This window comes from Paramormyrops kingsleyae, chromosome 3, assembly GCF_048594095.1.
Source record: "Paramormyrops kingsleyae isolate MSU_618 chromosome 3, PKINGS_0.4, whole genome shotgun sequence".
Classification (NCBI taxonomy): Eukaryota; Metazoa; Chordata; class Actinopteri; order Osteoglossiformes; family Mormyridae; genus Paramormyrops; species Paramormyrops kingsleyae.
The window spans coordinates 37,237,630-37,366,054 of NC_132799.1; the positions used below are offsets into that span (position 1 = coordinate 37,237,630).

The 128,425-nt window shown below is 43.9% G+C and overlaps 10 protein-coding genes across 17 annotated transcripts in view; 3 read left to right on the plus strand and 7 right to left on the minus strand.

Annotated features, from left to right (window-relative positions):
• gata3 (GATA binding protein 3) overlaps window positions 1-13,631 on the minus strand; it is a 15,233-nt gene extending 1,602 nt beyond the window's left edge. The window contains exons 1-5 of one of the 4 annotated variants that reach the window (XM_023802027.2): window positions 13,476-13,631; window positions 6,961-7,330; window positions 5,091-5,621; window positions 2,952-3,097; window positions 1,346-1,471 (exon numbers count right to left, since the gene is read on the minus strand). In XM_023802027.2, coding sequence (XP_023657795.2) covers window positions 1,346-1,471; window positions 2,952-3,097; window positions 5,091-5,621; window positions 6,961-7,198 — 1,041 coding nt within the window. In that variant the 5' untranslated portion in view covers window positions 7,199-7,330; window positions 13,476-13,631. Of the gene's footprint in view, window positions 1-1,345; window positions 1,472-2,951; window positions 3,098-5,090; window positions 5,622-6,960; window positions 7,331-7,473; window positions 7,954-13,475 lie in introns of those variants that run through there. The other 3 variants (XM_023802028.2, XM_023802026.2, XM_023802025.2) reach the window with 3 other exon arrangements.
• A 10,588-nt stretch (window positions 13,632-24,219) lies between these two features.
• LOC111838730 (transcription initiation factor TFIID subunit 3-like) lies at window positions 24,220-60,833 on the minus strand. 2 transcript variants are annotated; one of them, XM_023801988.2, is made up of 7 exons: window positions 60,471-60,833; window positions 59,234-59,476; window positions 34,379-36,234; window positions 30,781-30,866; window positions 29,232-29,529; window positions 28,822-28,928; window positions 24,220-26,393 (listed from the first exon to the last, which is right to left on the minus strand). In XM_023801988.2, the coding sequence occupies exons 1-7, from the start codon at window positions 60,634-60,636 to the stop codon at window positions 26,279-26,281; spliced, it is 2,871 nt and encodes a 956-aa protein (XP_023657756.1). In that variant the 5' UTR covers window positions 60,637-60,833; the 3' UTR covers window positions 24,220-26,278. The 2 variants fall into 2 exon arrangements, with proteins under 2 accessions (XP_023657756.1, XP_023657757.1); XM_023801989.2 differs by lacking the exons at window positions 59,234-59,476; window positions 60,471-60,833 and adding an exon at window positions 43,161-43,209.
• Window positions 60,834-62,097: 1,264 nt separating this feature from the next.
• Window positions 62,098-67,460, minus strand: atp5f1c (ATP synthase F1 subunit gamma). Of its 2 annotated transcripts, XM_023801972.2 has the most exons (9): window positions 67,312-67,460; window positions 66,644-66,678; window positions 66,235-66,366; window positions 65,596-65,800; window positions 65,151-65,294; window positions 64,266-64,330; window positions 63,805-63,960; window positions 63,300-63,396; window positions 62,098-62,237 (listed from the first exon to the last, which is right to left on the minus strand). In XM_023801972.2, the coding sequence occupies exons 1-9, from the start codon at window positions 67,350-67,352 to the stop codon at window positions 62,234-62,236; spliced, it is 879 nt and encodes a 292-aa protein (XP_023657740.1). In that variant the 5' UTR covers window positions 67,353-67,460; the 3' UTR covers window positions 62,098-62,233. The 2 variants fall into 2 exon arrangements, with proteins under 2 accessions (XP_023657740.1, XP_023657741.1); XM_023801973.2 differs by lacking the exon at window positions 62,098-62,237 and having other exon boundaries at window positions 63,296-63,396.
• A 30-nt stretch (window positions 67,461-67,490) lies between these two features.
• Window positions 67,491-71,921, plus strand: kin (Kin17 DNA and RNA binding protein). 3 transcript variants are annotated; one of them, XM_023801969.2, is made up of 13 exons: window positions 67,491-67,581; window positions 67,658-67,783; window positions 68,109-68,203; window positions 68,311-68,354; window positions 68,461-68,583; window positions 68,726-68,907; window positions 69,098-69,146; window positions 69,400-69,457; window positions 69,702-69,819; window positions 70,793-70,915; window positions 71,177-71,276; window positions 71,370-71,470; window positions 71,569-71,921. In XM_023801969.2, the coding sequence occupies exons 2-13, from the start codon at window positions 67,670-67,672 to the stop codon at window positions 71,629-71,631; spliced, it is 1,170 nt and encodes a 389-aa protein (XP_023657737.1). In that variant the 5' UTR covers window positions 67,491-67,581; window positions 67,658-67,669; the 3' UTR covers window positions 71,632-71,921. The 3 variants fall into 3 exon arrangements, with proteins under 3 accessions (XP_023657737.1, XP_023657739.1, XP_023657736.1); XM_023801971.2 differs by having other exon boundaries at window positions 67,515-67,533; XM_023801968.2 differs by having other exon boundaries at window positions 67,540-67,783.
• A 37-nt stretch (window positions 71,922-71,958) lies between these two features.
• On the minus strand, window positions 71,959-90,170 carry itih2 (inter-alpha-trypsin inhibitor heavy chain 2). Its single transcript, XM_023801965.2, has 22 exons — window positions 90,046-90,170; window positions 84,545-84,662; window positions 84,405-84,440; window positions 83,445-83,486; window positions 82,719-82,891; window positions 82,370-82,474; window positions 81,918-82,080; window positions 80,659-80,766; window positions 80,058-80,186; window positions 79,820-79,936; window positions 79,322-79,490; window positions 78,949-79,074; window positions 78,506-78,687; window positions 76,726-76,911; window positions 76,358-76,497; window positions 75,960-76,132; window positions 75,380-75,493; window positions 74,940-75,053; window positions 74,563-74,761; window positions 73,255-73,427; window positions 72,894-73,005; window positions 71,959-72,348 (listed from the first exon to the last, which is right to left on the minus strand). Exons 1-22 carry the CDS (start codon window positions 90,060-90,062, stop codon window positions 72,201-72,203), a joined length of 2,844 nt encoding a protein of 947 aa, XP_023657733.1. The 5' UTR covers window positions 90,063-90,170; the 3' UTR covers window positions 71,959-72,200.
• Window positions 89,271-103,323, plus strand: itih5 (inter-alpha-trypsin inhibitor heavy chain 5). Its single transcript, XM_072710229.1, has 14 exons — window positions 89,271-89,635; window positions 89,729-89,773; window positions 90,080-90,243; window positions 90,934-91,044; window positions 92,313-92,566; window positions 94,027-94,196; window positions 95,190-95,306; window positions 95,430-95,601; window positions 95,887-96,196; window positions 97,765-98,333; window positions 98,680-98,733; window positions 99,825-99,941; window positions 100,771-101,148; window positions 101,743-103,323. Exons 1-14 carry the CDS (start codon window positions 89,432-89,434, stop codon window positions 102,036-102,038), a joined length of 2,961 nt encoding a protein of 986 aa, XP_072566330.1. The 5' UTR covers window positions 89,271-89,431; the 3' UTR covers window positions 102,039-103,323.
• Window positions 103,324-106,463: 3,140 nt separating this feature from the next.
• On the plus strand, window positions 106,464-113,024 carry LOC111838732 (guanylyl cyclase inhibitory protein). The gene is made up of 6 exons (XM_072710351.1): window positions 106,464-106,472; window positions 110,829-110,893; window positions 111,705-111,837; window positions 112,007-112,156; window positions 112,291-112,396; window positions 112,748-113,024. The coding sequence occupies exons 1-6, from the start codon at window positions 106,464-106,466 to the stop codon at window positions 112,870-112,872; spliced, it is 588 nt and encodes a 195-aa protein (XP_072566452.1). The 3' UTR covers window positions 112,873-113,024.
• A 147-nt stretch (window positions 113,025-113,171) lies between these two features.
• LOC111838738 (histone H3) lies at window positions 113,172-115,172 on the minus strand. Its single transcript, XM_023802005.2, has one exon. The coding sequence runs from the start codon at window positions 114,575-114,577 to the stop codon at window positions 114,167-114,169; it is 411 nt and encodes a 136-aa protein (XP_023657773.1). The 5' UTR covers window positions 114,578-115,172; the 3' UTR covers window positions 113,172-114,166.
• Window positions 115,173-115,317: 145 nt separating this feature from the next.
• LOC140588295 (histone H2A-like) lies at window positions 115,318-115,724 on the minus strand. The gene has a single exon (XM_072710230.1). It carries the CDS (start codon window positions 115,721-115,723, stop codon window positions 115,337-115,339), a length of 387 nt encoding a protein of 128 aa, XP_072566331.1. The 5' UTR covers window position 115,724; the 3' UTR covers window positions 115,318-115,336.
• A 786-nt stretch (window positions 115,725-116,510) lies between these two features.
• On the minus strand, window positions 116,511-117,181 carry LOC111838737 (histone H1-like). Its single transcript, XM_023802004.2, has one exon. The coding sequence runs from the start codon at window positions 117,135-117,137 to the stop codon at window positions 116,511-116,513; it is 627 nt and encodes a 208-aa protein (XP_023657772.1). The 5' UTR covers window positions 117,138-117,181.
• Window positions 117,182-128,425: the final 11,244 nt, after the last annotated feature.

Sequence of the window (128,425 nt, forward strand, 5' to 3'; positions counted from 1 at the left end):
ATTGATGGTGGTCAGTAATCCACCTAACATGGGTTACAAAACCTAATTTCACCCATCAGTGGCACTACAAAATCAATATACAGCCCTACTGGAAAACAAGCAAAGTTTAGTCAAAGAAAAGATACAAAAATACATATCCTCATATCCATACAGCCACCGTCCATACCGCTTATCCAATGTATGGCCAAACTGTCAAAATACATCTATGTTTAATAGCATGTATATATTAATAATGGGGGTGTTCAAAAACATTAGTTTCTCTAATCAATGGGAAACATCTGAAATATATTTAATAGTTCTTACGCTGCATATTTTTAAACCTTAAGTAATACTGCTGCATGGTCAGCAAATCTCAGGGTTTTAAAAGATCTTCTGTAACCTGACATAGATGTGAAGCACAGCCACAGGCCCAGCTCCTCTCTAGTTGGGCCACAGTCAGACCAACCTGCCTCAGCTCTGAGTCGGGTAAACCGAGGACAAGGTGACCCCTGGGGCTGAAAACACCGAGCTATCCACTTAATGTTTGAAACCTGGTTTGCAACCATATGCCTGGGACGGCCATCATTCTCTCCAGAAAGGAATAAGGGGGGGGGGGGGGGAACCTGGTATATACAGAAGAAGGATTAACAGAACAATAAATTCAGCTTTGTATGAAGCCGTCAAAAATCTGCGCAGTTTGTCCAAATGCAAAGCTATGAAAATGTGCACAGAAGTCTCAATTAGTTTGGGACATAATGGGACACGTGGGAAATGTTACTGTCATCGATACTCTGGGTCTTTTTCCAAGTCTAATGTAAGCAGTCTGTGTTAAAAGGGAGATACAACTTCCCCCCATGCACTTGTGTGACCATAGCAACAGGTGGGTGGGGGCACTGACCCCAGGAATTAAAAAGTTAAGGTCAAGCAACCGGCCTAACTGTATGGAAAATATTATGCCCATCTTCTGAATGTGAGGAAAATTCCACCATAGCCCAGAGATAAATAACAATGTGTTTATAGTCCTGAGTCTGCTGCAGCTTCATTGCAGAATCTGTCCCAAGAGCTTTCCACCAGGGCAATCGAAAAAGGATGTGTTCTTTTTCGTGGTAAGAAAATGGACTATTAAATCGCAAGGAGGGAACTAACGGCCGTAATTACCCTCTTGTGAAACTCCCCGTTTTTCCCATATACGTAACACTATAAAGTCGCAAATACATCGGTATATCCTGCGTTTATTTTTTTATCGCAAAAAATTCGAAACGAATAATACAGTGATGTCAAGGGAAGGCAGACAAACAGACGGTACGCAATGAGAGAGGTTAGCAGTTATCTTGCTGGACAGACATTAAGGGATCTTCAGGCTTACATTGTGCAGTTTGAAGTAAAGCCCGCAGGCGTTACAGACGGGGTCCCCGTTGGCGTTTCGACGCCACAGCGTCGTCGTGGTCGTTTGACAGTTGGCACATGAAGTACCTGCCCTCCTAGCCGCAGACTGAAGGAAGACAAAAAAGGGAGAAAATGACATAAGCTAAGTCATTAGTTAAAACAATACATCCTACAACTCACGGCAGTAAGCCTCGCACTTTCGAGGAATTCAAAGCCAAAAATATTTTCTTTAAAAAAGGTACAACAATCGGGCTTGTTTTGATGTTTTTGAATTACTTCATGCGCACATGCCATTTGAAACATAAATATTTGTAAACTGCATAAAAGACACAGCTTAAATATGCCCCATTACATGTGATTTAATTTTCCAGGGTAGGACATCAGGGACTGGGCGTAATGTATCGCTGCAGCGCAGTCATGTTTAAACAATCTCATCCACAGTTTACACCATTTTGCTAAAAGCATTTTACTTAAGATTATGATGGTCTGCTAATGCCTTGTCCTTCAATAAACTGCACTCACACGTCGTCTTAAAAATTACTAAAATAGGCAAATAGGGTGTTGTTTTGGGCACGATGAAAAAAATGCTCACGAATAAGATTTTATTGCTGCGTTAGCGAGAACCTGGGAAGAGTGAATTGGTATTAAGTCGGAATTTCTGCCTTATTTTACAATTCAGTATACTAATACAACTAAATCACAATAAAAGCATTATAAATTTGAATGGACAATATTTAAAATATTTTTTAATATATCTGTATTTATATTAATTACAAAACGGACATACTACAGACTTATGTAGATGTCAGTAGTTAAGCATTTTTTCCTGAATCGTACAATACTTCAAGTGTATTTGTCTCTACAGTATTGATAACCTCGAGGTGTGTGTATGTTCATTTGTTTTTTTTTTCAATTATGAAATAAAATAGTATACAACTTTGTCTCGTAAGTCGTGCCTACTCTGAGCTGGACTTGGGCCCTAAGTGGCATACATAGGCTTCTGATTTCGCGGTGATTTGCATTACTGCTCTTTCTGTCACCAGTTATTTATTTAAAAATCTTGCACTATGATTTCTTGTAATATTATTCCCTCAGCTTCGTGACTCCTGCGTGCCCCCGTACAGTCATGCTCGGATTTGTCCCTGTCTTCTTAATGTTTAGGCTGGGGAAGCCGAGGGTGTTGCTCCAAACGACTTATCTTCCCAGCTCACGTATCCGGCAGATTTTTCCTAGGAAGTCAGTTTTTTACATTAGAGCAGAAAATGGGGCAGAGGGAGACGCGGCAGCCAATACAGTACCATTTCACCACCTAAAAAGTTCACTTTTTCCTGCAACAATGCGGTAAAATGGGAAACTATTGAGGTGATTCAGTAGTTTTGCTTCGACTTGACAACGCACCCCTTTGTTGTTGAAGATGCTAAATTAAATTAAATTGCAAATGATTGTCGAAACACCAGTAAAAGGAAACTGTAGCGAATAAAGTTGAAAACTGCAGGACTGTTTGAAGAATATAACGAATACATCTGTAAGACCAATTTTCCTACATATTAGAGGAATATTATTTGATTTAAGTGCCAAGGACGTACCAGCCTTCTCTTGGGCTTGATGAGGGGGCGATTCTGCCCGTTCATCTTGTGATACAGTCCGCAGGCGTTACAAAGGTAGTGACCCGTGCCATCACGCCTCCAAAGAGGGGTAGAGGTGGCCCCGCAGTTAACACACTCTCTGCCTTCTGGAATTACAGACAAAGAACACATTCATTTAGAAAGCACTAATTTATGAATCAATGAAAAAGCTTACACTTTCGAATGGGAAACAACATGTAAAAATAATATCAGCAAGGGCAACAATAATAATAATAATAATAATAATAATAATAACAACAACAACAACAACAACAATAACGATATTAATAAAAGAAGAAGTAGACATGCAGGAAGAGAAGAGGGAGAAATGCGATACTAGTACAATAGTAAATTCTTTTCACACGAGTACTGGAGTTTATGCATGCAAACAAGTAATAGTAATCTGAGTCATAATGTAAACATGGCGTTTGTCTAATAGGCTGTAGCCCCTCAATGAAACGTTGCCTTTGAAAATCCTTCAACAGATACACAAAGTAACAAGGACAGGCAACAATGTTGTGCATTGTGCTCATTCGATTTTAATAGTTTAATTTTATAACCCGTAGAAAAATGACAACGAACGAGTATTGTTCAAGGAACCCTGAGCTAATTCTTATTTGCATAATTTAAAAGTTTGAGATCTATATTGTTTTGGCAGATGAGATGAATATCAACCGAACTTAGTTCTTCAAGCTGTGTTTTTACTAGACGTGTTACCGCAGCATTGAAACTGAAACAGCACAATCGCTGTTCACACTAAAATATCTGAAAGAAACGACTTTGAGAAGGCCTTTATCAGTCATTAAAACTACAGGCACCCTAAGTTAGCCTACGGATGTTTATTTGATATACATAACGGACAGCAGCCGGTAGTGACAGACAAGGATCGCTTGGTGTTTTTAAGCGGGCACAGGTTCCACACTTTTTCTAATTGGCTTTTTAATGTACCGGGTATTGTGGCTTGTTTTGCTTTGGGACACAAAGATCCTGCTTGCAGCTCGGAAGCAGACAGACCAACATATGACCGATGTAAAACGCGGATTATATAGTGTACTGTGTCAATTCTTTTGGAATATACTAAGAAATATTGCAACTGGTAGGTACAGGAGCAAATCTCATTCCCCTAGCGTTTATTTGTTTTTCCTACTGTGTTTTGTGGGTAGAAAAGTCTTAAATAAATCGAACTAATTGAAATTATGTGCATTATCTGTTTCAAAGAAAAAAAAATAATATTTCATAATAACACATGTAGGCCTATTCATATTGAAATACTGCAGAGACGGTCAGTCTGTCATGGCTAGGGGTCATTCTTAATTCCGGTGAATACAGCCCCGCATCCGGACTCTGTCAAAGTTTCTGGCTCTGGATAAACAATGCAACTGTGGCGTGCAGCAGTCTGAAAATAATTGGATTATCCTGAGCTTACAAACCGACGGGGAGTCCCAGCAAAACGGCACTGTGGGAAAGCGAGTAAAATGAAACCTTCAAAATTGTTCACTGTCTAATAATTCGTTATTTGGGTTTAACGTCTAAAATACTATGTAATTTAAAACAGGGGTTTTGGAGTCACGGCCTGCAAACGACGATTATTCAGTCATAAGCTTTTAAATGCACGTTTAAATGCAATGCATTGATTAGATATAAATTAATGAGACCAAAAATTAATAATGAGCCATATTCACTGTAATAATTAAATATTACTATCAATTCCGCTGCCGCTTCTATTATTATTAGTAGTAGTATTATATAATAATAATAATAATAATAATAATAATAATAATAATAACATATTATAAGTAGTTGATTTAGCAATAATAGCAGCAGTATTATTGCTGGTACTGTATATTTGTTACTGTTTTGCACGGTAAATATATTACCAGCAGGACAAACCGTACCTTTCAGTACTGTAGCAGCAATTTTTTTAATTACGATTTTATATTAAAGTCCTTTATGGACTAGGCCTACGTGTGTAATATCCCCAACGAAGAATACGCAAAAGATCCTTGAAATTCATTACAATTTAAAAACTCAGCCATGTATGAAAGATACAGGTTTCTGTGTGGGAAAAGTAGATGAAATTGTAAATAAGACACTACCTACCTGAACAGGACCTTGTTTTTGGTCTTGTTTTGGAACCATAACTAGAAGGTGACCCACCTATCAGGCTACTTGGTGGAAAGAGCCCGGGGCCATATTCAGGAACATAGGACGGGTAAGTGGCAATGGGGTGATGGGCAGACGCCCCCGCTCCGATGGAAGCCATGCTCCGGCTGTGGGCCGACTCCAGTTTCATGGTTTCCGCCAGGGACACCTGGTACTTTACGCACTCTTTTTCCTCTTGGCGACTGGCGTTGCCCGAGCCAGGGGTCGCGATACCTGGATCCGGTGAGACATCTTTGGGAGGGGTCGGGGGGAAGGTGAAGAGGTGTGGGCTTGAGTGGCCGGCCGACAGCGAGGACGACGAGGCCGGTGGGTATACCGACAGGGCTCCTGGGGAGCCGTGGTGCAGCGAGGTCTTAGGAAATGGGCTCAAGTTCCAGGGCGATGTGCTGGGATGAGAGCTCAAGGCTTTGCTGCTCTCCAGCCAGGACAGTGAACTGTGGAGGAGGGGTGGACGACAAACCTGACTACCTGTAAACGAAGAAAACGAATTATGAGGCTAACGGTAACGGACCTGCGTCTGCAAATTTTCACAACGTATTCTGATTAGTAACTGTCGACGTTTTAAAACCAGCCTTCATCCACTTGCCAGATAGCTGCAGCATATATCAGTACAGTACTGAATTAATCCTGGCTGTTTAACAGTTTGCATGTAAACAATTGAAATTTCTACACCGTATAGAAAGTAAAGGTTGGACAATTTATTATTTACAGTTTATTTTGAGGTGATAATATCCATATTAATCATGCACCCGGAATAACTTTTTTTATTTCCAGGAATCTCAGCTATAAAATAGTTTCACAAATGGTTAAAAAATTCTTCGATATGTCAACGAACACACGAAACGAAACTGGTTTCTCATTTTGCAGAGTATCGAGTTAAATGTTTTTATTTCATCTCTTTTCGCATTTTTGCAAATAGTCTGCAATGCAATGAAAAGGTTCACCCAAAATATCGATAAATAATTTTAAAAACTACGTCATCCGATTATTAACGCGACGCATCTGCGTAGTTTCAGCGGACTTTGCCCTATTTAAACATAAACTGCTTAAATCGAAACCACTTATAATGAGTATAGCGGCGCGATGTTCGAGCCCCCGCACACTAAAATCTAATGTCTTAGCAAAGAAGGTTTAGCAAAAGAAACAAGGTCATGATTCACGATTCCGTACAGGAAGTCATTTCAATAAATTCGTACAATAGTTCTTCCGTAATGTCATTCTCTCCCCCCAATGTCTGCGTTTTGTGCTAATTGTGCAAAGCCAATTTGTAATTGACGCTAAATTTAAATCTGCCAAACGTAACTAGGTATTGTCCGTAACTTCTTTCCTTAGTTGATAATAAACAATTTAATAATTATTTCATGATTAAGAAGTCTGGGTTAAAACAAAATATTCTCTAATTAAAGCCTGAAAATGCCTCTTTACAAGCACCTCTCTGTCTCAAATATTTTAATAGTGATTATTTTTGTCACATTTAGCCAAATTTCATATGAACATAAAATTGTTACTGTTTGACGGAAAAATACGAATCACTGGAAAGTTATGAAACCTTTGTTAAACCATAAAGAGTAACCCACAGCTAATCGAGAATGGTAAGGTTTCAAAACTGGAGTGTGCGTGTTACACTCCTCTTACCTGCTGACGTTTACGTCGTGCGTTTTTGTCAGCGGTTGTAAATATTAACGAACCTCTAAAGTAAGCGTAGCATTAAACGCGTTTTTTCCCAGTGTCATTTCCACTTAAATTAGAACATAAATGTAATTACTAGGTTCACAAACTCCACAATCTTTGGTAAAGCATGACTTACTGTGAGGGGGGGGAGGATATCTCTGAACGGCTCTGACGGAGTTTCCGTAATAAGGAGAGACGTGGTTACCCTGTCCGTCGATATTAAAGAGTACATCCACATCCTCAGTGATAGGATACTGAGAGGGGTCCATGTACGAGTGACCGATGCCCGGGTGGTGCGAGTCAGGATGCTGGCCGTTCAGTACCGCTGGGTGGGGGTGACTCATCCACCGGGGCTGATCCGCACTTACTTCCATTGCCGGTAGCAACCGTTCATACACACAAAAAAGGAATCAGTACAATAAAGCGCAATAGAAAAAGTCTGTCAAAAGTCTTGCGATGTTAAATCCACAAGTTGCTTCTTAATTCAGAAGAATGCGTTTGATCACCTGCAACAAAAAAAAAAAACAGAACAATGTAAAACTTTTTTAAAAATTCGTCCAGTTATTAGTGCTTACTCTATTCGGCAGGATTATTGCTATAAATTGCCAACATTAATTGTAGTTATTGTTAAATAAGTCAGCATATTCACCATGTATATTCCGTTTCAGTTTGGAAAGAAAAAAAAATCAAAATCTACATACATTTAAAAATGTTTGCTTGTACTAATTTGCCGTTAGAGATAGCTCCACGGGTCGCGTCCAGTTCCACATTGATGTCCTCAACTTTTCTCCCAAACTTTCTATGCTGTTCTGTAGAAGCAACAAGCCGCTGCAGAGTGTTTTAGAAGCAACGTTCGCAGAAGATGGGTTTACTGCACACTGACCAGGACAGAAGTTAAACTCACAGATCAAATCTCTCTGTTTGTGCGTAGCAGCAAGTCTTTCCTCTCATTTTCCCCCTCCCTCTCCCTCTCTCTTTCTCTGCCTCTCTCTCTCTCTCACTCTGAATTCTCCCCCTCTCTGTGTCGCTTTCTCTCTCTCGATCTGTTTTTTTTTACAGTGAAGGCATTCTTTGAGGATGGCGCCAGGCAGCTCAATGCTCGCAGACAGCTGTGGCGCGACGCAACTTAAGGAGGTTCTGCCGGTGTCATCGAAATGGGGAGGGGCGTAATTGACTAAGGCTGGTTTGGGGAAGATGACCAAGAATTGTTCTGTGTAAAGCATTTACGTCGTTGCAGTAAATACACGCACAGTACCTGTCGAAGTGACCCCGGCAAGCTTCACCGCCGGCTCCCCCTCAGAAGATGGCTATATATATATATATCCGAAAAGTGCATAAATCATTTGTTCGATTAGTTATTCTATGGATCGCGGGTTTAAAGTGCTGATGCATTAAGTCTTAATACCTGTGATCTTCAACATATTTCAATATATGATTTTAAAACAGAGAATCTGCTATTTGTCTTATTTACCGCGCGTCCATTTGTTCGGCGCTTTATTTATAATTTAGTCTTGTTATCAGGAAGTTTCGAAATCTCCGCTTTTTGAGTGCTCTCGTCTTGGTTCGGAAGCCCGATACAATAAAAATGGTTGTTTATAGACAGTAAAAAGCTCTTGAATGAGCTCGTCCTATCGGTACTACGGCTGCATTTCAAATGCATCCTTGTCAAGGAGGTGCGGAGCCTGTTGCTTAATCGCAGGAGTCATGGCAGGTCATAACATGTCTATTTTCTTAAAATTGTGACAGCGCGTCCTCTCGCGGCGACAGCCTTTTTTATTCTAAATGGTTGAATTGGCCCTTTAGATTCGCCCAGTTTACCCAATTTGCTTTATTCGGCGGATGAAAAAAATCTGGGCGATTTCTCAACATTGAGAAAATACCGGCACGCGCTTTTCGTCTGAAAAAAGATCAGCTGTAATTTTTTGCGTTCATGCATGGAGAAACTGACATATATAAATTAAATGTACAACGAATCTATCAGCCATGTGCATCACTGCATGACCTTTTACTCAAATGATACTTTTATTCAAATGCTCAATTCTTAGGCGGGGATGGAGTATAAAGTCATACATACACGTCAGGTAGGCCTGATTCTTTCCAGTTTTGTTTTAATCCACTTGATTGCTCAGTAATAGAGGGGTCTACCCCATGGGGCGGTATTTGGTGTCTAATTCTTAGTTTGGCTGGCCTGTGCTCCCAGATTGACAGTGCGCAATTTAGGGAATAAGGAGGCTGCTCTTTTGATGCTATGCAATGCAGTGAAATAGCCAGCCTCGGCGACGCCACTGGACGTGACGTCAGGACTGTAGAGTAAACAGCCAGGAAATGAAATTCTGTTGAGCGCCATTGGGGGAGGGTGTGTGTGTGTGTGTGTGTGTTTGTGTACGTGTGCGTGTGCGGTGTGTGTATGCGTGTGTAGTGGCGGAGGGGGGGGGGGGGGGGTGGCGGCTTGAACTGGAAGTTTTTTTTAAGAGACGTTTGCATTAGATGGCCTTTACGGTCGTTACGCAATGGAATCGTTATCAATGAAAAGCATCAAAAAAGCGATTGCTGAAGACGATACTGTCTATCCTGGCACAACAGTCAGCAATAATGTACTTCAAAAATACACTAATATAGTTTATATTCCCATATTCTGCTGTGCATCTCCCCGGCAACTCTGAGAATGCACCTGGACACGTAAAATATAACAACTTGCAGATAACGTTAAACAGCACGAACCGAATTAACGCTGAAATGTATTGAACTGATTAAAGTTAAAAAGAGAAGCTAAATATTTAAAACGAAACTCACAACTCAACCCGTTTAGAAACTAAGACTTGGAACAACATTAGTCAACAAAATCTAACCATTTCGCATTCACTGTATCTAGAGAGACACTGAATAAGAATGAATTTAATATTTAACAGATATTTTTAACACGCGTAATTAACGAATTATTTTAGAAACCGGACAATGTATTCTATGAATTGAAAATATGAAATGTGCTTGGTGATAGAGGAAGATAGATGTACTACGGCATTCCGGGCATAGTGTATAGATTCACTTTATCTACCAAATAAATTTGCGCGAAAATGCATAAACCATGGATATTTATTCTGTCCTAAGTGACTTTAACGTCATGTTTTCTGCTTTCTCGCCAAAATGCCCAGACAGCAGCGAACCTGAGATTGAACTTGAATAGAAACAGTTGTACCTGCTCGTACTGAACAATTTCGTAGTCATTGTCGGGCTGTCAGCGGACTCCTGTAATTATCCTCTTGAAAGTATTGTGTCCTATTATCCCGCAAATATGCATTAAAGGTGCTCCGAGGCAACATATGACGGTAAATGTAAAAGCCTGATTATGGTTTTTTTTTGGACAAGTGTCTTGCAGCTTACAACATGGAACCTGCTCCAACGTCCCGATTCCCAAGTCGCAACGTCAGTATAGTGGAGCGTGAGTTTATTCGGTGTAAAAACCTTAAACGTTATCATTTATAATCCCTCCTATTCTCACAACAATAGACGAAAATGGATGGTAGCCGCAAGGCGTTGTATTGCAAGTGCAAATTGCAAGCATACTAAAACTAGACACACATCACATTTTCAAATAAGATGCTATATCAATGCTACACAGGAATCAATACCTTCTAGATGGTGACATAAAAAGAATGGCCAAAATAATATAAATAAATAAATTGTGATGTTTCGACAGCGTAGGCAAGGGACGTTGCACTTCAGAAAAAGCTCGTTCGTTTATCTGACTCATAAACGTTGGTACAACACTCCATCGGTAGGCCTAGATGAACGAAGAGACATCATTTTTGAATGACTAGGGGAGAAGCCTGATTAAAATCAGGAAACATTTCACTGCGGGTGCGAATCGGAGACACATGGTTTATTTTATTACCAGTGTGTAGATGTGTTGTTGATAACGTGTAATTGTCCGCGTTTATTTCGTCATCGGTGTGCATGGCTCTTCGCAATTTGAAACATTGTCCCATAATGAAGAACTTTTAGGTGTGTGTATAAACAATTTTGAGTTTTATGTATTTACTTAACATATTTTTTAAATGTAATTTTTACATTGCTTAATGTATTGTTTTATGCGGAAGTTTCATTTGCATTGCGTTCTCTGAGAATTTCAACTGTTGTATTCTTTCTCTGTTTATGTCCTTTGATATTTAAAGAGCGTACTGCACTATTATTATTATTATTATTATTATTAATAATAATAATAATAATAATAATAATAGTGTCACGAAGTTCAGCGCTACATTATGACAGACGAATGGAAGCAACCCGTTAAAACCATCTAATTACGTTGACGGTGTATGGATTAAGTGACTCACGATGGGTTTTGATTTTGCAGTTTAGATGTAATGTCTCAGGTAAAGCTGTAAAAACAGCCGCGGGGCGTCTTCCCGGGGTTAAACGCCGGACACGGCCCAAAGCCAAGTTCCAAACTCGACACAGCAGCTTCACTTCCATCGCTTAAAAAGCACGATTATTATCTTGATAGAGAGACAACGTGTGATATGAAAGCGGAGGGGGTATCTGGGTTAGACGATGTGTGCTTGCTATAAATTTGAGCATGAAACAGTATTTATTTTTATTTAATTTTGTCAGAATTATACTAACAATGTAAACCTCTGTTAAACTAAGTATATAGTTTTAAGAGTATATACGAAACCAGTTATTATGTACATATAGACAAAAATTTCAAACCTGAACGATTCCTTGTTGCAAGTTTTTCGTGATGTGTAAACAGAATTAAAGATACCAGAAAGAATTGCATTGGCCGTAACACTATAGGCGGTTATGTACGACTTCCGAGTGTACAGTGCTAACACGGCGTACTCTTCTAACAAACCTGTGTAGCTTTCTACAATTTCATTTTATACCGTGTTTCGCTATATACAGATATCAACAAAATATATATTTAAAAAGAAAAAGATTTACAGAAGAAATAATTTATGTAATTATTTAAGTAATTATAGGTTGATCTAAGGGTACACAGAAGAATGATTCTCGGTATTATGATTTAAAACCGTTATAACATGAAACTTCACAGCAAAGTATTTTCTGAGTAATGGATGCTGCTTTTTTGCCTAATTTTTCAAGAACAATAAGTTGAGCTTTTCTCACAAAAGATCGCCAATTCTAAACGAGACTAATTCTTAGAACTTTGGAGGAGGCGTAAATGCGCCTGAAACTCCGTGTGAGGCGTTCTTCTTAGAATGATCAATAAAAAACGTAAACATGCCTCTGCCTTCCTATGCACTATTAGGTTGCGGTTTCAGACCCACGTTAAACAGCAGACCAGGTACATTAGCACTCTGTCACTTGTCCACAAAAAGAAAGCGATGCCTATTGAGCGTCCGTGCTTCGACATTATCAAGTAGGCCAACATCTTGATTAGGTTTCCGTTGCTGGAATTATACGAAAAAAATTGAAAGGGTATTATTAAAATGAGAATCAACATTCACGCGCAACTGCATTGCTATTTGTCGGCAAAATCAAACGATACCTACGACAGTTTGTAACAAATCTGGATTTTTTTTCACAGCAAATCACAGGAGCAGTAACATTATGTCAATAACGAGTAAGTACGCAATTAAGACAATGTGTCATACCGTTCATACTGAAATGATCCGTTATTTATATTTCTGTCGTGTCATTATTTGAAGATAGCGTGGAGATTTCATACTTATTTGAAAGCATTACATCCGCTGATTAATTAACTATCAATTCACACCATGGCATTGCTATCTAGAGACACAGCTGTCCGAAAATACATTCGGGATAAATCAATAATACGCCGTGCGATTTCATCCCTTCTGTTTTCTCCGCATGCAAACAAACCCCATTCCTCACATTAGAGCTTTTTTTGATGTCTTTAATTTCGTATCCTCCCCCTTACGCGAGAGCCCCTTAAAATCAACTCAAATAGACGACACTGGCATTTTCAAACGGGAAATGCAGCTTCAGCAAACCCAGCTCCTTTTTATGACCCATTGCGGGGTAATCTGATCAATTTCACGGGTTATACGACTCAGCCTACCACCAGCCGAGGTGGTAATAGATCATTAATAACCTTGATATTCGCTATTTCTGGGAAAGTGAAGTAGGTAAATTACTCTTAAACCGCGGTTATAAGTCTGCACCATTATATCCAATAGCGTTTTTGAAAGGAATCTGCAGAAAGGAGATCAGCTATAAACGAGGCGTAAAATAAGTAAGATGGGTACTTTAATCGATCGACATAGCTTTTTTTTTTTTTGCAAACACAAAACGCCACAATTATTTATAAAACGTTTCGATTTTAGCATTAAGGAATCGGGTAAATATTTCATAGGCTATAGTTTCTGACTGAATGCGCGACAGATATTAAAAGCAGACACACGTGAATTGAGTACATTCTGATTGCATGTCTCTTTATCGCGGTTAACAAAACGCACGCACCGCATAATTTTATTCATTTATGTATTCGATTTTTATTATTGCCTGTTGTATATTTAGTGAAAATACGCTGATTAATCAATACATGAAAATTTGAAGTCGGCAATAAAAGAGACGTGCTCAAGACTCCTGCATCATTAGAGGTATACTTTGTGAAAGTATACGCTGACAGAGTTCAGACAAAAAAAAAACTAGATATTTACTGACCTGTGGAATTAAGCGTGGATAGTGCTTTTTCTGATCTCCGACAGAAGTGACACCCGCCGAACACTGGCGGCATTTGGAGCAAGAGCGGTGAGGGGAAAACCTAGAGGCGCGCACTCCTCCGCCAGCTCGGAGACGCGCACTCAGACCATGCAGCCAACGCAGTCACTTACGGTACTTACTGTACATTTGATCAGAGCTCTTCCGGGTCGGTGTGGGGCGATGAGGAAAAAACACATTAACCAAGCTGTATCAAACAAGACCAGGCCGCTATGATGCATTAGACAAATCGAGGTCAAAGAAAGAAGCACTGATGTAAACGGAGGAGGTGCAGCTAATTCTGTATCGTTTTGGATCCACCATAAATATAGCAGTAGCAGCCTAGCAATCAAATATATGCTATATTGTAACAACTGAGTTTTTTGTATGAATAATGCAGCCTGGTAACCCTTGTAATGTAAAGAGTCTTAACCTGTTACCTTTCAGCATATACCACAGTTATAAATGACAAGGCCAATCGGTTAATTAACGAAATCAGAAACCGAAATGTTCACATAAAATACTACTACGAATAAGAAGAACAATACAACACTGAGAAGAAGATAACGAAGAAAATTATCCACACATGGGATAATTATTTTAATGGTATCGGTGTATACAATGACAAAACGTCGGTCTCCGTAGTCATTTCGGGTATTTTTACGTGACTTGATATCAGAGCGAAAACGACCGCAGTGATATACGTCCTTCATCCCTCAGTAAAATAATATTGCATTTCCCATTGTTGACGGTAATCTTTGGAGTGTTGTTGTTGAGGATCAAAATAACACTGATCATATAGCTGTCTTTGAAAAGAAAATTCAATTAACGCGATAAAGTAAAGATGACTGGTGGCAAACAGACATATATAAACACATACAACGAGCCAACAGATATTTGAAAAAAAAATTCAATGCTTCTAGGGCAACAGCATTCGTTATAGAATTAGTATTTCGGAATTTTAATAGAATTAGTCGACACCACATCCTTATGATAATGATTTAATAATCTGCCTTAGACGTAAATAAACTGCTTATTAAAAAAGAATTACATTCGTCGTTTTTATATAAAGGTGTTGTTAATGCGCATCAGTGATACGCATATTGATGCTTTCGATATAATGAAACATAAAGGTCAAATCGTTTCAACCAAATCGTTGTAAATTCCACAGCTGATTTTGACATATTATTAGTGCTACAAAAACATGGGCAAGGGTAAGGTCTCTAAATTAATTCGTTTAATTATTTTTTTGATAATATGATTAAATGCGACGGCTTTTAAATGCATTTTCATATAAATTGTATATAAATGTATCGTACGTTTTCAATCAGACTACGTTGTAATACAGCAGTAATCTACGCATAATATAAATCTTAACAGTTTTCATTGGAAAAGAAAATTCATATATGCCCGTTAACTATCGTGTTGTTTTGGTTGAACAGTTTTTGGGAAAGAGACACTTCGTCCAGCTGAAGACATGTCTTTACTAATGCGCATTGTCTACTAAAGATCCTGGTTACAGTCGGAATTGACGTGAGCCCCCGTGTGTCAGTGTACCTCTACAGCCGCCAAGTGCACACATTCAGTTTATGTCACACAGTGGTGACTACCTCGTTTTTGTATCTGTACCTTTCGTTACATTTATCACTGGGAATCTAATCCTCTGACAGAAACATTTAGATAATCGATCGACTGTTTTTCTTATTAAAAAGGAAAAATATCAGAAAATGTACTTATCCAGACGAATTAGAAGAAAAATTCCATGCTTTGATATATTTATATGTTCGATTTTATTTCTACTCTGCAAATATAATGAATTGACATGCACCGATGTTATCTAGATTAATCGATTTTTATTGTCATCGTTACTGACCCCAAAAGACTCATATGAAACTGATTATATCCTCTTATCTTTATCATCTGGCTCATTTACGAACAATTACACCATTTTCCTTCAACAGTTCAGTCGAGGATGAGTTAAAACTAAATGTCTTCATTTAAGACATTTTTCACATTTAGATGATTTTTAGAAAGATACTTATTCTGCATGTGTTCAAACGCAGGACAGACGGCCGCATCATACCCTAACGAGTCATAAAAAGGTAATTAAATCTTCCATGACTACCGTAATCCAGTCTATTTATTTATTTGTTTGTTTGTTTACCTCGTTTGTTATTCTGATGCCGTATGCGCGCGCCGCACCTCTGTGTTTTTGCTGCTTTTCTCTTCCTCTGAATCGATTTTAAAATATTAGTCCGAGGTGGGGAGAATTATAAATGACTCTTCGCTTATCTCCTCCGTTCACATATCCAGGATCACAGAAGCTGATTAAGAAAGAAGTCACAGCCAACGTTGGATTCATAATGATTTGGAATAATGAGTCCTTATCTCCGCGCGCCAGATTATCAGCCTTTCAGCTCACGATGTTTTGTTACATGGGATAATTTATTGCATCTAATACATCACAATGAATCTGATGGTAGAAAGTGATGGCCAATTTTGTGAGAGAAGCTGTTTTTTATCCTAGAGCGGGCAAATATCTTTACAATTTTAACTGTTAAAATATAAGGGTTATCTGATAGACAAACAAACAAATAAATAAATAAATAAATAAACATAAATCGATGGATGGTTGGACAAATAAGCACGCAAGATAGATGTAATTTTGCCTTTTAGGGTCCCATCATCATGCCACACTATAATTACGGCGTCAATTTCAACCTGAAATTAACAAGATTGACCTGGCTTCGCTGCCTATGTTGGAAGCCGTGAGATCCTAATTTCGAATGATTTATTTTCCACCAAGAAGAGATAATTAATAATAAACAGGGAAACAGAACAGTAAAACGGAGATAACAAAATATTTGCATCTAAAAAGATCCGATGAAGCCAATTTATTTTGAACCCCGCTGTCTGCATTTCCCACCCCCTCCCGATGATGAAAACCTCCAAGATTTTTAATTTTCTAATGGCTACTCTTTTGGAAAATATCATTAATCACAAAGAAAAACCGGAGCATGTTGTTTAGCGTGTATAAATATTGTAGTTTTGAGGACATAAACCGTAATTGCACTAGTGGATTCCTAAGGAATGCTAAAACATTGTGACTTAGGATGACCCCTGCATGACGTAGCCCAGTGGTGCTATTATGTTATAATACGCGACTTATTAAGTAGGCCTAAAATGCTCAGTTTTTTCGCCGTGAAGAATCTTTTCAAAATTGCTTATTCTGTGTACCTGCTTCCACCAACAGGCTTTACAACATAAAAATGTGAAATGAAGGCACAATTACACAGGTGGCTTTATGATCATAAATAAAAGATGGCAGGGTTACCATTTAATGGATAATAGGATGTCTAAAACATCACCATCAACAACAACAATTATCATCATCATCGTCATAATCGTCGTCACCATCATCATCATCATCATCATCATCCATATATGTAAAAAACACTAAAAGCCCGCGATTTGTGAAATTAGTATAAAACTGACCGTTAGTTGTGTATGACGTGTTTTTCCCGCGTATTCCCTGCATATTCCTTTTTACTGCAGTTGTAATTAGCTGGTGTGCAGTGTTCTGTCTTTTCTTTCATATTCTCATTACGTGTCTCTTATTTACCCTGCTCAGTAAATGCATCTCGGGATCCGTCATTTTCCAATGTCTTGGCAACGCCGCTCAGATGTTATCAGTTTTAATTCAAACCCTCTGCCACTTAAAACAAACCCAGCACCTCAAACTGTACAGCGCAAGACCCTCTCCGCATCTCACTGGCATATTACGTCAAGCTGGGCATCCTTCATTTAGGTTACTTAGTTAAAGTAAACTGAAGTTTGACTAAGTGTTATTACTGTGATATTAATATGAGATGCTCTTTAACGTAATGTTTTGTTTTTTAAACGGCAAATGTACGGATTGAGAGCTCATGTGGATAATCTACAAATTAACTTGCAGAAGGGCTGTATAAAACAGCCTGTGAAACTTCACTGGTTTTATAAATTTTGTTTAATCTGCAATGAGGTGTGAATCAAAAGAGCGAGCGTTTAACCTCCAGTGAAATATTTCATTTCCGTCCACTCGACCTCCCACATTGATCCAACCACATATTCATAAGGCAGCCGACAGTGGGCGCCGATAAAATAAGGTTGATACGGATCAAACGAACATCAAAATCACCCAAACAATAGCCTATATGGTTTCCTCTCCCCGTTTGAGTTATGTTTATTTTCTATACGATAAGTATCATGATATCAGTGTTGCTCTGTGTGAGTGGGGTCTTTGTCTTCTGCTCAAACATTACAAAAATGTTTTTTTTTTCTTCTAAAATCTTTATTTATTCCGGAATTCATCAGAGTATTCGAATTATAGTCTTAAAGAAAACTTAACGGCAGGCAATTTGCAAGAATCTAGGAAGACTAAGTGGAAAAGTAATTATAAAAAGACGGGCCATTTTCATTACAGCCTTTAGAACAAATGAGTAACATTTAACGTTTACACCCTGCTTGGCGACGTTCTGGCGCTCCAAGGACGACCGAGTTGGGCTAAAATGTCCAGAGAGCCTTTGGAGAATGCAAGGCTGCGGCTATCATGTTCGCCGTATCCCCCCACACGGGGCTTCCATTTCAAGCCCAACTTGTCCGCCGTCTCCTCTAAATGAGTGTCAAAGAGGCAAATATCAAATAGCACAGAGGTCAAGCCAATTTGGTCAAGTTTTTCTACGTATCTTTCTACCTTCAGATCCACTGACCAGTCTGAGACTTCAGATGATTGATTTAGTCTAGATCAACAAATATGAACCGAGTCTTGCTCAGTTCACGCGTTTGCCTTTTAGAATATACGCTAATTATGTCAGTTATGATTTATTTTGCATCTATTACGTACAGTTGGCCTTACGTAATCTACATCGACGTGTGTTTGATTTACTCATATGATGTCAGAAATTAAATTAATTGACAGTATTTTTTCAACTCATTGTCTTTACATCTCTGTCATAATTACTTGTTATTTTAGATTTGTATTACCCAAAGCAGTAGTCTGTGGTATTATAAGAATATTTGATTTGACTTGCCCACATATTCATTCAACTGCCACTGAAAATTCATGGTCAAAATTCGCGCTTGTTTCCCTTTTCGTGTATTACTGCAAAATTGCATTATTATAATATGACTGAGACAAATGTGGTATTACATATAGGCCTACAAATGCAAACAAATATGAACAGTACGTGTTATAAACCATTCACAGCATTTAAGACGCCGACCTCTATAATTTTAGTTGCCCGTAGGCTATATGAGAGATAAAGAACTTATTTGAATATAAAATTAATTATGACAGTGGTACCTGCCGACCATTTAGACTTTAAATATGTGCTGTGTTTTCAAACACAATTTTGTCAGGAAAAAAACAGCAAGATTTAGGAGTTGGTTTTGATTGACACGCTGTCCCCGGGATCATGTTTTAATCCCTGCTTCACTCCAGCCTTTTCATAACTCATTTCCCTCCGCGAGATGGGGACTCTGATGGTTTCCACGGAGACGGCGATAGCGTTAAGCCATTTCCATGTCTGCTCAGAGGCCGTCATTTCGCGCCCGTAGCCCATTTGCAACAGAGGTCGTCACAAAGTTATCCCCGAAATAGCACATATATGTGCCGGCACTTTTTATCCATTTCTTTTATTTAAAAAAAAAAATCCACTGACGCCTCTGAGGGGGAGATGAACTGCCCAAGTATGATCAAGACACCGACTACCGACTATAGCCACTGTTCGGCCTTGTGTAGATGCATAATGGCCCTACCTACTTCCCCTGGCAATGACAAAAAAGCTTCCACTTCACATGAAAACACTTTACAGAATCTGCAAACTAACCATTCAGGCATATTCCGTTTTTTCCTGCGATACGATGCCCCTACAATGGGCCTACAATCTATGATGCTTGGAGTAGTCATAACATGAAATGGTCTATAAGAACACTGAGTGGCCATACAAGAGAGAATTTCCCTAATTGTGAACCCTAGGGGGTAACCTTGCAAAATTAATTGACCTTATTTAATTGTGTGATCAAGAGAGGTCCCAGGGGTATGCGATCTAGCGTCACAAATTGCGACTATATTGTGACACTTTAATCTGACTCTGGATCAGTTTGATCTATTTGCTTATATTAGTTTGCATTAGGAGTCGGCAGACTGGGGCACAAAGTCACTTTAACGCCTGACTGTTGCACCGGTTGAGAGTGTTCATCCTTCACTTTTCCCCTTCTCAGGTTACTCTTTACAAGGCTTACTTTACCGTAATTGCAGATAACAGGAAACTCAGATGTCTTAAGTTAAAACAACCCAATTTAATCTTTACCACGAAAATGTCATAACTAGAATGAAATATAATTTGCAACGATTACTGCAAAACAATGTCACCCACGAAGGTCAAGGCTGTAGCAATATAGGCGAAGTAATAGGTCTGGTTCACAATGCGTTATGTTTCACATACAAAGACGAGCAGTAACTGGTGGAATGATTCACTTTGTCAAAACTGATCAAATCTCAAATTCTTTAAATGATATCTTTCTGGAACATCTCGCGCTTGGACACATGCCTATCAGACTGACTGCATTAAACCAACGTCTTGTGCAAGTGTTATTATCAAACTAATCCCTGATATTCTTGCAGTTTTACATGGCGCCAAGAGACTTTTTATACCCACAAACCACAGACTATTGTTTACTGTATAAACATTTTAAATGGTATTTAAATCATTACATGCCCAAACAATTACTCAGCACGTATTGAATAAGAATACAAATAAAGGAAAAAAATCCTGTAAATATATTTGGCATTAATCACAGCGTGAACTGTGAAAATACATTTAATAGGAAAAGCAATTTAAACGCAACAAATACAACTCTCAGGTTAACTATAATCATAATTCATTCTGCAATGTTTTGCGTTTAAAATGAAATCAAGATATGCGTGTTTTCATATGAAGTTAGATACGTCCTCTTGTTCTACCCGAACAATTAATACTCTGCACAGCATCTCTTTATAGCTGCTAGAAAAAAAAAACTTCTTGTATCGGTTTGTTATATTGTACTTCACTACTTTATCAAAACAAAATAAAGTCGTAATACCTTTAAAGTAAGGTCTGAACTTGCCATGTATGATGAAATCTGTATTTGAAAGCAAAATACTATAAATATATTTTTAACTTGATATACTTTTTGAGTAACAGAAGTGTGTTGTACTTGAGTTGTGGAATATATCGTTTTTTACACAAGTGAGTTTGGGCTGGAACTTTATAAGTCTATAATTGTCATTTATATAGTTCAATCTGTTATTATTATCATTGCTAGTTGCAGGCGTTAGGCGTTAGTATATTACAATATATTTCATATATTTGTACGATATATATATATACTATCAAATTTTTGTTTAATGGTTCTTTTCTCTAGCCTATAAGTTTCATTTTATTATATTTTACAGAAGTATCTGTCTATGGGTAAAGTTCAAAAGTCAAATTCAAAGATGTAGGTTAAACTTTCAACCAACATTCATTTACAGCAAAACGGCGCGAGCCGCCAGGAGTCTCTGCTGTTTTTTGAACGGCCAGCAGGTGGCAGGTCATTTTCCAACATGTACATTCAGGTATTAAATTTGTAGCGTAAATTACCCGCATTTACCGTCAGACCGATACGTTTCTCTACAATACACATGAAAGCGTCGCACATTGCTTAGCCTACAAAACACACACACGCACAGACATAAATGGTGGGGCAATTCTCACTTCAAACGGAATAACACGACATATACATCCGTAACCATATTATGGGTTGAATTCAATTTGCACGAAATTCATGCATATACGTTTCAAAATAAAGTAGGCCTACGTATAAGTTTTAACTGGTTGAATAAAGGGTACGACGAAACAACAGTACATGCAGTGGTTGAGCTGAGCAAAGGAAATAAAACATATGGTTGTCTAAATTAGGCCTACTTAGAACGACCAGCTATGTAAGTATAGCAGTTCACTTACGGTTAGATTGTTTTTTTTGTCGTAGCGCGAAGTTAATGTAACCAAGGATATCACGCAATCCAACCCAAAATGCCATAACTAACAATTTTCCTTATTCAATAATGATTGGAATACTCGCACACCAGACCCCATTTCCAATTACAATAATCTGACCAAATTTTAATTTCCAATTGAAAGGGATCGTTAAACGACAGACTATCATTAGACACTTTATGATGTGAATAGGCCTACATAAAATCATGTCATGACTTGCATATCTGCAGTATAGTGGGCGTCATTTGCCAGTGCTGCAAGTTCTACAGTTCCTTCAAATATATTTTATATGTTTAAAGTTATACTTTTAACTGAGTTGATAACAGTTTAATTAATATGTCTGAAATCGGAAAAAGATGGTGCATATGCAGAAATTAAATTTGACTATGAAAATCTTATTTACTTATACATTTTTAATTATTTCTTCGTTGTTGTAGGTGAATTGTGTTTTGGAAATATCCACCCTTATCAATCATTTACTGATGAAAGTGAAGCTGCATTAATTCGCTTTGGTGTCTTGTGTTGTTCGAAGTAAGTCATGATTAAATTACCGTATTATTTGTTATGCCTTGTTAACCCATAGCATATTTGTGTAGGTCTGCATAATGTTACGCGATGTCCCTTTCGACTAATCGTTTGACTAAACTGCAGCGACCGTAGGTGATGGAAACCTTGGAAAATACCTCATGCAAAATTAATTAATAAATATTAGAAAACATTAAGTATTAGGTACTCACAAGTAGTTACAATAAGGAAGACCATTCATGTCATTTATGATGGTAAGCAATACACAGGTGAAAGGATATTATCATTTATTTTTTATGCAATATAAACAATTTATTCAAAGATATTTGTACACAGCTTTCAAGGTTAAGGGCTGTGTCGGTGGTGTGTGTATGTCAACAAACCACACTTTACAACTTTGTAACATTGCTTGTTAACAGCAATGTTTATACATGCCACATCTGTTCATTTGCTTTTTTAAGTTAAACGTATTTTCTCAAAATAGGCTACTACCTGGTGTGTTTGTACATGAAAAAGTAGAAGGTCATTCTGCCGCAATTCAAACTAAACAAACGCGGATAAAAAGCTACCAGATAAAAGATAATGGTTGTAACTGTTTAAGATAAAAGCACCAAACTGTTGTTTCTGAGCTAGTTTGATGTCATAATAAATTGCACCCTTCTGTGTGAGCCCAAATCCAAACCACCAAAGACTGTCTTTCATTTCACTTGGTTATCTCTTCTACTTTGCCTTCCACTGAGCTGCTGAATCTATTCACTTCATTTTTTTATGGTTTCAGCAGGGAATCGAAAGCTATGGTTGGCAAATCTCCATAATAACTATACCAAGTAAGATATGGTCTGGTGAACACCACACAAGATAGAACACCTGAGAAAACTGTTTCAAGCTGTGGTTCATTTTTCTGATGTTATTTCCCAGTCCATGGCATGTTTAATGAAATGCGTAAGATGCTAGATGCCCTCAGTCTGGGTGTGTAGATTTTGTGTGTTCTTTTCTTGTTGGATGGGTTACCTTCAGGTACTCCAGTTTCCTCCCACAGTCTGAAGACATGTACTTCACATAAATGTCTAAATTACTCATATGCCCTGTGATGGACCAGCATCGTGTGTCCAGGTTGTACCTCAGTCTTGAGCAGGTTAAGTGGTTGGAAAATGGATGGACAGATAACATGCTAGAGCAGGAGGGTCAAACTTCAGTCCTGGAGGGCCAGAGCTTTGCTTAGTTTGACCGCAGATGATTCAGCTTAAGAGCTATGTTATAACTAGCACAAGGAGTTGAATCAGGCGTGTTAAATGAGGGGAAACCCAAAAATGTGCAGGACTCCGGCCCTACACCTGCGTGATAGAGGGTCACACATGTTGAAAGCTCACGGAAAAGGTGATCTCTGCATCCATGACAGGAGAAACAGCAGTCATGGGTTAGCATTCTTGGGGCAGACCAAAAGCAATGTGTTGATTGAGGCAAACACCAGATCGTGGCAGTGACACTGCAGTGTGGTTTGAGTCACTGGCGCACAGCCGCAGTGGAATCTTGACAAAGGAGGAGGGCCACAAGTAATACCTGCTTAAGTTTGTGAAAGAGCATCAGCAATTCACTTCTTATTGTGCACTTATCTAAGATTCATGCTCTTTGCAATTTTGATATAATACAATATTTTTAAAAAATATTTGGCCCTAAATTGGTGAAAAATCTATCCACGTATATAATGCAATACAATTGCTGAAAATCTACATTTTAAGTCAAAACATACTATTGATGTACCTGAAAGGATACTCCCTGTGGTGTTTCATAATGCTGTGACTGTCACTGGTGGAGGTTTCTGATCATTTAAATGGTTTCTCTGGCTCCTTTATGATTACAAGCTTGTTTTCGAACATCCCTCGAGAGGTCTGAAAACTTTGTCAGAGGCACGGAGATGATGCTGAACAGAATATCAATTTTATACTCAAGTACACCTCTTTGTGCATTTTCATACACTCCTCGGATCATTATCATGCTGGAATGTTTGTTTAGTGCCAAGTTCATGGCACCTTAGCACACAGGTCTTTGCCAAAAGACGGCACAGATCCATCGCTCCTTCAGTTTAATAAGGGTGCCGGGATCAGAAGATGCATAACAGCCTCAAAGCCCAACAGATATGACTTTATTCTTCACAGAGCATATTCCTCCCAGTGCGAGCCACACCGTTACACAGAAATACACAGAATAACAAACACAGTGCATAGGAAAGAAATCTGCAATCAAAACATAGTAAGACAGTTGTTGCCATGGAGAATCCATCCATGAATCACTTCCATTTTCAAACCTACTTTTTCAGGTGAAGGTTATGAGTCACTGAAGACTGTATAGACACATTTTTACCACACCTTTTTCCAATTAGATTTATTTTTGCAGGCATCCTTTCACATGGGAACATGAATGACTGCAGAAAACAGACACCTGTAAGGTGAAGTCTCTCTGCAGGAGGGTGTAGCAGGTATTATGGAATATTCTCGATGTGTAAAGCTGAGGGTGTCTACAGGGAATTCCCAACAGCAAGGAATCATCTGGACTCTAGGGAACCCAAAGTTTTTTTTATATAAGCAATTGTAGGAAATCAGTGACTCCATTCCATAGGAATTAATGGGAGTTGGGAATTTCAATATGAAATATAATTGTTTCTGGACTTTGGAAATGGACACAGATTGCAGCGGATTACAGGCAGATAGTGGACCCTATTTACAGGGAGCACAGGTCATAAGGAAGGGGTACACCCTGGATAGGTGGGGCTGGCAGAATGATGCTGTGGTTGGGCCCCTGAGTAAGGCCCCTAACCCCCAACTCCAGGAGCACTGCACACTGGCCGACCCTGCACTGTAACCCCCATGCCTGCTGTCACCTGTATATGTATCTGTTTCACATATGGGGTAGGTAAAAAGAGGTTTTCCCCCACGGGGATCAATAAAGTTTCACTACTGTTTTATACCATTACATGATATTGGACTTTCTGAACTTTCCTGACAGCTGCAACTGTGAATTTGTTTTTGTGGCCACAGCGCCCCCTGCAGGGCCAAACACCTGTGCTTGCGTGGCCATGACCCCCCCAGGAACCGGCCTCCAAAGGACCATACCGTCCTACCAAACCCGAATTCATCAGCAGGCCGGACACAAAGCATTTCATCCAGCACATAAACCCCACCAAAGACCCATAACCCGTCTTCACGGCCCAGAACGGCCCGAACGGCAGCCAGGATTCAGCATGGCCTCTGGGACCCGGAGCCGGTGACCGGCAAATGGCGAAGGAGCACCTTCATTTGGAACGTGGAGTTCGGACACTTCCACTTAGCACAGTTTACGGCAAAACTGTCAATTTTATTTCCTTAATTTTCCATAATACGTTAAAAGCCAAACAGGGAAAAGAAAAGAAAAAAAACACAGATGAGTACCTGGCAGTGGTTGTCACATTACCTGTGAGAAGTTAATATTTTCAAAGCATTTTGTTTAAAAATATGTTGCTCTTTTTATTAATTTAATCATTCTGACTATAGAAAGCAATATCATACAGGCCTTATGAGTTGATGACAGCAGAATTCAGCACATACAGTATTTATAAACTCAAAATATATATATATATATAGGTAATTGTACTCATGGAAAAAAGACAATTCATTAATCATAATCAAATTAAGCTGGACAAATTAAAAGCAGAAATTCTGGCACATAAAAGGTTTTTAAGCTTTTTTTGTTTAACAACACTGCGGATTTGCATGGATTCCAAATGCATACTTAAAGGAGAAATTCTTTAATAACAATATCAAGTAAATAAAATATTTTACAAAAAGCAGGACTAAAGAAAAGCAATGTGATAACTGTGAGAAAAAGCAACAAATACAAGCTTCTTTTTAAAAAATGTACAATAATTACAAAGAATCATTAGTTAAAAATGAATAAGTGAGTAACAAAAGTAGTCAGGCGTATAAGAAAAGATTTGATTGGGATGTCCTATGTACATTTATATACACAAAGTCAGCTTTTTCTATGTACATGAAACATCTTATATGGCATATTGCAGAAAGCACATGGCCACCTCAGGGTCTTTGAGCTCATTGGAACTGGAGACGGGTGGGAAAATGCGACTGGATATCCAATCATGTAACAGGTTAGGAAGTGGCTTCTCAGTAACACACAATGCGATTGGGTGGCTGGTCAGCGCACTTTGTGCTTCCGCTTTTTGTGTTTTTTGTCTTTCTTCTTGCTGTCACACTTGATACAGAACCACTGGACATCCTCAGGAGGGGCAGCAATGAGGCCGACACAGGGCCTGGGGGACAGGGGGGTTAGGGGAGAGAGAGGGGAAGGGAAGAGAAGAGACAATGCTCAGTTGCATGCAGAAGATTGGACAGACTAGGAGAGTTTTATAGACAGTCGTCCTAAACTTTAATTTCTAGTAGGTTCGGACTCAGGTCCTGTCTCTGCCAAGCCAACGGACACGGTTTGGTTCATTTCACTGCTGAATATGCCAGGATACCCTATAGGGGCTGGCCAGTCTTATCCAGAAAGGGCCATTGTGTATCCGGGTTTTCGCTGCAACTCCTTGGCAGAAGGGCTGATTGGCAGAAGTGTTCTCACACCTGGGCTTGGAGAGCTGACCGAAAGGTTATCCCAAGAACCTGCACACGCACTGGCCCTTCGTGGATAAGACTGCCCACTCATGAGCTAGGGAATAAAAATACATATTTCTGTGCGCCTCTAACACCAGCATCCAAGCAGCTCAGCCTGCTCCTTACATGAGCTGCACGCCCTGACTTAAACCTTACGGCCCTCCCTAGCTGTGAGACGCTGCGCATCCCTGCGACACAAATGTTCAAACACATTTAGCAAAATACTACTAGCTCAATATATTACATGAAACATCTCTCAGGTGATGGTTTCAGGTATGGTGGAAAACAAATGCTACCCGTTATCGCTTATCATTACTGTTTTTATTTTTTACACCGAAGAAGCAGCTGAAAAACCTCTGTGGTAAAGAGCAGTCATATTAACAGTCATATTAAAAGCAAGAAAATTTGCAGTAGTAATAGCAGTAGTAACAATAGAAATAATGACAGCCATAGTATTGTTACTGCTGATGCTTATGCTATTACTATTAATGTAACTACTTTTGATTCTAAATAATAGTAATAGCCTAAGCACAGTAACAGCAATAGCACAAACACCCATAATAATAGTACTAATAGTTAAGTGAAAGTGATTGACATTTTTGACACTGCAGCACACAACAATGAAATGTGTGCCTTGCATTTAACTCATATGTGACATCGTGACATGGCAATTTGTTCAGCATCTGGGGAGCAGTGCATGGGGGCAGGACCTTGCTTAGACTATCTCAGCGGTACCATGCCGATCAGGGATTCGAACCAGCAACCTTTCAATCACAAGTGCGCGTCCCATTCCATTAGGCCACCACTAATATAACTGCCACTAATAGCAGCAAGAGTAAGAACTCAGAGATGCACAATACATCGGTTAACAAACCGGTTCAAAATCAAGGTACCAGCATCAGGCTGGGTTGATTTTGCCAGCTGATATTTAAACTTCAACCTTCAAACTTGCACCGTAGCTAAAGACAGCTACTGTCTACAGGAAGATGACTGTATTGGATGATCAGGCATTTTCTGTAGTGGAGGACAATGGATTTTGTTGGCTTGTTCTCCATTTATGAGAGGTCTCAAAGTACTGGGTGAGAAACTAATACATTAAGGAAGGTTTTCCTCTGCTTTTCTGTGGGAGATGTGGCTTAAACGCAAGACGCCCCGGTGTTGGTGACCGTCCGTGTGCTGCAATCACAGAAGCGACAGGCTTAAAAGTCAAGTGAAACGTCCCTGTTTGGACAAAGCCAAGAAGATCCGCTCCACTAAGGGGTCTTGGGGCAGAACAAGCTTGGGGGGGGGGGGGGTGTAACTGACCCCCGCCTACACCGGCTCTAGTTTACACGCCGCATCCCTCGATCGGGAGGTAAAATGACGGCCGTAATCAGACTTCCTCAGTCCAAACAGCTGAGGCTGCGTTCTGGCTTTGTTAAAGGCAGGCCTACTGGAGTCATCGCTGAGCATCCTCCCCAGCATGCCCTGCATTCGCTTCCCGATAGGTCGGCCTGTTTTAAAAGGCCGACGCCCACTGTCCGCCAGGCCTCACTTCAAGCCCCAATCGATCCTTCTCATCCTCCTCACACTCCTCCAACACACCATCGCCATTAAACAGGCAGCTTTAAGAAAATATGTTTCAGCCATTAAAAGGTCAATTATTTCAAGTGAATACCAGATGGAAACCTTTAAAAAAACGGCGCACAATTTTCAGTAATGACTATGGTCTTTCCATTCCGATCACCATTTAGATAAAACCCGTCAAGGTCCAATTATTCTTACAAATGAAAGCTTGGGACATGACAGATTTTCAAGTGGGTAGAACTTATTTAATTGCTCCTGCCGAACTGGATTCTGGAATCGGAGTTTCAACTGGAAGACTAAAACCAAAGTTCTTACAAAGGATGGTATATAATTAATCCAGTAAGAATCAGGAGTCTTGCTATACAGCATTAGGACTAAAACAGGATCAGACTGATTTACTTGCCCGCTGAAAAGCAACTGATTGAATACGAATTTACCCAGTTGGGCTAACTGGTTTAACTGAACATCATGTCTACTGAGGGAAGACCTTCTGAAGTGTATCAGTGGAACGAGAGCCCTTACCAGTGGTACCAGTCGTCGCAGTCGTCGCACCCGATCATAGGGCTCCCGTCATCTGGTTTGTTGCACCCAGGGCAGATCCAGATCTGGTTGCCCCATTCGTCTCGGATCTTTAAGCGAGAATCACATGGGAAACAGGATTAGAGAGGAAAACCAAGGTGTGACGTCTGAATTTCGCTGGGAACGAAGGGGTGGGAAACACAGGAGTCTATGAAGAACCCATTACTGGACAGCTCAGAACCTACAGGAAATCCATTGCTCTACTTGCCCTTTATCAACCAGGATTCAGGGAACCACCTGTAGACCACATGGATGGGGGACATCCTGACAGGTGAAGACCTGACCTTCTTGGAGCCCATCCCGGTTCAGCTGTACTGGCAACCAATCTGGAGCAGAGTGGCACTACAACTCACCACATAGGTGCTGACGGTCTCGGTGATTACGCTGCGCACGGGCATCTTGGAGGAACTGGCCGAGGGCAGGGACGAGGGTGGCAGAGGCAGGCCTGGGGCAGGGGAGGCGGATGGTGGGGCCGTGGGGGGCGGATGGAGAATCAAGGGAGGTAGTGGGAGGACCGGGGACAGGACTGGAGCGGGAGGTGGCGTGCGTGGCCGGCTGTTAGGTCCGGATTTGGCAGTGGCGGTCTTTGGTGCTGGGGTCTTCGCCACAGGGGTCTTTACCTCGGCAGTGGGGACCACCTTACTGATGACTCTGGGGTGGCAGACAGGAGGAAAATGTGATGTCAAACAAATTCAAGGTCTCTGGTCTTCAATGGTTTTTCTTTTCTAAAAACACTTTGTTCTTAAAGAAAGGACAAAACAGTTTCATCGAATGTTGAATCACTGACACCAATTTCCCCTCTGCAACATGACATATGCTGCTGACATATTTGGTCAGAAAAATAAAATACAGTTGCAGAGCAACAGAAAGATTGGCGGGTATGAGAGTCTGGTCAGTCTGGAAGCAGCTGGTTTTTTCTCTTTTATTTTTTGCATCTTATCACGGTAACTTTCCCCTGACAGTGGGCCATTCCTGCCTTAGTGCACAGAAGAGATAAGGAGCAAATCCAGCTCCTGATGGGACCCTGGAACCTGCGGAGGTCAGAGGTCAAGAGGGACCTTTGCCGTGTGCTCATTGGGTAGCTTGTGAATCACCTGGTAGTGCTGCTTTGGTGTCAAAGAACAGCCACTGAACCCCCCCCCCCCCCCCCCACCCTCCGCAAGTTCCTAACACGCTCCTCAGAACAGGTGTCTGTGCATAATTGGTCCCTGACAGATAATACTGGCTGGTGGGTGGGGGCATGGTGATGAAAGCTCAGCAGAAGAGATGAGGGTGAAAAGCGTCTGGACAGAGACATTTGACAAGCAGGGTCGCTTCCTTCCCTGGATGCCGGCGGAAGCTGAGGTATCGGGGAAGAACAAAGGCCGGGTTTATAAACACTGAGGATTCCGGATTCTGCTGGCGGCCGCCCTCAGACGCAGACGGGAACACAGTGTGGGACATCGCTCACCCGACACCTCTCACAGTCAACGTGCTGCTGCAACGCTGGCATCCCGAGAGAAATGCGACCGCAAAACCTGCGGCCAGGGAGACCCAAGTGGGGGGAGCGAGAGTACAGAGACAAGACACTGACAGAGACATATAGATGAACACTGACATAAACAGACACAGATGGCGAGACTGAATCACAGAGGCAAACACTGAGACAGACAGAATCAGACACACTGACATAGAGAGACAGATGGAGACAAAATCATAGACAGACTCACAGACAGACGAACACTAACATAGACAGAGAGACAGAATCAGAGACCCTGACAGAGAGAGAGACAGAGAGAATCACAGAGAGAATCACACAAACATACTATCACAGACTTAGACAGCATCACAGACAGACACTAAGTGAAACAACCAGGATCACAGAAAGACTCCAACAGACACATGTAGGCTTGCGGGACTTACATTTTGTCTTGTCCAGCTCTGACGCGCAGGGTGAGTCTGGGAATGACCGGGGACAGGATAGGAGCTGCTGGGGGTTCTGCCTTCACCTGGGGAGGAAGAGCACATGGGAGAGGTGGTCTCAGAGGGACAGGAGAGCGTGAATAATGGCCAGGGCGAAGAGACGGCAGGTCCACAGCGCCCCCTGCAGGGCCAAACACCTGTGCTTGCGTGGCCGTGACCCCCCCAGGAACCAGCCTCCAAAGCGCCATACCGTCCTACCAAACCCGAATTCATCAGCGGGCCGGACACAAAGCATTTCATCCAGCACATAAACCCCACCAAAGACCCATAACCCGTCTTCACGGCCCAGAACGGCCCGAACGGCAGCCAGGATTTAGCGTGGCCCCTGGGACCCGGAGCCGGTGACCGGCGGACAGCTAAAGAGCACCTTCATTTACGAGGGCGTGATGAGGGGCAGGCGCTGCTTAAACTGAGGGATGCTGCACCTGCTGGGGTGGGGGTGGGGGGGGGGGTTACAGCCTGACCTTCAGACTCCTTGCAGCAGTTCAGTAAGAAGAGACCCTCTGGTGACCTCCACCCCGAATCCCCTGGCCGGCTCGGCACACCTCCTGCTGGGGGAGGCGGGAAGCGGCCTCTGTAGCGGCTTGATAAGGACTCTGCTCAGCTGGGAGAAGCTCAGGGTCAAGACAATGGCAGCGGCAGATAGCACTATCTGCTTATGCTGATTAGCCTTTAAATGGCTCGGCCCGGCGAAACGGCCCCCCCCCACGCTACATTCCTACCATCTACTTAACCTGCCTGTATCTACGCACACTCCGCTCATTCAAAGGGGCTTTCTCCCCCCAAAAAGGAAATGCATTGCTGATATTACAGACGGGCTCGCATTCATTTATTAATTAAGTAATGAAATGATGAACAGAACTTCTCCAGATCTGGCCTTTTAAGTCTACTGAGGTTTTGAAGGCAATGGGGGGGCGTTGGGGGGGGAAGTGAAACTAATACATTTAGGAAGGTTTTCTGGCCCTTTCTCTCACTGGTGCAAAGGCAGTGGGGGTCCCTGGTGTCGCAGCCTTCCCTGCCTGCGCCACCGCGGTAAACGTACAACGACAATGGAAGGAAGGCTTTGAACGAAAAAACGTTGCCCTCCCCCAAGGCCAAAAGTCCTTTTTCATCTGCCCGAAATTAACCGGCGCCTCTGATATTCCTGAGTAGATCGACGATATGCGGTAGCGAGGGAACGCAAGCAATTTAAACACACGTCTCAAACCTGGAACTAATCTGAGCTCGGGGGTGGGGGGGGGGGCACATTCGGTAAGTGCTGGGTTTGAAAATGATATTTGGGTGAAGGTTCTGGGGGAGGAGGGGAAAAAAAAAAAAACTCACTAGTGCTAACGGCACCGTCAGCCTCAGGAATGCAGCTAAACACTACAGCGTGTCCAAAATGGCGCAGCGCTGACGGGGGGCGGCAAGCAACGCATCCTTCTGAGGGGGCACCGACACGTGTTTAACACCCCAGCACAAAACATAATAATTACACGCCCATTACAAATATGCAGAATCCTGTTCGATGCACTCCAGTGCGTTAGCAAAGGATGCTAACCAAACGCAGCGCCGTTCCCCGATCGGTAGTCGATCTCGTCACGACAATAAATACGTTGTTGACCTTTGACGCAAATTTGTTTCACACAGAGCTTCGAATCACTGTTTGTAGCTATCAAAAGAAGACTGGGGGGCATCTTGAACCACCCCTACCCCGAATATAATAGCATTAGTACCATCCTGGCTAGGAAAGGGAAGAATCTTACGCAATTTTCACTTTGAAAGAACCAAAACAGATAGAGATGATGATCTTGTTTACAACTTCTCATAACATTTACTATGCATGCTACTAAAACAAAAATGATGATAACAGCGTAAGTGAAAACTGAGACGAAAACATCCCCTTTCCTTTGGCAGAAAATCAGAAAAATCTAACTGGACCCCGATTCCCATCCACTCATCCAACTTCCCTCCGTTTATCCAGCACATGGTTGCGAGGAGTCACATCATTTCTATATTTGTGGGGATTATATTTATATTTCCACATAGTCTGCTAACCATCGCACGCAATTCTTTTAAAGTTACAGTAAAACCAAAATTACTGGTTAACGGTAAAACAGGATTGGGGTGGAGTAAAAAAAAAAAAAATACATTTCGGAAATATCTGAAGAAATTTCACGCAGTCGCTCCCTGCGAGACCGTGGCCCGGTCGGGGGACTGTATTTTAGATTCCCGAGCTCACTGAACCCACAGGACAGGGGGTGAAATGCAGAGATAGTAGATTCCATTGTACCCTGACGGGAAATACATTGTCGGGGGGATTTGTCCAGTTTTATGTAAAAGCAATACTCTTTTCACCTGAACTAATACAAGCGGTGGGGTAAGCCCCTTACTGCGGCGCGCTGCGTCTGCCTGCTAATCTCTCAGGATTTACCTCCTTCACCACATACCTCTAGGCACTCGCCGATAAAGCCTCACCGCCCCCCACACACACACACACTTCAATTCTCGACTTCTCTCCCCCCGCACCCACCCTGCCAGGGAAAACCGCCGAAGCAGCCTTGCAAAAAATTAAAGTGATCAAGAGATTTAGTTTTGGTGGGGCGGAGGAGAGGGTGGTGCTGAGGGGGGGGGGGGGAAATTTCAGAATCCCAACTCCATCTGTAGAGGGGAAGAAAAAATGGTGGTGGGAAAGAAAGATGGGAGACTTCCTGAGCTTAGCCTGTTTAAAAAGTGGTTTCTGGGTCGGTATTACGAACGTTACGCGCTTAACGGAGCGATTTATCGTCCGATGGCGTGCGGAAGATTGGGGAGATGGGAGCGATACAAGGGGAGTAAGTTCATCCACACCACACACACACACACACACACACACACACACACACACACACACACACACACACACACACACACACACACACACACACACACACACACGCTGCAGCCGACGCAAACACTGTGCGCTGACACATGTCGCAGAGAGGTCTGCTCGGAGCATTAATGCACGTCTGATTTACACAGGCTGATAGCCGCTGCTCTCCTGAGTGTCTTACTGACACGCATGAGTGGAGTCGGCGGAGGCAGGCTCCCGGCTCCAGCGCCCAGGAAAACGGGAAATTTAAACAGCCAATTAAAATCCGCTATGTATGCCAAGATGGGGGACGGAATGGCATTCCAAAAGCTCCTTTGACCACTTTAAAAAGTACAAGAGAACGGCTGCCCCTCGGAAATAAAATCAGCTAAAGGCAAACTTTTTTTTCTCCTCCAGTGCAAAAATTCAATATATTCCTGTCAAAGCAACATAAATAAAAATAAATTACATGTGTGTAAAACGCCTGCCCGACTGCTGCATTTCCATGAATCCATAATTACAATCTGCAAACTTACAAAATAAAAAAAAATCCTTAACATTTTCACAGTATAAGATTCTGCACTTTATGTTTGTGTAATTGCTTTGATAGGATTTCTAAGAGTTATTTTTAATGCACACATTTTGACCGTAGGAAACCACATTTAGTACCATAAAAAAACAGAAAATAAGCCTTAAAGGTAAAATCACCTTTTCCTCCTTGTGTTTCTCCTTCGGCGTTTCTTTGTCCCTTTCCTTCTCCTTTTTCTCCTTCTCTTTCTTCTTTTCCTCTTTCTCCCTTTCCCTTTCCTTGACCTTCTCTTTTTCCTTCTCTTTGTCTTTGTCCTTCTTCTTCTTCTTCTCTTTTTTCTCTTTCTTCCTGTCTTTCTCCTTGGCCTTGTCCTTCTCTAGGAGGATGGGGGCCAGAGGAGGCAGTATCGGGGGCAGGTGCAGACACAACGAGGGGCTGAAAAGCACCGGCGGCACGTCCTTCGGGCCCAGTTGGGATGCTGAGGATTTCTGCCGCTCCTCCTTGTTCTTCTCCTTGCCCTTGTCCCGCTTCTCTTTATCCCTCTTGCTCTTCTCTTTATCTTTCTTCTTGTCCTTGTGTCTGTCCTTATCCCTTTTGCTGCCATCTTTGGACTTCGCCTTGGGTATCATGACCTCGCTCAAATCCTGGGGCCTAAACAGTTCTCCCTGCTCGTGTTCCGGGCTGGTGATGTCATTCCAGGGCAGCTTGGGCTCCTTGAAAAACTCCCTCTCCTTGTCCTTATTCTTGTCCTTACTCTTCCCTTTGTTCTTCCCCTTGTCACGCTCTTTGTCTTTCTCTTTCAGTTTCTCCTTGTCCCTTTTCTTCATCTTGGTCCTAAGTTCTTTTTTTAGCTTCTTCTTCATGTCAGTCGAAACAGTCTGCTTGGCCTTCTCCTCATATACCTTAAGCAGGGGCTCCGGAGTTGGGGGAGAGGCAGAAGCTGAGGACATATATGTAGGATTTGCCGGTGGACCGGAGGAGCCTCCTTGGTTTGCCTTCCGTATAACCTCATTAATGGAGTCATCCATCGTCCAAGAATTCATGGTGCCCAAAGCAGCACCGGCATTTGGCGGAATAGGCGTTGACGTGACCCTACCAAAGCTATTTACGCTAAGCTCCTGCCTTGGGGTCATCGGATCCGAGATAGTTAGTCTCCTTGGACTGGAGGATAAGTCGGACTCGGAGCCTGAAGCGAATGCAAACGCGTCAGGCTCTTTCTTGGCACATGCTCTGGCAATGACAGCAGTGATAGAATCGTCTATGGTGTTGTTAGGGGGCTCGAGGCTCCCTTGTTGGATTTCCGGATGAGGTTTCTCAGGTTCTGGCATAGCTGCTAGACTCGTCCGCATTTGGATGTTCTCGATTCCCATTTTGTCACTCAGAACAGCCAGGGGTGGCCTCAACTGTGCCTCGGCCTTTCCAGGGGGGTGGGATACTTTTGATAGGACTAATGTGGGACTCTTAGGGCTTTTGGGGCCCTTGGTTCGACCCGGTGACTTCTTTTTCTCCTTTTGTGTAGCTTTAGGTGACCGTATGGGGCTACCCGATCCAGAACCCAAACTAGCCCTTTTGGGAGATTTCATCTTCTGCCTACGGGGCGAGCTGATTTTGGGCTTTCGGCTTGGGATTGAGATGGGTTTGGCATCAGACGGCCTTGCGTTAGTGGCTTGTGGCCTGGAGGAGAGGGGAGGGCCCTGGGATTCGTGGTACAGGTTTAGAGAGCTGGAAAAGTTGAGCGAATGGTGAGTTGGAAGGGTGCCTTGGGGTAGCTGCTGAGAGTTCAGGGAGCTGAGAGGCTCCCGGGGCTCAGTCCCCCAATCCGGACTATCTGACAGGTTGATACCAGGGAGACGGGGTCTCTTAGTGGCAGGCATGAGCTCCATCGAGTCGGGACTGTCCAGGTGCCTCTTGCCAAGGTAGTTCTCATCATTGACGGTCTCGTCTTCCTCCATCTCCTCTTGCTCCTCGTCCAACGGGACCTGCATGGCTTCAGCCGAGGTGCCCAAGTCGGCAAGGTTTTGCTCCTCCTCTTCCTCTGCAGGGAAGACAAGGAATAAGTTAGATGCACTATGATTTAGTGAGATACATATTCAAGGTGACGGCTCCGCGTTATGTCCAGTTCAATTAGCAGCCGGGTTTTGAACTCCAGCACCACATGGTTATGTGTTAACAGCCCCTGCTTGTTGGAGAATACAATTAGCATGACATGGGCTATCGGGTTGGTGCCAACTATGTCAACAGTGTGTCATGCTACGGCTTGTATCGTGTTCCACATAATTTAATGTCAGGGAAGTTATTTGAAGACAGCTTATCTGGTTTTTTCATATTGGTATAGTGTGTTGTCTTGTCACGTTTATTGCCCCTTTAATAATAATAATAATAATAATAATAATAATAAACAAATGGCCAATGGCTTGTCCTGATAAATGCAAACAATTCCTTATAGGCTGACCTTCTTGGCACAAGTTCAATATCTCATTTAATACCTGAATATGAGAGGGTTGTGCAATTAAGTAATTAATTACATAATTCATAATATACACCTCAGCACACTTCTTTCAGTATGACCAAATACATGCATGGCTTGTCCTGATAAAGGCTGTTGATAAAGGAGACAAGCCCTGTAGACATTCTTTACTCAAGTGGGAGGATGTCTACAGGAGGGAAAAATGAGATTCCAAGACAAATCTGACACTCTGAGGTTTGTCGTCTAGCAGGGTAACACGCGGCTGTTCTGCTACGCTCACACAACAAAACGGGGCTTCTAATGAGACCGCAGAAAGACCTGGCCAGGCCCCCTTCTTAATTACAGGGAAACAACACGATGAAGAGATAAATGACAGATGGATCCCGCTAAAGAGACATCTAACAATCTTCTGGCGATACCGCTTCTACGCACATCTGCATTTTTCAATTCGCTTACTAGAACCGGACTGGAGCGATCTTCCTAGAAACGTACCTTGTCGCAATAATGCTCGATGACTCAGCCACAACATTAAGGGCAACGCTGTAATCTCCTCCGGAAGACAACCTCACTCTCCCTTTCTCCACAATGGAAACATTAAAAATGCTCCTTTAAGCTAGTAGGACCCAGAATGACATTCCCTATTATAAATAGTCTAATCTATATGGTAATACTGTTGTATTCTATAACTGTAGAATAGGGGTAAGATAACATTGTGACTTTAGGGGTCTGAGACTGCATTCTATGGTAAATTGTTATCAAAGGTTATTTGGGTTGACATTAACGGGGCATGCTGATTGGCTCTCTAGTGTTATTTATGATATGAATTATGATAACTATGATGTCGCGTCCTTGTCTTCTCTCTCCCTTTTCAACCCAGACACAATAAATTGCTATCGTTAATCACGGCTCTTTGTTCCGTTATGATTACCGCGTGGCGTAATAAGAATTTTATTTAAGAATATGGGTTTGTCAGGCCTCCCAAAAGGCAAATGAGACTGTCAACGTTTTTTTTTTTCCCCCCTGACATTTAATTTGTGAAAGCGGCCGTCCAGGGGAGCTGGCGTCCCTGGGATCTCTCTCTCCCCGTGTGTCACATCCTGATCGCGCAGGTGACATCGTGTTTTCGGGTGTGCGACGTGGCAGCAGAACAAGAAAAAAGATGGCAATACGAGTAAGGGGGGGCCATGCTGCGTGGGGCAGAGGGGGTCAAACTCTGTCTAATCAAAGGGGGGAGGTAAACGGTAAAAAAACCACCAGAGGTGTCTCCTCCTTTCTTCCGTTTTTTTTTTACGCTCCTTGCGAGAGCTCCTGAGGTATGATTCGGATTCACTTACCAGCCCTAATTGAATGTGTCAATTACAGAAGTTGGGGGGGGGGGGGGAGGGGATAGCGGAACTAGATAAAGGAAAAACAAAGCGGGACTTTAAAGCAAAGCTAGCTTAGGCACACATTCCAAGGTAATTAAAATGGAGAGATAAGGGTTCCGTTCGTGGGCGCAGAGAGGGAGAGTCGTGCAGCGACGGCGTGTGATGGATCCATGCCGCTTTCCCGCTTCCGTACCCCCCCAGCAGCGGCTCCGCCGGCGCAGAGTCGGGAAGCCGGAACGTGCGGATGCAGGCCTACGCGCAGGTACGCCTTCTCCAGCTGCCTTTCATCAAACGGATCCTATCACGCGGATGCATTTTCCCGATCACTCCAGTCCTTAACTACACACAGCAGTCTTCCCTACAGCCACGCTATTGAACCCAAGAGAAGAACAAAAAAATCAAACTGATAACCTCCACTGGTGCTGCAGTGAGATGGGATCGAGAGCTGAAATAATAAGATTTGCATTCCCAGTAACCAAAGTGAAACCACTGAAGTTACGCTGCACCATCTGGAAACCAATAAATAAGGCCCACGAACCCTAAACACGTGTAGTTTAACAAATCACACCAGGTTCAACCAACTTTTGAAAACTTTTTTTGAAATGAAATAGGAGAAAACACATGAAACAGGGCTGCCTCTATATGTGAATTACAAGAAGGTAGAGATGTTTTTCCCTCATTTTTTGCAATGTGCCACAGAAGATTGCCTCAGAGGGACGTCAACGCCTCGGGTCATGGCCGCAGCCAGCAGAAAAACACAGGGAGACGAGACGACTACTGTACAAAAGACCCAGTAATTATTATTATTTACTTACGTTGACACGTACGAGGACTGGTAACGTGCGTTCGTAAGACGTATGACCTGAACAGGGCTAGGAGAGTCTGCAGTTCACCCTTTAAAGAAGCAAATGACTCCTCTAATTCACGTTCTCCCCTCTTGAAGATGGTCCCCTGGTCACACAATAACTCAAAGGGTTTCCCCCGCCTGGCAATGAATCGTCTCAGAGCCATCAAAAACAAATCTATATCGATCCTTGCTAGGAGGTCGATGTAAACAGCTCTAGTGGTCATACACTTATAAAGTATGCCCCACCTCTTTTCATTGCGACGTCCAATCTTGATGGCATATGGACCGAAACAGTCTAGTCCAGTGGAGTAGAACACTGGTTTAAAGAAACGCTGTCTACATAGGGGGAGATCGACCATCCTTGGTGGGTCAGGATGCCCTCTCCACCTTCGGCAGTCAGCACAATGGTGTTGATGACGGCGCACTGCTTCGCGACCCCTTAAGACCCAGTACTTCCTTCTTAGCTCTGCAAACACCCTCTCTGGTACGGGGTGTTGCAATCGATGAACTACCTCACAGAGGCCCACCGGTCATGCCTCGCACGCTCCACACGCCACCGCGAATCAACCCGCGTTCCCACGACTTTCGAAGCCGCGGGCAGTGGGCCGCTCCCAAATCAACGAGTAATTGTACTGTGGCATGAGCTGCCCGATTAATTGCCCCAGATAAGGCCTGCTGTTCCCCTGGCAGGGGTACCATGGACTGCACATCAGCAGTAACGGTCTGGTCTGCACTGAGTCACAGAAAATATTCCTGTTGGGAGCGCCGGTGAGCCCTCTCACTCATAAGCCTGGTAAGAGCATCCTTCTGTACTGGTGTCGATCACCCCCTTCAGACCCCTGGCTACAAAGATGTTTCACTGTCTTAAATTCTTTACATTGTTAAGCCTAAATGATTGTATGTAGCACAGTGCAGCTTTGGGTGGGGGGGGGGGGATTCTGAAGTATTTGTGCCCAAGGGAGGGGGGGGGGGCAGTGTCACATGGGACCTAATGCACAGAAGCTTGGAAAAGAATGCAGATAAACCCAGTGGGAGAGAGTATGAGAGAACTGAGGGAGGGGGGGGGGGTCGGCAATGCGCTTTTAATTAAAGCAGGAGCAGATTAATAGATGCCATTTTCCCTCTAACTCTGAGGCGGAAGCCTGACCGATGGAGGACAGACCAGGTTGGACAGGGGCATCGGTTCAGATCCTGGGGTCGCAGGGTCATAGCATGGCAAAGCATCACATATGGCCAGGTGTCGCAATTACAGGTCATGTTCTGGCACAGGATTGAAGTGCAAGCGGCTACAATTGGCACTGAACAAATTTCTGGTATAAGACAACATTGATATAACAAGCAATAGCTAGACAGCTAAGGAGGTGCACAGCATTAAGGAACGGTCAATGGCCAGACTGCACAACACCAACCGACAAATAACTGACCAATCAGCAGCCCTTTGGAGGAAGGGCCCCGGTCCCGATGCGTCCTGCTATAGAGCAGAGCCAAAATCTACAAAGGCTGTTCCATTTGTCCCCAGAAATGCCAATGAAAAGAAATTAATAAAAAAAAATACCAAGCTTTCTGTTGCACTGTGCCAAAGGAAGGAAAGTTGGGAAAGCGGATAAAAGAGATGGCTAAGGGAATTCCACCCCCCCCCCCCCACCCTGCCCAGCATGGGGGAGAGGTTGTCATTGACAGGTGCCGCTCTACTGACAAGAGAGCCTCATTACAGCACAACAATGATAAGGGCAGGTGATCTCCAGAATGCCCCCCCCCCCACCCACGGCATACACACTATTATGTCGGCCATGATGTGTGTGGACAATAAGGGCTTTAACATCAGCCTAAAACATCCTGTCGACTGAAGGCAGGGCAGCTGGGTGCTCACTGTGTGTATGTCGGGGGGTGCTGACTGATCTGCCTAATGAAGACTTAGAGAAGCTGGGGGGCGGATGTGTGAATGCGCCACCTGAATCACCTGAGACCATAATGGGGGCCTGATTGTGGCCCCCGGATGATGCCCTCCCCCCCCCCCCCACCCCACAGGCCACTTTCAACGAAACACCTGTAGGACACTGCACTTCATATCAGATGAACGTCGCCGGTGATGGGGGTGTCCGGAACACTGCCGAGAGAACCAACGTGACGGACTCGGCGTCACTGGCGTGGTGACGGCACATGTGCACTGACGCGGCTAAGAGCAGGCCTGAGCGGCACAAGCAAACCACTTCGCTATTTTACTGTCAATTCTCTGAATGTATCACAGTGCATCACGGTTTACGGTCAGATCAATGCTACCTAAGATCTAGCAAACTCACTGCAAAAATGCCCTTCTCGTGTGTGTTGCCTGCAGAGTACGGGAGGTTTCTTTTTTTAATAAAAACATAAATTGCAAACATACTACAGACACATCTGGAGAACATCAAACGCTGAGGCAGAAGAAAGAATGAACTATGAAGGAAACTGACTTGTGACTCCCACTAAGCCTGTATGAAATGATCGACTCCCAGCTGATCCAACCCCCCCCACAAAGCTCACTGCTCCTGCAAAACGGACACAGTCGCATATTTCATATTCCGGAATATCGCCCTTTTTTGCTATGCGGCTCCACCGGACAGGTCCCAAACCCAGAAGAATGCAGGGACTCGACACGCCGATGCCAGCCACCGGTGCCGCGTGGCGAGAGGAGCACAGCACGCGAGGCGGCCAGGAGGGCGGGGCGCGACGCGGCCGGCCTAGAAAGTAAACACGGGCTTTCACGCTCCGGATCCTAACGGCGTTTGCCCCAAGCCAACTGCATATTTACACAAAGGTCACCAACCAAGAAATATCAGACAAAAAAAGCAAAGTACACAAGGAAAAGTCATGGAGAGGTAAGGCGGGGGGGGGGGTTTAATGTGAACTAACGAGGTGAAGGGGCCACCCTGCATACACAGGAAGGGCCAGCCAGCAAACCGTCATATCAGAGCTATAACAAAGACCCCAAGACTGACCAGTGCTTTGGCAAAAGACCCAAGAGCGGATTGGTCAGAGGGGGAGAGATGGAGAGAGGGAAGGATGAGAGGGAGTGGGGGATGAAGACAGGGAAAGGGGGAGGGACAGAAGGAGGGAAGAGAGGATACATATGAATGAGTGAGATGGACAGAGAGCGGGGGAGACATGGAGAGGATGAGAGAGGGAAGGGGGGAGAGAGGGGAAAGGGAGGAGAGAAGGAGGAATGGAGATGAGAGGGAAGGAGGAAGACAAAAAGGAAGATTGAAGGAAAGAGAATTCGAGTAAGGAGAGAGGGAAGAAGAGAGGGAGAAATGCAATGAGGAGAGGGAAGAAGGAAAAAGAGGGAGATTGCAGTGACGAGAGATGGAGAGAGGGAAGGATGAGAGGGAGTGGGGGATGAAGACAGGGAAAGGGGAAGGGACAGAAGAGGGAAGAGAGGATACATATGAATGAGTGAGATGGACAGAGAGCGGGGGAGACATGGAGAGGGTGAGAGAGGGAAGGGGGGAGAGAGGGGAAAGGGAGGAGAGAAGGAGGAATGGAGATGAGAGGGAAGGAGGAAGACAAAAAGGAAGATTGAAGGAAAGAGAAATCGAGTAAGGAGAGAGGGAAGAAGAGAGGGAGAAATGCAATGAGGAGAGGGAAGAAGGAAAAAGAGGGAGATTTCAGTGACGAGAGAGGGAAGAAGGAAGGAAAGAGGGTGAGGGAAGTAGACAGAGAGAAATGGGGTGAGCAGAGAGGAAAGGAAAGAGGGAGGAATGAGAAAGAAAGAGGGGAAAATGGAGTGAGGAGTGGAGGAGGGAAGTGGAAGAGCAGATAGAAGGGGAGAGGGGAGAGAGAAGGAAAGAGTGAGGGAGAGACGAAGCCTGAGAGAAAAAGGAGAGGGGAAAGAGACAGAAAGAAGGGGAGGGACGCAGCAGAAAGATGGAGAGAGAGAAGCAATGAAAGGAGGGCTGAAGGAGCGTGTAGGGCAGACACAGGTACATGCAGCTGCTCCATCCTGGGGGGGGGGGGTTGGGAGGGGGCGATTTCCCAGCAGCACCAAGAGACATTGCTGCTTACTCTCTGAAAGGAGGGGAGCTGTTTAACTGCCACCGGCACCTAATACATCCATCATTAAAAATGCAATTACACTCCTGGGGGGTGTCGTTCCAGTTCGGATGAAATGCATATACACTATACACTGCCCGGTCAAAAAGAAAGTCGCCATTTCAATTTTTATCAGCAAATAATTGAGCCAATGACTGGATCATTATTACAGCCCAGTAACATTATGCGGCAATAAAGTGAAGTCAGCTGAGTACCTGAATCTACTGGCCAGGTTACACCTCCATCCATCATCAGTGGATTGTTTTCTTCCCTGTTGGCATGGGCATATTCTAAGGATGGCAAGATTCATTGGGTTCGAATTGTCAAACAGTGGTTCAGGAAGCATGAGGAATCATTTTCACGTATGACTTGGTCACCACAGACCTTAACCTCATTGAAGGTCTTTGGGATGAAGGAGGATTTATGGAGTGGTTCAACTCACTTGTCAATACAAGATCTGTGAGAAAATAAATTATGAAAATAAAAAATAAAAGGAAAATAAAGGGTGAGATGCTGCATAAGCCTGTATAAACCACGCCATGCGTGACAAATATGCACCGTTATCTAGGGAGTTTATTTCATCAGCAGGCAGATTAACCAGGTAACTTTCAGCATTTTAGACTTTGGGTTTCACCAGATACTAGAAGAGGAAAAAAACCACCAACATGATGACAGGACAAGCTTTACTCGCTGTACATCACATTGGGAGTCACGCTGTGCCTGACCGCAGGTATGAGCAAGCAAGACTCTCCAAACATGGGTACAGCCGCCATTAAACACGGAGCGCGCTTACAGGGAAAGGCGTTCCCGTTACCCGGTGTCAGCGCTGTTCACACCGGCGGGTGCCAACACCATTCTCCACTGTCCCTTCCTTCCGGCGCCAGACGGACTGTTTACCTTAACTCATTATGGTACCCCCCTCCCCCACAGATCCTGACCCCCACACTGCCTTTTGTTATGATTTCAGAGACATAACATACGGTTCAGTTGGAGAAGTTGATGGGGGGGGGGGGGGGGGAAGGGTCTGCAGACCCCCAGGTCAGGCCGACTTCAGAGCCTGGGGATGCCAGACTGGTGGAGGGGGGGGGGGGGGCAGACGTGCCGGGCCCTGCCTCGCTCACACCGTAACGCAGCACCCTGCCCCACCCTCCACGCCATGCGGTAGCGATGCCTTCCGTCGATTGTGAAACCACAGTCCTGCACCTACCCCCCCCCCCCAAAACAAAGCATTCCCAAGGTCCTGTCCTGCCCAGAGCCTGGCGCCGCGGCTGCGGCGGCGTGACGAGGGCCGGTCCCATCACGCTCAGGTGACGAGCCAAAACAAGCCGCACTTCCCGGGACCTCGCCGTCAACCGTGAAGACGACAAAACGGCTTTGGGCGGGCGCTCACCCGTCCCGCGTGGCCGGGATCGTTAGGAAAACAGCTCCGATTGCCAAACAAGCCCCCCGGTTTCCTCCCTAACCTCCCCCCCCCCCCTCCCAGCAGTAATCTTCAAGGTTATACATCTAAGGACTAAAAACAGAAAGCACCTTACAGTAGTAGCTCTGATGATTCCTGTGTAGTGAATCTGCTCCCCCCGACATCGGGACAGGCCGTTGCACCTTAAAATGCTCTCGTCGAGCAAGATCCACTGAGGGGCAACGTTGACCCCCCCCCCCCCCGCCACAGAGCAGGACTGTCCTTGACCTGTGGCTGGTCTAGTTGAGGCAGGAGTGGACAGGACACAGGACAGGAGCATAATTAAGCGCTTACATCAAGGCTGGAACATTCTACCGCATTTCAATTGTTACCAGCTTTTTATTTATTTAAACCCTAAAAAGAGGTTTTTTTTTTCCTGAAGAAAAAAACCCCAACCATTTCATCTGACTTCAAAAAGGAGCAGAAGAAAGAGTCCGGAACGGCAGCTGGGGCGGGAACGTCAAAAATAAGGGGGCTCTCACAGTAATTAGTTACAATCAATTTTTATCTCGTGAGATTTTCGGAGCGCATCTAAAGAAAATGTTTGCGTTTGAAAAAATCCATCAAATAAACAAGATAAGGTGGAGCGGGGTTGGGGAGGGGGGAGGTCACATGGGCCGCGGGCCGGCTGTTTGGGCTAATGGGCCGGCCGGGCCCAGCGGACCAGGGGGGCGCCGGTTCCAGGTTTGGGCAGGAGATCCAGAAGGAAGATAGAGAGCAGAGACGACGAGCCTGTGGATGCAGCTTTAGAGCAGTTTCCAGTTTCAAAATTACACAAAAACATATATGTGCACTTTTTTTATAAAAAGGATAAACGATAAAATGGCTGACCTGACCCCCGCCCCCCCCCATCCCTTGAGCTGCTGGCACCTCGACTCACCTTGACCCCCCCCAGAGAAACGCTTGGTGCGGCAGGGCGGCCCGCGGCCCAGTCTGACCGGAACGTGGAAAACGTCGGAGCAGTGCAGGAGGAAAGGCTGCCGCGGCATTTGCGGTATGTGGTCCGATGCTCATAACGATCACCGATGGGCGTCGGCTATGCGGACGGACGGGTTTCGCTCGTTCCGGCTGGCCAGAGTCGACCCCTCTCGGATGCGTAACCCAACGACATGGCTGCTCAAAAGTTACGACAGGTCATCTACGTGAATCGGTCCGAACTTGATTTATTTGTTTAATTTACATTAAGCCCAAGCCTCCACACACCTTTTCCCTTCGTTAAACAGGCGAATGCTTCTAATTAAGTTAAATAAATAAACTGTCCGCTATTTCCATTCAGAAAATAATGGCTTGGTTTTAAAGCATATTTTTCTTTCCTGGAGACCACGTGGAGCCCGTCGGCCGCCACTGGGAGCCAGACAAGCCCCCCCCCGCCCCATGTGCCCCTCTGCACTTGCCGTCGGTCGCGTCTGCTGACAGCTTCATTAGTGTGTTTATTAGTCCCGCACCCGCGCTCTCAGGCCCGCTGTCAGGCACTGTCACTCACATGGTTCCCCGGTGCTGCTCCTCTCACTACATACGCCAGGGTGGGCAGGGAGGGGGGCAGGGAGGGGGGCAGGACGAATAGAGCTAGAAAGTGTTTTTGCAAGATTCGGAAGGTTTGGCGGCTGGCCGCCTGTTTGAATGGGGCCCAGCCTGTGAACTTCTAACCCCTCACCTGAAAGGGAGGCATGAGCAGGCGGCAGGTATTCAGGCGACCCGCATCCGGCATGCGGGTCCAACCCGCCTGGGTGGGGCAGTGCCAGGCATGAGATAAACCAACAACCCTGCTCAGGCTCTAGAACCTACCCCAAAGGGATGCCGTAGTTACAGTAACGTAGCTGTATGTGTGCGTGTGCATGCGTGTGTGCATGCATGTGTGCGTGCGTGTGTGTACGTGTGTGCATGCATGTGTGCGTGCGTGTGTGTGTGTGTACGTGTGTGCATGCATGTGTGCGTGCATGCGGTGTGTGTGCGTGTGCATGCGTGTGTGCATGCATGCATGTGTGCGTGCATGCCGTGTGTGTGTGCATGCGTGTGTGTGTACGTGCATGCGTGCGGTGTGTGTGCGTGTTTGCGTGACTGCTGACGGCAGTGCTGGGGGGGAGGGGGGGTGTGAGGGGGACAGCCCAAACACGGTGGCGCCAGGAGCCTGATCCACCCGTAAGACGGAGAAGGTTCCGGCTCAGTGCCCGAAAACAGGTGCAGTGACTGTCTGCTCACCTGGAGGAATTCGGAGGTGACGGAGGAGTCGGCCCAGATCCGGAAGTGACCCCTCCTCACCCGCTTTAATTACCATCCTCGACTAACGACGATGTTACTCACGTTCCCTTAAGCGACCGATAAACCAACAAACTTAAAAACAGTCAATTTATTCCTGGATTTCTGGAAAAACCACAGAAAACGGCTAAAACATTCACAGGACGAAAATAAAGCCGTTTGTGAGTCTGCCTCCCTCAGCGGCCGTCCGGCCCAGGGAACGGCGCGAGCGATACTGTGGTGTCATCTCTGCTCTTTATTTAAAACACGCACTTAGACTCAAATAAGATGAAGGCTGAGCGTGGATAAGCGCTTCATGCCAGGTTAGCAGCTAAAAATACGCTGAATGGATTCACCTGGCATTGTTTTTCTCCCCTGAATTCTAACATAATAAAATCAGTGTCCCTTTGTGTGTTGAGCATGACGCAGAGGCACGGGGTACTTGAGGATGACGATGATGATGATGAAGATGATGATAATAAGACAAACAATAGGCATGCAGCAGTGCTGGTGCTCAGATCCCAATAAGGAGGGTCCTGCTGGCCCCGGCCGCACCGGCTGGATACTCTCTGCTTCTGGGAGCCGCTTCGGCCGTCTGCAAGCTGTTAAAGTCCCAGCACCCGCCTTTCCCGCTCCTCTGAAATGTAGACCGGCCGCCGTGGCAGAGGTCAGCTGACAGGGGCCACACAGCCCCCGAGAGTCGAAAACAAACCTCTTCCTGTCAGAAACAATCCGGGAGGGAGGTGTCTGGCATGCTGTCTGTACTCTAGGGTGGGGGGGGGGGCGCAAAGGGGTCTCTTGTACCCCGGGGGGGGGGGGGGGGGGGGTCACATAAGGAACAAAGGGGTGTGTTTTGTGCGGCTGCTCAGGTCGCCAATGGCCGCCTTTTCATTCTGCCCGCCGTCCAACACAAATATAACACAGAGTTCTGGCTGCCTGGCTCCTGCAGCGCCAGCCCCAAACGGGCCACTTAAGCTATTAGCCACTAAAAATAGAGGGGGGCGGGGCCACCACCCGCCGGCCCGCCACTGTTTGCTCTCATTAGTCCTCCTAATTGGCGGGTTTACAAACATCTCGCTTCCTCCCCAACATCGGAAGCCATTAACCCCGCGGAACCCCCACCCCACCCACCCCCGTGCACAGATACAGATCCCTGCGGTACCGTGGAAACTGGACCAAAGCCTGCAGGATCAGAGGGTGCGGCAGGTCCAAGGAGAATTCAGCAGACCGTGGATAGGCTGCGGTTCACAAATTACTGCCTCAACTAGGTCGATGGCTGGGAAAGTGGAGCCAGGGTATTGGAAGAGCCATGGAGCTCTGGAGGGTGGGTCTCCTGCTCACCTGGACGCCGTGAAGCAGCACTGAGCCCCCATCACACACCCACATCCCACCTGACCCCAGGGCTGCTTCCACCAGCTCCCCGAAAGCCCATCGACCTGCCCACAATCCGTGAGTCATTCGCTTTGGATGACGTCAGTCTACATCTACGCTAAAAGCAAAGAAATCCAAAGATAACTATGAGCGGATCGCAGTGGGCACTGGGTGCGTTTCCGCCCGTGACATTTAACGTCGTTTGTGCGGATGCTCTCGTCCCAGTGGCGATTCGCTGACCAATCCGGGGACTACAGTGAATTTCTACAGACAGTCATGATTAATCCTCCTGCACAAGCGACCACAGTGATGATCCTCAAGAGCAGTGTTTCCCAACCCGGAACGATGCTCGGGGAGACATAGACGGTCTGTGTTTTTGCTTCCTCCGAGCTCCCTGCCAGACAGTCCACATTTCTGCTCCCTTCCAGCTCCCAGTACCTGGGGACCGGGTTGGGAAACACTGCTCAAAAGGATTAAATCAGAAACTGCAGAGTAATAGAAGATGGTGCAATTCACAGGTATATCATCAAAAAACATCACATTTAACATCCCGCCAAAAACATCAAGGCTAATCCCACACCTACTTCAGTTTGCTTATGCCACTTTCAAAGAGAACTGCAGCTGAGGAAATATCAGTTAATTGTGTTCTGTCCTTTTGTTTTATGTTAATTTCCTCCCCATTACCCCCTTCCTGGTGTCTAACCCATGATACTCACTCACTCTAAACTCAGTGGCAGGAAAAAGCAAATGGCCGCTGCTCACAGGAGCGCAAAATCCTGCTGTGAGGGGTTTTGACTCTCGGACCTACCCAGCTCAGACTCTCCATGGGGCCACAGATGGACACACGCGCTGTGACATTCCACCCTATATGCCACGCCCCCCCCCCGGCGCCACTGCCACCTTTCAGGGTCAGGATATCCCTGCATTGGGGCGCATTAGCCCGGCTCATGAAGCCGAGGGTTGGGGGGGGGGGGGCACACAAATCCTGGAGGCCCTGCAGCCTGTGTGGCTGCTCCGCTCTCACCCCCAATGACTCCAACAGACAGCCAATCGGGGCAGGGAATAATCCCCCCCCGCCCGCAACTCAAATTATGGTATTTTACATCTGCTGAGATATAAACACAGAAACTAACAGAAACAGAGCATTGACTGCGTGTGAGCTGAGAGAGACATGCTGGTGCACAGACACAGGGGTGTTTGCTGCAGTCACCCCCGAGCAGGGTCAGGGTGCTCGTGGGTGGCACAGGTAAACGCGGGGGGGGCACACGGCCATCCTCCTCCTCCATGCGCCTTTCCAGTCATTTCCGCGGGTTGCCGTGGCGATGGGCGGCCGATTACTAGCTGCGGGCCGCCGCTTTTATCTGAAATGAATCTGTCCTCTGGAAGAGGAGCCCGCTGGGTCTGCCGCTGGCCCTCCATGGACACAGGGACTGCAGGGGGGAGGGCTCCCAGAGTTCTATGACGGGTTGGTGGGGGCCAGGTTGCTTGCAATAAAGGCACCTCACTCAGTCCCAGCAACTCACCCAGCTGTAGAGCTAACACTGCCGGACGCACGGGGCGTAAAGAGCTCAGTGTCGCAGCTGGGTCACAGCGCTGGGGGGGCACAAGGCTGAGGGCGAGTCAGGCAGGCCGCCACACCAGCGTCAATATGACTCACAAGGCGGAGAAAAACACTCAGGCACTTTAATGCGACGGGGGGGGGGCAGACCTCTGTGAGTCAAGGGGGCCACACTGCTGGTCTGTGTAGTGGGGGGGCCGATAAGCTGTGCCCGGTCGGTTGTGTCCCTACGATGCCAAAGTAATCATGCAGCCGATCCGGAGAACAAAGGTGATGAAAGATGAACAGAACAACGAAGGTGCATCTCGGCCTCCTGGTTCACTGGCTGTGCAGGGGCAGTACGAGCAGGGACACATTCACAACTGACGCATCTGCACGCGTGACGGAAGTCCAAAAGCAAAAAGTCATTTGAAGACCTAAGAACAAAATCCAGGTTTCCCACCCACATGCCCTTGATGTGGGGGGGGGGGGGGGGGGCTGCGGTGAGACGGAAAGCCCCGGAAAGACAGCAGATACAGAAGGAATGATGACTGATACGAGAACTGCGGCATTCCCGCAGGGGCGCGATCAGGTTCAGGTCCCGTGAGCAAGCCGGCGGCCGCTGTAGCAGGTGTGGCCCTCTGCGAGGCCCCGGGGCCCCTCATCATGCCACATTCTGCTCTAGCAGGAGGGGCTCAACATCAGCCCAGGAGAACAATGGGAGCCAGCCCAAGTCACGGAGGGGCTGCTGGGACCACATGCATAGCACCCTAAACACCCCCCCCCCCCAGCATAACAAATAACACTTTTTTCGCTCATGGTTTCCAGCACCCGTTATGTCCGGCGCCGGCCTTCCGCGGCTCCGTTTTGCTCGTTTCTTTGCAGCATATGAGCTGAAAAACATTTTTCCCCCCCAAATCTGGACGTACACATGAAAGGGGAGAGCTGGCCCAGACCTGCTGGTCACATGACCGCACGGCCCGCAGCTTATTATTAAAAGGGGTGCACTCCTGCGGCAGAGATTCGCCGGCTGTGGCGCGGTTTCGACACGGTCCGGTGGCCAGGAGCTGTGACACACAGATACCGCCGGACTGAAATTAACGTTTGCAACACGGGCGGCAAAGAAAGTAAATAAACTTCATTACAAATTACTGCCGAGCTCGCCGGCTGCGCCACGAATCTAAGGCGGAGCAGGGCCTCAAGTCGGGGGCTTCCCCGTCCCCACAGGTCCCCGCTGCCCGCATTCATCACCCTCCTTCACAAACCGTTGCCCCGTCTTTGAGATCTGGCTAAACAAACGCAAAAAAGAGGCTCCTGACGACGTCCGGGCAGCTGATAACCGCCGGACCAAAAACACCTGAGGAGAAGGTCTGGGGGGAGCTCGAGCCCCAAGCAAATGGACTCCTCCAGGCTCTTCTGGAGCTGACCTTCAAACCCCCAGCTCAACAAAATATGGAGCAAAGAGAACCAGCTGGGGGCGCTTATGGAACATGCCCAGCGCTCTGCTCACGTTCACATTCAGAGGCTTCAGGCCTGTGCTGACCGCATGGAAAGAGCATTAAAATCGCAGGGAAAATACAGCAAGCAACATAGCTGCCATTCCCCACTGTGACACATCCCAGACACTGTCGCGGTCACACCGCCTTCGCAGCCAGCCACACTGGAGGCCCGGAGGCCAGAAGCGTGTGTGTGTGTGTGCATAGATGGGGGCACTGAAAATCTTTACGCTAACAGTGGACAAGGGAAATGAAAAACGCACATTCAGCCTCAGCAGTGGGGGGGTGGGGGCAGGGGGCAGAGGCTGGGAGCAGTGGCAAAGAAGAATTTCCACAGCGAGAGAGCAAGTGGCCTGGCCACCAGTGAGAGAGGCGGATTTACACAGGAAAGAGACAGAGACTGAGGGTGGGGGAGGCAGGTGATGGCGCCATTCTGGTTAACGGCTCCACCCACTCAGATGGGACAGCGTACGGCATCAGACCCTCAGCGGGACCTACTGCCCTTGACCTGACATTAAAGGCTCACCCACACTGTGATCAATCAATTTCCAAGTGTTTCATTCAAAAAAAAGAACCCCCCCAAAAACACACACATACATATACATACTGAACCACACACACACACACACACACACACACACACACACACACATTACAATTAATTTAAAATTAACTACTGGCAGTAACTTTAACATACTCAGACAGGAGCTGCGTGGTTACCTAAAACACACTGACACCTCCCAGAACAGCCTCTCAGGTGTTGGGGGGGCTGTGTACCCTGTTCGGGGTGGGGGGGGTGCACGCAACTGAATGCCACGCACATCCATCCACGACCCCTTTAGATCTCTGTGGGCAGGGATGGCATTTTTCGAGAAAGACGCTTTCGAGAGACGTGATTGGAAGGGCGGGCTCACCGCGGCCCCCGGAGGCCCCGCTTCTCAAGGGGGGGGGGGCTCCTACATCAGCATTGCCGAGACCCGGGAGGGGAGATGAAGGTCATTAGCAAATTACACACCGGTAAGTCTCAGCCAATCTAAAATCCCATTTACATTTGAGTATCCTGGAGGGGGGGGGGGGGGGCTTTAAATCCTTGGGTAACCTGCAATACACACATGCCCACCCCCCTCCCTAGACCTCCGTATATTTCTCTGCACACGTATGCAGGTCTGTGGCCTGTAAGTTTTAAATACTGAAAACTTCATCTCCTGGATTCTTTTGCACCATTAAAATACATGAAACATTAAACTGCAGCCACATGAACCCTCCAGTACAGCAGGTAAGGGAACCTGAGAGGATGAACAACAGGAGAGATGAGGTGACATTTCCCACAGCGCCCCCATTCTGCCACCCTTGTACTTCACTGCAAGCAGCCGCATAGTGAAATCTACATCTGAACCGGCCTGCCTCTGACCCACTGGTCTCATCTGAATCTGGGCCCAATCCCACCGTTATTCGATATTGATTCCCCCCCCCCCCAAAATAAACCCAGTCTGCACTCTCAGTGGGCTCCATCCAGTTGCAGTGCCAAAACCTCCTCTTCAATCCTGAGCTGACATTTCACACTGCCTGAGGCAGCCCCTCCTCTGGGAACCATCAGTGGAGACGGTCTGAGCTGAGACGTCGAAAAGAATCGGACCGCATTTTGAGCCATGATGCACAGAACAGCCCCCCCACCCCTCAACGTTACCCATCCACTGGACAGAAGCATGATAGGGATTCCAGACGTTAGCAGAGGAGGTTTGTGTCTATTTTTACAGTCAGGATATAACCACAAGCCACGTTTTCCCCTGCCCCACCTGCAGAGGGCGCCGATGCACACCCCTCCCCCCCACCCCCCGAATCAGAATCACGGCCGAAGAATCCCGCCGGTCAGACGTTTTCCACCTCACGAAAATAAGCGTGAACAAAACAACCGCTGGCTTTCCATTTTTCCTTCAAAGGCAGGAAGGGATTGAAACAAACGAACCGTGAAAAAGAGAAATAAAACCATAAAATCGAGGCATTAAACCGCACGCAGGAAAGCATAAACATTTACAGCGTCAGTAATTTGAAAATATCAAGCTCTGCTGTTTTTTTATTTTTAAAAAAGAAACAAAATATTTCCCTAAAGAGACACGCTAGCTTGAAAATAGCGAGGAACAGCACCTAGCAGGACAAGGATACCTCCCACGGCCGGGGGAACCGCTGGCCTTTCACAGCGGACTGGATTACCGGCAGCGCGCGTGTGGAGCATAGATCTAAAGAGAACTAGATTTCTTTCGTCAATGTTTTTATGCAGCACAAAAAGGCAGGCTATGGATAGCAGCTGAATGCTCCCTGCCACGCTCTGTCCATTGTCAATACTTGGGGGGAGGGGGGGGGGGCTTTCAGAGGGCCTATTCTGCCAACTGACAGGAGGGAGAAAATTAAACCACGAGTCAGAATTTGGGCAGCGCCACATCTGAGTCAATGTACAATGAATAACATCCTCTCATGATCTAGAAAAAAAAAAATGAAGAAAATGAAGGCCAGCTCACTGGCCACAGAATTTTAAAGTAAAAGACTGACACCATGAAAGGACTGCAAAAAGCCCTTTTCTGTTATACTTGGAACTCGTGTCCACACTTGACTGGGAGCACGACTTTGCCTGGCATATTTCATGGTGCAACAGTGCCATCTGGCAGGCCATAGATAGCAATGCAACACAACCTATTTGAATGGTGTCAAAATAAAATCACATTATATAACGATACACTCTCGTCCAGCGAAATAATCCTTTATTAAAATAAAAGGATTTTTTTAAAATTAAATGTTCTAGAGAAGCACTTTCACAGGCATGGTTAAATGAATAAATTCAGGCACACATTGCACACTATGCATTACACAGTATTTCATCTGAAACACTCCAGAAACTGGCAGATTGTGCTTGTTTTGGCATATGGGGTAAAATATTAATTTACTATACCTTGTATACTCAGGCCTTATCCTACAAATCTGCTAAGTCAACATCTTTTAAAGTGACACTCACTCCAAAGCAAAAATATTTTCACTAAAGGCCTTAAGAAAATATTCCATCATCTCCATTAAAAGAAAAATCCCACAAAACAGGAACTGGTGATTCGTATTACAGACTGATAATCCTAAACAAATTGGCTTTATTTCAGTTCAGACCACATTCATAGCTTTGGGAATGAAGAGACAGACAGTGTTACTTAAAAGTGCTTTAATATTTGTTTGTGGAGAGGGTCAGTTTTAAACTTGAAATAACATGCCGTGCTGTGCGAAAGCAAAAGAAAATTAAGTTTAAATGAGCTTCACATCAGTGTAAAAATATGATATGTCTGTCTGTCACTTCAGAACCTCTGCTAAAGTCACTCAAGTGTTTGGATAAACCATGCAATAAACACATGATTTTTTTTTAACTCGACCATGTTTGGCTAATCGATACTAATTAAGGTAATTAAGTGAGCTGATGGTAAACTTTAAGGAATACATGGAATGGCTGGGTGCCCCCCTGAGAGATGGAGGGCTTTTCTTTACCTGTTCTTGGTTGGCATTTAAGACAAACACAATGGCCCAATTATTGATCTACATCCAGCAAATACAGGTAAGTCTCCATTCCAAATGTCAATAAAGACTCTTTTTTTTTCCAGAAAAGCAGATGCCGTTGCTCCTAAACGCTGCCAGCAGAAGCACAGCACCTCATCAGGCCAGACTTCCGAACAAACGTGCTGCTGAGTGTAACCTAATTCCGGTCGTTTCCGCCTGCCGTCCCGCCTGCCACCGCTGTTTGGGCTCCGGTACTTTATCGCTGCCGGTTCAGCACACGCCGGCTGGGGTGACGGATGGCACAGCGGGGGTGGGGGGGAGGGGGGGCTTTCACGCTGCGGCCACATGCTGGGATCCCCTCGCCTCGCTCACGGCGGGACTGACAGGATGTCTCGGGGGCTCTGCTGACCCGGGTGGGGGAGGGGGGGGGCACGCGGCGGGAAGCCCCCGTCCTCCCGGACCCGAAAAGCCACGGCGCGTCGCCCCCCCGCCGCTGGGCGTGCAGTGGAGGAAAATGGTTCTGACAGACGCCCCCCTCGGCCCCACACCGGGCCTGTCGGTGTTGGGTTCGACCCATCTATCACGGGCCGGAGGAGCGTAACCAAACCCCGTGCTGAAATCGCACACGGCCTCAAAGCCCAGGTAAAGTCGTAAGATGCAAGCAGCACGTCACTTCGCGCGCACGCATACAACCTTAACCCCTAACCAGCCTTAACCATAACCATAAGTAACTAAACAAATTACAAGACTTTTGGCATTTTTAGGTTTTTGATTGCATTCACAGATTTTTTATAAAATCGAGTTTTCCCTTGTGGGGAAAAAAGTGTCAGGTTTTTATTACATGGTGGGGACTTTTGGCAATATATACATGACCCCCTACCCACCCCACACACACACACACACACACACACACACACACACAAACACACACAAACACACAAAAGCACTCATAGCGACACGCTAACTAAGGAGACATGGTGACAAACAACGCAAATATGTCACTTCACATCACACGTTAAACCATCTAAAATAAATCTCACGCCCAAAGTACGATGTGCTTTGTATGTGTGTGTGTGTGTGTGTGTGTGTGTGGGTGGGGTTGGAAAATGTTTTATCATAGTGTGGATGAGCCCTTTTACGTCAGGTCAGTGGGAGTGGGAACTGCTAGGAGTCTGACACCATACGTTACCCTGTGTGAGTGGGTGGAATGGGGGGACAGAGATGGTGTTTCCATGAAGGGAGGGGGGCGGAAGACTTCACGGAAGACACACTCCACGAACAAGCATCTCTGGCTTCTCTTGGTGCCTTAGCCACGTGCTAGCTGCCCTGTGGCCCTGGCTGGTGAGCGCCCCCTACGGCCCAGGAGGGAAGTGCGATGGGGAGCCTAACATCCACAGTGAGACAGAGCGCAGGCCGAGCTCGCAGTAAGAGCATCAGCCACACTGAGCACAGCTGCCGCTAAGAAAACTCCGCAGAGGACAGGGTGACTCCAAACACCAACCACCGCACTGCATTACCGTCATGCGGGAAGGGGAGAAAACTGCCGGGAGAGACAAGGTCACAGGAAGACTCAGCTTCCTGGTCCTGGCTACTGAAAAAACAAGAGATATTCTGCGAACACCTACTCTGCAGCAAGGTCTTTCTCCTCTGGCAGCATTTCAAGCTCCCTCTAGAACAGGGGTCTCAAACTCCAGTCCTGGGGGGCCGGAGCCCTACACAGTTTTTAGTTCACCCTCATTTAACACACCTGATTCAACTGCTTGTGCTAATTACCACACAGCTCTTGAGCTGAATCATTTGTGGTGGAACAGGGAAATAACTAAGTTACACAGGGCTCCGGCCCCCCAGGACTGGAGTTTGACACCCCTGCTCTAGAAGAAGGAAGAAGATGAACAGCCAGGGCATTAAAGTGCATTAGAACCTCTGTCAATGTAACACAACAGCGCCCCCCAAGTGGTGTACTCTCCCATACACGTAGCTCCTAAGAAACCGACACTGTGACACTGGTCAGCTGGATTCACCCTCCCTTGACAATGAAATCGTCACAGCATAGAGATGGTGTAGGGTAAGGAGGCTCCTGACCTGGTGCAAAGCCCGGTGGCCTGTACTATGAAGCGGGGTTACTGGCTTATCGGGGTAACTTCTCGGATTTAAGGTAGTCTGGGCAAAATGTAACTGAACAAATATGAAGTCCATTTAAACTGTGGTACCTTAAATCCGACAAGTTACCCCGATAAGCCAGTAACCCCGCTTCGTAGTACAGGGCTACATAGGCCTTCCAATGCTCTCCTACAAAGATAAACATGGCACACTACACCACCTGGTGGACAAGCAGAGCATAGCAGGATGTCAACATTGCTAGGCCAGACTCCTGGGGCTTCTGATGGTCAGGATCAGTCAGTCTGATATGATCATACATTGATTAAACAACAGACATTCAAAATTTAATGCCCGTCCTATAAATACAACAGTCAAAAAAACCTTGTCACTGCTCAGCCCTGACCCCCACCAGCCAAATAAGCCGACATAAAATAAACCAGCAGCTCATTTAAGCCTCCCCTGTGGGATCCGTTTATCATGATCTCATTTGATTTTCCCCATTGAAGCATTTCAACCATTTCAGTCTTGAAGGTAACTAAGACTGCAGTTACTATAACATACTCCACAGTGACAGCTTCAGTATTATAATGTCAAAGCTCTACTTTACTAAAAGAAGAGCATTTAAACATCTGAACAGGATACTAAGGCATACACTAGTAATACTAATTAACCCAGGCTCCTTTTAACACTAGCGAAGTGTGCTTCATAGCTTTACCTAATGTCACCTTAACAAAGACTGTCAATGGTCAGACGCCCCAGTGGGGGAGAGGAAGTGTGACCGTTCTTCCCTGGCAGGGAACAGGATACACCTAACCTCCGTCTCAGCCTCCATCTCCAGAACAGAACCCCACTGCACTGCCCAGTCACCCCACCCCCCGCCCCCATAAACCCCTGCTGAGCCCTGGCTCCAGGTCCAGTTAGCTGCCTACCCAGCCGCCATCCTGCCCCCCACCCCCCCCAGACATGCACAGGCAGACCGACCCCTCTGTGCCCCACAACCCCGGCTGTCTGTCATCCCAGCAAACCCATCCCACTGCGGTCCCCCTATATGGCATCAATAATTTAGGGGTCATCCAATGCTTACAAGCTTTATTTTAAGCCACGGCGACTTTTTTATTTTAGGTTATTCGTCAAGTTTCATTCCATCTTTCATTTATACATGTATTTATGAATTTGACCATACTTTGATTTATAGAAGAGTCTTGGTTTAAGCTTTTCCATGACGACATCAACAGTTCAGCACCTCACAGGCAGATGCATCTAAGGTACAGACTTACATACCGCGCAGACAAACATACTGTGTTCCCAGAATGTTCCAAAGGTGCTCAGACCCCTGCTATTCAGCAAAAATACGAAACTTCAAATCTGAATCAAGAGATGAATGCAACAAAGGTTGGCCACTGTGTGTCAAAGAGGTTCCTGTCCAAGCTGTTACTTCTAAGTTCCATCCATCCACTTTCTGAAACCGCTTATCCTGTTCAGGGTCGCGGGGGGTTCGGAGCCTATTGTGGAGGCTACAGGCGCAAGGCAGGGAACAACCCAGGATGGGGCGCCGACCCATCGCAGTACTTTTAAGATTATTTCTAAAATATGTGGAACAGGTCTCCAGAACTTGGGACAGGCATTTAGGAATCTAAATCTAAAAACACAACACAAGCTCTTCGCTTTACAAAGGTTCGACTTACGATATTTCGACTTTGCATTTTGACCTGCTCCCGGGCTAGTGATATGCCATATGATAATTTCCACTGATTCCAGACGATAGTAGCATCCACCACAGACTCTGTAGCGATCACAAGCATAAGCATTTCATACAGTGTTTAACTACGCTTCACACTGTGCTTTTTTCTGTGTTTAACCACATAAATTTGACTTCATTTACTTTTTAATTACTGGTATTTAGTCACAATAATTATTTATTTACTCGTTTGGTGACAGTAGCTATTTATTCATCATAAATTCATAACTGACTTATGACAAACTCATCATAAATGGAAAATATCGTAAGTTGAGGAGCACTTGCATTTTGAAAAGCAGAATATAAATTTTGTCGGTTGCTCATTGAATGGGAGCAGCTTGTAAAAAAGCACACGCTTCTGAGCAAACTAGTCTAACCGCTGACTGAATTCCTGCAGAAAATCAGAAGTGAAACCATCATTGCTAAGCGATCTTCCTAGCAACCCAAGACCTCAGAAACACCTCGCAAGAAGAACCAGCAGGGAATGCAAGAAGGTAGGGCAGACCATGCGTGTACCTGTAGCAGACAACTCACAATTAACCTGACTGCTCTCCGAGATCCCTGTCTTATTGTAGGTACAATTACGGACTCTAAGAAAACAAATAATTATAGTGCTGTCTCTCCCTTCCTCAAAGGACCAGCAACAATTACAAAGAAAAATGTTAGAAAATTACAGGCAATAGTGAAGCCAGTCCTAATTTTTTGTGAGGACCACCAACAGTTACAGGTAAGAATGCAGGCAACAGTGAAGCCAGTCCTACTTTTCCAAAAGTATGGGTAACAGTTACAAGTCGACTTGCCGGAGCCCACATGGCCAACCCTACCTTCCTGTAAGGAGACAAGGGGGGGCATGTAGTCAGGGATGTACTCCTTCCTCTCCTCCATGTCTAGTGCTCCAGCCTGCGGGAACTGTAGCATGTTGTTCTTGCTGACAGGAAACTGGTGCATCTGGTGGGCAAAGCCCAGGGGCTCCAGGTGCTGCATATAGTCACTCAGCTCACTGAGGTTCACCCCCAGCAGCCTGAAGACCTGGCCGACATCATCCAGAACGGGGTCCGTCCGTCCATCTGCAGTGTGCAGGAAAACACTCTGGTCATCAGTCAACTTAATCAGGATGTAGATAAACTGGGAAACACTGAATTTGCTGGAAGAGCGCCTCAGGGCACTTTGGATTATCAAAAATTAAAATCTTTTCTATTATACTATTTTGTTCAGTTTAATGCACAAATATGAACTGATCAACACAGACATGAAATGTACTTTGCTCAGAAGTTCTATTATTCAAATGTTATTTGCTCAATCAGCATGCTGCCTCGCTAAGTATTTTTGAAGTCCTTAATGTTATTCTTAAGGCTACGAGTGATTCTTAAAAGTAAAGAACCATATAAACCCAAACAGTCAGTAAAACAACCTGAAGTGGCTGCTAGACAGAATCTGATATATACAGCATTTATATAAAAACAACAAAACAGCCGTTATCGCCAGTACATACTGTAATTAAGAAAGGCTTGTCAGGGCATGATAAAACTGCGATTCAGCTGTTTATAAACGGCCTTCGTAAAAGTTACAAGAGATGTAGATGCGAGTTTCTTTCAGGCGCCCTCCACAGATTTACTTGATACATAGTAACAAGTATTAACATGTTTGTAAACTACAGAAAAAACAGTCTCCTTGTTGACATCCGACAATTTGCTGCATAACAATAACAATACTCAACAATAACAGGAATCAGTGGTTAACAGTACACCACAAGCAACTTGTTTTGAGAGGAGAACTTATCTCAAGTTAATATTTACTCTGGCTTATTGGTAGGTGCAACCAACATCGGCAGATGAGAAGCTTTCTTCAATCTGACAGGAATGGATCCCCATTGTCCTGTCAAGATGTTTCACATAAATATTTATTTTGACTCGGAAACACATGGGTGCGAAGTTTTCTGCAATCCAACAGGCATGGACTCCCTCTCGTCCTGTCAACCTGCAATCTAGGCCGCTGTGAGTAAGAGGCAGCGCATGTTTACTACCTACAAGGCGATCGAAAAGCAAATAAAGGTTTTCTTACAGAGCTCAGAGTAGCGGTGACAGCCTCTAGCTAGCTGCTGGATATAGCGGTGCAGTACATCGGAGAGCAGGTCGCAGGCCGTCAGCTGAACCGCGTCCCAGCCCAGAGCCTGGCAGATTTGCGCTACCGAAACCCGCAGCAGTGAGCGGGTATAGCTATCACACATCTTGCTGGCTCCTTCTGGGATCTTTATACAATTAGATCCCAAAGCAAATCGTTGCCTTTGTCCTCATGGCGAATGAAATTGGCTACCGGGGGGTTATTTCCTTGTAATTTTAACATCTAACGGAATACAGAGATTGGCGGTACTCCCCAGACCGCCATCTTGACTGCCCCGATGAACCAAGGCAGAACTAATCGACGGCGCGTGCGCAGAAGTGTCACTCGGGGATCGATTTTACTTCCTTTGACCTTTACTGCCCCAAAACAGCTACACTATCCCACTTCATACACGGTTGTGTATGTTACACTGCGCGTTACGTTAGGTCAAAATTAATAAAGGTTTTGGGTTACATTTGTGCCGGGAGGCATTTTAGAAGGGGTAAATACATTTCTGTGTTCCTTGCAGTATTTTAGAATATTAGCTGTGTGTAGTTTTCTAATTGTCTGGAGTTTACCCTCCCGTACAGCAGGTGGCGCGAATCGAGTAATCCAGTTTTGAAAACAACAGAAAAAGACGCGTCACGAGGGAGTCTTTTCACATGTATATACACAACCTCATTTGACAATTGTTTCTGGATAGGCATGCAAAACATTATTAAAAACTTAATTAGCTTATTTGAGGCAATTTCATATTTTAGACAGGATGACACAGAGAAAAGCAAATGTAATTATTCAACCACTATTACTACGTAACTTTAGTATTCCTAAAACTAAATGGGTCAGTTCTAAATCGAACGTTTCTTTTTCTTGAAGAATTAAAACAATATACAAGAGTTATTACAAGTGTCAAAAAACAATTAGGCACAGAAGACACACAAAATAAGAAACTTTCAAATTCTAAAAAAAAAGTAAATCTTTTTTTCTTTGGTGCATCTTCCTTTGTGTACCCCTGGAAGGGTCTTATATGTAGTATATTAACTGTTTGTGCCATATTTATCTTTATCAGTGAAAAAGTAACTTTAGGGGGAAAAAAATCGCATTGGACCCAGTTAATCATTGCGATGTACATCATCACCGCGCTCAAGTCTTTTTGCTTTTGAACATTTTGAGTGCAAGTCTGTCTTGGGTGAATAGAATGTAATAAATCGGCCTGGAAATTTGACACTTACGCAGTGCATATAGGGCCAGTTTTACATCTTTTACTGACATTGTTATCAATATACAGCAGGTCTAAAGTAGCTTGTAATTGAAGTTACAAGTGCGAAGCCTAAAATGTTACATCTAGCTGCCGTCTATCTACTTACCTTCTGCAAGTCGTTTGGTCCAGGTTAGATCAGCTTGGCAGTATGGTCATTAGGCTGAAATTATTAGTGACCTAAAAGCAGTCTGCCCTTTAACTGCTTGTGTATTGAAGTCCTATTCTCTTACTTGAGACATTTTACTTTGTTGTGTGTTTGGACTGTTAAGTGTTATCTAATAGCCCCACATGACATTTTCCCCTCCAACATCAAAAACAAATGAAGGGTTTTCTTTGTATGGGATTTATTGGTTCGGATACTTTACAAACAGAATCACAAATTTCCATAAACTTGACAATTGAAGTCTCATTCAGCTCCTGCGCCAGGAACAGGAAGGAAGGTTTGCCTGGTGGACTTCAGCATTTACCTACAACCAGGGAGAGAAACGTTTAAGTCCAGCAGCACATTCCTCAGTCTATCAAAATCATTTACAATGAAAACAACTTTACAGGAAGAAAATGAGGATGGCCATTAAAGGGAATTCAGTTGTCCAGAAACGGTTTCTAATTGCTCTATCGACTAAGCAGTAATTACCCTCACACAAAAAAGCCACACGAATATAGCAGGCTGCTCTACTGCATGTTACCTCTCGGTGTCTTAATCCCTTCAATCCCTGAAATCACGTGGGGGGGGGGGGGGGGGAGGGTGAAAGGTGATGGATGTTAGTGGAGGGAAATTAATCATGCATCCAATTCATGCCCGTTTTAAAAAAAACAACACCAGTTTTAATTCCAAAATGGGAAGAAACTTAGATGTTGCTGAAAAACATGCAGCCCATAATAAGCAGATCCAGGGTGGGTTTGGTTGCCCAGCAGTTAGTATACCTCGGTGGGTATAAACCCAGAGAACTGGTTTTAGTCGGATGGAAATGACACTACCAGTCAAAAGTTTTAGCACACACTGATATTTTCTACATTTGCATATTACTCACTTGGCATTTACTAAAAATACACTCAGTATTCTTTGCTATCAAATTCGCACTATGTACCTTTTTTAGGAATATAATTTCATCTTTAATTCATCAAAGTAACCTCCTCTAGCAGTTATAACAGCAGAGAAAATTCAAGGCATTCTTTCTACATGGGACAAATACTGCTCTGTTTAATGGGATGAAACGGTTAACTAGTGCATTTAAAGTTAAAAGAGAGCCTAGAATCTGACTGTGCCAATCACCACACAAGGATGTCAGACACGCACTGTCAAATACTCTTTCCATGTTACAAAGTAATCTTGTTTAATTTGACATATTTTCATTTATATTTGATCAGTCAACTTTCCAAAAAAACCCTGCAGGTCATGAAATAAATGGAAAAGTGGTAAAAACTTTGGACTAATAGTGTATAGGATGCCTCCCTGTGAAATTTGCCCACTTGTGAATGTGGACGAGATGTGTAATGGATGTGATGTCAGTATAAGGTGTGGTCCTTACAGCGCAGCAGCTCCAGAGATGATCTCGATGAGCTCCTTGGTAATGACGGCCTGGCGGGTTCGGTTGAAGGTCAGGGTCAGCTTGTCGATCATCTCAGCTGGAGGAAAGCATAGCAATAGCATGGTAAACTACAGATCACGTCAATCTGTATACACCGCTCATACAGCAACATCTAACATTCAGGCAAGCATCGCTCAATTAATTAAAACCTCTCTATGGGACTATGAGATGGTAGTACAAGACAGAGGGAGATTGTTAGCCATTTACAGGAAAGCCTGCAAGCAAATACAAACAAAGCTCTGAAGAGTAATGAAAAGGTCACATGCAGTTTCACGTAGAGCCACTAGATGGACAGGCACCACTGCAATGGTATTTATCCTGCTATAGATATTCAACAATAGCACATCAGTGTTTTACAGGCCTGTAAAGCCACCAGTGTGTAAGCCATAGGGAAAGTGGTGAAGGGAGCAGAGGTGCCGAGTGGATGAGGGCGGGAGGGACGCACAGGCGTTCTTGCTGGCGCTGTCCATGGCGGTCATGCGGGCACTTTGCTCGCTGGTGGTCGACTCCTTCAGCCCGTAGTAAATGATGTTGACCAGAGAGAATTCCTGGTAGTTCCTCAGCACGTCGGCGTCAATGTCATCATAGACGCCCATGTTCTCTGTGGAATTAAAGTTCCGTGACAGACATAAGTGCTAGGGAGTAAATCAGCTCAGGGTCTATACAGTTTGAGTAGCGCTGATAGCCAGCCTGCCAAAAGGATTGCACTTTGTGACGAAAACAAAAGGCGTAACTAATCAGTTTATGCACTAGTTGATTCCTAATGTATGTAATGTGCCATCTGCCTCATTTGTGTGTCACTTTGGTCAAAGGCATCCGATAATGAAATATTAAATTTTATATATTTCTGCAAAAGCCTTGAGAAAACGTAGCACTTTTCCACATTGATATGCTCCAGGGTATTACCTGAGTTTGCAACAGTTTCCATGGAATACAACGGCTTCTCATCAGTTTTGTATGAAATGACAGACCTGTCCAAAAAAAACAAAAAAAAAAACAAGAAGCTTCAATACAGGTGACAGTGACCGTTAAGCAACGAAGAAAATTAAATTGCATTAAAAAACCTGCTGAATTTCCCCCATATTCACACCAGTCTTGTCTTTCCCATTTTCCTTACACACTATTTGCAGTTTTGCAAGGAAATGAAGCAATATGTTCAGCCTACCCCAGGGCTATTCAATCATGGTGCTCAAGTATCAAGCACTCCTGATTTCCCAGCCTTCCTTTACCTGTGAGACAGGTGTGAAGCCTCTGTGTTCATGTATAGTGTACGTGTATACATGCGTGTGTCAGTCGCATCATTGACATTATGTCTGTGCTCCGTACTTGGGCACAATTAGCGAAAACACCCAATCCGTACCATGCCCGAGTCCGACTAATCGCGCTCTGGCCCGCCTCTCAGAGCGGGCGAGGGCACAATTAAGCATCCCGCGCCCAGGCACAGTAGAGAGAGATTACACTGGTCAAATGAAATAAACTTTGGGGATCAAACGTGCTCAGGCAGGGCACGGATTGGCTAGTGTGAGCACAACCTAACTTGCTCCCGTTACATCGGTTAGAAGCTAAGTGCTAACTGTGACAGAACTAATCCCTGACAATCAGACACAAGTACCTGAGGGCAATACAAAAACCCTTTCTTTCTGTCAAAGAGATGCCAAAATGAACTGCTGGTTATAATCAGCCAAATCTGTATTGACTGAGCAGTGGAGCAGGTTTTGCCAGTGGTACATTGACCAAGGTTAACAGGCTTGGTCTTCTGAAGGAAGAACAGCCTTAGTAAGTACGCATTACCTGAATCTGTTATAGAAGATGGTGCCCTGGTCGAATTCGTAGCCCGAGTTCATCAGCTCGGAGGCGATGATGGAGGCGTCCGCGAAGGTGGGTGGCTTGCGGCCCACTTCCTTACAGTTCAACAGCAAGTGCTTGCCATGCGACCTGTCAGAAAGAGGACACTGAAATGTGTGGGGAACCCCCAACTCCCACAACTCAGAATCAAAAGGTCCTTCACGTCTCTTCAGAATAGCATGATTCTTAACTGAAGATCCTGCTCCTGAAAGCACCCATAACAAGCACCTGTCTCCCCAGCTAAAGAGATGTATGCGGGATTACAGATGGTTAAGAGCACCACAGAACCACAGGCCTCCAAACCACAACCCTGAAATACAGTTGACAATAAGGAGGAGAACCGCAAGCTGCTTAAGGCCAGATAACAGCAGCACGTCGGGAAGATGCTCACCGGTAAAGCAGGCCTCTCAGCTTATCCCCAATGCTGACCACCATGACATCTTTGCCGACACCTGCGAGTTTGTTGATCTCGCTCTTCATGGCCTTTGCCACGTTGGAGTGGATGGCTCCACAAAGACCACGGTCGGAGGATACGCCGATGATCAAGTGCTTGTTCTTATCCTCGGGGACCTTGATATCAGCCTTTTCATATAGGGCTGGAATGAGAGACAGTTAAGACATGATACCAAGGCACAGAGCTCTACAGCACAACATACAGGGCAGGCTCTGATCTCTGGAACCGAAATCTCACATGCTGGACCTGAAACTAATCTTCTGTTGCCCTAAATCACCAGTTTTTCGAGGCATAGGATTACCCAACTTATTTATTACAAGGAATGTTCTTCATGCCAGACAACAGTGCAATCCTCACTTAAGGTGACTGACTCATAGCACATAGGTTAAATGTAAATTCAAATTATCTGAGCTATAAAATGTCATACAGCAGGATACCCAGATCCCCTCACCAGCCAGAGTTTAAGGTTAAACCTTCTAAAGAACCGGAAAAATAACTTAAATACATCTCCAAGGATGCACTCTTTCAACAACATAAAACTGAATCAAGTCCACTTAAGCATTATTGCAGTCTTACCCAGAGCACCAGTCCCATACACCCGAGCTGGCTTCAGCGATCTCTCTGCCCTGGAGTACTTAGCAGCCGCAACCATCTTCATGGACTTGGTGATCTTCTGGATGTTCTTGATGGACTTTAACCGAATGGTAACTAGCAAAATAAAGAATTAGTCTTACGTAAAGTCATAAATTAGTCTTCCAACCACTGATCCTGGTCAGGGTCATGGGGAGGAAGACACCAGAGCCGGCTGGGGTACATAGGGGACCAGTCCATTACAGGGGGCCACGCACGCACATCTGAAATCTGAACTTTTCACTAGTTAAAGAAATAAGAGGAATGCCCACATTACACGCAAGACATCGAAGTTAGGATCGAGCCATAATACAACACGTTTGTTGATACAATTTGTATATCTACAAATACTTACTGTCCTTCAGTGTCGCCATGTTCCTGACCTGACCGCTGGAAATAGAGAATTGAGTTAACCAGACTGTAAATGCGCTAACATCAAGAAAATAATAGTACATCACATGATAAGAATCAAAGTCAAATGGACTTTCTCCGCGAGAAGTCATCGCCCAGCCCAAGCCCAACGTTTGCCTTTGAGAGACAGAAAAGTATGCATTCATAAGTAACCTTTATGCGAGTCTCGAACATGAAACCGACGTTACTGTGAAAGCCCCGCTGTGTCCAGGAGGCTCGGGTCGCCGATTTAACCTTAAGGTTCATTTTGAATGAAATGTCAGGCAGGTAACGGACCGGTCCGCTGTCAAACCGCACTGCTACAGACGGATAACAGTGTGCAATATCCGAAAATGTAAAAAAAGATTAATCAAGAAATAAATATCTGAAAGACGACTGCCATAAACGATTAACTCATTTCTCAGTTTAACATACAAGTCTAGCTTGAACTTGGCCTGCCGGAACACGGCACAGCAAACGGGCCTAAGTCCTTGCACGACCTGGCCGTTTATATGAGCAGAAACTTAGCATACAGATATTTAAACAAAAGCACAAATTTTGAATTTGAAACAATTCGTGAAATGCACGCTTTACTATTTATCAATATGGCTATATAAAAATATATATTCCTACCATTGCGGCAAAAACACCGCGGCGCTGGTTCTAGCGAACATGGTGACTCCAATGAAGGTCAGACTGGCCGCACTGCGCAGGCGTCGACTGCCAAACTCCTTGCCGGCTTCGCGCTGACGTAACGCGTATTCTCTTTACGTTGTGTACTCGCGGTATTTCCGTGCTGTTCAGCGAGAATTCGTGTTCTCGCGGGAGAAAGAGAGCACGGATTCATGACGTAGGGTACAGGACCCAGAAACGCGCTGTGTCTTTTGCCTAGTTTTAGCGGAGGTAATCCACTGGGCAGTTAGTTTATTGGCAGTTTTGATTTTATGTGATTTGTTTTCTTTGTGTTATTTGTCTACAGTTACGTTCCAGTATGGGGAAGGCGGAATTTTTAACTCCAAAAGCAATCGCGAATAGGATAAAAGCGAAAGGTCTTCAAAAGCTTCGCTGGTATTGTCAGATGTGTCAGAAGCAGTGTAGAGATGAGGTAAGGCTGTTATCTGTAGTTTTAAGGATCTAGTACTGTATTGAAAAGCGAGTAACTGGTTTGAAACTCTACTATTTAGTATACAATAGTATCAAAATAATGTTGCAGAATATGAATAATGAAATTAGAAAGGTGCATGGACTTAGCCGAGTGGCTGCATGTGTCTAAATATGTTCGTAGGGTGTTTATGGGCCAGGTTTATAAGTAACGTTTGTCTATTTTTATATATAGAAAGCTGTATAATATTTGAGGTGTTTGTTTAGTCTGTATAATTAGTTTATGGGTTTAAACACCGAAACACTTTTTTCCCCACATCTACCCTCAGAATGGCTTTAAGTGTCACTGCATGTCCGAGTCACACCAGAGACAGCTTTTGCTCGCCTCGGAGAATCCCCGCCAGTTTATGGACTATTTCTCACAGTAAGAGCCTGTGACCCAGCAGTGTTTCATCCGTACGGTTGTGTTACATGCCGTAATTAGCGGAAGTAATAGATGTAATAGCTCGCATGGTTGGATTTTGTTTTCAGGGAGTTCAAGAACGACTTTTTGGAGCTTCTTAGAAGGCGCTTTGGTAAGTGTCATCGTCGTACGATTTATTCGCTTAGACCTGTGTGTCTGATTCGTTTTAGTACGGAGCACCAATAATTTGTACCCCCCCCCCCCCCACCCACCCGCAGGAACAAAGCGAGTCCACAACAACATTGTGTATAACGAGTACATCAGTAACAGGGAGCACGTCCACATGAACGCCACACAGTGGGAGACGCTTACAGACTTCACCAAGTGGGTCGGTAGAGAAGGTGAGTTGGAAATATTTATAAACGGTGTTTATTTTCACCGGTGCTGTTTCAGTGTTTTGCACTAGGAAGCTATTCATGCAGTTTGGCAAGCCTTTGGCGAAAGAGGTGTCGGATTCATTTTTTTATTGATCGTGTTTCAAAGGCTACTGTAAAGTGGATGAGACACCAAAAGGCTGGTACATGCAGTACATTGACCGTGACCCAGAGACAATTCGACGCCAGGAAGAACTGGAGAAGAAGAAGAAGCAGGACCTGGATGATGAAGAGAGGAGTGCCAAGTTCATAGAGGATCAAGTGCGGCGTGGTAGGGAGGGTAGAGAGGAGGTAAGCGAAGCCACGCTATTCCCCCCCACCCCACTCGTAGCTGGGATCAAATCTGTTCATGGCTTTTCTGTGAATGTGCATACAGAATGTCTGTGTCTCTTAATTATCCTTATTCCAGAATTTCCGGTATGTGATTCCTGGATCTGTGTATTTTAGACACTGAATCGCAATATTTCCCTTGTTTTTGCAGGAGACTCCAGTCTTCACAGAACTGAAACGGGAAAGCGAGGAAGAGAAGGGTACAGGCAGTGAAAAATACCCACTATGCAGTAGTATTTATTTCAGATCTGATGCTGCAGAATTTCAGACAATACTTCTCCTGACATTCCTTGCATGGTTACTGTTTACTGATGTCTTATTTTATTGTTACTGGGTATATGTATGAAATTCGTTTTGCTATTTAAATATGTAGCCTATATGTATGTATGTGTGTACATATGTACCTTATAAAGGTACTCTCTGTCCATGTGGTATGTTTACATTTCTTTTTAGTGGTGTTTAATCTGGCCAAGGGGGCATGTTCATCTGCGGCTGGTCCTTCAAAGTCAAGGTAACCAATTGCATGATCAAAATCGAGGGTCATAACCAGATATGTGGGGGGAGGGGATTATTGAAGGAATTATTAGCATTTTTAATGATGCCCACACTGTAAACCCATGTTTACTCTGATTTCTGAATGATGGTTGCGGGACAGTTTATCATTCAGGTTATTAAATGATGCCTTGAACAAACATGCGTCACAGTTTCATGTGCTGGGTTATTAAAATGGACGCCCTTTCCCTTCGGTTCCCCAGTTCTTCCCTGGCTCCCAATGCCCTCCAAGCTGCTGTTTCAGCAAAGCGCAAGGAGTCTGGTCACTCCTCCGAGTCCAAGGGGAAGAAGAAGAAGTCAGCCCTGGATGAAATCATTGAGGTGCCATTTAAAAATATTTGCTCCAGTATAGAATTAGTCAAATGTTTTTTCATACATTGAGATTTTCTACATTTGCATGATACTTAACATTCACTAAAAATACCCTCAATATTCTTTGCTAACCAATACATTTGCAGTATGATCACCATTTGAATACCTTTACTAGCAAAAAAAAAAATGTTATCTTTGATTCATCAAAGCAGTCAGAATCTGACTGTACCTTCACCACACAACCAGTTAATTGGATGTCAGACATGCACTGTTACATACTCTTTCCATATTACAAAGTAAACTTGTTTTATTACACTCAACTTTCCAGTGCTTAAAAAGAATGTTAAAAATCTGCAGTTTATGAAATAAATGGAAAAGTGCTAAAAACTTGTGGTGTGCAAAAACTTGAATATCAGCATTGCTTGTTAGAGGTTGTGTTTAATGCATATGGTCAGACAGTAACCACTGGTCACATGGTCATATTGTTAATGTAGATTCAGTAGGCAAATAATCCCATCTGCAGCTCAGGATGTAAGGTTTTATAATGCATGTCTTGATGTATATTAGCCTAAGAGCACCAATGAAGTGATTAATTAAATTAATTAAATTTAATTAATTAAATTTTTGGTCTTAGTCATTTTCAGATATTAAAAATTATATATTTTATTCATGATTGTTATCTGGCTTAGCATTGTTTTGTATCTTCATCCCCTTTTGCAATTAATATAAAGTCTACTTAAAGGTTAAGTTATGACGGATGTTTAACTGGGTCTTTACCAACATTGTCATTTTTTTCAGAGAGCGTTTGACCATAACATGTTTATCATTTTTACATCTTGTGTGTTTATAATGCAACAAAAATTTTACCCACTGCTCACAGTTCCTTATACAGCCTCAGTGGTTTCACTAAACTTTAAACAATGTGTCCAGAACTATTGATTTCCTGTTGTTCCTGACTGTCTTTTACTTGTGTTGGATTCAGATGGAGGAACAGAAGAAGAAGAAATCTACAAGAACAGACCACTGGTTGCAACCTAACATTGTGGTGAAGGTCATCACCAAGCGACTTGGGGAGAAGTATCACAAGAAGAAAGGAATTATTCAGGTACTCCAACTCACTGTGTTAAATTCCTCTGTGTTTTTCCTAACATTATTATTGTTAAAGTTAATATTGAAAATTGAGTTTTATCATCATCTCCTCTTTGGCACATCAGTAAATAGTTTGGGGTTTGTTCATTGACTGTTGATCAACCAATGAAGGAGTCCTGAAGTTATCCAGGTTCTGGAATGACCTTCTGTCTCATGTAACTTTGCGGTCTTGTGTTTGGTCCCAAGCAGCTCTGACCTTCTGTATCGTATGTTGCAGGAAGTTCTGGATAAGTACACAGCTATGGTGAAGTTGATAGACTCTGGGGACAAACTGAAACTGGACCAGAGCCACCTGGAGACGGTCATTCCTGCCCCAGGTGAGCCATGACTGTGGTTAAAAGTCCATCATTCAGGTAGTCTGCCCCCCCCCCCACTGCCGCCGCTAATTAATACCTGCCGTCCTGTTTCAGGGAAACACGTCCTGGTGTTAAACGGGACCTACAGGGAAACCACTGCAATACTTGACAGCATCAATGAGAAGAGCTTCTCCGCTAAGCTCATTCTGGACTCGGTCAGTGTGGACATGGCAGTATTTGATGGCTGTCACCCCGCCCCCCCCCACTCACTACCACACTTGGAGTTACTCACAACTGTGTCATTTGTCCACAGGGTCACCTGAAAGGAAAGACAGTGGATGGAATTGCATATGAAGACTTCTCCAAACTGGCCTGAATTGGATTATAGTCTGATAGACTTCATGGCTGTTGTATGAGCTCTACCATGTCAGAGTTGTTAATTTCATTTATTCTCTTTTAATGTGGGATTCTTGTAAATATGCGTATTCTGTAGCAGATATTTTCAGCTATAGTTTCAATGTGAGAATGTTTTTTTTTTCCCATTTTATTGTAAGTAATCCACTGTTCACAGACTTATGATTTGATCGTCATCATCAAATTTTGTCTTTAACTTGATATTGATAGTATTATTTTGGGATATTAAACATTGCATACTTGTTATTGCCACTGAAGTGGAGAGTTTATTCTTTTTTTTTTTTGGGGGGGGGGGGGGGGGCTCAAATCCTATGTCACTATGTTACACATTCCACTGTAAGGTCCACTTGGTTGAGTATCTACCTCATCATCAATCTCAACTTCCTGGACATTTCATCAATTGCTGTCACCATTGCTTTGCATGGATCTCAGTATTACCTAGTAGTGGGTCATATTTAATCTTTTCCCTAAAACTGCCAAGCCCCCTGCCCTGTACCACTTCATACAAAAATTATTAAAGGGGAGGTCCTTTCAGGGTCTCTGCAGGAAGCTGTCCAGCTGCGGGACAATGTAATTTTTGTAGTGTCCATCGATGAAACCCTTCCCGCTGTTGTGAATGAACCAGCAGAACACATTGGACCCGTACTTCCGGTTCTTTCTATAGTCCTTCTGCCAGCCCCTGTTTGACACAAATACAGTAAAAGAAAGTTTCAGATCAATATGACAAGAGAAACTTCTTTTATGTGAAGTATGTTGTTTCTTTGATGACCTATTCATTGTGTTAAAGATTATATATTGTGTGTTGTACCTGAATTGTTTGGGTAAAGCTTGGGTAAAGTTTAATATTGTTTGTTCAATTCCCATGGTTCCAGAGCCCAGAAGTGTTTTACAGAACCTTTTTTTTAAACAACCTCATCTGGAATAAGCTGTCATAACTTTGCATTACTCACAGGAACCTGCATGGTACATTTGTAGCCTGACATCTGTAGTCATACCTTCTCTTTTAAATTACCTAATAGGAAATTTATGTGTAAAGTTATAGATTATTATGGATGCTAATACTGCACCTGCACTAGGTTTGTAAAATCATACATTGTAAACAGGGCTGGGTTCATTGTTTCTGGGGGCCCCATAGTGACTGTTTGTGGCCTGGGGGGGTGGTAGCTTGAGTAGTGGTAAATGCTGAGGGGGGGGGGGGGTGGTTGCCACATGTTAATATCATACCTAGTAACAGATAGTTTGTTCCCTTTCACTTCCATGGTAGCTTCCATCTTCATTGGGTCAGTTCCCTTGTGGATCTCGTGCACCTTAACAGTGGGTTCTATAATGAACTGACCTGAAGTCAGGGACAATAGGTGCAAGTCAGTTAGATTAACTATCCCAGGATGACTGTGTAACCAAGAGACTCAATTGAACCTGTTCTCCTGGGCTTCTCTGTTGTTTTGCAGACAGGAGGATTTTAATTGTGGTTCTGAGTCTAATTTCTATGCCTGGAATGATTCTCAGATGGTTTGGGTTGAAGGTCACAGCTGGAACCAGGTTCAAATCTGGACTGATAGTGAAGCATTACTTCACCCTGACCTACCGATGAGGCCGTGGACAAGCGGGGAGAACGCATTGTCGTCGGGGGTGTAAAACCCCAGGAAGTCCACGTTGAAGGGGTGCTTCTTCCACACGCGGTGCAGCACGACCATGAAGGATATGTTGTCTCTTAGGATCACGTTCACCTTAGCGTCCTTCATGACGGAGATTTTCACTCTGAGTTGGGAGCAAGCAAAGAGAGGTTTCAGGTTCAAACAACAAGCTGGTTATAGTTGCCGTTAAATTCGATATCAAAGCTAACTTAGGGCATTTTTCCACTTCTACCTAAAAGGGATCCATACCTGAACTGAACCACGAACACACAGTTTTTCCATTGTAAATTATGCGAGCCGTATCTGACCTGTACCTGTGCTGACATGGTCCTGTTTAGCAGAGGGGCTAAAAGTGTGACTAAACTTGTTACATCACCAACATCTGATTGAAAAGCATGGAAAATGTTATAAGTAAAATAAAAAAAGAAATGCAGAGAAATGAAAGAACCAGTGATCTGCATCAATATGCATGGATTAGCAGTGTTACACATTGTGCTGTATTGATCCATGCCCAATAACTCAGAACTTAAAAAATTCTAACCTCCTATTTGAAAAAATACTGTAGAACAGCTGAACGGAATGGATAACGCAAATTTACACAAGCAAATGTTAATTTCATTAGTGTTTGATGCTAACATGACGGCAATTCTCACAGGTGTGCTAGTGAAAAATAGCATATCGTAAATCATGATGTACACCGAGTGAACAGTAAACAAGCGTCTTTTCAATTTTACATTACTGTCACTCCCCCAGTAACGCCTTTATCGCGCCGACCCTTCTGCAGTGGAAAAATCAAAGTGAGGTGGAACCTCACTGTAACTAGTGTCTCTTCTCAGTACAGGTTGGATACGGCCTGGTTCCTGTATGCCAGTGGAAAAGCGCCGTTATAGAATTTGTGTGATTTAAATATAAGCTGTAACCCACTGATCAGATAAAACAATAACAGCCAAACATTCATGCCCATAAGCAATGACATAGAAGACAGTTTGATATTATGGGGGACACAACTTAATCATATAAAAGCAAAGGTCTATTTATAGTGGGGACGAATTAAGCCAAAATAAATATACCCCCACCCATACAGTTTGATTATGTGTCCTGCTGCCTTGTGCCCTATGTTGCCTGTTATAAGGCAATGCCAAGTCTCATATCTGTACGGAAAACTTACAATCACTAAGAAGCTCTCCTTTTGACTCAGTTATCTGGCACTTTTATCCAAAGTCACTGCTGCTAAAATCCTCGCCAATCCGCAGACATACCCGCTGAATGTGGCATTGGTGGCTGAAGCCCAGGAGATGCCATGGTTATCCTCCCCATCAATCACTGTAATCTGTTCGGTGCTGACGTCCACCCTCACCCCCAGGGGGCGGTAGTAGATGCTGATGGTGCCAAAGTATGTGTTCAGCTTGTTGTCCTTCATCTGCTTTCCTGCTATGAGCTTGCCGTTCACCACGACACCTTGTATGTGCATCATCATAATGTAGCATTAATATATTAATATTTATGAAGATTACTAGAAGGCATGATAGGATTTTCAGTCACACGCATCAGATAATTTCCCTTCATGTTACAGCAAGGGAAAGGATTATAATAGATTAGGATGTATAACTAACACAAAGAGGCAGCATCTTTCTACCTAATCCAGGATCAGATACTAGGTTGAGGATGTCTCCCGGCTCAGAGTCGATGTTGAAGCAGATGTCTAGCTGGGCCTTGGGCAGATAGACTGTGAAGTGAGGGTCGTTTTCGACTGTGCAGAGGGAGTGAGAGATGGTCATTAGTGCTGTGGATTTAGGAGGAATCTCCTCTCGGCTCAAGCGTAGCCAGGGCCTGGGGTTTCTAAACAGGGTTTGGCTGGGTAGGGAGAGAGACTGTGGGAAGGGACAGGGACAGAGAAGTCAAACTGCCACCAGTGGCCACCAGGGGGCCCCCTCATCTACTCAGCTTGTCAGAATGGGAAGGAACATGACAAATTGCAAATACATAAATGAAATTTTATTTAGGGCTCTGAAAAGGGTTGGGGCAGCCCTGGTCAGACTGACAGGAGCTGCTGAGTTCATCCCAGCGGTGACATACCTATGTTCACTTGGAGGATTTCGGTCCTCGTGGCAGCTGGCGTGGGCCCGGGGGTCGGCAGGGTCCAGGGTGGAACGCCATGGACCATTGTCACCTTCCCATTGGAAACAGGACCTGATGTTTGAACAATTTTGAATGCTTTGAATGTCAAAGGCCACAACACATAAAACATTGGCTTTCTTATTGATAGTTAATGGAGGAGTACTACAACAGGGAAAATCAGTATGTCTGCTTAAATGTTGCCCTATTCTGCACTACTCAATAAAGACATTGGGTGGCTCAGTGAGTATCACTGTAGCCTCACAACTTCTGGGTTGTGATTTGAACATCATCCCTGTCTGTAAAGTTTGCATGATCTCTCTATGTTCCAACGGGTTTGCAAGAGCATTTGGGTTTGGCGAGTTAATATCTCTATGCATCTTAGTTTATATGCACACTGTGTTAGACTGGCCTCCCATCTAAGGTATCTTATGCTACCTGGGATAGGATCCAGACTCATTGTGACCCTATATTGGATAAACAAATTTATCAATTTATTTATTTAAGAATAAATTATACATCAACATTTTTGGTCAGGCACCTAGGCAGCAGCCTTGCTTGGGGTCCTTGGGGGAATCGGCGAGTAGCCTCTCATCCCCCCCCTCACTCTCCACCAGCATAGCGGTGAGCGGTGTCACAAACTGGTGCTCGGTTGCCAGTTTCACGATCTTCTCTGTGATCTTCCTCTTCTTGGTCGCAGTGGAAGCCAGAGACCTGAGTGGACAAACCGGACGGTCAGCAGAAGCATGTGGTTCACGGCGCTTAAGCGTTAAGTGATTTTCCAGGCATTTAAAGGAATAGTTGGTTCATATAAAAAACAATGGATAATAATAGTGATTCAAAGCGGCCCCCTCATCTGTCTTGTTCACACTTAGGACTTACGCAGTCATGCACCCAGTCACCCTAACCCTAAATGTCCCTGTGGCCTGTGACACCCACCGGTCAGCCAGTAGTTGGTTGATGACGAGGTAGGCCCACATTTGCTTGCTGAACCCGGCAAAGGTGTGAGGCTGCAGAATGAGATCACGGTCCAGCACTTCACAGTCTGCCTTTGTTGTTATCTGAAGGTCCTGTTTGGCCTGGGGAGTGACAGAAATATGCATTAATTGCAAGTCATCCATTATAACTTAGCAGGGGAACACAGGTGTGTGTATTTATTGTGCATTCTTCCATATGAGCTTTAGAAGGAAAGTGCGAGCTCATGACTTGTGTACAGAATGCACTGTTCAGTCATCAAAAGTCCCTTAATAGCAGCAGACCTTAAAGACTTTCATCTAATATGGTTTAGACGTCGGTAGCGTGCTCACCGCGGAGGCCGTGATCATGGCCTCCAGCACGTTGGAGTCGCATGAGGCCACCTTGCCGGCCACCACGATCTCGGAGCCTTTGAAGAACTTGTCGAAACGACTCTCGGTCACATCGGAAAGTGAGTCCTTGAGGGACTGGAAGATGATGTTTCTCAGGAGAGGTGAAGACAGCTCGTTGTAGAAGCTCTGGGGGACAGGGAGATTTAGGATCAGTGAATGAGTGAGTGGGTAGATCTGATGGGGTGGGGGGGGGGGGGTGAAGCACTCTGGGAGACTCTGCGCTGCAAAGGTGTATTTGCATGTCGGTGTTCATTTTTGAATATTTCACTAATGCTGTTATTAGCAGATTGTTGCATATACAGTGTCGCAGAAAGTCTTGTGCTTGCTTAATTCTGTAAAAATTTTGCAAAGTTGCAAAGTCCTTTGACAAGCAATGTTCAACATATCTGTACATACCTTCTGCTCAGACATTTTCTTTTTATTAAAGTCTCATTATTTTTTGACTCACTCATTCAGTTTTGTTCTTCCCATTCTGCTGTTATTTGCAATTGGGGTCAGAGGCTTCCAAAGGGGCAGTGAACACAAATGTTTGTGTTATTACAAAGGTGTTACTAAGTAAAAAGCACCCAATCAGACTGCTTGTCAATGAACTTTTTAACTCAGCACAGCTGTTTTAGATCTATAATTTGGCTTTCAATTTATTTCTAAGGACGCTTCTCTACTCACAAACGAGATATGTTTCCGAACGGCCGTTCGTGACTTGAAATGTTTGTAAGTCGTTATTCAGCATCATTTTAAGGGTGCTCAAATCTGCATGCATAAGTAAGTATGATATAATGTCAATGCATGTTGTCTTATCCTAAAACACATTACTAAGGATACAGAAAACACAAATAATCTCAAGAAAGCACGTCTTACTGATCTGCAAGTACAAAGAACTGGGATGCTGGGAGTTCGCACGCTACGCTGCTGCGTGGTGGGAGTAGCGGCCAGAAGTCATATTAGGCGGAATTGGCGCAGAACAAAATTTGATGTTGCGGGAGCCCAACGAACACAATCTGGACTTACAGTCCTCTTCGTTCATAAGTCTAAAAGTTTGTACGTTGAAAGTTCGTAAGTAGAGGAGTGTCTGTATTTGAAAATGAATGTTTTACTTAAAACTACTGATTGTTTCTAACATGATATACATTTGTTATAAACAAATGAATAAAATAATAATTTTTGTTATAAAACCGGTAAATTTGCTATATTTTCACTAAAGTACGCAAGCATCCCCAGACATTCTGTGAGTACTGCATAAACTTGTAAAAACTGTACATGAAATCAGCATTTCCTAGCTGTCTTAAATGTTACATTTCAAACAAAATCAGAAGATCAAATTAAATTGTGTCATAACAAATGTATTATAATCAACGTGTGCAAAGACATGACAAAGTTTTGAAGTGTGTTATTGTTATTAGGAATAAAATTAATAATATGGTGTTAATTACTATTTAATTTCCAATTAAAAGTATGACTGCTTATAGCCCTTGAACAGTCTGGTAGAGGGGGAATAATTATAGAATGAAATATGTTCTGCTTTGCTGAAGCATGAAAATGACTGCAAGTCATCAAATAACCTGTCTACAGCAACACATTAGATTAATATCCCAGAGGTGCCTCATATTATGCCTTATATGGCCAGCATGTTGCGATATAGACACAGTGCATCATTTCTAGAGGTAGGAGAAATGCTGAAGGGAGGATCTAGTCTAGAGGTGGTAAAGCAAGTCTACGGTACCCGCATCTGCTCTGTGGCCCCCTGTGTGGCGTGGACCCTGCGGGCCACGCCTCGATTCTCCATGGCGATGCGCTCCAGGAAGTCAAAGTCCACATCAAAGCCAATCCCCAGGGAGAAGAGGGAGAACTGCTCACGCATGTAGCGCTTGACATTCCTCTGGATGGCCTTCAGCTTGATCTCACCTGGGAGATGGGGTAGACAGCAGGGGAGAGGGGGAACAGAGTTTCACTGGAAGTTACGTTGCTGGAGGGGGCGTGTATGGACGGATGGATGGAGGGATGGATGGATACAGCAGCACAAAACATATTTAGACGTGCCTGCTCATTTCAGGTCCACCCCTGACCCCCCCATAAACCACATCTGGGAGAGCCCAGTGGTGTCTGCAGGCTTGGATGGTCATGATGATGTGAGGAGAAGACACTGGGAGTGTGGCAACGACATACCCACTGTGGGGTCGCCGTCAGAAACCAGGATGATCATGGAAACAGAGCGGTGGTCGATAAGGCCCTCGTTGGACGCCCTAATCAGCATGTGGATGGCCCTCAGGAGCGCCTCGTTAATGTTGGTTCCTGTTATGACAGACATCATATCTCTATAGCACTGAAATACAGATGATTATTCCCTCATTTTCCTACAGCTCTCTCTCTCTCCTCCACCCAAAAAATGCAGATGATTATTCCATCATTCTTTCTTTCTTCCACCCAAAGTCACAAGATCATCCTGATCAGGTATTCAGCATCTTGGCCAACGTTTCTCACTCTTTCACACACACACACACACACACACACACACACACACACACACACACACACTCACCCCCATTGGGCTTGATGGCCTGGATATACTTCTTGGCTTCAGCCACCTGGATGCTGCTGCCGGGAACCAGGTCTTCGCTCCAGCATCGGACATTGTGGTTGAAATCAATGATGCTGAAATAGTCGTCCATTGTGAGATCATCAAGGATGGTCTGCATGGCTTCCACCATCTGGGACAGAGGCAGTGAGGGGATACAGAGGAACTTACCGTATCAAATTTTATGATGATAATTATACTATTGCTATCACTACTACTAATGATAGTAATTAGTATATTTTTTTAGTCTGTAGTGGACTTGACACAGCTTGCTTTTAACAGAATTAAACAAATTTAGCTATTGGTCCAATTGATTATATTTCAAGGATCACAGTCCTCTAAACCACAGCTTGCCAACAAAAAAAAACGTCACCAGATGGCAGTATTGCATCAAATTTGAGGTGACGTGCACTGGAGGGCGACACAGAACTGGTATTTCACTAAGTGCTGTGAAAGCCTGACCTGCCTCATCTTCAGGCCCCACATGGAGCCGCTCACATCGATGACAAACACGATGTTCTTGGGGAGAGGGTCAAGCTTCTCCGGGGCGAAGAATTGTACAAAATGCCCATCTGAGACCTTGGAGAGAGATTCACAAGCAGCTAGTGCTGTAGCTGCGTGTTTCATGCTTATATGCTTATAGGTAAATGAAATGCTGTTCGTGCACTTTTATTCAGCGCGACTCGTTTAATTATTGTACCTGCAGCTCCATCGCATCGCCATCCCTGTTCACGTCGTATTTGACGGTGAAGACCCCGTTCACAGCTGTGGAGCTGCAGTTTCTGCACCTCCTCTGCTGTTCCAGTGTGGGCCGGAAGACCACGTGCGCCTGGAGACATGGAGTTCATTACTCCCGCCCATACTTATACGCTCCATATCCTCCAATCAGATGGCTACAATCCCTAATGATAATTCCAGGTATTTCTCCATCTGCATGCTTGACCGTACTTGTGTACCCGGTTTACTTCATCTTCCATTGCCAAAGACTAGTTCCAGTACTCAAGAATAGAAGTACAGCGGACAGTACAGATACCCCAAGTATCAAGGATGCATCGGTTGCATCCTCGCTAAACAAGTCCTATCCCATAATTCATTGCGCCCCAAGTTCATTCTTGACAGGCAAGTTAGCAAGTCTGGTCTTGCCAAGACCACAGGTACGATCTTCACGTTCTTGGTACTGAGAAACACCCTCAGCCTGTCTGTCTGTATGATCAGTTGACTGTAGAGGGTACTTCTCTACAGGCAGTTATCCTGTTAACCTTTGCACTGTTAGGAAATGTATAACCACAGGGCATCCTCACCTTGTTCCCAGTGGTGACCACTTCAGTCAAGCCCTCAAACTGCTCGCCCAGGGTCTGTGGGGTCTCCACAAACGTGATACCTTTGGGTTCGTAGATGTAAACATCTACCTAGAAGCAGAATGTTCATAGCCCAAAGATCAGATGCAGGAAACCACGCTGTTGTTTTGTGATGGCAAAAGGGCTCTCGGTCTGTCTTTCAAGCACTTATCCAGAAAGCGGATTGATTGTAAAGGCTTATTTTCAATTGCGAAAGATACAGCAATATTTGCAAATGTTTTGTTACATGTGGGTTAAGAATTTGCCTCCGTGGCAACAAGGTGACTGGGTCAAATCCCATGGCCAGCTCAGTAATCATATTACCAGAGGAGCCATAAAGTTGGGGGGAGGGGGGACAATTCCAAATGTCTCTGATTGACTGAAGACCTAAAAAAATTTGGGTAAAACTTTACCTAACTTATGTATTAATTACCCACAGACTAAGTCTTAGTGACATACTGATCTCATGTTAATTTAGCATTAATGAATTGTGAAGCATGTTTTGTAAAGCATGTCTCAAACAGTTACTATATTTGTTAATTCTATAAACTTCTGTGAACTACTTAAGGAACTATTGAAGGAGCAAGTAATTTATCATGTATAACACGTTAAATACTAAACTCATATTTGTTTATCATTAATAAATCATGATGCATCTTTCATACAAAGCAGTTAGTTAATTTTGTAAAATTGTGAACTACTGAAGGAACTATTAAAGAACTACTAAGGAACTACTGAAGGAACAAGTAATGAATGACACAAGTGAAATACCAATCTCAATGTTTGTTCATCATTAATGAATCGTGATGCATCTTTTCTCATGTAGCAACTACATTTGTTCATGATTTGTTCATGATTTGTACTTCAGTAGTAAGTGAGTTATTACTGTCTGTGCCCCGTCAAGTGTTACCATTTAAACACATAATGAATTTTGAATAAGCGGACCTGTATCTGGTATTATTATTTAAAAGGAATATATTTTGACATGGGAACGTGTGGTGGCTCAATGTGTTGTGTTGTGTAGAGTTGGGGGTCATTTCCTGACCCTGCCTCAGTATGGAGCTGGCTAGTTTTATTTGTGTCTAGCAAGGTTTCCTTCCATAGTCTCCAAAAAACATATTCAATCTATGTGACGTTGAACAGGCCCAAAACTCAGCAGCACGCCCTGCAGGATAAGCATTAGGTACAGAAGAGGAATGGAAGAATGTGTTTTGGACTCCAACCTGCAGGTCGGGCACCAGTCGGCCTGGCTGTAGGTGAAGAGTGTGTTCATAGGAACCCAGCTTTCTGGGTATCATTTCCTGGTAGTGCAGCTCGAACTCGATTTGGCTGCCTGGAGGGACGTACACCTCCGTCTTAAACACCTCCATGTCCTGCATGCTCGACCTGAAATGGAGACATTGTCAAGAAAGATAGGGGCTTGTCAAATCAACCAATGGCAGCCCATGCAGGAACCACCATTCTAAGATATTGCCAGTCATAATGTTAATCATATTAAGTGCATAAAATAGCACATAAATTTCCTAACAATGCCAACATCAATGTGATACATTTTGAAGGTGCTTCACTTGATCAGAATCATGCTGTGAGAGTTTAGACATGGATGTGACTCATTCAGAATACAAACAGCATCAGATGAGTCGTATGATTCAGTGCATTGCATTCTGGGTAATACCTGACTATGGCAGCCGCCTTGCCTTGAGCCCTGGCTTGGATGTAGCGATTCCTGGCTTTCGTCTTCTCCATCACTGAGCCCATATATGTCACCTCATTTACGTTCCTGCAATACACTCATACAAAGGTGCATTTGTACTATAAAGAATATACAGCAGGTCCTTACAAATGTGATATATACATAATGATCTTTATGTACATTTCAGGTAAGCATTTATTTATTTATTAGAGCATATATGCGGCCCAGAGGAGATGGCAGTGCATTGCAGGAAACACAGATTCATAATTTACATTATTTTGGATTGTTTTTTCAAAGAGAGGGAGGATAATGGATTAGGACTGGGTCTCACATGGTGAAGTTGGTGATGAATCCTCGTTTGGGGATCTGTGTGCTGAAGGCCACACTTTGGCCATCCTTAGCTAAGTTGCTCACCACGCTCGTGACTGTGGTGTGGGCAAAACGCAATGTAATTCGGCTCTCCACCTTGTAGCTGCGGACCACAATGCCCCTGTCTACTTCGGCCTATAGTCACAACACAGTAACAGCAATGTGATTGGTCAGATAGCACAGGTATGCACCAATAAGATGAGGACTACAGTGACAGGGATAACAAGTACCAATACAGAGTATGATCACAGGGGTAGCCGTATTTGAACATTTTTGTCCCCTATCATGGTTGCATTCTGGAGATCAGTCTAAGGTCTTAGTCACAGTAAAAATCACAGAAAAAGTTTTACAACACATTTTAGTTTAATGTGTCTGATACTCAAAAGACATCATCAGAAGTTGCGACCATGGTGACAATCTGCATGGTTTAATCTCGTTTTAGTCTGGGATGAAGGTGACTACAGATGATTTTGGGATATTGTTTCACATAAAACAATTAACAAATAAAAATTAATAAGTTAAAAAATGTATTAAAGGCCCAAAACAATTCCAAGAATGGAGGGAATATGAACTCTGCAAAGTCAATGACCTGCCTGCCATTCTGATCTGTTTAAACATGGACATCGATTTGTAGATTAGACGGCTGGATGCTCACTGTGACTGCAGATCAAATAGACAGGCGGTGTACCTCAGAATCGCCAATGCCTTCCTCATCCTCGCCCACACTCCTCTGAAAAAGAAATACCATTACTTTGAGGTAATAAATTATTTCCTTATATGCTAGTATGCTATTTGCATTTGTGCTCATACACAGATATACAGCTACACACACACACACACACACATATTTGTAATTATGTCTTTGTGAGGACTCTCCATTCATTTCTATGGGAAAACCATGATGACCTTAATCCCTACCCAGCCCTAACTTTAACCATAACAAAATACGAGACTTTTGGCAAGTTTAGTTTTTCAATTGCATACACAGGTCTTTGTGGGGAACTGAGAAATGGTCCCCACAATGTAAAAAAGGCAGGTTTTTATCACATTGTAGGTACATTTGGTCACCATAATGTAATATAAGCATAATCCACACACACACACAGTTCATATATTTCTGTCATTTTGGGGACTTTCCATTCATTTCTATGGGTATAATTCTAATCCCAACAATGACAACCTTAATCCCAAACCAGCCCTAACCTTAACCATAAATAATCAAAGAAAATACAAGACTTTTGTCATTTTTAATTTTTGATTGCATACACAGATTTTCATAAATTTGAGGTCTATATAGTGGTAGACTGAAAAATGTCTCCACAAGCTAAAAAGCAAAGTTTTTTGCCACATGGTGAGGACATTTGGTTCCCACAAGGTGGTAAATACAACACCCCCCCCCCCCACACACACACACACATACATATTCAGAAGTAATTTTCCAGATTAGATTTTCCATATTTATCATATGTTTAGAATTATTGAATTGTCCAAATGTTGAAAATGTTAATGTTGAAATAACAGTACTTCCCTTAAAAATGTGTATGTACAAGCCAATTTAACATATATTGAACATATATGTATTATTTTCAAAACAACTTTGGAAAAAAGAGTCGTATCGAATAGAATCAAGAATGACCCAAGTACTCACCCTGAATTTAGCGCTTTGATGTTCACCAGGGTCTTCCTACAAGAGCAAATATGCGGAGTTTAGCAGAAGGTCACAGACATTCTGATAAATTTCATCCAAATGGCCATGCAGTACCATGGCTACTAATAAAAGCTGCTCACATCTCGCAGATGCTCCGTCGAATGTTGACCACCGTACATGAAGATGAAGGCTTCAGCCCCGAGAGCGAGGAGCAGAAGCAAGAGCAGCAGAAGCGGCCTCATGGTGATGGGCCAGCGGCTGTAGGCACCGGGGCGATTCCAGAGAGCTTCAGTGGAAGCGCACAGAGACAGTGCACAATGAACCTGAGGCTCAAGGGTCAGAATCTATTGCGGCTGGACTGACTTTCAGCGCAGGTCAATATTTGTGTTTAGCATATCCTGGGGAGCAGGGGGAAAAATGCTGCATTTCGACCTGCAAACATTCTATATTTGATCCAATGAGTCTTGTGTAAATAAAGCTGGAAGTTTTATACATGTAGGAGCATTTATGCATGTGATTAACACAAAAATAAGTCACTTGCAATGTTTAACATCCTTTATCTGCTCCTACAGTAAGTAGAAACATGAAGATTTTCCCCGTGTTACTTTAAAATAACTGTGACAATACATTATTGAATATAGGAACCCCACACCTAGGGGTCACCAGTCCAGGGGAGGCTTTCCAGAAAGGTTGGTAATGCTAAGTAGTTTGTTGTCTCATACTTAAGATCGATCGTTAATTAGCACGCATTTCCAGAAACCTTTTTATTAGTTGTTAATAGTTGAATTAGTTGTTCGTTAATTTACGAGCGCTCCGACCCACTTGTTATTTCTACGTCATTCTTTTTTTGGAGTTTTGTTTGCTGTCCTGTCACACGGACACAGAGAACGGCCAAAATAGATGACAAAAACACTTTAACGGTCTTTTTTGGACAACGTAATAATGCTGATGATATAATAGGAGATTAGTAGGCCTATTGCATATAAAACTATAATGTAAGCTATAAAATAGCGCAAAAGTGGCTAGTTGTTGTAACACCTGTATGCCATTTGAGTACATAACATGGCTGTGCACCATTCACAACTGACTTGAGAACGACCTTAAAAATGAAATTCAATTCATAAATCGGTGCAGAATCTCAATTCGACTTTGAAAATAAGGAAGTAGAATTAAAATGATATTAATTTCGCATAAATTCATATGCATAGCGTAAATGCAGCTTTAACAATACAGTTTAATATTTCAATATGAATTACCCAGCATGTAACCATAAACAGCATACACTGAATCCCGCCAAAACCTCCCACCGCGCGATCATGAATATTTCGTCAGCAAAAAATACCCATAGGCCATGCGTCACTGTTATTCATAATAGTGTCTCCTATACAATAAATAGTGATTTTGTACAATGGTGAAGGAGAATTTCATACAGTCGTGCAATTAACCTTATCACAACCTGATCCATCTGACAACCCACCGAAAGCTACTGCAAGCTCCTCACAAATGGTAACAAACATAAACAGTTAAATATGCAAAGACAATAAATATGTGACCATGGAAAACGACTTAGAGGGCTGATATACACCAAATGCATATTGTTAGAACAGGCTAAAACAGTTACACAATTTTTACCTTACAAACATGCAAATATGAAGTTAGTCACTAGTCAATATATACATCTACCATTTTAGAAGTAAATCTGATATGTAATTATTCATGTGTTGTAAGATTGCATCGAATTGAAATTAATTCAGTTCTTCTTACTGCTGTTCCAATTCAACATGTTACAGGGTGTGGCCAAATCAATTCAAAATCCAGTTCATAAATTCTGAGCAACCCTGGCATGCTACATAATGAGCTAACGAATCAAACTTGCTATGTATTCAGTCACATCTCTTGAATTGGGAAGGTGAACCATCCCTCACCACCACCAATGGCAGAGAATTGTGCAAGTCAACAGAAGACAGTGTTTGACACAACGCCATCCAGGAAGCCAAGTTGCTTTTGCAGGTGGCCATGAACCCCTTGGACCATCTCAGTGCACAATTCATAGAGAAGAACAGGCTGGTCTGGGGTGAAATAATGAGCCTCGTTGGTCTGGCATAGGATAAATTGAACAGAGGAACACTGGAATTTTGCCCTCAGTGCACCATGCAGATTCTGACAGCTCTCTGCTTCCACACAACTTTTGGATTCCTACAGACATACAGATGCACATGGCATCAGCAAGGCTGCTATGTTCTGCATCTGTGCATTGATCACAATTTTGTTGCACTGTGCACACAACTACATACAATCCCCAGCAGGAGGGGATGCCTTGCATGACACTAAAAGTGGCTTTCGTGCCATTACAGGCATACCTGGCATTGCAGGTGCAGTGGATGGACCCTCAACCCTATTCATATTTGCAGCCCCTGAATCCCACCTGCACCTGTCGAAATAGGTTCTTGGCACTTGACCTAAATGTCCAGGTGATATGCAACCATCAAAGCCATCTGACAGACAAGTGGCCTGGGAGGACACATGATGCTTATATCTGGTCCAGCCTTGGAGTGTGTCAGATGGCGAAGGATGGTGTGTTTGCTGGTGATGAGTCATTGGGAGACATCAGGCATCCGCTTAGCTAATACCTGCTGATTCAAGTGTTGAATCCCCAAACTGTGGCTGAGGAGAGGTGTAACGCTGCTCAGCAAAGACACACTGCTGTCGAGCGTCCTTTGGGCACGTGGAAGACGTGATTCTGCTGCCTACACAAGTCCTTGGGAGCTCTAAGGTTTCCTCCTAAATGTTGCTGTGCTGTTCTTGTTATGTGTAGTATGCTGCACAACATTGCAGTGATTATTTCATTAAAATATTTAACCATCTTCTCAATAAGTTGTGTTAAGGTTTCTTTTGAGAAGTGTTACTTCCTTTTCATATTGCTGCTCCCCATTGTGCTTTTGAACACAGGATCACATTTTAAGCCTATTTTTATATTTTCAACAAATAAGTTGATTTATTGTGGTCTTAACTTTGGTGGCTTTGGTGTGTTTTTATTGATTTTATAATTAGTTTATTTTTTACATTTGCATATGTCTGGTGCAGGGGCGCCGTAAGGGGGAGGAAAGCTAGGACGATTCCAAGGGCCCCTGAGTGACAGGGGCCCTAAAAAATTAGGAAAATAACTGGATTGGTTTGGACTGGGGGGCCTAATATGATATGCTTTCATGGAGCCCAAAATCTCTAGCAACGCCCCTGGTCTGGTGTGACAATCATATAGCATATTTCACCATTGAAATACGTGGGATCGATGTTCCTGTTATCGACAGTCTGTGCTTTTCTCACGCGGACATTACAGAGGAGCCAACAAAGTATTACTTAAACTTAGTTCGTTAATTCTGAAATAATGAAGGGTTTCTGGAAACGCACGCAGACCTCACTCGTTTTTTACATACGTCGTTCGTCATCTTGTTCGTTATTCAAATCGATCGTTTTCTGAAAAGCCGCCCCAATTTTCGTACTGTACTCCACCTTGGCTTTTTGGCGCCACCTATCGACCATTGCTGGCAAATACGGCCATTTTCGATTAAACAAGAACAGAAAGAAAGCGATTGCCTTAATAATCACACCTTAACCGATTATCAAGTGAGTCAATTTTTATACCTCAATTATGTTTAGTAATTGAATATCGATCAGTGACATCCAACATTTACATATTCAGTCCTAGTAATTAAAAGCAAAAAATAAGTAATAATGTCGTGTGCAAGACATATATTCCCTTGAGCAGGGTTTGAAGCAAACTGCATACTTTACAGTAGCCTTCATTTTAATCAAAGGACGGTGTAAATGAAATAGCCCTTTTTGCATGTGAACACTGCTCCATAGTTTAGAAAGCAAAACAGGATATCTTGTCACTGAGATTGCTTACAGTTTTCCAAGATTATTTATATTTTTAAAAGATTATTAATCTCGTTCACTGGTTTAACTGATGCAGGGACGAGATGGATCTAATCATAAAGCAGAACGACACGGACTTTAACGGGTTAATCGAAGTTAGTATAGTCAAATTAGGCACTTCCCAAATAGCACGTTATTGTTTCAACGTTGAATTATAGTTAAATGCGTTGAATTATGGTCAATGTTAAATTATCAACGTTGAAACTGAATTGATTTTTGGTCAGATTTTCAATACTGAAAAATTGATGGTGGCAAAACCTTGATTCAATGTTGATATAAAGTGAGAAATTGAAGATCAACGTTGTTTCAACCTTTCTGTCTAATATGGAATCAATGACATTTCAACATATATATGTGTGCTATCTGGGTTTAGTCCGTTAAAACTGAAGTTATACGCGGTGTTCTATCGACCAATGCTAACTATCGAGACGTGCTATCGAGCCTTTCTGCGCACGTACAGTTCCACCGTTTTAGGATTAGGGTTAGGTTTTGGGTTAGGGTAAGGATTTTAGGGTTTTTTATTTTTTTTGTGGGGGTAGGGTTAGGGCTATCGATTAGCACTACGATAGCCTAACTCAACAAAGTAGCTCAACTCGTCAGAACACCTGTGGCCATTTAACTATTAAGCTTTAGAAAGGCAATCGTAAATTCACGGCCAGTGGCTGATTTATCGTCGTATATATGTCTATCACACATCGACAATCGGTTAAATTTTGTTTAAATATAAATTTTGGATCCAGAGTAGAAGAGACACCTGTCAAAAAGTTATAATAGGTTATTTTTTAAACGTTATGCGATATAGCCTAATTCACAATACGAAAGCAAATAAGATATGTTCTGAAGCCGAATAGTGTACAACTGTATCCGTTTGCATCGTTTAACTTGATTTCTGATATTGAAAAAAAGGGTTTAAATGTAAGAGGTTGTCACTGCAAATGTCTTGAATCGCCTCCACATCAGCTGTGAGAGTGGAAGTGCAAATTCATGTCCATTTTAAATCTTCTCCTACTGGGTCAAGCTTGCTGGAGAGCTTGGGGTGGGGGCACTTTCTGAAGGAGGGCGTGCCGTGCCCCCACCCAGCTCCGCTTCTCATGAGTCGCTCAGTGTTACATCGATCGGGTCCCATGTTCCCCGTTAAGATATGCCCCGCTCCCATTTACAGCTGTGAACACACGGATGGGAAAATGATTATTTGCGGCTTGTTGTTGTCCTTTAGTCTTCTTGTCTGGGGGAATTACGAGGACGTTTATCTTGAGGATGGCATCCCATCCGACTTGGAGCCGGGTTTGGATTTTGTGAGTTTTTTTTCTTTATTATTATGCGAAATTGCATATGGCATTTTGGTGAGCATCCGATGGAAATTATACTTTTGGTTTGTTTACTTTTAGGTACCACGTAGAGATCCTAGACAGGTGAAAGTTCTTGTCAGTAAGGTAAGTTGGTGTCATGGAGCAAAATAAGTGCTATATCTGTATGATTTCCATGCTAAAAAATGTCATTCTAATATATTCATTTGGCATTCAAATCATATATTAAATGTAAGAAATCAGTGTTACATAATGTATTTTAAAAACATTATAATTACGAGATAAATGAAATGAAATTCAATTCAATTCAAATGCATTTAATATGTAGGCTACTCATCTCGCAGTGCTTAGGTCACTGTAACGTGGGCATGCACTCTTGAATGTTACCTAATACTTACTTTGAATACTGAGGCATTTTCTCCTTGCCTGCAGGAGACAAAGCCTCATATGCAGGAGTTCTCCGTGAAAACCACGATCATCTCCCGTTACGCCTTCACGGCCGTGTCTTGCACCCTCTTCAACAGGCACGCCGCCGCCTCCGAGGGCATCTTCCAGATGCGCATCCCCGCTGACGCCTATATTTCCAACTTCACCATGTGAGTATAATAGTAAACAAAATACGTTATTACGTTAACATGCTGCTGGTAAAACGTGTTCTGCGTCATTAAGAACCGTGAGAAGTGGGATTATAGAGGTACATTTGCCAAAATTAAATTAATAACGTGGAAACCTAAGACATAGACAATACGGTTTTTTAAACTCTTATTAATTAGCAGACCTGACACAGACGCCTCAGCTCACAACTCACATAGGACCAAATGTCTAAAAGGATTACCGTTAAACAGGTTTATGGTTGCAGCCAGTCACCTGCAGAAGGGGGTGCTGGGGATGCCTGAGAACCTGCCCCATTTGGCCGAAATATAAAAAAATCCCTCACTTCAAAGGTTCTTTTTATGCTTTGTACACCGCCGCTGCCGATTGCAACGGTTAAGATTGAATTATTTTCTGCGAACGGACAATTGGCGCTACAACAAATTGCAGTGGCGGCTAAAGTGGATCAAGATCTTTATAGAGATATCTAACTTTTTTTTTTTTTTTGCAAATGTAAACCACTGGGTTATGATTATGTTATCTTGTATGCATTGACCAGCAGTACACATAAATTGCAATTCACAATTTAGTTGAATCCAAAATATTAAGCTAAATGTACATAGTTGTCAAGGCAAAATTCATCACTGGCGTGCAGAATTCTTGGTAATAAATGCTGGTGTCTTCCCGTCCTGTAGGGTTATAGGGGGCCAGGTGTATCCCAGTGAGGTCAGACCCAAACAGAAAAAGGTGAGGAAACCCAAGGAGGGAGAGTCCCGTGGACGGAAAGGGGAGCGCGAAGAAAAGAGGTACGACTAAGGATGGTACTGAATGTACGTGTTATAATCGTTTATTTTAAAGAGAAATCTACTAAATAAATGAGAATTCTTTTCACTAAAACGATTAAAAGATTTTTAAGCCATGAGGAACGTTGCACTTCCAGAATAATGATGTCACTGCTGACATCACCGTTAAAGTCAGTCTTCTGGCGAGACTGCGGGATAGCTTCTCCTTCTGTATGCCATGCAGAATTTATGCTTTTTTAGTTATAACCGAGAACCTCCATACGTGGACACACTACAAATATTTCACATTCCGTGACTGATTTAAAAATGAGGGTCATTTTTTGTTGGAGTACAGAGTTATCATCAAAGCCGAATTAGCGATTCAGAAATAACAAGCCACATCATTGCTTAAATATTGCACAATAAGTCGTGCTCTGACCATTTATGAGGCCTGGTTCTTGTGAATGTGCTTTGCAGTGAGCAGCCCTATCTTGGGGGGTAATTCCCCCCCCCCCCCCAAAAAAAATGTTGTACATGAAGGGAACAAAATGAGGTACTCAGGTCCAGTGTAGTACGATAATAAAATAGAAATAAATTCCAAATAATAACAATACAATGACTAAAATAAGGTTAAATAAATAAAACAAAACAATGACATTAAGATAAGTAATATTAGGAGAATATAACTATGGGTATAAAGTGAACAAGTGGGAGTAGAGATTATTGAGGTCTGTGCACAATAAAGTACAGTATATGTGACACTGGTTGTAGAAGCAGCAACATGTGTGTGTGTAAGATCACAGTAATAAAGTGCAGCACTGAGGTTAACCTCTGCAGCAGTGCCCTGACATGTAACACTGATGATGAGTAGCAGCGTTGTAACGTGAGTGAGAATTCACAGAAAGTGCAGAAGTTAACAATCTCAGTGATATTCTGATGTGTAATACGAAAAGTAGTCCTATTAGTAATTTATTTTACTGAGATGCAGAATTTATCAGTCTCATGGCCTCTGGGAAAATGCTGTTCCTCAGTCTGGAGGTTCTAGTCCTGATGCTGTGTAGGACAAACAGCAAATGAGCAGAGTGCGTAGGGTCCCTCGTGACCCAGGAAGACGTTTTCCTGCACCTCTTGTAGGTGTTGCTGATGGTGGGGAGGCTGCTACCGGTGATAATCTGTGCAGTCTTCACCACCCGCTGCAGTGCATGTTTCTCTGCAGCAGTGCAGTGACTGCACCACACAGTGATGTAGGAGATGTGCTGTGGAATGTCTCGGTGCTCGCCTTGTCCCGGCAGCGAGGTCGGGGTGGAGGTGTTCCGTGCGGCCGCCAGCATTCCCGGGAAGACCTCGGCGGTGTTCCTGCTGACGTACGAGCATCTGCTCCAGCGGCGACTAGGGAGGTACGAGCATGTGAGCAGCCTGAGGCCACTGCAGCTGGTCAGCCGGCTGTCGCTGGACGTCATCATCGTGGAGCGTGCTCCCATCACCAGCCTGGAGGTGCTGCCCCTGCGCAATGGGAAGGCTGGGCTGGCGAGGACACAGACCACAGGTGTGTGTGTGTGTGTGTGTGTGGACATAGATCATATATGTATCTATCTGTTTCTATGTGTATATATATACGGTACTGTGGAAAAGTCTTAGGCTGGCAAGAAAACAATGTTTAAATTATCATAAGAAATTTACAAACGAGAGGAGGCCATTCGGCTCATTGAGTTTGTTTGGGGAGAACTTAACTAATATAGTTCACTACTACTATAATTACTATAATTAACTAATAGAGTTGTTAAAATCTTATCTAGCTCTGATTTAAAGGAACCCAGGGTTTTAGCTTGCACTACACCTACAGGGAGTCTACTTAACACTGTGTAAAGAAGTGCTTTCTCAAATCCATTTTAAAATGTTCTCTTTATCCATATAGATAATTATCTTTATGTTGGTGTAAAACTATGATTTTTATGTTTGTTAAAATGTGTTACAGTTGGGCTTTCAAAACCAGTATTTGCAGAAACCGTCCAATGATGAGCCACAACATAACTGTCCCCCTGTGAAGCCAATAATATAGACTATCTAGTAAAAACAGTGTGTGTCAAGGTCTGTGATATATTAGATGGCATACTAACATTCATTGCATGCAGTCAATAAGAAATGGGCAGGGATAAATATCTGAGTGACTTTGACAAGGCGCCAAATCATTATGGCCAGATGACTGGATAAGAGGAGAAGGCAAGGCGCTAATGTTCACCTACTGAGAGCGGTCAGAGGAGGGGAAAAACCATGAACTGTCGACAGGGTGTTGGGTGGCCAGGATTGTCGAAGTTGTACAAGCCAAACGAAGGCCTACTGTGGCACAGATGGCAGGTAATTTTGATGATGATCACAGGAGTGATGTGTCTCAACACAAAGGCCATTCAGCCCTGTTGCTTATGAGGTTGCGTAAGCGCAGGCCAGTCAGAGTGCCCGTGCTGTCCCGTGTCCCCTGTCCCCTGTCCGCCTTCAAAAGTCCCAGCAAATGGGCTTGCAAGTGCCAGAACTGGACCTTAGATCTATGGAAGGTCGTCCGGTCCAGCGAATCCCCTTTTGTATCATGCAGATGTCCAGGTATGGGCTTAACATCCGGGCCCCATGCACTGTGAAAAGGCTTTTGGCCATCGTGCTGCCCATTGCTGGAACCAGCTCCCTGTGGATCTAAGACACACACCAAAAGTAGCCATTTTAAAAAATACACTGAAAACGTGTTCTTTTTTCCACTGCTTAAATAATTAGGTTTATTTCACTTTTTAAAATTCATGTTCTCTTTTTACTGTCTATGAATTTTATTTGTTCTTGTTTTGTTTATTCTGTAAAGCACTATACTGCACTTTGATTCTCCTATATTTTAATCTATACCTTATTTTGACTTTTATTCCTGTGACATACTTTGAATGATCTTTGTGTATGAAATTGTGCTATACAAATAAACTTGCCTTGCCTTGTCTTACCCTCCCTGTTCTGCTGGTTCTCTCTTTCCAGCTAAGCCTACGCTACCTGTATCTACAGTGATTAAAAAGGAGAAGAATGTCTGCAGGATCACCTTCACCCCCAGCATTGTGCAACAGGCTAAGATTGCAACAAATGGCATTCTGGGAGATTTCATCATCCGGTATGATGTGGAGAGAGAGCTTGGGATTGGCGATGTTCAGGTAAACAGTCTTTGATGCCCAAAGTCAGATGTAACTGTGTACTTAATGCATCCTTCCATTTTTTTAGCAAGATATTAAGCATTTGGTCACGGTGAACCTGCAGCCAATCTCAGGCAGCAAAGGGCATGAGGGAGGGGATATCCTGGACAGGGTACCCATCCATCCATCCATCTAACTGTCTATCCTGGTTGGTGTTGTGGGGATAGGGGTTGTGAGGGTCTGGAGCCAATTCCAGGCCACACAGGGCATGAAGGAGGGGATATCCTTGACCTGATATCTATCCATCCATCCATCCATCCCCCATCCATCCATCTAACTGTCTGTTCTGGTCAATGTTGGGGGGGGGAGGGTGCAGGGGTCAGGAGCCAAACCAAGGCAGCAAGGGAGAGGATACCCTGGAAGGGAAGGAATGCCAGTCACATTCACACTTTAAATTGAAATTATTTGAACTGATTGTTTGTGTCAGATTTACAAACAGAAAGGTCCAAATACTGTGCCGTTGAATATAATCCTAGTCTAAGAAGCACACCAGTATGGGACGGGTGGCATTTACTGTTTGTATTTTAATAGGATGTCAGTGTCTAAAAGAAACACCTGGTTCCAGTGCTGTTGTTCTGTAGGACTCTGGAACCCAACCAGCAAACACTCCTGCCTCCGTGGGGGTTGTGTTGAGCGATATGTTAAGTGATTTGGTGGCTGTGTGTCTGTAATCGGAAGGTATCCTGTGGTCAGCAAAGTGATTTCACTGTTGGGCCCTTGAGCAAGATCCTTAACCCCCAATTGCTCCAGGGACTGACTGACTCTGCTTTCTCAGATGTACATCGCTTTGGGTAAAAGCATCTGTTAAATATGATTAAAATTTCTCACACTGAAATGCCATACAGACCAGCCAGTCACGACCATATCGGAGAGGCAGATCCAAAGTATGACTGGCTCTCTATGATTGCGTTTGCTGACCTCAGGTCAGATGTACTGACTGTGACTCTTTCAAAGGTCTTGAATGGACATTTTGTGCACTACTTTGCACCAGAAGATTTGCCCGTGGTCCCAAAGAACGTCGTGTTCGTCATCGACACCAGTGCATCTATGATCGGGACCAAAATTCGTCAGGTATTACTCCAAGGCCTCAGGCTCTCATTGTGTGAATGACCCCAGCATAGTGGTTTTACCTTTAGGCCTGTTGGCCATGATAAAATGCCATCTTCATCATCCTGAGTGTTATCTCTCTGCCAGACAAAGGAGGCTCTCTTTACCATCCTGAAGGACCTCCGGCCGAATGACCACTTCAACTTCATCAGTTTCTCCAACCGGATCAAGGTGTGGAAACCCGGACAGTTGGTACCGGTGACCCCAGAAAACATCCGCGATGCCAAGAAATTCATCTACTCCATCATGCCCACTGGAGGTGAAATGATGTACTTGCACCACCTCCACACATCTATCTATCTAGGCAACGAAGCAAAGACATTTTCAGGCTATAGTCCTCAGATCTCAGATGAGAAATCATACATTGGAATATAGAAAACAAGTACAGTATTTAAAGGACAAAAAGAGTAACAATTTAAAAAGGCTGACGGACAGATCATCTATGTGCAAGATTTTTAAGCAGAAGTAATTAGCATAATTTAGAACTTTAATGAGAGATCCCTTCATCTCCTTCCTCGTTCTCCTTTTAACTTCCTCCCTCCAGGTACAGACATTAATGGCGCCCTGGAAATGGGTTCCTCATTGTTTAGCAGCTACCTGTCAAACGAAGGCGTCCGCGACAATGGCGTGTCACTCATCATCTTCCTGACTGACGGCCGGCCCACGGTGGGCGAGCTGCAGCATCCCAGGATCCTCAGCAATGCCAAGGCGGCAGCTCAGGAGAAGTTCTGCGTGTTCACCATCGGCCTGGGCAAAGACGTGGACCAGAGGTTGCTGGAGCGTCTGGCGCTGGACAACTGCGGTATAACGCGCCAAATCCCCGAGGAGGTCGACGCCAGCGCCATGTTCAAGGGGTATGCATACGACACTCGACCTCGCTGTGATGTGGGAGGCGACAGCTAGAGCAGCGCGTAGGGATGGGACGTGTGGGAGCCACACCGTCCAGGGCAAGGTGAAGCAACACAGGTGATGCTTGAGATCTGAGCCCTGTCATTATAACATGGTCTAATTGGTCAAAATAAGTGAGTATCTTGGCTGGTTGATCCAGTGATGCTTCATCAAAACTTGTTCCTAAGAGAGAACCATCTGCTGTATCCTTATGGGAAGAGCTTCCTCTGATCTCTTTCAGAAAGCCAATAAGAATTTGTTGGCATAATTATGGAGGTTTTTCAGCGGTGCAGAATGGTTCCACTGGATAAATGATCAAGTAAACAAATACAATACAAGAGCAGATAAACACAGACTGATAGATGAGGATCTAAAGCTAGAACTGAAACTTAAAAACTCAGCTTCTAAGAGCCCTGGAGGTCTTTCTCATGGCATGTTTCATTCTTGTTGACGAAAAGGCTGAATAATGTCTATTAAACAACATGGCCTGGTTTGACGCAGGAAGACTTGGGAACATTCTTTTTACCCTCCTCTCAAGGGGACTAATGACTGTGACTGTTTTATACCCCCCTCCCCCAGCGCCCCCCCCCCCCCATTCACCCCGCTTCTGCCTTGTTCGTGTAATAAGCATGTATTCCCAAAAAAATACAGCTCTCATTTGTAATAATATGAACATTAGTGTGCAGCTTCTGTCAGTTCTGGATTGGAAGTTTCATGTATGACATTGATATTTAGAATAATAGAGTATCAGCTCTCACAGGACACACACAGGGAAGTAAGGTGAACCAGTTCACAAGTTCATGGGATTTTAGGAGGTTATCGTGTTTACATGGGGAGGGGCAAAGGCCAGGATAGGCACAGACTCTGGGTTCTGTGGTTAAATCCATAAATCTTTCCTTTGTCTGGATCTTTTTAGTGTATTTTACGGAGTCTGTGTGTATTTGGGTTTGGGTGTGTGCATATCCGTGGACCCGAGTTAGCTTTACACCTTTCAGAAACTAATAGAAAGTTAATGGACCGCACAAATAAAGAACGACAAGAGGTCAATCTGTGTTCTGTTTACCTGGGTTTAATGGAGTCTTGAAAGAATGAATAAGCCAGTTACTTGACTGCAGTCCTAGAATATATGTTTAAGTTTGTAAGTTTTGGTTATATATTTCTTTACACAATGAGATTCCACCCAGGAAACAATGGCTATATGCAATGTGTTTGCTTAGTAGCATTCCTGCAGATATATGCTACATTTTATTGACTGGCATTCTAATGGATGCTACATGTCTGATGGCCTAACATACTGGTGGCTACATGCTATGCTTAATCGGCTAGTGTTCTAATGGCTACATATGTGATTGCCTAGCATGCTGGTGGCTACATGATGCATTTGATTGGTTAGCTTTCTCATGGTCTCATGTTACATTTTAAATTGCCTAGTATTTCAGTGGCTACAAGCGGCGTGTGAGATGACAAATTAGTGTTCCAAAGGGTGTACCGTGTACCGCGAAAGACTCTCACTATGTGCCCTCCCTCCCCCCAGCTTCTACGACGAGATTGGCACCCCGCTCCTCTCAGACATCCGGGTCGCCTACAGCAAGGACGCCGTGGAGTATGTTACCCAGCACTTGTTCCCCAACTACTTCAATGGCTCTGAGATCGTGATTGCGGGCAAACTGACCAATCAGAGCGCGGAGTCGCTGCACGTGCAGGTGCAGGCCAACAGCGGAGACAAGAGCGTAGTGTTGGAGTCGGACGTGCCGATCCAGGAGAGCGAGAAGGAGATGGAACGACGCCTGGCTGCGGCCGACGCTGGCCTGCCGGTCGGGGGCTACACAGAGCGTCTCTGGGGTTTCCTGAGCGTCAAGGATGCCCTGAGGTCTCGTCTGCGCAGCCAAAGCAGCCGGGAGAGGGATGAACTTGGCCGACAGGCTGCCAACCTCTCGCTGGCCTACAACTTCCTCACCCCACTGACCAGCATGGCTGTGGAGACGCCCCAGGTCCTTTTCCACAACACGCTACCAGACAGCGCAGCGGCGACCTCTTCCGGCCTTTTGGAGGCTGTGGATGCAGAGAGGAGTCAGAGGCAGGACAGGAAACCTGGGCCAGAAGGTAGCAGCGTCCATTTTGCCTATAATGTAAAACCTATATTTCAAAAGTAGGCTAGTCAGTGTTAATATAGTAAAACATTGTACAATAAGAACACTTTACATATTATTGTTATTTTTATTATTGTTCAATTTGTTGTTGTTTTGTTGTTTTTGTTGTTTTAAATAATAATGATAATAATAATAATAATAATAATAATAATGATGATGCAGCAACTACCTAATGTCTACCTAATTATCTAGTTTCTAATTAAATAAATAGGAAGGTTTTTTTTAAAGTTTTAGTATTTCTTTTACTTTTTTATGAAAGTGCTTTTCAGATGATCCTGACTCTATCTTGTCTTATTTAGGTAAACTCATACAGAGACCTGCTAAGAAATCTATTACCATCTCCAAAACATCAGGTGACTTAATCATATATCTTTTTTCATCATTTCCTGGATTGTATATTTTTGCGGATTTGTCTTTTGTGTATTTTGCTTTCTCTCCAAATAGACTGTGATTTGACTCCTTCACAGGCTTCAAACAGGGTATTGCCACATTTTCACGGCTCTCGATGGAAGGCTTGTAACTCGTAATTGGAAGGCTGAAGATGATAATTACAAAAATAGAGTTTAAATGATACCGTTGTAGACTTGCTTGAGAATTAAAGGTAAAACGTTTAAGTGAGCAATCATGGAGCTTGAGAGGAATGATTACACAGAAACCTCACAAGAGCACTTTGCTTGGAGATGCTGGACAGCAAGACGATTTTAGGAGCTGGAAGTCTCGCTTAAAAGATCACAGCTTTCTTTGTGGTATTTTCCCTAGGAACCTTGAGACTCTAACATAAAAGCGGACGTGAGAACGGTGTACTGCCTCTAATTAGCCAGTCTCCCTAATTACAGCCCTTGGTTTTCATGCTAAAGCCTCTTGGTTAACGGCAGGCTCTGGGTGGTTTGTCTTCAGCTCTCTTAACAAAGGACCCTCTGGTTCACAGTTGTTATTCCCGCATTACTTTGTCAGAGGGTAAACAAAGGATGTACAGTTGAACTACCTACGACTACGAATAAAATCTTGTGGAATTGGAAGGCGGAGTCCCCACAAGACTCTGGGACCACAGAATGTTATTTCTACATACTTTAAAAAATAAAATAAAATCTGAATTTAAAACTATGTATGAATGTATTTTTTTATTATTCTAGGATATACTTAAAGTTTCTACCTTTTAGGAAGTTTCTCCTTGCCACTGTCACCTCAAGCTTGCTCACTGGGGGCTTTGTGCATTGATAATGTAAAGTGCTTTGAGACAATGTAATGTTGTGAAAATGCACCATACTAATAAAATTGAATTGAATTGAACTGTTGGTTTACAGATACTAAACCTAAGTAACTCGCTGTTTAGTTTTAACAGTGTTTAGTTTAACCTGCTGATCTGCAGCCTCTTTTTTAGCATTAGGGTATGTATGTGATGTAATTTAACTCACCCCCCCCCCCCCACACTCCTTTCCCCTAGCGGATGGTGACCCGCACTTTGTCGTGGAGTTCCCCCTGAGCAAGTTGACTGTGTGTTTCAACATCAACGGGGAGCGAGGTGACATACTCAGGCTGGTGTCTGACCACACGCGTTCCGGTGAGAGACTGCCGCTCTGAATCCTACCCAGCGACCAGAGAGGCGAAGACAGCACACTAACATCACATGTAGATATCATCTGTCATTGATCATAACCATGAAAAATCTGTATCATCATATAATATCTTTATTATACTGGGACATTTGTTCAAGGACTTTTGGATTTCTCAGTTTTTTGGTTTACTCTTTTTTTTGTGATACTTTCTAATTCAGATACTGACTGTGAATTTAAGTATTATACATTCACCTACTATATAATGTTAAAATTAAACTATGTATATATTTCTCTTTCATACAGTAAAACACTACTATCACTCTGGTAACATTGTTTGATTGTATGAAACGATGATAAATCTCATGTGATAAGGTACGTCAGAGTATGGTGCAAGTCAGGGGTGGGGAAGCTGATCCCTGGAGGGCCAGTGTGGATGCGAGTTTTTGGGATGACCTATCAATCAACCAATAATAAGACAGATGTTCTCAATTTCAGTCCTGGAGACCCACTGTTATTGGCTGATTGAGAGGCCATTCCAAAAACCTGCATCCACAACAGCCATCCAGGGATCAGGTTCCTCCTCCCTGGTCTAGGTAGATCAGAGTATGATCTAGGTAGGCCAGAGTATGGTCTAGTTATGGACTACATCCATCCATCTTTCACCTGCTTATCCAGTACATGGTCATTGAGCATATGGATTACACATGGGCTAAATATGGCATAATTACAAGCTACATACTGATGATCAACTTTGCGAAATTGTTTGTGGGTTTTTCCTGAGGGAGAACAGTCCTATGTCCTATGGCTGTGCCACAAATTGTGTGCTGTTCCTAGGGGTAACGGTGAACGGAAAGCTGATTGGAGCACCGGCGCCATCCGGGGGCCACAAGCAGCAACGCACCTATTTCAGCACCATTACAGTGGTGGTGGACCGGCCCAGGCGAGGCTACATAGAGATCACACCACGCAAAGTCATCCTGGATAGCAGGGACAGGCTGGTGCTGCCCTGTCACACCACTGTCACCGTGGAGAGCGATGGCTTGGTGGTGGCCATTGTGAGTCGGTCAAATGTCACCGTCACTGTCCAGGGCACCATCAGTTTTGTCATCCTTATTCACCAGTATAAGAACCCAGCACCTTACCAGAGGGACCATTTGGGCTTTTACATTTCCAACAGCAAGGGCCTCTCCAAGGACTCCCATGGCCTTCTGGGTAGGTTCTCCTCTCTGAGATGTGAGGAATTATGTTTGGGCTTCTTGGGGATGTTACATGTAGTTGTTGATGTTACGATACCGGGTAGATATCCCAGATAGACCCTACATCACAGATGTAACAGATTTGAAAATATATGCTGGCAGAACTGTGGTAGAGGACTAGAGTACTTGATAGATATTCCTTTTGTTACTGCGATATTCATTTAGGTAGGTATTTTTTATTTATATGTATTTCCTTATTATTCTCTTTTTAGGATATTCTGTTTGTGTAGTTTACTTTTTCAATTTCTTTGTACATACGTTGCTACTGAATACACAAGAACTTTCCTCTGTGATCAACAGTTTTCTTTTGTTTCATGTCTTGTCTTGTCTTGTTTTGTGTTATCTGCTTTTATCTTATCTTCTGAGCTCTGATAGTTAGGTCTAATTCTGATAAATTGGTATGGCTGTAACTCAGACCCCCTAAATGTCAGTCTTTAACTCTTAGGTGTTGTTGAGGTTTCTTCTGTTCGTTGTGGTTTTTGCTACCCGAAGGTACATTCTTTAATTCTTCCTCACAGGAATTTGTTCTCACCCATGCTTCTCCTTGCAGGCCAGTTCCTGTATCAGGAGGTGGGTCTTATTGTGGAGACCCTCATGCAGCCGGCCCTTCCGGCCAATGGCACATCGGGTGCCCTGCTCTATGGTTCCTCCTCCGCTCTGAAGATCAAAGACCGTACGGTGGCCGTGGTGAAAAAGACCCGGAAGATCTACAATGGTCGGCACAAGGTGGACTGTTGGTTTGTCAGGAACAATGCAGCCAAGCTCATCGATGGCCGTTACCAGGACTACGTGGTTCCACACCTCTTTGAAACCGCAGAGTCTCCTCATGGACACAACACAGTCTAAATCCTCTCTTCAGCACAGCCCCTCCCAGCAGGTGGCCTCTGCATATCCACCATTTCTTCATCCCTTCTTTACCATTTACCTTTATTCTCTTTTTCTCAGGAAACTTTGAAATACCTGCTGTTGGTTAGTAAGACAGTAATATCATCCTGAATATATATTTATATGGATTTTTACTTAACACTGCGGAAAATCAAAATTTTATTAATATCTAAAGATTGAGTTCACATCCCTAATAGTTCTGCCCTGAAATCACAGAGGCTGCGTGTGTGTAGCATTTGTTCATAACGATTGTGATGTTTTGTTTTTTGTTGCACTTTGGGCAACAAAAACTGATTGTATGTCATGGTGTCATGTATATTGGGCACTTACCTAAAAGAAGAGATTACATCATTATTCAGCACTGAGGTGACATCATTACCCAGAATTCAGTATGCCAGTTATTGAAAGGGGTTTTGTTTCAATTGAATTGAAGGTTTTACATTGAAAGCCTTAATGAGGTGTAAAATGATTGTGTGTTTATTTAATATTTAGCTATGAGAAGATAGCTTTTCAAACTAATTGGTTGAGGTTTATGCTGAAAGCTGCATTGAGCCAGAAATTGTCATTATATATCTCTACTGCAAAGCAGAGAGTGGACCGTTTGAGTTGTAAAATCCAAAAACAGACTGTGATGAAATAATGACACCCTGGCAACAGAGAATAACAACAGAATCAACAAGCTCACCACACATGTACAAACATAGCAAGGAACCTTCTGGTGCTACGTATTGTCAAGCCGTAAGTGTACATACACTGTATATAGTTATTCATTAATAAACAAAATATGCCAGCCGACTTTTTTTTAACGTATTAACAGAGAGAGTGAAAGTGGGTCAATTCAAAATTACGATGATATGAAATCATTAAATGACTCTCTTTTCCCGCCCATTGGCAGGGTCCAATTTAAGGAAGAATTTTCTATTGCTTTCCTCAAATCTTTATGCAGTTTTTAATGTGGCAATTTCACCATGCCTGGACTAGCGTAATGGGAACTTTGAAAATCAACCTATTAAAACAAGTAAGAAAGGATTACACCTATAATCACTCTCTTACAAGAGAACAGTTTTACTGCACAGGAGATGAAGACATGTATTCTATCAAATCAGCAGGCCCAGAAGATTTCCCATCACTTGACTGGTGACCTGGAAGGTCTGATTACTGTCATACACTCAAGAACCTTTTCTACTACTGCTTTTGTCCAAGATACCATTTACAGCTTGCAGTATTAAAATTTTTGTACATTTTATACATTTGTCTTTGCTTACACAACACAGAACATACTTCATAGTAAATCTAAACCTTGGCAGTTTTCCTGCTTCCTGGCAGTGATGAAGTCATGATGTCATAGGGGGCGGATGGGGGAGGGGGCATTCATGCTCAAAGTCCAACAAAGACCCCTCTGAAAGTTCAGAGTTTGTGTCCCGGTCAATAGTTACCCAAATGAATTCAAATACACCGTCAGCATTTCGGCACCACAATTCACAGGCTTGGCACTTGTCTGTCTTGAACATACTCAGGAACCATAAGAATATAGCTGCACAGTTGCTGGTAGATTGCTACAGGGACTCTGTGGCACATGCAAAACTGGTTTATAGCTCAGCACAATTCATCATTGGCGTCTCTGTGGCTAGGGATTCACTCACCTGCTTCAGCCATGCTTCAACCCAAAATACCAGCTTCATCCATGATAAATTCACATCAATCCATACACATTTGATGTTATCTCCTATTTAAATCCATGACAACTTCACGCTAATTTCAATTCTGATGCTGAGCAGAAATCCCATTAATTGAAAATGACTATCTATTTCATAAAGCAATTCTTGTTAAGCATTCTGCTCACTATTTTTTTGCCACTAGTAAATAAGTAGGGAAATAAACCCTGATGTCATCTCAGAGCTTTAGAGTGAATTAAAGGTCTGTGTTACCTCCTGCAATACTCCGTATTAACTCCACGCTAAGTCCTGCTAAGTCCCAACATATTAAGTCCTACTATACTCTCATCCTAACACCTGCATCCACTCAGCAGTAATCCCAGGGAGAAACAGCACCCCCACCCCAACCCCAGATCTCACAGTGCATGACGTGTGCTGGCTGCTCCGGCGAGCCCCCTTTCCACTGCCCCTTGACCCCCCCCTCTTTCATGTCTCTGATGTCACTGGGTGGAAACATACTCGAAATGTCATTTTTATTGGGATATTTCAATGGCATAATTTGTTGCCCCTTGGCAGAAGACCAGCCTGGAGGACGAGTGTGTGAGTTGGGGACGCGAGAGAATGTCCGGCCTATTTAGCCCCCACCATTCCCCCTCCCCCATCGACGGTAAAGCACACAGACGTATTGTGGTCCCAATGGAATGGGTAGTACCCTCCAATGTGATGGGCTCGGTGGGGTTCGGGGTTGAGACTTGCAATGCAAGGAAGTAATTCAGTAGTGGGAACAAAAAATGGTTTCATGTCAGGGGCAATGAACTCACAGCTGAGTGTGACAACTTCAGAGTTAACTTTTTTGAAACTCAGTTTGACGCACAAAGCAGAACTTCACCCATCTGCCCATGAATCCTCTTAAAGGCAATCCTGTACAGGGTCAGGAAGCGGGCCTTCAGTTGAGGGTCCCAGAGGAGCCTGGAGCCTATCGCAGGCAGCACAGGGCCAGAGTACACCCTAGAGAGGGTACCAGTCCATCGCAGGGCACACATACGCACAATGCAGGTGATTCAGAGATGCCAACTCACCTAACTGCATGTACTTAGGCTGTGGGAGGAAACCAATAAAAATGCAAATACAGCTATTACTCTTTTGTTTTAGAGAAAAGTTAAATGCCTAGCAAAAGAAGCCATGTTCTCAGGAATCCATTGCAATAATCTACGATGGCACTGATATATACCCTTGAGCAGATTAATTGAAACAAGTAGTAATTTTTTTACGCTCTGATTTTCAGTTTCAATGCGGAAAGCCAACAATATGCCTTCATTAGTCACTTTTTCAGTGTGTTGGGGTTACATCAGCATACTGTATGTGGGAAATTTCATCATTGTTACATTTCCTGATGGGTCAGGCATCTTTCAGCATGATCTCACCCTGTACCATATGTCAAAAAGGGTGAGGAATTTCATAAACAAGAAGAAAATCAGGGTTCAGGACTGGCCTGGAAACTCTCTGGATTTAAACCCCATAGAGAATCTGTGGTCAATCTGCAAGCAGCACCTTCGCGGAATGGACTGTACCACAAAAGATAAGCTTATTTATGTGTTAATTTAAGTATGGTACTAGGACCCCCAAGATCATGGAAGACTGCTGAGAATTGTTGGATTTTATGGCAAATCGCATCCATGTTATATATCGAACTGCTGATATATTGATCTTGTTTCAATTAATTTGCACAAGGATGTACACATCCCTGATTATCAAGCACAGGGTTGGGGTGAACCAGAAGCCTGTCCCAGAAGACACGGGGTGGGGGCGCCATGGATGAAATACCAGTCGCTGGTCAGATATTCTTATATTTCATTAGCTAACCCAGGCTAACAAAGGCTAACGCAGGAGAATTGTGGTTCCTCTGTCTCTACTGAGGCTGAAAGGTCACAGAGCCAAGCAGCAGACCATAAATGCTGGAAGGAGAAGCGTCTGACTCAGTTTCTCCTGGACCAGTACTTCATGCCCTCTTACCCAGTCACACAGCAGCAGGAGGAAGTCCTTCCACATAAAAGGTTCCGAGCCAAAAAGACTGTCTGGAGCTGGTTGGGAGTGACAGGGACATCCACTTGCACCCCCAGCACCTCTCACATACCCCCGGCTGGGGGCAGTGGGAATGTACCATGAACATTGCTAATCCCTGCTGGGATGGAGACTTTAGTCACAGTCCCAGGAGGAGAACTCACTTTGGAAACATCTGGTGGGAAACTATAGATACAGCCTAGGGTACTGTTGTGAAGTCATTTTTGAATTGAAGTGTCTTCCCGCAAACAAATAGTCATAAAACGTTTAGCTAGACTACCACAGGAACGCGAAGGGCATGAACTTCGACTTTGGTTCTGCAAGCATGCCCCGGTTTTCGTCTCAAGGATGCTGGTGGTATTTTAAGCAGAAATGTAAATAGAATTCAGAGACGACAGGAAGGTACAGGAGACAAATCTGTGAGATTGTATTTTCGTTCATCTATGGGGATACAGTTTGTCATGTACCTAAGGCCAGTGATACTGGCTGGTGTCACCTCACACGGGGAATCCAGGGTGCTGGTCCACCTCATCCAAAGATCAACATAGGGATCATTTGTTGGTAACGGTGGTGGTGAAATTTGGCTGGTATGATTCCGGGGGGCCCAGCGAGGTGGTCTGTGCCAGGCTCTCATGCTGAGACCCGTGCTGTTGCAGGAGAAATGTTAACGATGGCGTGGGTAAGGTCTCCCGTCCTGGACAAAGCGGGCGGGGGGAGCTGTAATTGCAGTTGTGGTACTGGAATGCAGAGAGGAACAAACAAAGCTTTCTGAAGACGGGGAGGGAGGGATCTGACAGCTGTTCATACATGCTGGCGTGTAACAGACAAAACTTTGGATTAAAGCTTATCAAAAAAAAAAAAAAAAGATTTAGGCTTCAGAAAAGTTATGGAAATGAGTACAATACAGTGTCATGTGCATTAGTTTGACATGGGCAGACATGGGTAGGGGGCCTTCTAAATGGGCCATTTGGGCTATTTTTTTGAAGCCAAAAGGGAAAGGAGGGGGAATTAAAATTGATCAATTTTGGAGAGGGGGGGGTGCCAGCTAATAATGGAAATACCAGATATGCTTCTATAAATGAAACGATTGTATTACCTTGTATGGGGTGGTACAGTGACACAGCGGTTAGCACTGGTGTTTCACACCTCTGGCGCCAAGGTTTGAGTCTCGGCCGTAGCTCAATGTACGTAGAGCTTGCATGCTCTCCCCATGTTTTCATGGGGCTTCCTCTGCGCAGTCCAGTCCCCCCCCCCCCCCCCTCCAAGGTCCAAAAAAATTATGAGGTGAATTGGAGTTTCCAAATTGCCCATAGGTATGAATGGTGTGTGAGTATGCACTGCGATGCATTCTCCATAGCCACTTGACCAGTGCAGGGTTGTGGGGGTCTGGACCCTAACAGAACGCAGAGAATAGCTTAGGATGGAGCAGCAACCCACTGCAGGGCAGTGACACCATTCACACAGAATTTGGCAACTCCAAATCATGTCAGGGGGAAACCGCTGAATTACACAGGCAGAACATGCAAACCAGGACATGGAGACTCAAAGCCGGGTCTCCAGAAAGGTAAGGCAACCATATTGTCACCATGCTACAAGTTAAAATTATACAATCAATGATTATGAATTAAATGGGTATTTTAACAAAGTGTCCACTTTATTCGGGTGGGTTAAGGGTTTGTGAGTTTAAGCCAAGATCAGAGTCCCTTCATGATTCGGAAAAGAAGGACAGGAACTTCCAGAGAGAACAGAAAGATTCCACACAAAGCAGCCACTGTCCCAACATTTAATTCTTAACTTTTGTGAAAGAGAGGAAAAGAACATTAAAGGATGTTTCCAGTCCCAGGAGACTCAAGAATATGAAGGAGTGGACAGGAATTGACATCAGACAGTCAGAATTGGCCAGTAGAGCCAGTCCAGAAGCCTGGCCCTCGGCTGTAGGACACTGCCCCATAGTACACAGCACCAGGACTGAGCGGGATCGCCAAACACAGTGGCTCCAGTGCGATTAGCCACTGAGTCAGTACTAAGGAGATTTCTGTCAATGTCAAAGCACGCAAACAGGTGTGACGCACATTGGGGCCTGGTAAGTATGTTTGTGTAATGATAACAATGATATGTGTTGCAACAAAACGTTTTATTAATCACGATTTAGCATTAAACGTGATGTAGCATACCATCTATTTCTCACACAGTTGAAAAGTCCATTACATGAGATACAGTAGGTATGGTTATTATTATTAAAACATTTTATATGTATATGTTTTCTTTTTGACTGCTCAACACTGCATTTTTGTTGTGTTACAGAGAAAGTTGTATCTCTTAAATACTGTATACTGTGCTGTAACAAAAGACGGGGATTGTGGGTAGTCTTGCTGATTTGATTGGAAATTATTTAGGTATAGACTAGCTGGGAAAGGTTAGCTTGTCTTTACACTGAAAAACTGATATTCCTACCTTATGGCAACTTACTAGCATTGTTATCCCAATGCCTTGAAAAATAATGTGATTGTTTCTTGCAATGAACTGAATTTGTTAACAGAAGTACTTGTGGACTGTCAATGTGTGTGCATAGCACCATCTCCTGGTCTTGTAGGCCCCAGAAAGCACCCAGGAAACAGTGACAGAATGCTTGACGATAAGGGAGCACTGTATTCAGTGGGTGATACAGTAACAACTGCACATACGTGCTTCTCATGCTCTGCCATAGTCTTTGGAAAGACAAAAAATGATGTCACAGTGACGATCCCTTACCATTTTTCTCATTAATATTGGCAACATACATTTGTGTCACGTGTTAGGAAGACTGCAGTCTGTACATTTAAACACTCTTAGAGAACATAATTTAGGCTTATGCAAAATTATGAATTACAGATTTCCACGAATTGATCATTTCAGTGTGATTCTTTCTTTGTTCAACGCTGAATAAGTAAATTACAATGGATATAATAGCTCAAATACTGAGTGATCAAAGCAGCCACTTTCATAAAAATTTTGGCAAGCATGTTCTTCCAAATAGAGTTTAATCTCATCCAGTATCAACTGGCAGAATTAACGGAAAATTCGTTCTTCCACATCCTTCAAAAAGAATCATATTTGGGGTTATGTGACGGCAGGAATGAAGGGGGATTCTGAAAGGAACATAAATAAACCAGGTTTCCAGATCAGGGGCTGCTATCTTGCAGTTGATTTAATCATTACTTGGCCCGAGGACCCAGCCGGGGGGAACGCCAAAAGCACAACAGCCTCACTCTTTATTTTGTGCTTAATAAGTAACAGCAAAGAGGTACACTAACACTGGACACACCCCTCTGTTCTAAGCTCTTTAAAACACAGCACTGGTACTGCATTCGGATCTGGTTTCTTTTCCCATTCCACACCTTTATCTCTATATATTATAACGTCTGTCCATTACACGAATATCATAATTCTAATTTCTCACATACAAATGTAACTGCTAACAACAGCTTCTGTTTTACATGCATATACATTTATTTAGTGACTTCACAGATCTCGGGTTTATACTGGACTTACACTCAAAATAAGCATGCAGTTGTCAAAACCTGGAAAACCTGCTGAACATGAAGGATAAGCAATGATAAAAAAGAAAAGGAGATCACACACTGCTCCCCCAGGAGGTCACAGGGTGACAGTGGAGTTTAATAGGATTTTGGGAACAGCTAAGACAATCCTTTGATCAGGCCAGGACAAATCCACATGGCTGGTGATTAATGCAAACAAACTAATGGAAGAAACGACCCTTATCACTGAATTCCCTGTCAATACATACATTGCTTCCCCAGCCTCCAAACTCATGATAGTGTTCACCTCCAGGTTTCACAACACAGTCTCCATGTTTTCCTTTGGTGTTCATTCATATCAATTCAGGCACCAGAAGGTACACCACTGATACCACAAGGACTGAGACAAAAACACCCTACTTTCAGGACAGCTTGTCTTTACACTGTATACAAACCTGAAAGTGATGTTGATGGGTCAATGGGGGCCAAAAGGTTAAAAACATAAACCCAGATCGTTCTTCCTGACCTAAGTTTGAACAAGCAATGAAGAGTCAGTTAATAAATGAGCCCTGTTAAATACACAACTCAGATTTGTAAAATAAGAGAGATTGAGCCACAAATTACTCTGTGCTGTTTTTATTGATGTTGGGAAGAGTCGAGCTCAAATAAAATCTGACACAGAAAGTACTCACACCCCTAAACCAGTTAAAGAGTATTTAACTTTGTCACAGGTCCTCCTTGATTATAATTGTCATATTCACCCGATAATCCAGAAAGACTGACTTTTGGTTCAAATCACCAAAAGTCCAGATTCGGAGGTACTCCTGTGCCCAATATTTTTATCGATATTGTTTTCTAAAGCCCATAAGAAATGTTACCACATCTCTGAAATTACCTCATTTCATCAAATGAAGTACTAGATAAAAAGAAGAGGTGGAGCCCAAAGCTAACCCCGGTGGAACCTAAAGTTGGAACCCGAACCTGAAGTTGACCCCAGTGTCACGGTCAGCAGGGGTTACGGGGGAGCCCATGCCAGACACTGCAGCTCCTTCACTGCTCTGGAGTAGTTGGACGCTAAAGCCCTCGTGCAAACTGGTGTCCGCATTAAATAAAACCATATAGGCCGTTTTTTTTACTCCATTTACAATCTCACAGAACATGATGTCCAGTTAAAAATTTTTACCAATACACATCTTGACACTCATCCAAGTACCTACCAGGTCTATATATTACATTTTTTATATGTGTTTAAGGTGTATATGCTCTCTAGGGGGTGTCCGGTGTCCATAAATTGTGAAACTGAAATCTAATCTCTACATCAAAATATCAAACAACACAGCACTGTGGATTTTATTCAAGCTCACCGTGCACAGTCGCTTGTGATCGATTCCACCTGCGTCACCCGCGCTCCCCCAGGGCCGGCAAGATTACGCTGCCTAAACCCCAGCCCCTCCTGTGCTAAGCAGGAATTAGAAGGTAAGCTCATATCTGCTATATAATGACCACTGTCTCCTCAGAGGGAACCTGGGAAGGTGCGGATGCAGTGGGATGGGCCAGGCAGCGACTTTACCCTCCCATCAAGGTGGAACGTATGTCATGGAGCTATATGAATGGTTTAGGTAATATTTCACAAGTATTCTTCACTATAAGATGCTTAGGCACCAGTAGCTGTAAAGTTAACATTGTTTTTGAACATTTTTTTATGAATTCTTGAATTATTAGTGTCAACTTATAACGAGTGTGCTAAAATGCTGGTTGCAGGTGAGTCAAAAAGAATCACTGAGACTAAACAGTCATCGCACACTAAAGAAGGCTGGATTTGGACTCTGTGGGTTTGGCTCATATTGGCTTGAATCTCTAGCTTTTTTATTATGTCTGAGTTATTTTACCTGAAGTAAATGCTTAGATGGCTCCACCTGCTGGATTTCCGGTTTATTGCAATTTAATCTTATTTCAGCTTCCGGTCGATCTTCTTAGACATAATCACAAAATTAAATATGCCTCACTGTTTTGGAGGTGCGAACATATTAGTGGAGATAACAGTTTCTAGCTGCATCTAACACCATTTGACTTATATAATGTTCTAATGTAAAATCTAGTTTTGTTCATTGTACACTCAAAACAAGAAGTGGTCTGAGTGCTGTATTAACCTGCTTTTTACTGAGATGACTACAGAAATGCTGAGGGACGTATGCTGTTGCCTTTAGTTCTGAGAGAACAGTGAGCGATTTATAAATCATACTACTGGTATGTGTGAATAATAAAGTGTTGTTGGGCAAACGAAAAACATTATTATGTGTCTTGGATTGGTACATTAATCTGAAAATGCATGAACACTCAGTTCTTTTCCTGCCTGTGAGGCACCCTTTGCTCGTACGCCATTTGTGTCCCAGGAAGTTCATAAAGGAATGCCCGAGCGGGCTGATCACCCTCCACGAGTTCCGGCGACACTTCTGTGACGGGACGGTGGGCACAGAGTCCGCCGAATACGCCGAGCAGATCTTCCGCACCCTGGATAACAACGAGGTGTTCGACTGAATTATCGCCGTACTGCTCAGAGGAAAAATTACATAACAATGCAACCATTATTTGATTACCCAGGCTGCATAGGGCATAAGGTTGGGGATCAGCCTGGACGAAATATTATGTTGTCTGAATGAGTAAATACTCCTGTTCATCATGAACGCCTCTAAAGGATGGAGTAGTGGACTTCCGGGAGTACGTGACAGCCATCAGTATGCTGACGAAGGGCTCGCCGGTGGAGAAGCTGCGTTGGTCCTTTATGCTGTACGACAAGGACAAGGACGGCTCGATCACACGCGAGGAGATGCTGGAGATCATGCAGGTGAGGCGCCCATCCTGCTCCTCGAAGGAATACAACATATCCCTGCTCCCCTGCCACTCTCACCACATTCTTCTCCTATGTAAATGTTGCATAATCCTGTGATACCACAATAACGACATTGTCATTTTTAACAGGCTGTTTACAAAATGAGTGTGGCTGCGTCTTTAACCAAGCCTAACCCACTAACGGCAGAAGAGTGCACCAACCGGATATTCGTTAGGCTGGACAAGGACAATAATGGTAAGGACACATGGCAAATGAGGAACAGCTACCAAATGATTTTTAATACAATGTTTTTTAGGGGAACTAAAGCTTGTTGATATTATTGCTTATGTTAAAGTCATAATCCACATCTGTACCAAATGACAAAAAAAACTAACAGGATTTACGTGGGTTACGGTAGTCTTACTGCTACTGTTAAATTTTGTCTTGTGTCACATTCTTGCAGCAAATGATCATTTTTAAGCCTAAAATAGCGATAAAGGGTTAGTACAGCTTGTGTCACCTTTAAACCATGCATACAATGTACGCTGGTGAGACTGTGCTCAAATATAGAGAGCACAGGCATTGCATGACCGTCTCCCCTTGCAGCTGTCATCAGTCTGGACGAGTTCATCGAGGGCGCTATGGACGACAAGTGGATCCGTGAGATGCTGGAGTGTGACCCCAACACGGTCAAAGTGGAGAAGCCCAAGAAGTCCCCTGCTGTCATCTGACATTTCCCCAACTTCCTTCATTTAACCCAAAATCAGCACATTGACTCAAAGCATATTTAATACATTTGTACTTTACACATGGAAGAAATATCCTATATAGTCCCTTCCCACCAATCCAGATCGTGGAAACTGAATAAAAACCCGATAGACTACCTCCACCTTCCAAACCAAATGAGCTTGATGGGCCGATCATCATATGTTCTTATATCACAATATATGACCCCCAAGCTGTTTCCTTCTCCATTAGAAACGTCGCCAAACTAGCAACAATGCAGTGGTTGCGTTCTGCTTCTTCAAAGGTAGAATAAGTATGTATTGTGACTAAATAATCTATAACAAATTTTGTCAAACAGCCGTAGAAATGCGCTGGTGAAATTCTTCTCTGCCGGCAGGTGACGGTAGTTAGATGCACAAAAGCTCGTCAACAGAGCAAGATTAAAAACTGAAGTAAAATCCAACAACTACTTAAACTGGGACAATTAGCATACTGAATATTTATGGATTTTAAATTGACATATTGGATCTATGCTAAAGTGCAGTGTTGTCGCTTTATTTTTAATTAGGTGTTTTGTAACTGTAAAAGACAGCGGAGGGGTGACAGATCATGGTAAGATTATCAGCAGAAGTACTGCACTATACAGCCTGAAACAAGCTGTATCCCCAAACCAGAGGAAGTTACCGCTATACCGACCTGCCGTCGTCCCCTCGGTACTCCACCCATTGAACTACCAGCTATCAGTCACAGGGTTTCCCTCGCAGAACACGATAAGAGACGCAGACAGCAATAGCAAAAGCACAAAACTTGTAATGCCTGCAAGTTACTCAGTGCCACACTCATGCACGCGCAATAGTCATAAAAGATTATTTTCATCGGCTCTGCGGTACAACGGGAAGCGAGTCGTACTTGAGCTGTTCATTTTTAATCGATTTCCTAAAATGCCCGCGCTAAATACACTGCACGTGAACGAGAACCCGCGGCTGTTCTCATTAGTACAACGTACACTACCGTGTAGGTTTGCACATTAGACAATTGACATTTTCGAGAGGTGTAGCTATTAGTACTTACGCTATAGCTTACGTACTAAACAGAATTAAATTTATTACGTCTTATTTCCATACTGCCTGCAAGAAACACGCAACTGTGGAAACTATGACAACCCCCCCCCACCCACAATAATAATCGTGTTTAGACTGATGCAACACCACCTATAGAGATTTTGCTTTTGTAGGACTTATGAAGTGGCTCTTAAAAGAGCCTTTGGGTTTCCGAAATTTGATAGCCGCCTGCTCAACTTTAAGCGCGCTCTCCGCGGATGCGACGCGCCAGCTGGATGTCCTTGGGCATGATGGTCACCCTCTTGGCGTGAATGGCGCACAGATTGGTGTCCTCGAACAACCCAACCAGATACGCCTCGCTCGCTTCCTGCAGCGCCATAACGGCAGAGCTCTGGAAGCGCAGATCCGTTTTGAAGTCCTGAGCGATTTCTCGCACCAGCCGCTGGAAAGGTAGCTTGCGGATCAGCAACTCGGTAGACTTCTGATAACGACGGATTTCTCTCAGAGCCACAGTCCCTGGCCTGTAGCGGTGAGGCTTCTTCACGCCACCGGTAGCCGGAGCACTTTTACGTGCAGCCTTAGTAGCCAACTGCTTCCGGGGGGCTTTGCCACCAGTAGATTTACGAGCAGTCTGCTTGGTTCTTGCCATTTTAACAAAACACTTACAACTAAGCGAAGAGAGTAATGCTCCACTGCGTTTCAGCGCCCACTTTTAAAGCATACAGGCAAGGCGCTGATTGGACGAAAGTCTTGTCGAGCCCTCATTGGCGCGTTCAAAATAACGGTACCGTATCACTGCTCCTTATTGGATCGTTTGGGCGGCGCATGCGATTCAAATTAAGGCGCGGATCTTTTGCTCTCCATGTTTCCTCATTGTATTCCACCCATGTTACTTAAGCAAATTAATGTTTGTACTTTTGATAGGAAATAAAATCAACCATTTATCTATTTTCCCTAATCTATGAATGGCACAGCAGTTCAAATACTATTTGCCCCATAGCTTAAATACTTTCTTGCCCTGCTTTCGCTTGTGAACGATAGAGGATTTTATATTTTAGTACCGTGACTGGCTATCCGCTGGTAGAATTAAATGGTCACCTAAATGTACACACACATTACAGACGGAATTCAAAGAAACCGAATGTATAAGCATAACTACATGCCTATAATTATAGGAATATATAGGAAGACTCTTCGGTATTCATAAGCCAAACTGATATTTCCTTGTATCGCCTACCACGTGCCTTACATGCACCCGTAAGGCCACTTCTTGTTAATGAATAACTAAAATGATATGCTTCACTAAGAATGGTGGTCGTTTATATCCGTTTGGAGTACAGTGCCTTTTATAATAATATAGGTGGCTCTTAAAAGAGCCTTTGGGATGATTTCAGCCTGGGTCACACACTTATTTGCCCTTAGCTGGTTTCTCGGTCTTCTTGGGCAGAAGCACAGCTTGGATGTTAGGCAGGACACCACCTTGGGCGATGGTAACGCCACCCAGCAGTTTGTTCAACTCTTCATCGTTGCGCACAGCCAGCTGCAGGTGTCGCGGGATGATGCGAGTCTTCTTGTTGTCCCGAGCAGCGTTACCAGCCAGCTCCAAAATTTCAGCCGTTAGATACTCGAGCACAGCAGCCAAGTAAACCGGAGCGCCAGCACCGACTCGCTCAGCATAGTTACCCTTGCGTAGCAGCCTATGCACACGGCCAACGGGAAACTGAAGACCGGCCCTAGAAGAACGGGTCTTTGCCTTAGCTCTAGCCTTTCCGCCGGTTTTGCCTCTTCCACTCATTGTATCTTTGTCGTATGAAAAATCGCGAGTGAGCTACTAGCGCCTAGGCTACCTTCTTGTAGAAGCACGGAGCGCATTCATTGGCTTGTGCAGAGAGGCGACGCTATCCAATCAAAGCAGAGAACAAGTCCGACCCAACGTTGACGAATAATAGGTCACGAAACTGCTAGTTTAGCAAGTGATAACGATGGAAATATAAAAGGCATTGTGTGATTTTCTAGCAAGCTCTCAGCCGTTTCCTTAACTGAGCTCGACCAAACACATTTCCCCTTATACGGGCTTATTTCAATACACTTGACAGACATGTCATTAGGAAAAATAATGTGCCTTTTCATGGGGGGGGGGAACTGAAGCCCGTCTTTAAAGAAACGTCTCCAACTGCTTCCAATATACGTCTTTACAAGCGTCTGCAATGTTTAATGACATTTAGCAGACGCTTCTGCCCAAGCGGCATACAATTGTAAAGTAGAGAACCGGGTCAGAGACAGTGTTCGCTGTCAGCCACGGGACCCGAATCGGGATCCTGCCCATCACAGCCACGGCGCCACACACCACCCAAGTCAGTGCAACATGTGTCCGCACACGGGCTACAAATTTCCCCTGATAATCAAGTATGGACTTGGCTATCCACACACACATTAAAAAAAAAGACGAATCAAGTACACATTAGAACGCACACACCCGTTGTTTCACTATAGATAAAGTGGAGGAATTTGCAATCTTTATGATGTTGGTGGGGTGGCTCTTAAAAGAGCCTTTGTGGTCGAGAGAAATTCACTTTGCACGCTCACTTCTTCTTGGGAGCGGCTCTCTTGGCCTTGGTGGGCTTAGGCTTGGCAACTTTGGGCTTAGTCGCCTTTGCTTTCTTCGGGCTCTTGGTTGCCTTCTTAGCTGCTGTCGCCGCTGGCTTTTTAGGCTTCTTGGGGCTCTTAGTCGCCTTCTTGGGCGCAGCTGGCTTCTTCGCCTTCTTGGGTGACTTCTTGGCGGCCGCGGGTTTCTTGGCCGCTGGCTTCTTGGGCTTCTTAGCCGCAGCAGGTTTCTTGGCCGCCGGCTTCTTGGCTTTAACAGGCGCTTTCTTGACGGGCTTCTTCTTGGTAACCTCCACCTGCTTCTTGTTCAGCTTGAAGGAGCCAGAGGCGCCGGTGCCCTTGGTCTGAAGCAGGGTGCCTTTGGTCACCAAGCCTTTCAGTGCCAACTTAACGCGGGAGTTGTTCTTCTCCACATCGTAGCCGCCCGCCGCCAGAGCTTTCTTCAAGGCAGCCAGAGAGAGTCCGTTCTTCTCCTTGGAAGCGGACACGGCCTTCACGATCAGCTCTCCGACGCTGGGACCCGCTTTCTTGGGTTTGGCGGCGGCTTTCTTCTTGGGGGCCTTGGCCGGAGCGGCCGCGGCGGGAGCAGGTGCTGCTTCAGACATTTTCTCGCTCGAACGCTTCTCTACAAACAGTCTCTAAGTCGGAAAACTCCGCTGTGTGTGAAGCAGACGCGTCATGGTGGGTTGTCCTTAAACGCGCGATGAGAACCGTGTAGACTCAACTCGGGCAGCACGGCGCTTGCAGAGCTCACCGAGGCGCTTTCTCTTGTGTTTTCTCTTCGCACAAATCTGCAAAATAATCGCCCGTGGAGCTGCCTTCGACGCAAACAACCCACGAAGTAGAAGCCCAGGGCCCTCCTCTTAAAAACCAAGCAATATGTTTCGAGAGGCACCGCTTAGTTTTCTTCTGATTCGTCCAAAAGTGCTCCCTTCGGTGGTTAGATCAGACCGCTCACGGGGCTTCTCTCTCCATATTACGCATATTTAAAAAATAAAACAGCATAGTTAGCTGGTGACTGCTTGATGGACATTGTCAGAAAGGCCACGTGTATCGGAAAATACTGTTCTGATCCCAAACTTTTAAAGCTGAAATCGTAAATTTCAACTTTTGTGAGTGCAGTAAAACACACCTCGAACCGGGGCACCGATATCTAAAAGGACGTCGCGTGTTCGATTCACCACCTTAGTTTAAAATAATCATTGTCTCTGCCATTTGGTATAACGCAGGAAAAAGAACCCCTTTAACGTGTATACGTTTGCTGCGAATGTTGATTTCCATATAGGACATTTTGCTATAGCTGGTCGATATACACCCCTCTCGCGTTATAGCAACTAACCCGAACACTCGACCATGACTCGACAACACTCGAGCACCTTTAAACGGAATAATGAAAAAGGTTAAATCGCTCGAAAACATATGCCGTATTCACGCACCGGGATAGAATTAGAAAATCAGTAGAACTAACATGTCTTGTAACTTAGTGTAATTTGTTACGGTAGAGTTACTTTATGACAACTTTATCTTGCCACAAGTTTCACTTCCTAACCTATTCAGCTGACGTGGAATTTAGGGACATCAATGATTTTTTCAATGATGTACGTACATTTCTACAAAATAAACATACAATCTAAATGCCCCTGATGAGAAATACATCTCAGTGTTTATCTTAATTCTGTCATTTTCATAATGTCATTTGCAAATAATTACATGGATATTAATTAATGGATATTTTCCCTTTATGTCAAGGAGAGAGCTCGAGATACTTCAGGTAACCTGATTTAACACGTTTTTAATCAGATTACCACTATCAGGCTACTATTATTATTGGACCATTTCATCTAGCGAATTAAACGCAGATGTAATCCCAAAACAAATTTGCAGAGAGAGGTTGGACTAGATCATTGCAAGTCCTTTTCATTCTGTTCCAAACACTCATTTCTGGTAAACGCTACAGGTCCGTAAAAGTGAACTCTACTTGCTACTTAGCTATTTTCCCCAATATCCCTTACTAATCAATTTCGATATGCAACAACTAAACCACAGTTGTTCAGTGCATGCATTGTGTATATTATACAGTCCGTCTCCTGTATGCTATACCTTGTACAGTACTTTAAGTTAACTTCTGTGTGTTGTTTATTATACAGTAAGTGTGCTCATTGTGACGTATTCAACTGAGGTGAAATCAGTTTTAGGTTGGATATTCGACGGATATTCAGATCCACACTTTCCAGACTTAGCGGCGGTGCTTCACTCACGCTAGGAGGCATAAGGCGGTCTAAAGACGACCAGATCAATTCCACAGCCGCGGAGACGCTCGCTCGCCGCTGATTTAGGGACCGTCAACGAATTACTGTCAGAATAATAAAATACTGATTGCTTGCAATAACTTCAATGCAATGGAATCCAGTAACTCCAAAACGGGTGCATATTCTACAACTACCTGACATACACAGGACACAGTGAATTCTACCAATTTTTAACACTTTATTGTATTTTTATCATTTTAAAAGAAAAAAAATGGGTAAATAGATTTATTTCAATAGCTTCTAGGCAATAGGAGCTTATGACCCCCAAATGGGTGCAAATTATACTACTACCTGAGCACTATAGGACACAGCAACTTTCATTCGATTTTAACCCTTTGTGTACTTGATATGATTTTTTTCTCTAAAATTAGGCCCTTTTTTTCCCCAATAGCTCCTAGGCCATGGGAGCCTGCGACCCAAAACTTGGTGCCAATTGTAGTACTACCTGACTTTCATTCAATTTTGACCCATTGTGTACTTGATATGATCTTTTTTATTCAATAATTGAGACGCATGCGGTGTTTGAAGTTTTTGCTCACAACTAGTCCTGGGACAAAAAAAATCAGAAATCAGGACCGTAGGCCCCAAAAATTGCCTACTTCAGACCCAAGCAAGTTGTTGGAGATGCTCCTTATCATCCTGATGTGTATAGAGGTACAAATATATAAGAATTAAGTCCCGACCCCAAATATTTGTCCCGTGATGCATTGCAACTCAATGTCCAAAAACCGCATGCGTCTGAATTAGAGACTGAAGGAGACCTTATGCTTCCTTGTGGTTCACTTAACAACACTAAAGGGCTCTGCCCATGCGTCGGTTTTTCACGCGTCGGGTGTGAGAATGTGTTGATGAGCAAGGTCCGAGGGAAGCGGGGACTTGGAAGGACAGGAGCTATAAAGGAAGGTAAGGCACAGGAGATGCTGAGAACACAGAATAAAAGCTCTGTAGGTCACATGAAAACAACAATACCTGACACAGAATGTGGGGGCGATCCGGGCATTAAAGGCAGCGGGACAGGTGCAGTCACTAAGGGAGGTGTGGGATGTGACAGTAACTTTCTGAAAATTTCTTAGTGGTGCTATATAGTGGGTTTTATTAACCTTGAACGTCATTAGGGTGACACAATTTCACAATAAGAATACATATACAGTGCTTGAGAGGATACAAACAAACGTTGCTGTGCCTTATAGGGCTGAGGTAGTACTACAATTAGTACTAGGTTTTGGGTTGCAGGCTCCTACGGCCCAGGAGCTATTGAAAAAAAGGCTAATTTTAGAGAATAAAAATCATATAAAGTACACAAAGGGTTAAAATCGAATGAAAGTTGCCGTGTCCTATAGGCCTCAGGTAGTACTACAATTAGTACTAGGTTTTGGGTTGCAGGCTCCTACGGCCCAGGAGCTATTGAAAAAAAAGGCTAATTTTAGAGAATAAAAATCATATAAAGTACACAAAGGGTTAAAATCGAATGAAAGTTGCCGTGTCCTATAGGCCTCAGGTAGTACTACAATTGGCACCGGGTTTTGGGTCGCAGGCTCCCACAGCCTAGGAGCTATTGACAAAAAAGGGCTAATTTTAGAGAAAAACATTATATAAAGTACATAAAGGGTTACAATCGAATGAAAGTTGCTGTGTCCTATAGTGCTCAGGTAGTAGTAGAATATACACCCATTTTGGAGTTACTGGATCCCATTGCATTGAAGTTATTGCAAGCAATCAGTATTTTATTATTCTGACAGTAATTCGTTGACGGTCCCTACATCAGCGGCGAGCGAGCGTCTCCGAGGCTGTGGAATTGATCTGGCAGTCTTTCGACCGTCTTATGCCGCCTTGCCTGAGTGAAGCACCGCCGCTAAGTCTGGAGAGTGTGGATCTGAATATCCGTCGAATATCCAACCTAATACTGATTTCACCTCGGTATCTAACTGTAACAGATTCTTCAGACACTTCGGATCCCTGGTGAATAAAACAGTTGCTGTTCTAGATAATTTCAGCTGCGGGGGCAGACTTGGGTCAGCTGTTCTGTTAGGGGGGCGCAGATACATTTTATCTTATGTCCGCCAAGTATTAGACTAGTTTTCCAGCATTAAGAAGTAATAGACAATTTTGAAAACCGATACGTTATTTATGCAATGCTTTGCAGCTACATTTTACAGTTTTTACGAAGATAGAACTCGCTCTGATATCTTGTTTAGACTGTCTTTCTTCCACAAAATTGGTATATTTTTCTCTCGTTAACTTTTCACCAACTGAAGCCAAGAGGGCCTGGCTGCAGCACGTGCACTCTGCCTCTTGCACGCTCTGCCTCTGACGTCACGTGCACACTCTGCCACAACGGGGTATTTATCCGTGTAATCGCTTATTTATTTCAAATGTAGTGCTAATTAAGCACAATATAATACATTTTCAAGCTGTAATCGTTCTATTTATGAAGTATATGAAATTATTAATGTTACCGCGTGCACATGTAGGTTGTTAGGCTGTCTTATGCTGTTTATTATAATGCTACATTTTAAATACCAGATCAAGTGAATGAAGCTAAATTCTGGCCTGTCATTCCTGTAATTATTGGCGTAATTTATTCTCAATTATTGGCCCGTCGCTATGAGGGCACTTAGGTTCAGACACTAGTAGTAAATTTCCCCTCCATGTAATCCCAGGACAAATTCATCATGCAACCATCCTATCGCGATAATGTGGAGGTAGAATACACAATGAAAGTTCTGCTAAATTGGCTGCAACCTAGTGATAGAGGTCAAATAAATAACACTTGTATACCATACGGTTTTTTAAGTGTTGGTACTGCACTCCACTTCTAATTGTCCACATGCGTGACTACGTACTATTGACAGGTTAGTCCCACTACATTATTCCATCCTTGTTCTCATGAGTAATAGTCTAGACTTCCCAAACTACCTTCTGTTTCGAGTGGTGGACAAAATTCTGTGCTAAAATGCTGACGGAGCAAACAGCACATAAAATACCAGAGTCCACACCAGTCAAATTTGCTCAAACCCTATCAAACAAGACTTTCGCTTTAAATGACCATTTCACATCTCATCAGTCGGATTTTTATTTGTTACTGAGACCTGGTGACCTCACCACACTTGGCTCTCTGTCCTCCCTGTTGCAGCTTCTTAAACTCCCGCAGCACCATACTGTAGGTCGTGGTGGTGACCTAGCCGCCGTTTTTAAAAACCGGTCGAGGTGCAACTCACGATAGTTAATGTCCTTTGTGTATTGATGTACAGACCACCTAAAAACAACAATAATATAATTCAAGAGTTTTCTAATCTCCTGTCCTTTATGGCTTCACACTGATACTGGTTGTAGGGGATTTTAACACCTGTACAGTATTTGTTGTACATCAAAACTTATGGTGGAGTTTCTATGCCTTGCAGATAGGGTTGCAAAATTCTAGGAATATTCTTGTTAATTCCCATACTTTCCCGTTAATTCCCATGGAAAGTTTCTAATGTGGAATATTTCCAAAATCCCCCAGCTTAACTTCCCATGGAACGGAAAGTTTCAGGAAAATTTCCAGAAATTTTCCAGCCCTTTGCAACCCTACTTGCAGATTCTTTTAATTCTATCCATCCAGTATCATTTGACACACAACACATCAAAAGGGTCATACACTAGATCTTGTATTATTGTCTGGTTTCTCTGTCTCCAAACTGAAAGTTGTTGATTCTGGTGTCTCGGATCATTTTATGGTTCTTTATGAATCTTCATTGTCTCGTCCCCTTTCCACCTCCTCCCACCCCCACGCACATGCCCCCATCCGATCTATAAACTGTACCACTCAATACATTTATGCTCACTCACTCACCTGATATCTCAGATACCCTTCTCTCAAGCACTGAAACTGAAAAATTAGTCCCTCTTTTCAACTCATCTCACTTTCACTCTGGATTCTGTCGCTCCTTTAAAACTAAAAAGATCCAGGGTTAATAATGTTGGCAACCCCTACCTGAATGACTTCACCCCCCTGCTCTTATAGACAAGATTGCGGAAGTAGTAGTAGTAGTAGTGGAAGTAGTAGAGCTTAATTGTCATCTGAACCATATACATTGAAGCACACAGTGAGACGAAGTGACGTCTTCCTGGGACCAAAGGTGCAACGTACAACACAACAGGACAACAGCACAACATCATACCCAGATACATCGACAGTAAGGATAATGTGTATAATAATAATTATAATAATAATAATAATTGTACATACACTCACCTAAAGGATTATTAGGAACACCATACTAATACGGTGTTTGACCCCCTTTCGCCTTCAGAACTGCTTTACTTCTACGTGGCATCGATTCAACAAGGTGCTGAAAGCATTCTTTAGAAATGTTGGCCCATATTGATAGGATAGCATCTTGTAGTTGATGGAGATTTGTGGGATGCACATCCAGGGCACGAAGCTCCCGTTCCACCACATCCCAAAGATGCTCTATTGGGTTGAGATCTGGTGACTGTGGGGGCCATTTTAGTACAGTGAACTCATTGTCATGTTCAAGAAACCAATTTGAAATGATTCGAGCTTTGTGACATGGTGCATTATCCTGCTGGAAGTAGCCATCAGAGGATGGGTACATGGTGGTCATAAAGGGATGGACATGGTCAGAAACAATGCTCAGGTAGGCCGTGGCATTTAAATGATGCCCAATTGGCACTAAGGGACCTAAAGTGTGCCAAGAAAACATCCCCCACACCATTACACCACCACCAGCAGCCTGCACAGTGGTAACAAGGCATGATGGATCCATGTTCTCATTCTGTTTACGCCAAATTCTGACTCTACCATTTGAATGTCTCAACAGAAATCGAGACTCATCAGACCAGGCAACATTTTTCCAGTCTTCAACTGTCCAATTTTGGTGAGCTCGTGCAAATTGTAGCCTCTTTTTCCTATTTGTAGTGGAGATGAGTGGTACCCGGTGGGGTCTTCTGCTGTTGTAGCCCATCCGCCTCAAGGTTGTGCGTGTTGTGGCTTCACAAATGCTTTGCTGCATACCTCGGTTGTAACGAGTGGTTATTTCAGTCAAAGTTGCTCTTCTATCAGCTTGAATCAGTCGGCCCATTCTCCTCTGACCTCTAGCATCAACAAGGCATTTTCGCCCACAGGACTGCCGCATACTGGATGTTTTTCCCTTTGCACACCATTCTTTGTAAACCCTAGAAATGGTTGTGCGTGAAAATCCCAGTAACTGAGCAGATTGTGAAATACTCAGACCGGCCCGTCTGGCACCAACAACCATGCCACGCTCAAAATTGCTTAAATCACCTTTCTTTCCCATTCTGACATTCAGTTTGGAGTTCAGGAGATTTGTCTTGACCAGGACCACACCCCTAAATTGAAGCAACTGCCATGTGATCGGTTGATTAGATAATTGCATTAATGAGAAATTGAACAGGTGTTCCTAATAATCCTTTAGATGAGTGTATATCTGTACATACACATGTACATATGCCTAAAAAATAAGATAAAACTATCTAAAAAGACTTTTAGGATGGGGAGCACATCAGGAGGCTGTGACAATACAATATACGTTATACAACAATAGGATATAGACTATGGACTGTGAGGAACTGTGCAAATATGCTGGCAGTGTAGTTAGTGTAGACATGTACTGCTGTGCAATTTCCTCGTGCAATTATACTATGCAAATATGAGCAGTTGTGCATAGGGCAGAGCACAAGTGGAAAAAGACCAACTTCAGGTCTCATTTGAAATTTTAAGAGATTGTTGAAGTTCTACCAAAGCCCTGTTAAGAGAGCTAAGGCACATTATTATGCTGAACCAATCAATAAAAATGGCCACAGAACCAAAATACTATTCAGCACAATTAATTCCATCTTAAATCCTCCTGCTTCTACTGCTGCCGTTACCTTTGCTTCTACTGCTGAAACCTGTGAGAAGTTCTTGAATTTCTTCAATGACAAAGTTAACAACATAAGATCTAACATCTCACCCTCAGGCACAGATCCCTCAGAGATACATCATCCAAGCTGCTTCCTCCAGCAATTTCAGCCAGTGTCATCTGCCCAGCTCTCTGAGGTGGTCTCACAAATAAATGCCACTAACTGCCCCTTAGACATTAAAACATCACATATTTCTAAGGAAGTTTTATTACAATCTGCCCCTTGTTTTAGCGATAATTAATAGCTCATTAATTATTGGAGTCATGCCTTCCAGTTTTAAACATACAACCTCTATTAAAAAAACAGTAGTAACTCATTAATAAGAAGAAAACTGTGGTGTAACTTGTTTATAATTGTCTAGTAATGATTTACAAAGTGCTACAACCTTATTAATAACCTGCTTATAAACCATTCATAATCCCTTTATAAGGGTAGCCTTATTGTAAAGTGGCACCAAAAAACCTAGTCTACACCCCAATAACCATGAAAACTTAATGACCATCTCTAAGCTACCATTAATTTCCAAGATATTAGAAAAGGTTCTCCCAGGTTAAAATCTTTGATAAATTCCAGTCTGGCTTTAGAGTTCGACATAGCACAGAATCTGCCCTGCTGAAGGTACTGAACAACATTTATCTTCCTACCGATTCTGGTTCTTGAGCAGTCTTAGTCCTGCTTGATCTTAGTGCAGCTTTTAACACAATTGACCATGGCATTCTTTTAAAATGCTTAGAGGCAGAAGTTGGTTTGCAGGGCCCAGTATTAAAATGGTTTTATATCATAAGGACCTGTAAATAGTTATCCATGCTTTTATCACCCCTCTGCTTGACTACCGTAATTCCCTGTTTATGGGGTTGTCCCATTCCACACTTTCTAGACTTCAAATGTTTCAAAATGCGGCTGCTAGACTTTTAACTGGAACAAAGAAAAGACAACATATCACTCCTGTTCTAGCTCATTTGCATTGATTGCCTATGAAATACAGATTTAACTTTAAGATTTTGCTGTTTGTATTTAAAGATTTGTGGATTAGCCCCACAATACATTTCAAATCTGCTATTTCCATATTTACCCCCCGGTCACTTAGATCTTCTGCACAACAGCTCGTCTCAGTTCCTCACTCCCATCCTAAAACCAAAGGTGACTGGGCTTTCTCTGTAGCTGCCCCCCGACTTTGGAATAGTCTCCCATCCTGCATAAAATCCTGCTCTTCTATTGATGAATTAAAATCTAAATTAAAGACCCACCTATTTTCTCGTCTTCAACTCAGTTTGAGGTTCGCTTAGTGTTTTGTCATTTCCACCATTAAGTTACTTTCAAATTCATTTTAATAACTCTTAATTTATTTTAATTACGCTCTACTTTTTTCTGTTGCTTACTGTTTCACATTTCCTTAATTTTTAAATGTTATTTTTATTTTCTAGTATGCACATTTTCATGTTTTATTAATTTCATTAATATATTTCATATTTTGCTATGTTAGTAGTGTTATTTTATTTGTATGTTTTACCCTCCGTCCATCCATTTATTTTTTTTTCCAATTGTCTGGGCTCGGGTCGCAGGGGCAGCAGTCTAAGCAGGGATTCCCAGACCTCCCGCTCACCAGCCACCTCCTCCAGCTCCCCCGGGGAATACCAAGGCGTTTCCAGGCCACCTGAGTGTCCTGGGTCTGCCCTGGGGCCTCCTCTCAGTTGGACACGCCCGCAACACCTCCCCATGTAGCCATTCAGGCTACATGGGGCAAAACCACCTCAACTGGCTCCTTTCGATGCGGAGAAGCAGTGGCTCTACTTTGAGCCCCTCCTGATTGTCCGAGCTCCTCACCCTCTAAGGCTGAGCCCAGCCAACTCATTTCGGCCCCTTGTATCCGTGATCTCACTGTTCTGGCCACTACCCAGAGCTCATAACCGTAGGTGAGAGTAGGAACGTAGATCAACTGGTAAATTGATAGCTTTGCCTTCTGGCTCAGCTCCTTCTTCACCAAAACAGAACTGTAAAACGTCCACATTACTGCTGAGGCTGCACCAAACTGTCTGTCGATCTTCTACTCCCTTTTTCCCTCATTCATGAACAAGACCCTGAGATACTTAAGCTCCACCATTTAAGGCAGTACTACATCACCCACCAGGAGAGGGCAATCCACCCTTTTCCGGTCAAGAACCATGGCCTCAGACATGGAGGTGCTGATTCTCATCCCAGTGGCCTCACACTCAGCTGCAAACTGCCCCAGTGCATGTCAACAGGACCATATCATCTCCAAAAAGCAAAGACGCAATTCTGAGGCCCCCAAACCAGACCCCCTCCACCGCTTGGCTATGTCTAGAAATTCTGTCCATAAAGGTTGTGAACAGAATCGGTGACAAAGGACAGCCCTGGCGGAGCCCAACACCCCACCGGGAACGAGTCTGACTTATTGCTGGCAATGTGAACAAAACCCTCGCTCCGTTTGTACAAGGATCCGATGGCCCGCAGCAACCCCTCACAGGACCCCCCGAGGGACACGGTGATACGCTTCTCCCAAATCCACAAAACAAATGTAGACTGGTTGGGCAAACTCCCACAAGCCCTCCAGTATCCTCGTGAGGGTGAAGAGATGGTCCAGTGTTCCATGACCCTAGTTTTTGCTTTAGTGACTGGCATAGCCGCTTCCCGCTTGGCCTGTTGGTACCGACCCGCTGCTTCTGGAGTCCCACAAATTAACCAAGTTCTGAACAACTCCTTCTTCAGACTGACAGCTCCCTTTACCGCTCGTGTGCACCAACGAGTTCGGGGAATTGCCACCACGACTTGCACCAATAACCTTACAATAACCACACTGCCACCTCAGCAGTGGAGTCCCGGAACAAGGCCCCTTCTGGCTCCATGTCCCCTGACTCCCTCGGCAGAGAAAAGAAGTTCTGCCGGAGGTGTGAGTCTAAGATCTCCCGGACAGGGGTGTCTGCCAGACACCCTCACTATATGTTTGGGTTTGCCAGGTCTATCCGGCATCTTCCCCCAACATCGGATCCAACTCACCACCAGGTGGCGATCAGTTGACAGCTCAGCTCCTCTCTTCACCTGAGTGTCCAAAACATATGGAAGCAGATCTGACTATACGATTGCAATATCGATCATCAAATTGCGGTCTTTGGTGCTCTGGTGCCAAGTGCACTTATGAACACCATTATGTTCAAACGTGTTTGTTATGTACAAACTGTGATTAGCACAGAAGTCCAATAACAGATCACTGCTCAGATTACAATCAGGCAGGCCATTCCTCCTAATCACACCCTTCCAGGTTTCATTGTTATTACTCATGTGAACATTGAAGTCCCCAGAAGAAAAATGCAGTCCCCGGAATGGGCACCTTCCTGCACCCCCTCCAAGGCCTCCAAGAAGGCCGGACACTCCGCACTGGTGTTCGGCACGTATGCACAAACAACCGTCAGAGTCTGTCCCCCAACATAAAGTTGACGGGAGGCAACCCTCTCATCTATCGGGGTAAACAGACACCACAGAAACGCACAGACACCAAGCTGGGGGGCTATAAGTAGTCCCACCCCTGCCCAGCATCTCTGATCATGGGCAACTCAAATTCAAATTCAAATTCAAATTTTATTTGTCACATACACAGTCATATACAATACGATATGCAGTGAAATGCTTGGACGACTGCCCGT

Bases quoted from the DNA above. Each gene is read 5' to 3' on its own strand.
- LOC111838730 (XM_023801988.2), bottom strand. From the start codon at position 60,636: ATGTGTGATAGCTATACCCGCTCACTGCTGCGGGTTTCGGTAGCGCAA. The intron at 59,477-60,470 runs GTAAGAAAACCT...TGCACACTGCAG, and splicing joins TCACCGCTACTCTGAGCTCT to ATGGACGGACGGACCCCGTT. The intron at 26,394-28,821 runs GTAAGGGCTCTC...CCTGTCCCCCAG, and splicing joins TGCGACGACTGGTACCACTG to GCCCTGTGTCGGCCTCATTG.
- atp5f1c (XM_023801972.2), bottom strand. From the start codon at position 67,352: ATGTTCGCTAGAACCAGCGCCGCGGTGTTTTTGCCGCAATG. The intron at 66,367-66,643 runs GTAAGTATTTGT...TTATTTTGCTAG, and splicing joins CATGGCGACACTGAAGGACA to TTACCATTCGGTTAAAGTCC. The intron at 63,397-63,804 runs GTGCGTCCCTCC...GCTTTCCTCCAG, and splicing joins CAGCGCCAGCAAGAACGCCT to CTGAGATGATCGACAAGCTG.
- kin (XM_023801969.2), top strand. From the start codon at position 67,670: ATGGGGAAGGCGGAATTTTTAACTCCAAAAGCAATCGCGAATAGGATA. The intron at 69,147-69,399 runs GTACAGGCAGTG...ATTTCTTTTTAG, and splicing joins GGAAAGCGAGGAAGAGAAGG to TGGTGTTTAATCTGGCCAAG. The intron at 69,458-69,701 runs GTAACCAATTGC...TCGGTTCCCCAG, and splicing joins GCTGGTCCTTCAAAGTCAAG to TTCTTCCCTGGCTCCCAATG.
- itih5 (XM_072710229.1), top strand. From the start codon at position 89,432: ATGAGTCGCTCAGTGTTACATCGATCGGGTCCCATGTTCCCCGTTAAG. The intron at 90,244-90,933 runs GTGAGTATAATA...CCCGTCCTGTAG, and splicing joins TATATTTCCAACTTCACCAT to GGTTATAGGGGGCCAGGTGT. The intron at 91,045-92,312 runs GTACGACTAAGG...TTGTCCCGGCAG, and splicing joins GGGGAGCGCGAAGAAAAGAG to CGAGGTCGGGGTGGAGGTGT.
- itih2 (XM_023801965.2), bottom strand. The intron at 76,912-78,505 runs GTACCGTAGACT...CCTGTCCCCCAG, and splicing joins GGGCCACAGAGCAGATGCGG to AGCTTCTACAACGAGCTGTC. The intron at 72,349-72,893 runs GTATGATATTAA...TGTGTCAAACAG, and splicing joins AACAAACTATCTGTTACTAG to GGGCTGGCAGAAGGACTATA.
- LOC111838732 (XM_072710351.1), top strand. The intron at 110,894-111,704 runs GTGGAACGTATG...TTTGTGTCCCAG, and splicing joins GACTTTACCCTCCCATCAAG to GAAGTTCATAAAGGAATGCC. The intron at 112,157-112,290 runs GTGAGGCGCCCA...CATTTTTAACAG, and splicing joins AGATGCTGGAGATCATGCAG to GCTGTTTACAAAATGAGTGT.
- LOC111838738 (XM_023802005.2), bottom strand. From the start codon at position 114,577: ATGGCAAGAACCAAGCAGACTGCTCGTAAATCTACTGGTGGCAAAGCC.
- LOC140588295 (XM_072710230.1), bottom strand. From the start codon at position 115,723: ATGAGTGGAAGAGGCAAAACCGGCGGAAAGGCTAGAGCTAAGGCAAAG.
- LOC111838737 (XM_023802004.2), bottom strand. From the start codon at position 117,137: ATGTCTGAAGCAGCACCTGCTCCCGCCGCGGCCGCTCCGGCCAAGGCC.